The sequence below is a fragment of the Pristiophorus japonicus genome, chromosome 7, assembly GCF_044704955.1.
Source record: "Pristiophorus japonicus isolate sPriJap1 chromosome 7, sPriJap1.hap1, whole genome shotgun sequence".
NCBI lineage: Eukaryota > Metazoa > Chordata > Chondrichthyes > Pristiophoridae > Pristiophorus > Pristiophorus japonicus.
The window spans coordinates 10,444,586-10,588,764 of NC_091983.1; the positions used below are offsets into that span (position 1 = coordinate 10,444,586).

Below are 144,179 nucleotides of genomic sequence, written 5' to 3' on the forward strand. Positions count from 1 at the left end.
TTAAAATGGAAATTCTCACCAGCTTTTTTCGCCGAACGTCAGCAGGCAATCGGGCGTTGAAGGCTGATACATCCTTACTACACAGTGTAAATGCACACGAGGCCCATGCTTGGGAGAAGTCAGTCTGTGACCTGTCCGTTATTCCTTAGCACTCAAGTGATGAAGGTGGGTGGAGCTTCCCCTTTTATCGCTGAAGGTCCAGGTTAGGAGTGTCTCCCACCTAGTGGTCATTGTTCTCACAGTGTACAACTTAGGTCAGATTATACATGGGTTACAATGCTGGTTGAATACATGACAAAGGCCTTTCGGGAAAGTCTGGCCCATTGATGTAATTCTATATAAGTCTGACCGTGAGGGGGCTGAGCGGTGAAGGTGCTAGATTGCTAATCCAATGTGCTCCGCATACCTGCATTCAGATCTCATCCTTTTAGATGTCTTCTTGGCCCCAAGTGTGAACAGCTCTCCAACTGTACATGGATTAATTGAGCGCCATCCCTGAGGGTTTACAACCATTCCCCTTTCCCTTGCTATGGAAAACACATTTAGTGAGGAGTGGAGGCTCAAGCTGGGAGTTGGAGGAAAGATTTGGAGGATTATAAATGAAATCAAAGAGCCAAGGTCAACTTTCAAAGAGAGCTGATTGAGGAGGCTTCCCCTATACCTCTTCCAAGACCTAAGCCACCATGACTGGACAGAGAACTGCGTGCCCTTTTGCATGACCAATGCAGGTGTTACACGCTGAATCTGTACTGTGGACTGAAAAGAACATAAGAATTAGGAACAGGAGTAGGCCATCTAGCCCCTCGAGCCTGCTCCGCCATTCAACAAGATCCTGGCTGATCTGGCCGTGGACTCAGCTCCACTTACCCGCCCGCTCCCCATAACCCTTAATTCCCTTATTGGTTAAAAGTCTATCTATCTGTGACTTGAATACATTCAATGAGCTAGCCTCAGCTGCTTCCTTGGGCAGAGAATTCCACAGATTCACAACCCTCTGGGAGAAGAAATTCCTTCTCAACTCGGTTTTAAATTGGCTCCCCCGTATTTTGAGGCTGTGCCCCCTAGTTCTAGTCTCCCTGACCAGTGGAAACAACCTCTCAGACTCTATCTTGTCTATCCCTTTCATTATTTTAAATGTTTCTATAAGAACACCCCTCATCCATCTGAACTCCAACGAGTAAAGACCCAGTCTACTCAATCTATCATCATAAGGTAACCCCTTCATCTCCAGAATCAGCCTAGTGAATCGTCTCTGTACCCCCTCCAAAGCTAGTATATCCTTCCTTAAGTAAGGTGACCAAAACTGCATGCAGTACTCCAGGTGAGGCCTCACCAAGACCCTATACAGTTGCAAAAGGACCTCCCTGCTTTTGTACTGCATCCCTCTCGCAATGAAGGCCAACATTCCATTCGCCTTCCTGATTACCTGTTGCACCTGCAAACTAACTTTTTGGGATTCAATCACAAGGACCCCCAGGTCCCTCTGCACCGCAGTATGTTGTAATTTCTCCCCATTCAAATAATATTCCCTTTTACTGTTTTTTTTCCCAAGGTGGATGACCTCACATTAGCTGCTTTCCAATCCGCTGGTACCTCCCCAGAGTCCAGAGAATTTTGGTAGATTATAACGAATGCATCTGCTATAACTTCCACCATCTCTTTTAATAACCTGAGATGCATTTCATCAGGACCAGGGGACTTGTCTACCTTGAGTCCCATTAGCCTGTCCAGCACTACCCCGCTAGTGATAGTGATTGTCTCAAGGTCCTCCCTTCCCACATTCCTGTAACCAGCAATTTTTGGCATGGTTTCTGTGTCTTCCACTGTGAAGACCGAAGCAAAATAATTGTTTAAGGTCTCAGCCATTTCCACATTTCCCATTATTAAATCCCCCTTCTCATCTTCTAAGGGACCAACATTTACTTTAGTCACTCTTTTCCATTTTATATATCTGTAAAAGCTTTTACTATCCGTTTTAATGTTTTGTGCAAGTTTACCTTCGTAATCTATCTTTCCTTTATTGCTTTCTTAGTCATTCTTTGCTGTCGTTTAAAATTTTCCCAATCTTCTATTTTCCCACTAACCTTGGCCACCTTATACGCATTGGTTTTTAATTTGATACTCTCCTTTATTTCCTTGGTTATCCACGGCTGGTTATCCCTTCTCTTACCGCCCTTCTTTTTCACTGGAATATATTTTTGTTGAGCACTATGAAAGAGCTCCTTAAAAGTCCTCCACTGTTCCTCAATTGTGCCACCATTTAGTCTGTGTTCCCAGTCTACTTTAGCCAACTCTGCCCTCATCCCACTGTAGTCCCCTTTGTTTAAGCATAGTACGCTCGTTTGAGACACTACTTCCTCACCCTTAATCTGTATTACAAATTCAACCATACTGTGATCACTCATTCCGAGAGGATCTTTTACGAGGAGATCGTTTATTATTCCTGTCTCATTACATAGGACCAGATCTAAGATAGCTTGCTCCCTTGTAGGTTCTGTAACATACTGTTCGAAGAAACAATCCCGTATGCATTCTATTAATTCCTCCTCCAGGCTACCCCGTGCGATTTGATTTGACCAATCGATATGTAGGTTAAAATCCCCCATGATTACTGCCGTTCCTTTTTCACATGCCTCCATTATTCCCTTGATTATTGCCCGCCCCACCGTGAAGTTATTATTTGGGGGCCTATAAACTACGCCCACCAGTGACTTTTTCCCCTTACTATCTCTAATCTCCACCCACAATGATTCAACATTTTGTTCATTAGAGCCAATGTCGTCTCTCACAACTGCCCTGATATCATCCTTTCTTAACAGAGCTACCCCACCTCCTTTCCCTTCTTGTCTTTCTTTCTGAATCGTCAGATACCCCTGTATGTTTAATTCCCAGTCTTGGCCACCCTGCAACCACGTTTCTGTAATGGCCACCAAATCATACCCATTTGTAATGATTTGTGCCGTCAACTCATTTATTTTTTTTCGAATGCTGCGTGCGTTAAGGTAGAGTGTTTTAATACTAGTTTTTAAACCATGATTTTTAGTTTTGACCCCTCCAGCAGCCCCTTTACATTCAGTGGCCCTTTTTGTTTTTTGCCTTGGGTTTCTCTGCCCTCCACTTTTACTCATCTCCTTTCTGTCTTTTGCTTTTGTCTCCTTTTTGTTTCCCTCTGTCTCCCTGCATTGGTTCCCATCCCCCTGCCATATTAGTTTAACTCCTCCCCAACAGCACTAGCAAACACTCCCCCTAGGACATTGGTTCCGGTCCTGCCTAGGTGCAGACCATCCGGTTTGAACTGGTCCCACCTCCCCCAGAACCAGTTCCAATGCCCCAGGAATTTGAATCCCTCCCTGCTGTACCACTGCTCAAGCCACGTATTCATCTGAGTTATCCTGCGATTCCTACTCTGACTAGCACGTGGCACTGGTAGCAATCCTGAGATTACTACTTTTGAGGTCCTACTTTTTAATTTAGCTCCTAGCTCCTTAAATTCGTCTCGTAGGACCTCATCCCTTTTTTTACCTATGTCGTTGGTACCAATGAGCACCACGACAACTGGCTGTTCACCCTCCCTTTTCAGAATGTCCTGCACCCGCTCCGAGACATCCTTGACCCTTGCACCAGGGAGGCAACATACCATCTTGGAGTCTCGGTTGCGGCCGCAGAAACGCCTATCTATTCACCTTACAATCGAATCCCCTATCACTATCGCTCTCCCACTCTTTTTCCTGCCCTCCTGTGCAGCAGAGCCAGCCACGGTGCCATGAACTTGGCTGCTGCTGCCCTCCCCTGATGAGTCATCCCCCTCAACAGTACTCAAAATGGTGTATCTGTTTTTGCAGGGGGATGACCGCAGGGGACCCCTGCACTACCTTCCTTGCACTGCTCTTCCTGCTGGTCTTCCATTCCCTAGCTGGCTGTGGACCCTTCACCTGCGGTAAGACCAACCTACTAAACGTGTTATTCATGTCATTCTCAGCATCGTGGATGCTCCAGAGTGAATCCACCCTCAGCTCCAATTCCGCAACGCGGTCTGTCAGGAGCTGGAGGCGGATACACTTCCCGCACACGTAGTCGTCAGGGACACCGGAAGTGTCCCTGAGTTCCCACATGGTACAGGAAGAGCATATCACGTGACCGAGCTCTCCTGCCATGACTTAACCCTTAGATACACTTAAATTGGCAATAACAATGCTAAAGTTTACTCACTGTTATAGAAGAGAAAAAAGAAAAACTACTCACCAATCACCAACCAATCACTTACCCCCTTGGCTGTGACGTCACCTTTCTGTTTCTTTCTACTTCTTTTTTGCCTTCTCCCTGTAGCTGCACCAGTTGGGCCTTTTGTAGGCCTCTCGCCAACCCCGGACTCGCGCTGCTCCGAGCTCCCGCCTCCTCGAACTGCCTGACTCCCGCTGGCCTTTATAGGCCTCTCGCCGACCCCGGACTCGCGCTGCTCCGAGCTCCCGCCTCCTTGACTGACTGCTCGAACTGCCTGACTCCCGCTGATCTTTATAACTTTCAGTGATTTGTGTATAAGGACACCCAGGTCCCTCTGAACACCAACATTTCCCAATCTCTCACCATTTAAAAAATACTCTGCTTTTCTATTTTTCCTACCAAAGTGGACGATGTACAGAAGGCACCTCAAGTCACTGGAGATATATCACCAACGATATCTCCGCAAGATCCTGACAATCTCCTGGGAGGACAGGCACACCAACATCAGTGTCTTCGACCAGGCTAACATCCCCTGTATTGAAGCACTGACCACACTCGATCAGCTTCCCTGGGCAGGCCACATAGTACGCATGCCAGATACGAGACTCCCTAAGCAAATGCTTTATGCGGAGCTCCTTCATGGTAAACGAGCCAAAGGAGGATAGCGGAAACGTTATAAGGACACCCTCAAAGCCTCCCTGGTAAAGTGCGACATCGCCACTGACACCTGGGAGACCCTGGCCAAAGACCGCCCGAGGTGGAGAAAGTCCATCCGGGAGGGCGTTGAGCTCTTTGAGGCTCGACACAAGGAGCATGAAAAGGCCAAGCACAGGCAACGGAAGGAGTGCACGGCAAACCAGCCCTACCGACCCCTTCCCCCGACGAATGTCTGTCTCACCTGTAACAGGGTCTGTGGCTCTCGTATCGGACTGTTCAGCCATCAAAGAACTCACTTTGGGAGTGGAACCGATTCCGAGAGACTGCCTATGATGATGATGATCTTGTCCACTCACTTAACCTGTCTATATCCCCTTGAAGCCTCTTTGCATCCTCCTCACAACTTACATTCCCACCTAGTTTTGTACATCAGCAAACTTGGATTCATTACACTCGGTCCCTTCATCTAAGTCATTGATATATATTGTAAATAGCTGAGGCCCAAGCAATGATCTTTGCGGCACCCCCCTCGTTACAGCCTGCCAACCAGAAAATGACCTGTTTATTCCTATTCTTTGTTTTCTATCGTTAACCAATTCTCAATTCATGCTAGTATATGACCCCCAATCCAATGAGCCATAATTTTGTTGAATAATCTTTTGTGTGGCACCTTATCAAATGCCTTCTGAAAATCCAAATATACTACATCCACTGGTTTCCCCTTATCCACCCTGCTAGTTACAACCAATGTTTGGTTCAGCACTCTGAAGGTCTCCGCAGCTGGTGAGCAGGTTTCTAAATAGAAAAACCGTGCATGCACGGAATTTTAAATGGCCCCGGAGTCCGTTAAAAGGTCCACGTGCACCAAAGAATAATTAGAGGGAACATTGGTTACCACAAAAATATATCCCAATGAGAAGGAAAGGCTGTAAGAGAAGGGATAACCATCCGTGGCTAACGAAGGAAATAAGGGATGGTATCAAATTGAAAACAAGGGCACACAATGTGGCCAAGACTAGTGGGAGGCCAGAGGATTGGGAAACTTTTAAAAGCCAGCAAAGACAAAAAAAATGATAAAGAGAGGGAAGATAGATTATGAAAGTAAACTAGCACAAAATATAAAAACAGATAGTAAGAGTTTCTACAGGTACATAAAAAGGAAAAGAGTGGCTAAAGTAAATGTTGGTCCCCTAGAGGATGAGACTGGGGAATTAATAATGGGGAACAGGGAAATGGCAGAGACGTTGAACAAATATTTTGTATAGGTCTTCACGGTAGAAGACACTAAAAACATCCCAATACTAGATAATCAAGGGAGGGAGGAACTAAATACAATCACTATCACTAAAGAAGTAGTACTCGGTAAAATAATGGGACTAAAGGTGGACAAGTCCCCTGGACCTGATGGCTTGCATCCTAGGGTCTTAAAAGAATTGGCTGTAGAGATCGTGGATGCATTGGTTGTAATCTACCAAAATTCCCTCAATTCTGGGGCAGTCCCAGCGGATTGGAAAACCACAAATGTAACATCCCTATTTAAAAAAGGAGGCAGACAGAAAGCAGGAAATTATAGACTAGTTAGCCTAACATCTGTCGTTGGGATAATGCTGGAGTCCATTATTAAGGAAGCAGTAGCAGGACATTTGGAAAAGCATGATTCAATCAAGCAGAGTCAGAGTATGAAAGGGAAATCATGTGTGACAAGTTTGTTGGAGTTCTTTGAGGTTGTAACGAGCAGGGTGGATAAGGGGGAACCAGTGGATGTATTGTAATTGGATTTCCAGAAGGCATTCAATAAGGTGCCACATAAAAGGTTACCGCACAAGGTTGGGGGTAATATATTAGCATGGATAGAGGATTGGCTAACTAATAGAAAACAGAGAGTCGGGATAAATAAGTCATTTTCCGGTTGGCAAACAGTAACTGGTGGGGTGCCGCAGGGATCGGTGCTGGGGCCTCAATTATTTACAATCTATATTAATGACTTGGATAAAGGGACTGAGTGTAATGTAGCCAAGTTTGCTGATGATACAAAGATAGGTGAGAAAGCAAATTGTGGGGAGGACACAAAAAATCTGCAAAGGGATATAAATAGGCTAAGTTAGTGGGTAAACATTTAGCAGCTGGAGTACAATGTGGCAAAATGTGACATTATCCATTTTGGCATAAAAAATAGAAAAGCAAATTATAATTTAAATGGTGAAAAATTGCAAAGTGCTGCAGTACAGAGGGTCCTGGGGGTCCTTGTGCATGAAATAAAAAGTGAATATGCAGGTACTATAGATTGTAAATAGTTGAATCAGGAAGGCAAATGGAATGTTGGCCTTTATTGCAAGGGGGATGGAGTATAAAAGCAGAGATGTCCTGCTATAACTGTACAGGGTATTGGTGAGGCCATTCCTTGAGTACTGCGTACAGTTTTGATCTCCATATTTAAGGAAGGATAAGAACATAAGAAATAGGAGCAGGAGTAGGCCATTTGGCCCCTCGAGCCTGTTCCGCCATTCAATAAGATCATGGCTGATCTGATCATGGATTCAGCTCCACTTCACTGCCCGCTCCCCATAACCCTTTATTACCTTATCGCTCAAAAATCTGTCCATCTCCGCCTTAAATATATTTTATGATCCAGCCTCCACAGCTCTCTGGGGCAGAGAATTCCACAGATTTAAAACCCTCTGATAGAAGAAATTTCTCCTCATCTCAGTCTTAAATCGGCGGCACCTTATTCTAAGATTATGCCCCCTAATTTTAGTTTCCCCTATGAGTGGATATATCCTCACTGCATCCACCTTGTCGAGCCCCCTCATTATCTTACAAGTTTCAATAAGATCACCTCTCATTCTTCTGGACTCCAATGTGTTTAGGCCTTACCTACTCAACCTATCTTCATAAGTCAACCCCCTTATCTCCGGAATCAACCTCGTGAACCTTCTCTGAACAGCCTCCAATGCAAGTATATCCTAAAATACGGAAACCAAAACTGTACACAGTACTCTAGGTGTGACCTCACCAATACCCTGTACAGTTGTAGCAGGATTTATAGAAACATAGAAACATAGAAAATAGGTGCAGGAGTAGGCCATTCGGCCCTTTGAGCTGCACTGGCATTCAATGAGTTCATGGCTGAACATGCAACTTCAGTACCCCATTCCTGCTTTCTCGCCATACCCCTTGATCCCCCGAGTAGTAAGGACTACATCTAACTCCTTCTTGAATATATTTAGTGAATTGGCCTCAACAACTTTCTGTGGTAGAGAATTCCACAGGCTCACCACTCTCTGGGTGAAGAAGTTTCTCCTCATCTCGGTCCTAAATGGCATACCCCTTATCCTTAGACTGTGACCCCTGGTTCTGGACTTCCCCAACATTGGGAACGTTCTTCCTGCATCTACCCTGTCTAAACCCGTCAGAATTTTAAACGTTTCTATGAGATCCCTTCTCATTCGTCTGAACTCCAGTGAATACAAGCCCAGTTGATCCAGTCTTTCTTGATATGTCAGTCCCGCCATCCCGGGAATCAGTCTGGTGAACCTTCGCTGCACTCGCTCAAAAGCACGAACATCCTTCTTCAAGTTAGGAGACCAAAACTGTACACAATACTCCAGGTGTGGCCTCACCAAGGCCCTGTACAATTGTAGTAACACATCCCTGCCCATGTACTCCAATCCCCTCGCTATGAAGGCCAGCATGCCATTTGCTTTCTTAACCGCCTGCTGTACCTGCATGCCAACCTTCAATGACTGATGTACCATGACACCCAGGTCTCGTTGCACCTCCCCTTTTCCTAATCTGTCACCATTCAGATAATAGTCTGTCTCTCTGTTTTTACCACCAAAGTGGATAACCTCATATTTATCCACATTATACTTCATCTGCCATGCATTTGCCCACTCACCTAACCTATCCAAGTCACTCTGCAGCCTCATAGCATCCTCCTCGCAGCTCACACTGCCATCCAACTTAGTGTCATCCGCAAATTTGGAGATACGTCATTTAATCCCCTCGTCTAAATCATTAATGTACAATGTAAACAGCTGGGGCCCCAGCACAGAACCTTGCGGTACCCCACTAGTCATTGCCTGCCATTCTGAAAAGTACCCATTTACTCCTACTCTTTGCTTCCTGTCTGACAACCAGTTCTCAATCCACGTCAGAACACTACCCCCAATTCCATGTGCTTTAACTTTGTACATTAATCTCTTGTGTGGGACCTTGTCGAAAGCCTTCTGAAAGTCCAAATACACCACATCAACTGCTTCTCCCTTGTCCACTCTACTGGAAACATCCTCAAAAAATTCCAGATTTGTCAAGCATGATTTCCCTTTCACAAATCCATGCTGACTTGGACCTATCATGTCACCTCTTTCCAAATGCGCTGCTATGACATCCTTAATAATTGATTCCATCATTTTACCCACGACCGATGTCAGGCTGACCGGCCTATAATCCGTTTTCTCTCTCCCTCACTTTTTAAAAAGTGGGGTTACATTGGCTACCTTCCACTCCATAGGAACTGATCCAGAGTCTATGGAATGTTGGAAAATGACTGTTAATGCATCAGCTATTTCCAAGGCCACCTCCTTAAGTACTCTGGGATGCAGACCATCAGGCCCTGGGGATTTATCGGCCTTCAGTCCCATCAATTTCCCCAACACAATTTCCCGACTAATAAGGATTTCCCTCAGTTCCTCCTTCTTACTAGACCCTCTGACCCCCTTTATATCCGGAAGATTGTTTGTGTCCTCCTTAGTGAATACCAAACCAAAATACTTGTTCAATTGGTCTGCCATTTCTTTGTTCCCAGTTATGACTTCCCTTGATTTTGACTGCAGAGGACCTACGTTTGTCTTTACTAACCTTTTTCTCTTTACATATTTATAGAAGCTTTTACAGTCCATTTTAATGTTCCCTGCAAGCTTCCTCTCGTACTCTATTTTCCCTACCCTATTCAAACCCTTCTTCCTCCTCTGCTGAGTTCTAAATTTCTCCCAGTCCCCGGGTTCACTGCTATTTCTGGCCAATTTGTATGCCACTTCCTTGGCTTTAATACTATCCCTGATTTCCCTTGATAGCCATGGTTGAGCCACCTTCCCTTTTATATTTTTACGCCAGACAGGGATGTACAATTGTTGTAGTTCATCCATGCGGTCTCTAAATGTCTGCCACTGCCCATCCACAGTCAACCCCTTAAGCATCATTCACCAATCTATCCTAGCCAATGCTCGCCTCATACCTTCAAAGTTACCCTTCTTTAAGTTCTGGACCATGGTCTCTGAATTAACTGTTTCATTCTCCATCCTAATGTAGAATTCCACCATATTATGGTCACTCTTCCCCAAGGGGCTCTGTTTTTATACTCTATCCTCTTGCAATAAAGGCCAACATTCCATTTGCCTTCCTGATTACTTGCTGTACCTGCATGCTAACTTTTTGAGTTTCACTTGCATTGGAGGCTGTTCAGAGAAGGTTCACTAGGTTGATTCCGGAGTCTACTGTATATGGTCCATGTCTCTGAGCCATATTGGAGGGCGGGTATCACTACAGCCCTGTAGACCTTAAGCTTCGTGCCAGATTAGAGGTCCTGGTCTTCAAACACTCTCTTCCTCAGGCGACGGAATATTGCGCTGTCTTACTGGAGGCAGTGTTAGACTTCGTCGTCAATGTCTGCCCTTGCTGATAATAGGCTTCCGAGGTATGGAAAAAGGTCCACGTTGTCCAAGGCCGCGTCGTGGATTTTGATGACTGGGAGGCAGTGCTGTGTGGCGGGGTCAGATTGGTGGAGGACCTTACGGATATTTAGTGCAAGGCCCATGCTTTCGTCGCCGATGATTTGGAGTTCCGCCTCGGAGTGTGCACAGACGCAAACGTCGTCTGCGTACTGTAGCTCGATGACAAGAGTATGGGACGACCTTGGATGTAGCCTGGAGACAATGAAGGTTGAACAGGTTCCCATTGGTTCTATAGTTTAGTTCCACTCCAGCGGGGAGCTTGTTGAGCGTGAGGTGGAGCATTGCAGCGAGGAAGATCGAGAAGAGCGTTGCCGCGATTACGCAGCCCTGCCTAACCCCGGTCTGGACGTGGGTTGGGTCTGTGGTGGATCCGCTGGTCAGGATCACAGCTTGTGGATCACTTGATCGTGGCCGACTCAGCTGCTTAACCCAATCCCCGACGGTGTCCAGTGAGACTCCAACCAGATCCGACCACAAGTTTTGGCCCTACCTTCTCTCTTCACCCTCACGTTTGAGCCTCCACCCCTCCGGCAATGTTCTGGCCCGAAATATATAAGATAATGAGGGGGCGCGACAAGGTGGATGCAGAGAGGATATTTCCAATCATACGGGAAACTAAAAGTAGGGGACATAGTCTCAGAATAAGGGGCCACCCATTTAAAACTGAGATGAGGAGGAATTTCTTCTCTCACAGGGTTGTAAATCTGTGGAATTCTCTGCCCCAGAGAGCTGTGGAGGCCGGGGTCATTGAATATATTTAAAGCGGTGATGGACAGATTTTTGAGCGAGAAGGGAATAGAGGGTTATGGGGAGCGGGCAGGGAAGTGGAGCTGAGTCCATGATCAGATCAGCCATGATCTTATTGAATGGTGGAGCAGGCTCGAGGGGTTAAATGGCCTACTCCTGCTCCTGTTTCTTATGCTTTTTATGTTCTAACCCTTAAAAACGCTAACAGATTTGTCAAACACAATTTCCCTTTCCGAGATTAAAAACAGAAAATGCTGGAAACACTCAGCATTTGTGGAGAGAGAAACAGAGTGAACAGTTCAGGTCAATGACCTTTCATCAGAACTGGAAAATGTTGCAGGTGTAAAAGGTTTTAAGCTGGTGCAGGGGCAGGGAAAGGGGAGATGAGAGGAAAGAACAAAAGGGAAGATCTGTGATAAGGTGGAAGGCAGGAAAATTTAAATGGCGAAAGGGATGATGGTGCGAGGCAAAAGGAGATGGTAATGGGACAAGTAAAGAAACAAAAGATGGGTTGAGAAGAGGTGTACATGGGAATGGCAGAATCATCAACAGCTGCCATCTGAAAAAACAGGGGCAGAGGTTATGGTCTGAAATTGTGGAACTCGATGTTGAGTCCAGAAGGTGTAAAGTGCCTAATCGAAAGATGAGGTGCTGTTCCTCGAGCTTACATTGAGCTTCATTGTAACAGTGAATAAGGCCATGAGCGGAGAGGTCAGAGTGGGAGTGGAGCGGAGAATTAAAGTGACAGGCGACCGGAAGCTCGGGGGTCACGCTTATAGACTGAACGGGGGTGCTCCGCAAAGCGGTCACCCAATCTGCGTTTGGTCTTCCCAATGTAGAGGAGACCGCATCGTGAGCAGCGAAAACAGTTTGGGGTTCACTGATGGATTTGAAGAGCAGGGGTGGGTTTGAGGAGCGGGGATGTGGTTTGGAGAGCAAAGATGGGGAGGGGGGATGGGGTTAGGGTTTGGGGACGGGGTTTGGGGAGCGGGTTTGGAGATGGGGATTGGGTTTGGGGAGCAGGGATGGGTCTGAGATTTGGGGATGGGGTTTGTGAATGGCATTTGGGGATGGGGTTTGGGGAAGGAGTTTGGGGATGGGGTTTGGGGAAGGGGTTTGGAGATGGGGTTTGGGGAGCAGGGATAAGATTTGGGGATGGGGTTTGGGGAGCAGGGATAAGATTTGGGGATGGGGTTTGTGAATGGCATTTGGGGATGGGGGTTTGGGGAAGGAGTTTGGGGATGGGGTTTGGGGAAGGGGTTTGGAGATGGGGTTTGGGGAGCAGGGATAAGATTTGGGGATGGGGTTTGGGGAGCAGGGATAAGATTTGGGGATGGGGTTTGTGAATGGCATTTGGGGATGGGGGTTTGGGGAAGGAGTTTGGGGAAGGGGTTTGGAGATGGGGTTTGGGGAGCAGGGATAAGATTTGGGGATGGGGGTTTGGGGAAGGGGTTTGGAGATGGGGTTTGGGGAGCAGGGATAAGATTTGGGGATTGGGGTTTGGGGAGCAGGGATAAGATTTGGGGATGGGGTTTGGGGAGCAGGGGTGGGGTTTGGGTTTGGGGAAGGGGCCGAGGCGCGCTCCCGCTGGGTGGCGCGCGGTTAAGACCCAGGCGCGCCCCCGGGGCCGGAACGCAAGGTGCAGAGCCGCGGGGCGGAGCGGACGATGTCGGACTGGGAGGCGGAGAGCGGCGATGAGCAGAGCCCCGGGCCGCGGGCCGAGTGGAGGCCGCCGGCAGCACCCAGCCCCCGCACCCGCCCCTGGGCCGGCGCACAGAGCCAGGACAGGGGGGCCGGGGATCGCTGGGAGGTCCGCGGGGACCGGGGCCGGCGGGGGCAGAGGGCGGGTCAGCCCATGGCTGGGGGCCGGGGCCGTGGAGGGGGAGCGGGAGGGCCAAGACCGGGGCCGGCCCGGGAGCCGCACTCACAGTCTCCCTTCCTCAGCTTCTACATGGAGAGCGCGGCGGTGGGCACCGTGATAGGTAAATACCCGGGTAAATACTGTGAGACAATACCTGGGGTAAATACCCGGGTAAATACTGTGTGACGATACCTGGGGTAAATACCCGGGTAAATACTGCGTGACAATACCTGGGGTAAATACCCGGGTAAATACTGTGTGACAATACCTGGGGTAAATACTGTGTGACAATACCTGGGGTAAATACTGTGTGACAACACCTGGGGTAAATACCCGGGTAAATACTGTGTGACAACACCTGGGGTAAATACCCGGGTAAATACTGTGTGACAATACCTGGGGTAAATACCCGGGTAAATACTGTGTGACAATACCTGGGGTAAATACCTGGGTAAATACTGTGTGACAATACCTGGGGTAAATACCTGGGTAAATACTGTGAGACAATACCTGGGGTAAATACCTGGGTAAATACTGTGAGACAATACCTGGGGTAAATACCTGGGTAAATACTGTGTGACAATACCTGGGGTAAATACCTGGGTAAATACTGTGTGACAATACCTGGGGTAAATACCCGGGTAAATACTGTGTGACAATACCTGGGTAAATACCTGGGTAAATACTGTGAGACAATACCTGGGGTAAATACCTGGGTAAATACTGTGTGACAATACCTGGGGTAAATACCTGGGTAAATACTGTGTGACAATACCTGGGGTAAATACCTGGGTAAATACTGAGAGACAATACCTGGGGTAAATACCTGGGTAAATACTGTGTGACAATACCTGGGGTAAATACTGTGTGACAATACCTGGGGTAAATACCCGGGTAAATACTGTGTGACAATACCTGGGGTAAATACCCGGGTAAATACTGTGTGACAACACCTGGGGTAAATACCCGGGTAAATACTGTGTGACAACACCTGGGGTAAATACCCGGGTAAATACTGTGTGACAATACCTGGGGTAAATACCCGGGTAAATACTGTGTGACAATACCCTGGGTAAATACCCGGGTAAATACTGTGTGACAATACCTGGGGTAAATACCCGGGTAAATACTGTGTGACAATACCTGGGGTAAATACCTGGGTAAATACTGTGAGACAATACCTGGGGTAAATACCTGGGTAAATACTGTGAGACAATACCTGGGGTAAATACCTGGGTAAATACTGTGTGACAATACCTGGGGTAAATACCTGGGTAAATACTGTGTGACAATACCTGGGGTAAATACCCGGGTAAATACTGTGTGACAATACCTGGGGTAAATACCCGGGTAAATACTGTGTGACAATACCTGGGGTAAATAATGTGTGACAATACCTGGGGTAAATACCTGGGTAAATACTGTGTGACAATACCTGGGGTAAATACCTGGGTAAATACTGTGTGACAATACCTGGGGTAAATACCCTGGATAAATACTGTGTGACAATACCTGGGGTGAATACCCGGGTAAATACTGTGTGACAATACCTGGGGTAAATACCTGGGTAAATACTGTGTGACAATACCTGGGGTAAATACCTGGGTAAATACTGTGTGACAATACCTGGGGTAAATACCTGGGTAACTACTGTGTGACAATACCTGGGGTAAATACTGTGTGACAATACCTGGGGTAAATACTGTGTGACAATACCTGGGGTAAATACTGTGTGACAATACCTGGGGTAAACACTGTGTGACAATACCTGGGGTAAATATGTGTGACAATACCTGGGGTAAATACCTGGGTAAATACTGTGTGACAATACCTGGGGTAAATACCTGGGTAAATACTGTGTGACAATACCTGGGGTAAATACCTGGGTAAATACTGTGTGACAATACCTGGGGTAAATACCTGGGGTAAATACTGTGTGACAATACCTGGGGTAAATACTGTGTGACGATACCTGGGGTAAATATGTGTGACAATACCTGGGGTAAATACCCGGGGTAAATACTGTGTGACAATACCTGGGGTAAATACCCGGGTAAATACTGTGTGACAATACCTGGGGTAAATACCTGGATAAATACTGTGTGACAACACCTGGGGTAAATATTGTGTGACAATTCCTCGGTAAATACCTGGGTAAATATTGTGTGACAATACCTGGGTAAATATTGTGTGACAATACCTGGGTAAATACTGTGTGACAATACCTGGGGTAAATACCCGGGTAAATATTGTGTGACAATACCTGGGTAAATACCTGGGTAAATACTGTGTGACAATACCTGGGTAAATACCTGGGTAAATACTGTGTGACAATACCAGGGTAAATATTGTGTGACAATACCTGGGGTAAATATCCAGGTAAATATTGTGTGACAATACCTGGGGTAAATACCCGGGTAAATATTGTGCGACAATACCTGGGCAATACTGTGACAATACCCGGGTAAATACCCGTGTGGCAATACCTGGGGGAAATACTTGTGTGGCACTACCAGGGGGGAATACTTGTGTGACAATACCTGGGAGAACCACCTGGGTGTGGATATCAGTGATAAACACCCGGCGTGAATAACATAGGTAAATACCCGACTGTGAATATCGGGTAAATACCCGGCTGTGAATATCGGGGGTTAATACCCGGCTGTGAATATCGGGGGTTAATACCCGGATGTGAATAATGGGGGTAAATACCCGGCTGTGAATATCGGAGGTAAATACCTGGCTGTGAATAACGGGGGTAAATACCCGGCTGTGAATATCGGGGGTAAATGCCCGGGTGTGAATATCGGGGGTAAATGCCCGAGTGTGAATATCGGGGGTAAATACCCGGCTGTAAATATCGGGGGTAAATGCCCAGGTGTGAATATCAGATAAATACCCGGGTGTAAATTTCAGGGTTAAATACCTGGCTGTGAATATCATGGGTAATTTCCTGGATGTGAATATCGGGTAAATTCTGGGTTATCTTCCTGGGTTAACCCCAGTTCTTTGTCGAGCTCACGGTTTGATGTGACATTTCATGTGACTTTAGGCCGAGGAGGATCCAAAATTCGTGAGCTGGAAGAAATATCAGGATCAAGAATACAGGTAAGACCTTGCTGAGAACTTTCTCAAACCTGGAATTGGTTCTGATCAGTGACCAAGGCACAATTATCGAGTGTGATTCCACAAAACACTGACGGAAACTCCCAGGTAAAGCAGGCTCTGTTTAATGCAGTCACCGAAAATCAATTGTCCTTTGAGTACTATTGGCGAAGCTATGCATGGACAGGTACATGTGATCCCGACAATACTGCTACAAATTCAGAAATCCGATGTAATACAAATGGGGTTTGATGTATGCAGTCACTATAAGCCAGCTCCCCTGGTTGTGATTATTTGATTTTCACAATAAACCGGCGTCCCTTTTTTATAAAAATCATTCACGGGGTGTGGACATGGCAAGGCCAGCATTTATTGACCATGCCTAATTACCCTTGATAAGGTGGTGGTGTGCCGCTGCCTTGAACCGCTGCAGTCCGTGTGGTGAAGGTACTCCCGCAGTGCTGTTAGGGAGGGAGTTCTTTGACCCAGTGATGATGAAGATTTGGTGATGTATTTCCAAGACAGGATCATGTGTGACTTGGAGGTGCCCCCATGTGCCTGCTGCACTTGTCCTAAGTGATAGAGCTCGCGTGTTTGGGAGGTGCTGTCGACGAAGCCTTGGCCACTTGCTGAAGTGCATCTTGTAGATGGTATACACTGCAGCAGTGGCACGCCAGTGGTGAATGGGGTGCCAGCCAAGTGGGCTGCTTTGTCCTGGATGATAAGCTTCATGAGTGTTGGAACTGCACTCATCCAGGCAAGTGGAGAGTATTCCATTATACTCCTGACTTGTCCTTGTAGATGGTGAAAAGGCTTTGGGGAGTCAGGAGGTGAGTCACTCACTGCAGAATACCCAGCCTCTGACCTGCGCTTGTGGCCACAGTATTAACTGACTGGTCCAGTTAAGTTTCTGGTCAATGGTGACCCCAGGATGTTGATGGTGGGGGATTCGGCGATGGTAATGCCGTTGAATCATGTGGAGGTGGCTAGACTCTCACTTGTTGGGGATGGTCATTGCCTGGCGCCTGTGTGGTGCCAATGTTACTTGGCACTTATTGGCCTAAGCCTGATTGTTGTCCCGGTTTTGCTGCATGCTGACATGGACTGCTCCATTATCTGTAGAGTTGAGAAAGGCACTGAACACTGCAGTAAGCAGCAAACATCCCCACTTCTGACCAAGTGTAATTTTTTGAATGTCACCATTTCCGCGCTCCCTCTCCCACCTATTGTGGATGTGAGTTAAGGAACATGGGAGCAGGAGTATGCCACTTAACCCCTCGAGCCTGTTCTGCCATTCAATGAGATCATGGCTGATTCTTGTCCTAATTGCCTTTACCCCATATCCTTTAATATCTACGGTTAACAAAATTTATCAATCTCGAATTTAAAATTAACAATTGATCTAGCATCAATTGCCGTTTGCAGAAGAGAGTTCACAATGTTTTGTCGCCCTTTGTGTCTAGAAGTGTTTCCTCACAGTACTGCAGGTGTGGTCTAACCAGGGCTTTGTATAGCTCCAGCATAACTTCTACCCCCCTTGCATTCCAGTCGTCTAGATATAACGGCCATCATTTCATTAGCCTTTTTGATTTTTTTTTCTGTCTCAAAGATAAACTGCTCTGGCTGCTTAGTTTAGGTCACCCATTACTTGGCAGTGTCGTTGCTGTGGAAACATTTGGTACAGTGGTAGCAACAGTCTGAGGAACCACTGGTGAAATCTCGACCTCCGAAAAGAATGACTCCGACACTTACAGCTCCGGTAGAAGTTTCTTTAATTTACTTGCTCGCAAGGGGTAGGTTACACTCAGTCAAGGGCTAAGTGAACACCTCCGAAATGGTTCAGTTTATGAAGATATTTATACAGTAAAACCCAAGTTCTGGCCTCTTCCTGTGTATTGCTCTGTCTCACAGTCAGTGAATACAGATGAAGAGTTAATTACTATATCCTGGTCCTGACATGGTATCCAGATATTTCCTTTTGTCAGGGTTATCAGTTGGCCAGCCGGCCATTACTCCATGAGTCATAGGTAATGGGCTATCACCTGTCTTGTATTGTGTCAGGATTGTTCCAATTTCCTGGTCAGTTTATCTGTTTGCATCAAATGGATGAGGTCTCTGCAAGAGATAATGGCTAGAAGATAAGATTGGGGTGACATGGAACTCCTGTAGTGTAGACAATAGGAGAGCACCATGGGGGGGGGGGGTTACTTGTCTCAGCATGACTTGTCTCCTAGCTGTCTGATGGCCATCAGCCATCTCAAACCAGGTTTAGCTGTTTATGCAAGCTGACTGCTAAAATGCAGAAAGTTCTGGAAGGGCCAGGACTCCATTTTGATCAAAAGGCACACAAATACCGTATGGTATCAGCTTAGATAAAAATACATTTCCACATTCCCCCATTTTGTCCTTCACAAGGACAACTCAATCCATTCTGATCTTGTACAGTCTCTCCCTTTCCATTTCCACACAAGAGCCTTCAGCAGTTGTTGCTACCATAACTCTAGCCGTGGTCTCGGTAGGTAACATAGTTTCTCCCACCCTGGCACAGCAACACTTAATGACGACAAATAATAGATACAGGGCGAAGACTATCAGCAGGAATATGATCAAACCCTGTACCACAGATTTCCCCAGGGCTCCCAACCATCCTGATGTTTTCAGCTAGACTGCCGATATCTTCTGATTTATCTGGGATATACTTACAGCATTCTCCACCTATTAATGCGCATGTTCCTCCCTCCTTGGCTAGGAGATAATCTAAGGCCATACGATTTTGGAGAGCCACTGTTCGAATAGCTACCATTTCGTCATTTATCCCTTCAAAGGCTTGGGAAGTTGCGTTGGCTACTGATTCCACTAAGTTAGCCAGTTCCCGTAACTGCCATTCGGTCGATGCTATTCCATAGGGTGGCACCATTACCTTGAATATTCCGTTTAGCCAGATCAAATCCCGTTTAAATCTATGACTTCCATAGGCCTCCCTTAGAGTCCTTACTGATCTGATAAGGGGTACCACATATCCTAAGTAACAGGACCCTGTCCAGTCGGCTGGTAACCATGGGTAGGCTTTATGGCCACAAATAAAGTAGGTGCAATTATAGGGCGTCAGCTCCTGGTCCTTTTGCACTATCCCTACTCGAGTGGTCTCACCTTCCCACCCTTCACCTGGGGCTTTGTTATGGACCGTTGTCCAGCCAACGGTTGCTATCTTTCTCTCAGTGGGATTAGTTGTGGCTTGCCATTTAATCATTTGGGAACACTTGCTGCGTCCCATTTCTGGTCCTTTAGTCTCATTACTCACTTGGCATATTATACCTTCAGGATTTCCTATTCTGGGAGTAATGCTTAGGAAGGGAGGCTGATGGTCATTATCATAATTGGGCTGGTACCATCCCTGGAAGGCTGTAAGTTTATACCCTGCCGACCTCCATTCTGTTTGCTCCTTCGTTTCTGGCCCCTTAGTTAGTTTTGTCCTATTTTGCACTGTCAACCATTCTACCATTACTGATTCGTTAAAGGGGACAGATCTCAGGGGAATACCCCCCCTGGAGTGGACAGGTACATGGGAACATATCCAACAACTCGACAAGTTTCTTTCTTGAGCATACCTATGACTCAGTGCCATAAATACGTTTACTTGCAATTCCCTTCGGTGGCGGGTCTGTACCCCTGGTGTAATCAATAATGTGACGTAAAACCCTGTCAAGCCCAGCACCATCAGTCCCCATAGTCCATACAGTTCCTTATTCAGTCTTCCTTTTTCTGTTCCTCTGATTCCTTCGTCCCTTCCTCCTGGTCGGGTGCCCTTTTGCAATGGGATGCGTGGATCCATGTTGGTCTTTCCTTTACCTTGATTGCAGTATTGGTCGCCAGCAAGACCTGGTATGGTCCTTCGAATCTTGGCTGTAGACTGCTTTTTCTTTTAAAAATCTTGATGTAAGCGAATTCCCCTGGCTCCAGGTTATGACACTTCCCTTCCGCTGGCTTGACTTGGGCTTCCTTTACCTGTGAATGAAAGCTGGAAATACATTTGGTTAGTGCAATACAATAATTCAACATATTTTCCTCCATTTTGTGGATGTCCATCTGTTTTGCAGTAAATGGTGCTGTAAAAGGTAGTCGTTGGGGACGTCCCATAACTATCTCATGCGGTGACAGGCCTGTTGTTCTGTTAGTTGCAGATCGCATTACCATCAAGGCTAAGGGCAGCAGTTCTGTCCATTTCAGTCCAGTGTCATTGCATAGTTTTGCCAGCTTATTTTTAAGCATTCCATTATATCTTTCAACAAGTCCAGCTGATTGTGGATGATAACTGCAATGAAAATGTTGATTAATCTGTAAAGCTTTTACACATTTCTCTTATAACAGTTCCCGTGAAATGTGATCCGTTATCACTAGAAAGCTTAGCAGGGATTCCGAAGCGCGGTACAATTTCTTTTAACAAACATTTAGCAACAGTAGTGGCATCGGCCTTTTTACATGGAAAGGCTTCAATCCATCTAGAGAACACATCTACAATAACTAATACATACTTGAATCCCATACACATAGGTAATTCAATAAAATCCATTTGTAAATGTACAAAAGGCCCGACTGGATTTGGGTGGGAGGCAGATTCTACTTTTTCCGTCTTACCCGGATTCATTGTCTGACAGGTAACACAATTTTCACAGATTTGTTTTGCAATTGCCGAAATACCTGGTGCATACCAAGTTGCCAAAATATAATCTGCCAATCCCCCTTTGCCTGCATGTGTGAATGTATGAACACATCGGGCAATCCATGGAAGTAAGGATCTGGGGGCCACCACGTGGCCGTCGTGGTGAACCCATATTCCTTCTGGATTTTTATAACATTGATCCTTCGTCCAGGTCACCACCTCCTCCGTACTGGCCTGTGTCTGAAAGGTCAGCACGTCATTAATAGTGGGTGGCGGGTCTGAGCAATTATTGTTCCTTAGTGGGAACAATGACACCTGCATCCCCCCTTTTGACAGAGCTGCTGACTTAGCTGCATTATCAGCTCTGGCATTCCCAAGTGCCACCTCATTCGACTGGCCTGTATGTGCTTGGCATTTGATAATGGCAAGTTTCAAAGGGCATTGAATGGCTCGCAGGAGATTTTCCACTTGTTCTGCATTTTTGATAGGGGTTCCTGAAGAAGTCAAATTTGTCCATAGTCATGTGATACCCCAAAAGCATACCTGGAGTCAGTGTAGATATTAACTGTGTGTCCTTCAGCCAGAATACAGGCTCGAGTTAACGCAAACAATTCGGCTTGTTGGGCTGAAAAGGAGTCTGGAAGAGAGGCTGTTTCGACAACATTAAACTGAGTTACAATTGCCTAAGCCGCTCTAGGTTGGCCCCTATCATTTCGTAGGGCTGATCCGTCAACATAGTACACTAGCTCAGGGTTACACATTGGTACATCTGTTAGATTGATACGTGGTTTAGTCACTAATTCGGTTACCATTTCACATGAATGGGGTTTGCCGTCGTCTTCCATGAGGAGTAGAGTGGCTGGATTTAAGGTAGTGCATCTTTTGATAAGGTTCGGATTTGATAACAGTTCAACTTCATATTTAGTGGTTCTTGCGGAGGTTAGGTGTTGGGTGGCACACTTAGTAAGTAACATCTCAACAGAGTGTGGGATATACAAAATGGTCTGATGATTTAGAGTTATTGTCTGAGCCTGTTGCATAGCATAATAAGCTGCTGCCAATGAAGGAAGACATCCTGGTAGTCCGCGTGCCACTGGGTCTAGTTGGGTACTGAAATACGCTACCGGACGCTGCCTGTCCCCATGTAACTGAGTCAAAACAGATTGTGCAAAACCCGACTTGTGATGCACAAATAAGTTGAATAGCTTAGTGTAATCTGGCAATCCCAAGGCTGGTGCTGAAGTAAGGGACTGCTTAAGACTCTGGAAAGCATTCCAGGATACTTCATTCCACATCCTTCTTTAAGCATTGTGAGAATATAGTACATTCATTCACAGCTCGTAGGTCATGGACAAACCTCCATTTGTCACTATTGGGCTTCTGAACCGGAAGAATCGGTGTGTTACACGGACTTCTCATTTATGCTTATAGTGATTCACAGATCACAGAATGTAAAGTACTTGTTTTATAATTAAAAGGCTTCCAAACCCAAGATTTTTCCAATGCACTCAAAATGTTGATCAAGGAGATCACCTGAAATATCTCAAAATCCCAATTCAATTATTGTACTGCCACTCTTTATCCAAAAAAATCCTCTTACTGAGCTAGAAGCTTTTGTACCAAGATTTTACACCAAGGACAATGAGAGTGTACTCCCCCAGCCTGCACCTCGAGAGACCCACAAAGGCTTTTTTTTTAAAAAAAAAAAGGCATCACAACTTTTAACCACCGGGACCATGTCTCAACAAACCTATCCTTTGTGCATTTCCTAGCTCCGTAACCTCTCATCCGAATAAATCCACACCTGTGCCTCTAACTTAAAATGTCTTAAACTTCCCACATACAGGACAACACTATGAAGGGTTAAAAAACTTCACTTTGTTTGAAAAAGTGAGTGGAGCTAAAACAAACAGGCAGTTCCACAACCTTTCCAAACAGGTTTCCAGACACAAGGAAAAAAGACAGAAGCACTCTCATTCAAAGACAAGACATTCACGCACTCATTCAAAGACAAGACATTCACAAGTCTCTCTCCATTCAATAAAGCTTTTTCTTTTGCTAGCTTCATTTTTTTTGAATCCATAAGTCACTATCAGGTTCTCTTTTTTTTTTACATTTGATTTACTTCCTCTGTTAATTTTACATGGGCTTGAAGAATCGGAACCCAGGCCTTTTCTATTACTTTCCTTTTTTTTTTACCTGGATCTCTGTTTATAAGACACTCCTCTAGACATGTTGTTCTCTCTAAATTAAATGAACCATCGGGTGGAAATGGCCTGTTTTCACCCTAAGTCCACTTTACCGGTTTTTGTTTCTTTGGTCAATTGAAGACTGACCACAATTCTGGAGCATGACATAGGCTGGTGTGCCTTTTGTGGTGTTTTAACTTGCTCCGGCACCCATTCTGGATGATTCAGATTTTCCACAGTTTCTGATCTCACAATCCTTTCGGCCAACTGAGTTCTCTACGCCCACTTCTCCTGGCCGTTACGTGGCCTGAAAAGGCTCTTAATTCGGGCTCAGTCTGGGTGTGTGAGATATGTTGGCACAAACCAACCGTAGTTGATCAATCAGTTACTGTTTCTTTTCTTAATCAATCCTTGTGTTTTTTTTCCCAATCACAACTTTCCCTAGTGACAATTCCCGTTTCTCTAATGGCAATGACTCACAAAGGTATTGCACACAACAGTAATACAAGGACAACAAACAATATTCCCGCGAGTACACAAATCATAACCTTACACCTTATCTAAACAAATTCTCAGTCTGCGTTGTACGCCACTACAGACCGAGTCCTTAACTTATCCTAATAAAAACTGATAAAACTTAAGGTTCCGTACCCAAACTCTTTGATCGATTGCGCTCTCTTTTTTTTTATAGTCTTATCACATAAGAACCCCTTCCGAATTTCATCCTTAATAATTGATTCCAACATTTTCCCCACTACTGATGTCAGGCTAACCAGTTTATAATTCCCCGTTTTCTCTCTCCCTCCTTTTTTAAAAAGTGGTGTTACATTAGCTACCCTCCAGTCCATAGGAACTGATCCAGAGTCGATAGACTGTTGAAAAATGATCACCAATGCATCCACTATTTCTAGGGCCACTTCCTTAATTCTCTGGGATGCAGACTATCAGGCCCTGGAGATTTAGTGGCCTTCACTGCCATCAATTTTCCTAACACAATTTCCCGACTAATAAGGATTTCCTTCAGTTCCTCCTTCTCACTAGACTCTTGGTCCCCTACTATTTCCAGAAGGTTATTTGTGTCTTCCTTCATGAAGACAGAACCAATGTTTTTGTTCAACTGGTCTGCCATTTCTTTGTTCCCCATGATTCTGACTGCAAGGGACCTACGTTTGTCTTCACTAATCTTTTTCTCTTCACATATCTATAGAAGCTTTTGCAGTCAGTTTTTATGTTCCCAGCAAGCTTCCTCTCATACTCTATTTTCCCCCTCCTAATTAAACCCTTTGTCCTCCTCTGCTGAATTCTAAATTTCTCCCAGTCGTGAGCAACCCTGGTGTGTAATGAATTTGCTGAGCACATCGGCTGCAGGAAGGGCACTGTTCAAAACAGGCAGGATGTTCTGTCAAGTCCACTAAATATTGTGCGAGAATCTTGCCCCTTGGATGCGACGATGCAGCCTACGGTACAAGCAACATTTAATCAACTTAAAATAGAAAGCAAACCTGCATTAATTCTAAAACGTTCACTCATTCTTAAAAGCATCAGTTTGTGCCGTGATGATGAGGATAAACATAGTGTGGCTCTTGAAACACAACCTTTTGAAGGTTGCATGCGGTGGATCTGGATTAGACTGTCCAACCCAAAGCGTAATGTGAGGACCTCACTAATGCTCCAAACGAGGGTGTGTATTACTGGAGCCTGTTCCCTCCCTGTGACCCGTAGTGACAACACTGGCATGGACGAGGTGCACAGTAAGCTGCCATGGCCCCATTCTGGGCTGCCGGGCTGTTCATTCTGCACGATATGTATTTATATATTTTTTGTGCTAGATATTAAAAGGTGACATTGAAGTGGAAGTGAAGCTTTTTGGCAGCCACGAGGCCCAGCTGAGAGCCAAGGAACTGATTCAGAATCTTGAGAGGAGAACGACCGATCAGTTGAATGAAGCGAGGAGTGACCGAGGTACATCTGAGAGTTCCTAATTTTTGCACTAAGGCTGCAACAACAACAACTTGTATTTATATAGGGCCTTTAATGTAGTAAAACCTGTGGAATTCTCTGCCACAGAAAGTTGTTGAGTCCAGTTCGTTGGACATATTCAAAAGGGAGTTAGATGTGTCCCTGAGGGCTAAAGGGATCAGGGGGTATGGAGAGAAAGCAGGAGTGGGGTACTGAGGTTGCATGATCAGCGGTGCAGGCTCGAAGGGCCAAATAGCCAGCTCCTGCACCTATTTTCTATGTTTCTATCCCAAGGTGCTTCACAGGAGTATTATAAGACAAAAAAATTGACACCGAACCATATAAGGAGGAATTGGGACAGGTGACTAAAAGCTTGGACAAAGAGGTAGATTTTAAGGAGCATCTTGAGGGAGAAAAGAGAGGTAGAGAGGTTTAGGCAGGAAATTCCAGAGCTTGGGGCCTAGCCAACAGAAGGCACGGCCACCAATGGTTGAGATTATAATCAGGGATGCTCAAGAGAGCAGAATTAGAAGAGCGCAGATATCTTGGTGGGGGTGGAGTAGGGGGGGGCGGGGGTGTGGTTGTAGAGTTGGAGGAGATTACAGAGATGGGGAGGGGCGAGGCCATGGAGGGATTTGAAAACCAGGATGAGAATTTTGAAATCGAGGTGTTGCTTAACCAGGAGACAATGTAGGTCAGCGAGCACAGGGGTGATGGGTGCGCGGGACTTGGTGTGAGTTAGGACACAGGCAGCTGAGTTTTGAATGACCTCAAGTTTAGGTAGGGTAGAACGTGGGAGGCCAGAGTGCATTGGAATAGTCAAGTCTAGAGGTAACAGGCATGGATGAGGGCTTCAGCAGTGGGTGAGCTGAGGCAGGGGCAGAGACAGACGATGTTAAAATGCTGGAAAGTGGGATTAGGCTGAATAGCTCTTAGTCGGCCGGCGCGGACACGATGAGCCGAAATGGCCTCCCTCCGTGCTGTAAATTTCTATGATTCTAGGTGGAAATAGGCGGTCTTAGTTATGCTGCGGATATGCGGTCGGAAGCTCATTTCAGGGTCAAATATGACACCAAGGTTGCGAACAGTCTGGTTCGGCCTCAGACACATGTTCGGGAGAGGGATGGAGTCAGTGGCTAGGATCGGAATTTGTGGCGAGGACTGAAAACAATGGCTTCGGTCTTCCCAATATTCAATTGGAGAAAATTTTTGCTCATCTAGAACTGGATGTCTGACAATTTAGAGACCGTGGAGAGGGCCAAAAGAAGTGGTAGTGAGGTGCAGTTGGGTGTCGACAGCGTACACGTGGAAATTGATGCTGTGCTTTTGGGTGATGTCGTCAAGGGGCAGCATGTAAAGAAAGACAGACTTGCATTTATATAGCGCCTTTTCACGACCACTGGCTGTCTCAGCTCTTCACAGCCAATTACTACATTTTTGAGCGTAGTCACTGTTGTAATTGGCGGCAGCCAATTTGCGCACGGCAAGCTCCCACAAACCGCAATGTGATAATGACTAGATAATCTGATCTTGTTATGTTGATTAAGGGATAAATATTGGCCAGGGCACCGGGGATAACTCCCCTGCTCTTCTTCGAAATAGTGCTAGGGGATCTGTTACGTCCACCTGAGAGGGCAGACGGGGCCTTGGTTTAACATCTCATCCACAAGACAGCACCTCCAAAAGTGCAGTACTCCCTCAGCACTGCACTGGAGTGTCAGCCTAGATTTGTATGCTCAAGTCCCTGGAGTGGGAATTGAAGGCACAACCTTCTGACTCGTGTCGATGAGGAATAGGAGGGGGCCAAGGATAGATCCTTGGGGGACACCAGAGGTAACGATGTGGGGGCAGGAAGAGAAGCCGTTGCAGGTGATTTTCTGGCTAAGTTTAGATAGATGAGAATGCAACCAGTTGGACGCTGATGAGAGGCGGTAGAGGAGGCTGGAGTGGTCAACCGTGTCAAAGACTGCAGACGAGTCAAGCCGGACGAGGAGGGATAGTTTATCTTTGTCACAGTCACAAAGGATGTCATTTGTGACTTTGATGAGAATCATTTTGGTACTGTGGCAGGAAACCGGATTAGAGGGGTTCAAACATGGAATTGCAAGAAAGATGGGCACGGATTTTGGAGGCGACAACACGTTCAAGGACTTTGGATAGAAAGGGAGGTTGAAGATGGGGCGATAGTTTGCAAGGACGACGGGTTGTTTTTTTTTTAGGAGAAGGGTGATGACGGCAGATTTGAGGGAGCGGGGGACAGTACCTGAGGAGAGAGAACTATTAACAATGTCGGCGAACATGGGAGCCAGAGATGGAGGTTGAGTGGTCAGCAGTTTAGTGGGAATAGGGTCGAGGGATCAGGAAGTGGGTCTCATGGACAGGATGAGCATGGAGAGGTCATGAAGGCAGATCGGAGAGAAACTGGAGAAAAATGTGAGTTCAAGGCTCCGGGGTGGGGGGGTGGGAGGGGGAATCCTTAAAGGAAGTTTTGTCCAGTGGGCTAGGGGAAGGAAGGGAAGAGGCAGCTGATCGGATGGTCTCAATCTTAGAGACAAAGATGGCCATAAGCTCCTCACATTTGTTGGAGGTGAGGGTGGAGACAGGGAAGAGGGATATAAGAAATAGGAACAGGAGTGGGCCATTTGACCCCTCGAGCCTGCTCCGCCATTCAATAAGATCATGGCTGATCTGATCATGGACTTAGCTCCACTTCCCTGCCCGCTCCTCATAACCCTCTACTCCCTTATCACTCAAACATCTATCCACACCTTAAATATATTCAATGACAGCTCTCTGGGGCAGAGAATTCCACAGATTTCTCCTCATAGTTTTAAATGGGCGGCCCCTTATTCTAAGACTATACCTCCCAGTTTTAGTTTCCCCTGTGAGTGGAAATATCCTCTCTGCATCCATCTTGCAGAGAGAACATTTCCACTCATAGGAAGTCTGCATCCCTTGTTCATTCTTAGCATCAAATGTTGTTTGAATATGTTGCTTCAGGTTTATTGCAAAGCTTTGTAAACTCCACTCTGTATCCAGAATGTTTGCTGACTGAATGAGGCGGAGGGGGGTGGTGGGGAGGGAGGGAGAGTGTCCACACTGATTACAGTGTCTGCCAATACGCAATGTTCTAACTGTAACTGTACAAAGTGCGCTGTGTCTCGCGGTATGCTGCCCAGGGGCGTGCTGGTTATGTGGGGCCACAGTTTACTGTGCCTCTCGGTCTGTGTGGGGCCACTGGTCACTGACCGGTGCATGCCAGATCAGTGGGACCCAGCTTGTAGTGTCAACTCCTTCTGACATCCCAGACGTGAGGGGAAGCTCACGATGGATCGGAAATCTGCATTAACTGCTTGTCTCTTTTCCTTCCTTCCCTCGCCCATCACTCTGAAGGCTTTACATCGAAGCTGAGCAGCAGTGCAAGGACCTGCCCTGACACTCAACCAGCCAAGGGAGGTGGTATGAAGGCACCCCATCCTGTCATCAACTGGAATTCGTTGCGTGCAAATAGGGAGAAATACGCAGCGATGAAGTGGGCTGGTTGGTATTTCCCTTCTGCCTCATTACGTAAACACTCTGAACCCTGGTCACCAGTGAGGGCCCAGGCTGTGGACCTGGAGCACATATTAAGGTTGACCAGAAAGAATCGACTGTCAATAACCGCTTTCTCTTTTTGCATTAAGGCCTTCCACCAATTAAAAAAAACTTCTACATCGAAGCGGAGACAGTTATCAATATGACACAGGAAGAGATTACAAGTTGGAGGTAATTTATTTTTGGAATCTGACTATACGTATTCCGAAACTTTTCTGAATGATCTGAGTTTTACTCCAGAAAGCAAAAAGATGAGGATTTCCTTTTCCTTGTGCGCTGGTCCATATACCCGCATGTCCAACAATCAGTCGTACCTCTGCTAGTCTGGGCTGCAGTATTATTCAAATGGGGCAAGGTACATAATCTCTCGCTTTGCCACTCTTAGTCGGAATAGATTGCTTTAAGTGTCAGCTCATTGGGCAGCACTCTCGCTTCTAAGTCAGAAGGTCGTGGGTTTAAGTCCCACTCCAGGGACTTGAGTACATAAGCCAGACTAACACTCCCAGTGCAATACTGAGGGAGAGCTGCACTGTCGGAGGGGCAGTACTGAGGGAGTGCTGCACTGTCGGAGGGGCAGTACTGAGGGAGCGCTGCACTGTCGGAGGGGCAGTACTGAGGGAGCGCTGCACTGTCGGAGGGGCCAGTACTGAGCGAGCGCTGCACTGTCAGAGGAGCAGTACTGAGGGAGCGCTGCACTGTCGGAGGGGCAGTACTGAGGGAGCGCTGCACTGTCGGAGGGGGCAGTACTGAGGGAGCGCTGCACTGTCAGAGGAGCAGTTCTGAGTGACCGCTGTACTGTCGGAGGGGCCAGTACTGAGGGAGCGCTGCACTGTCGGAGGGGCCAGTACTGAGGGAGCGCTGCACTGTCGGAGGGGCCAGTACTGAGTGACCGCTGTACTGTCGGAGGGGCAGTACTGAGGGAGCGCTGCACTGTCGGAGGGGCCAGTACTGAGGGAGCGCTGCACTGTCGGAGGGGCAGTACTGAGGGAGCGCTGCACTGTCGGAGGGGCCAGTACTGAGCGAGCGCTGCACTGTCGGAGTGACAGTACGGAGCGAGCACTGCATTGTTGGACGGGCAGTACTGAGGGAGCGCCGCATTGTCAGAGGGGAAGTACTGAGGGAATGCTGCACTGTCAGAGTCGCTGTTTTTCGGAAGAGATGTTAAACCGAGGCCCTGTCTGGCGCCTCGGATTAACGTAGAGGATCCCACATCACTATTTTGAAGAAGACGGGAATTCTCCCCAGTGTCGGCCAATATTTATCCCTCAACCAACATCACTAAAACACATTATCTGGTCATTATTACATTGCTGTTTATGGGAACTAGCTGTGTGCACATTGGCTGGTGCATTTCCTACATTACAGCACTTTAAAAGTACTTGATTGGCTGTAAAGCACTTTGGGACATCCTGAGGTTGTGAAAGGTGCTATAGAAATGCAAGTCTTTTCTTGTACGTGCTACATTAACAGCCTGACAGCATCATACCTTTCAGCCAATGTCCCAGACTCCTCCATCACCATTCCTGGGTATATCCTGTCCCACCGGCAGGACAGAATCACCAGGGGTGGGGGGGGGCACAGGGGTACACAGTCGGGAGGGAATGGCCCTGGGAGTCCTCAACATTGACTCTGGACCCCATGAAGTCTCATGGCTTCAGGTCAAGGATGGACAAGGAAACCTCCTGCTAATTACCACCTACCGCCCTCCCTCAGGTGATGAATCAGTACTGCTCCATGTTGAACAGCACGGGAAAGAAGCACTGAGGGTAGCAGGAGCACAAAATGTACTCTGGGTGGGGGACTTCAATGTCCATCACCAAGAGTGGCTCGGTAGCACCACTACTGACCCAAGTCCTGAAGGACATAACTGCCAGACAGGGCCTGCAGCAGGTGGTGAGAGAACCATCACAAGGGAAAAACCTACTTGACCTCGTCCTCACCAATCTACCTGTCGCAGATGCATCTGTGTATGACCGCATTGGTATTAGTGACCACCGCATGGTGGCGATGAAGACCCGTCCTCACACTGAGAACACTATCCATCGTGTTGTGTGGCACTACCACTGTGCTAAATGGGATAGATTCAGAACAGATCTAGCAGCTCAAAACTGGGCATCCATGAGGCGCTGTGGGCCATCAGCAGCAGCAGAGTTGTAAATCTCAGGGCCCGGCATATCCCTCACTCTACCGTTACTATCAAGCCAGGGAACCACCACTGGTGCACCGTGGCTGCAGTGTGTACCATCTACAAGATGCACCTCCCAAACCCGTGACCTCTACCACCCAGAAGGACAAAGGCGGCAGCAGGGTCATGGGAACATCATCACCTGCAAGTTCTCCAGGATACACACCATCCTGACTTGGAAATATATCGGCCGTTCCTTCATCGTCGCTGGGTCAAAATCCTGGAACTCCCTCTCTGTCATCATCATCATCATCATAGGCAGTCCCTCGGAATCGAGGAAGACTACTCTTAAAATGAGTTCTTGGGTTGCTGAACAGTCCAATACGAGAACCACAGTCTCTGTCACAGGTGGGACAGACAGTGGTTGAAGGGGAAGGGTGGGTGGGACTGGTTTGCCGCACGCTCCTTCCGCTGCCTGCGCTTCTGCGTGCTCTCAGCGATGAAACTCGAGGTGCTCAGCGCCCTCCCGGAGGCACTCCCTCCACTTAGGGCGGTCTTTGGCCAGGGACTTCCCAGGTGGTTGGTAGGAATGTTGCACTTTATCGGGGAGGCTTTGAGGGTGTCCTTGAAACGTTTCCTCTGCTCACCTTTGGCTCTCTGACAGCACTGTTGGGCGTACCTTCACCGCACGGACTGCAGTGGTCCAAGGCAGCGGCTCACCACCACCGTCTCAAGGGTGAGCAATAAATGCTGGCCTTGCCAGCGACGCCCACATCCCAAGAATGAATATTAAAAGAAGTGGAGGAACGAGAAGCCTCGTCCAGCTGTGATTAGTGGATTGGAGTGTTGGGCACTCCTTGGATCGCAGCTGCGGGGTGGATTGAATTTCGAAAGGCCTGATTGTTGCCGTGGCTGAGTGGTGGCGTTTGCACGCTGGCTGTTGACACGCTCTCCATTTGATGCAATATGCCTGGCTTCTCACCAACAGCAAAGGAGAATTATTGCTTTTGCCATCTGTGTTTTGGTGGTTTTCATGAACCTACTTGCTGCAGTAATGTCAAGTGATTACTCTGGCAGATGTGGCTCTGTTCTGGAGCTGTCAAACCCCAGTGTGATTCTTGGAAAGCTACAGCGAGGCTGTTGTGTGGGATTTGCGAGGAGGAAATGGGTCTGAGTTGCGTTTTCTGGCTCCGAGTGCAGGCGGAATCTTCACACCAGCAGCGCCGGGTGCCCAAGGGTCAGCACTTCGTTATCTTAAAGCCGCGCTTTCCACTTTTACATTACCAGCCCACTCTCTGAAGAGTCGTTTAAAACAGGGAGTTTTACCAGATGGGAAAAGCTGATAGCTCTATATTTATCAAGGTCTTTCAATCCCTCTCTTGGGGAGAGCAATGTATTTACTGTTGGCACTCCTTGTAATCTCTCCCCGAGAGACAGCACGCCATGCTTTCAGTCCTTCTCCTGTGCTCATTCTCTTCTGGTCTCCTTATTCAGTCTACTCCAGGTTAATTGTGCAATCCCTCCTGTGCTGTTCATTTAACTTCTGGACAATTCCATGGGCCGGAAATTGCGGTAAGCCGGGTCCGTACGGAGTGCACACGCAGCAGGCAAGGCCTCGCAAAAGCCGGTTCTCCGGCCGCGATGCGCATGCTCCGAGAACCGGCTTTTCCGATCTGTCAAAATGTCTTCTACGCATCCCCGGGAGAAGGACATCTGCACGGGAGATATTGGGCGATTTGCCCAACTGATCCCCAGCGAATGTCCTTCAAACTTTTACGCCTGCTAAAAGCTTACTTTTACCGGTGTAACACTTTTAAAACATAGAAAAATTCAATTTGATCTTTCATTGTTATATTAAAAACCCTGTCCATTAAGGTAAGTTTATTTTTAACCTATTTAAAACACATTAAAAAAAAATTCCCCAAAATATTTTTTCTAAAACTTTTAATTACATTTAATTTCAATTAATTTTAAATATGCAACGTGCTTTTTTAATTTATTGTGATGTGTTTTGGTGTTTTAGGGGGTTAGTCTCATAGTAATGGGAGCCCGTACAAACTGAGTTTCAGAGAGCTGTGGAGGCTGGGTCATTGAATATATTTAAGGCAGAGATAGACAGATTTTTGAGCAATAAGGAAATAAAGGGTTATGGGGAGCGGGCAGGTAAGTGGAGCTGAGTCCAGGATCAGATCAGCCATGATCTTATTGAATGGCGGAGCAGGCTCGAGGGGCCGAATGGCCTACTCCTGCTCCTATTTCTTATGTTCTTATCAATGAGAATACTAGACAGTGATTGGTGGTCCAGGCCCACGTGATTCCAGCAGATGCGTGAAAAACATCTTCCAATGCGGTGTGTGCAGTGAATGAAGGCCTCTTAGACGTTCCACCGGGACCAACATGTAGTTTCGTAGATTTTTTTCGGGTCAGAGATGTTCGTACGAAGGAAACCTCCGACCGCAATTTTCGGCCCCATCTCTTTGGCGTAAAGCACAATTTCCAATTCAATGGGTAGACTGTACTTGGGTCCCATATCTTGTTGCCCAATGCACAAAGTTTACATTTATAAGTTGTGGGGTAGAGTTTCCGCTCGATTGTGCTGGTTTTTTTCGGCGCATAAGATGGCAGAATTATAAGCCCAGATTACGTGCAGCGCAAATCGAGTTTCGCAATCTTTTGCGCTAGTTTAAAAAACATTGTACAAGAAGCTGTCCGCAGGGTGAATTAATCATCTCTGGGAGTTTCCACCAATTGTCCCGTTTACAGAGCTTCGAGGAAGCTCTAACAATTAAGCTGGTTCTTTTGGACGCAAGGACACTAAAAGGTTTTGAATTCATTTTTTTTAATTTACTAAGAAAATTACTACTGTTCCCATTATAACCAGTAAATAGTTCAGTATAGTTATTAAAAGTCATTTTCAGTCATTTAAACTCGGGTTACTCACAGGTGCTGGATTGACATCTCGATTAATCAGGTTATCTGTTGTGATAAATCCATTTTCAGTGTGTGCTGTCCCACAAGCTGACACTTAAAGCATTCTGCCCAAGTTATCACTCTTAAATATATCAAGGAATATTTTTTTTGAAGCGAATGTTTTCAAAAAAATCACGATTTCAAACACGGCCCGATTGCACTGGTTCAAGGCTGATTCTGCGTTCTTGCGTTTGGCGATATGCAAATGGCTTTGAGTGGAAACCTGAGGAGTAAAAAAATCATTTCTCAAAACAGACGCAATTTAGGGCCCAAATGCAGAACTCTTGGCCATTAAATTTAACTACCATTTGACTCCCCCCATAAATCACCGCATTTAAAGTAATTCACTTTGCGAAATGAGAGAGATGTTTTGAGGTGATGTAATGCTATGTAAGTGCAAGTGTTTTATTTTTGTAGAACTGATATAAACTCTTCTGCAATCTTTCACTGCGAACTCTGTCTATACTGCTGTCTTCCGCTGCACTTCTGAGAGCGACGTGATCGGGCCCAGGAGAGGCGTGAGTTCGGGGCCAGGGGCCCAGGGGCAGAACGGGCCCAGCCCACACTGCGATATGTGTGCGCACTAGGTCCGTGCAGCAGAGCAGGTCTCCAGTCGTCCTGGTTAATCCTTGCCACTGAACCAAGATCCTAGCTCTGACAAGTGCGTGTGGTGGCTGATGTGCAACGGTCACCACACGTTTTTAAAAAAAAAACATGCATAGGCATCTTCCACCCTTCAACATGTTCGGGTCCTGAACTCGCCCCTTTTTGGTGGAAGCAAGTCATCCTCTATATGAGGGACCGCCTAAGAAGCAGCTCTCTTTCAGTGTGGTGACTAACTTTCACACACACATTTTGGTATCCATGTCATATAGATGCACAGGCCAATCAGCCCCTCGAGCATGTTACACCGGAACAGGAGGAGGCCATTCAGTCCCATGAGCCTGCTACACAGGAACAGGAGGAGGCCATTCAGCTCCTCGAGCCTGTTGCACAGGAACAGGAGGGGGCCATTCAGTCCCTCGAGCCTGTTACACAGGAACAGGAGGAGGCCCATTCAGCGCCTCGAGCTTGTTACACAGGAACAGGAGGAGGTCGTTCAGCCCCTCGAGCCTGTTACACAGGAACAGGAGGAGGCCCATTCATCTCCCTCGAGCCTGTTACACAGGAACAGGAGGAGGTCGTTCAGCCCCTCGAGCCTGTTACACAGGAACAGGAGGAGGCCCATTCATCCCCCTCGAGCCTGTTACACAGGAACAGGAGGAGGTCGTTCAGCCCCTCGAGCCTGTTACAGCGGAACAGGAGGAGGCCCATTCATCCCCCTCGAGCATGTTACACAGGAACAGGAGGAGGCCATGCAGTACCTCGAGCCTGTTTCACAGGAAGAGGAGGAGGTCGTTCAGCCCCTCGAGCCTGTTACACAGGAACAGGAGGAGGTCGTTCAGCCCCTCGAGCCTGTTGCACCGGAACAGGAGGAGGCCCATTCATCCCCCTCGAGCCTGTTACACAGGAACAGGAGGAGGCCATGCAGTACCTCGAGCCTGTTTCACAGGAAGAGGAGGAGGTCGTTCAGCCCCTCGAGCCTGTTACACAGGAAGAGGAGGAGGCCATTCAGCCCCTCGAGCCTGTTACACAGGAAGAGGAGGAGGCCCATTCATCTCCCTCGAGCCTGTTACACAGGAACAGGAGGAGGCCCATTCATCTCCCTCGAGCCTGTTACACAGGAACAGGAGGAGGCCTATTCATCTCCCTCGAGCCTGTTACACAGGAACAGGAGGAGGCCTATTCATCTCCCTCGAGCCTGTTACACAGGAACAGGAGGAGGCCCATTCATCTCCCTCGAGCCTGTTACACAGGAACAGGAGGAGGCCCATTCATCTCCCTCGAGCCTGTTACACAGGAACAGGAGGAGGCCCATTCATCTCCCTCGAGCCTGTTACACAGGAACAGGAGGAGGCCCATTCATCTCTCTCGAGCCTGTTACTCAGGAACAGGAGGAGGCCCATTCATCTCCCTCGAGCCTGTTACACAGGAACAGGAGGAGGCCCATTCATCTCCCTCGAGCCTGTTACACAGGAACAGGAGGAGGCCCATTCAGCCCCTCGAGCCTGTTACACAGGAACAGGAGGAGGCCCATTCATCTCCCTCGAGCCTGTTACACAGGAACAGGAGGAGGCCCATTCATCTCCCTCGAGCCTGTTACACAGGAACAGGAGGAGGCCTATTCATCTCCCTCGAGCCTGTTACACAGGAACAGGAGGAGGCCATTCAGCCCCTCGAGCCTGTTACACAGGAACAGGAGGAGGCCCATTCATCTCCCTCGAGCCTGTTACACAGGAACAGGAGGAGGCCTATTCATCTCCCTCGAGCCTGTTACACAGGAACAGGAGGAGGCCTATTCATCTCCCTCGAGCCTGTTACACAGGAACAGGAGGAGGCCTATTCATCTCCCTCGAGCCTGTTACACAGGAACAGGAGGAGGCCTATTCATCTCCCTCGAGCCTGTTACATAGGAACAGGAGGAGGCCCATTCATCTCCCTCGAGCCTGTTACACAGGAACAGGAGGAGGCCCATTCATCTCCCTCGAGCCTGTTACACAGGAACAGGAGGAGGCCCATTCATCTCCCTCGAGCCTGTTACACAGGAACAGGAGGAGGCCCATTCATCTCCCTCGAGCCTGTTACACAGGAACAGGAGGAGGCCCATTCATCTCCCTCGAGCCTGTTACACAGGAACAGGAGGAGGCCCATTCAGCCCCTCGAGCCTGTTACACAGGAACAGGAGGAGGCCCATTCATCTCCCTCGAGCCTGTTACACAGGAACAGGAGGAGGCCCATTCATCTCCCTCGAGCCTGTTACACAGGAACAGGAGGAGGCCCATTCAGCCCCTCGAGCCTGTTACACAGGAACAGGAGGAGGCCCATTCATCTCCCTCGAGCCTGTTACACAGGAACAGGAGGAGGCCCATTCATCTCCCTCGAGCCTGTTACACAGGAACAGGAGGAGGCCCATTCATCTCCCTCGAGCCTGTTACACAGGAACAGGAGGAGGCCCATTCAGCCCCTCGAGCCTGTTACACAGGAACAGGAGGGGGCCCATTCATCTCCCTCGAGCCTGTTACACAGGAACAGGAGGAGGCCCATTCAGCCCCTCGAGCCTGTTACACAGGTACAGGAGGAGGCCTATTCATCTCCCTCGAGCCTGTTACACAGGAACAGGAGGAGGCCCATTCATCTCCCTCGAGCCTGTTACACAGGAACAGGAGGAGGTCGTTCAGCCCCTCGAGCCTGTTACACAGGAACAGGAGGAGGCCCATTCAGCCCCTCGAGCCTGTTACACAGGAACAGGAGGAGGCCCATTCATCTCCATCGAGCCTGTTACACAGGAACAGGAGGAGGCCTATTCAGCCCCTCGAGCCTGTTACACAGGAACAGGAGGAGGCCTATTCAGCCCCTCGAGCCTGTTACACAGGAAGAGGAGGAGGCCTATTCATCTCCCTCGAGCCTGTTACACAGGAAGAGGAGGAGGCCTATTCATCTCCCTCGAGCCTGTTACACAGGAAGAGGAGGAGGCCCATTCATCTCCCTCGAGCCTGTTACACAGGAACAGGAGGAGGCCTATTCATCTCCCTCGAGCCTGTTACACAGGAACAGGAGGAGGCCTATTCATCTCCCTCGAGCCTGTTACACAGGAAGAGGAGGAGGCCCATTCATCTCCCTCGAGCCTGTTACACAGGAAGAGGAGGAGGCCTATTCATCTCCCTCGAGCCTGTTACACAGGAACAGGAGGAGGCCTATTCAGCCCCTCAAGCCTGTTACACAGGAAGAGGAGGTGGCCCATTCATCTCCCTCGAGCCTGTTACACAGGAAGAGGAGGAGGCCTATTCATCTCCCTCGAGCCTGTTACACAGGAACAGGAGGAGGCCTATTCAGCCCCTCGAGCCTGTTACACAGGAACAGGAGGAGGCCCATTCATCTCCCTCGAGCCTGTTACACAGGAACAGGAGGAGGCCCATTCATCTCCCTCGAGCCTGTTACACAGGAACAGGAGGAGGCCTATTCATCTCCCTCGAGCCTGTTACACAGGAACAGGAGGAGGCCATGCAGTACCTCGAGCGCCTGCTCCTCCATTCAGTTAGATTGTGACTGACCTGTACCTGAACTCCATTTACCTGCCTTTTCTCCACATCCCTTGATACCTTTACCTAACAAAAATCTACCAACCTCAGTCTTGAAAGCTCCAATTGACCCCCAGCATCCACAGCCATTTGGGGTAGAGAGTTCCAGACTTCCACTGCCCTTTGTATGAAGATGTCCTTCCTGATTTCATTCCTCAACGGCCTAGCTATAATTTTAAGTTCTGCCCCCTTGTTCAGGATTTCCTCAACAGAGGTAATATTTTCTCTCTCTCTACCAAATCTGCAAAGGGACATAGGCAGGCTAAGTGAGTGGGCAAAAATTTGTCAGAAGGAATATAATGTGGGAAATGAGGTTATCGTTGAGATTACAAAGTGCTGCAGTACAGAGAGACCTGGGGGTCCTTGTTAACGAAACACAAAAAGTGAGTATGCAGGTTACAGCAAGTAATCAGGAAGGCAAATGGAATGTTGGCCTTTATTGCAAGGGGGATGGAGTATAAAAGCAGGGAAGTCCTGCTACAACTGTACAGGGCATTGGTGAGGCCACACCGAGACTACTGAGTATAGTTTTGGTCTCATTATTTAAGGAGGGATATACTTGCATTGGAGCCAGTTCAGAGAAACAGAGGAACATAGAAAATAGGTCCTTCGAGCCTGCACCGCCATTCAATGAGTTCATGGCTGAACATGCAACTTCAGTACCCCCTTCCTGCTTTCTCGCCATACCCCTTGATCCCCCTAGTAGTAAGGACTACATCTAACTCCTTTTTGAATATATTTAGTGAATTGGCCTCAACAACTTTCTGTGGTAGAGAATTCCACAGGTTCACCACTCTCTGGGTGAAGAAGTTTCTCCTCATCTCGGTCCTAAATGGCTTACCCCTTATCCTTAGACTGTGACCCCTGGTTCTGGACTTCCCCAACATTGGGAACATTCTTCCTGCATCTAACCTGTCTAAACCCGTCAGAATTTTAAACGTTTCTATGAGATCCCCTCTGATTCTTCTGAACTCCAGTGAATATAAGCCCAGTTGATCCAGTCTTTCTTGATATGTCAGTCCCGCCATCCCGGGAATCAGTCTGGTGAACCTTCGCTGCACTCCCTCAATAGCAAGAATGTCCTTCCTCAAGTTAGGAGACCAAAGCTGTACACAATACTCCAGGTGAGGCCTCACCAAGGCCCTGTACAACTGTAGCAACACCTCCCTGCTCCTGTACTCAATTCCCCTCGCTATGAAGGCCAACATGCCATTTGCTTTCTTAACCGCTTGCTGTACCTGCATGCCAACCTTCAATGACTGATGTACCATGACACCCAGGTCTCGTTGCACCTTCTCTTTTCCTAATCTGTCACCATTCAGATAATAGTCTGTCTCTCTGTTTTTACCACCAAAGTGGATAACCTCACATTTATCCACATTATACTTCATCTGCCATGCATTTGCCCACTCACCTAACCTATCCAAGTCACTCTGCAGCCTCATAGCATCCTCCTCGCAGCTCACACTGCCACCCAACTTAGTGTCATCCGCAAATTTGGAGATACTACATTTAATCCCCTCGTCTCAATCATTAATGTACAATGTAAACAGCTGGGGCCCCAGCACAGAACCTTGCGGTACCCCACTAGTCACTGCCTGCCATTCTGAAAAGTAGGTTCACGAGGTTGATTCCTGAGATGAAGGGTTGACTTATGAAGAAAAGTTGAACAGGATGGGCCTATACTCATTGGAGTTTAGAAGAATGAGGGGTGATCTTATTGAAACATAAGATTCTGAGGGGGTTTGACAGGGTAGATGCAGAGAGGATGTTTCCCCTCCTGGGGGAATCTAGAACTAGGGGGGTATAGTTTCAGAATAAGGGGTCGCCCATTTAAAACAGAGATGAGGAATTTCTTCTCTGAGGGTTGTGAATCTTTGAAATTCTCTATCCCAGAAAGCTGTGGAGGCTGGGTCATTGAGTGTATTAAAGGTGGAGATAGACAGATTTTTGAAGGATAAGAGAGTCAAAGGTTATGGGGAGCGGGCAGGGAAGTTGAGTTGAGGCCAGGATCAGGTCAGCCATGATCTTATTAAATGGCGGAGCAGGCTCGAGAGGCCAAATGGCCTCCTCCTGCTCCTATTTCTTATGTACCCTATCAGATCTTTTTATTATTTAAAATACCTTGATTCGGTCACCCCTCAAACTTCTAAACCAAGTTTAAGCAAATTGTTTCACAATTTAACCCTCTAAGCTCTGCTATCATTCTGGTGAATCTGCAGCCCCTCCAAGACCGATATATCCTTCATGAGTGTTCCAGATGGAACCGGACCAAGGCGCTACAATTGCGGCATCGCTTCCTCTCCTCTGTCCCAACCTGTGAGGAAAAAGGCCAACATTCCATTCGCCTTTTTGATTGCTATTTGTAACTGTGCTTCTAGTGATTTGTGTACCTGGACTCTTAAATTTCTTTGCTCCTTCACAGTCTCTCGATTTAAGAAAATATTCCAATTTGTCGTTCTCTGATTTAAAAAGTGGGTGAACTCAGGTTAGAAGCAAGAGGGTGTGTTGCGGAGAGACATCAGGAGATGGATTTCTATGTTTGGTATAATTTGGAAATCTTAACTCGCTGATTTAACATCAGGACGGCTGGAGCTGAGCATCAGATGAAGAGCAGATTAACGTTCGTGGTCTGCATTTCCAACTACATAAAGGGCCACAGTAGCAAAAGGAGGTTTAGTGTAATGCTAACACATTTTATCAGTGTTCTAACAGTTAAGTTAGTTCGAGAGGAAGGGTGAATTGTAAAGGTTATAAGTGCAGGTAGAGAAAGAATCTACTTTCCCTTTCCTGCCTATGAGAAGCCAGCTAAAGATTGTCTGAATCCAGTGACAGTGTGTTTTACTCAGGGAATAATATCATTTTTCTAGCCCATTTTTTTTTTCTTGGTGTCCTGAAAATCCCGGAGCAGCTGTTACTGGCTAGGCTCCATTGAAAACACATTCAGTTCCCCCTCACTAAGGGTAACGGCAGTGGATATTCTGCAAAGGAATGTCTGTCTGTCTCACTCCTCCACCCACATCTGTTTTTGCATCAGTCTCTCTCCCTTTATTTCTGTTTGTGTTCTCCTTTTCACTTTCCTTTGTATATTCCCTCTCTCCTTTTCACTTTCGCTTTATTCCCTCTCCTTTTCACTTTCCCTTCTTTATTCCCTCCCTCTCTTTCACTTTCCCTTCTTTATTCCCTCCCTCTCTTTCACTTTCCCTTCTTTATTCCCCCTCTCATTTTCACTTTCCCTTCTTTATTCTCTCCTTTTCACTTTCCCTTTTTCCCTCTCTCCTTTTCACTTCCCCTTTATTCCCCCTCTCATTTTCACTTTCCCTTCTTTATTCTCTCCTTTTCACTTCCCCTTTATTCCCCTCTCCTTTGTCTGATTGCCGTTGATTGACTGGCAGTTGGCAGAAACCATTGCAGTGTTCCCGTGCAGGTTATAAATAGCAGTACAGCAACATTCTTCCCCGAGGCCTACTCTGATCACCATTGGAGCAGGTCTATGGCCACACGGACTCATTAGCTGTGTCCTCGGGAGTTAATGTGAAAATATCCGACTGGATTGGAAGCCTGATTAGTGGCAAAATCGAAGCTAGCAATGATGAATTGAAAGCTATGTTGGTGTGGAGGGAGCGCAGTACTGAGTAAAACACATCAGTGATCTATTGTTAACACCCCACTGGTTACATGTTGGTAAAGGTATGTATAATGTGAAACTTGTTGATGACACTGAGCTCCATGGTGAGGTGTCTGGTGTAATGGTATGGACGGCATTCAAAGTATCTAGACTTAAGGGATGGGCCTGAGCAGCAGTAGCAACAGACAAATTTAAATGGAGATACACCTAATGTGGAACAGAAAATCTGAAATATATGCACAATTGTCCAAATTTGAGGTGATTATTGACCATTCACATTAAATGCCCTGTTGATCAATGAGGCTTACTGTACTGGGGCTCATTTCCAGGGCGTTTGTCGACAACAACAACCGTTATTTATATAGCGCCTTTAACATAGTAAAACATCGCAAGGCGCTTCACAGCAGTGTTACAAGACAAAACAAATAAATTTGACACCGAGCCTCATAAGACATTACGGTGGTTGACGAACAGCTTGGTCAAAGAGGTAGGTTTTAAGGAGCCTCTTAAAGGAGTAGAGAAGGATAGAGGTTTAGGGAGGGAGTTCCAGAGCTTAGGGCCCAGGCAGCTGAAGGCACGGCCGTCGATGGTTGAGCGGTTATAATCAGGGATGCTCGAGGGCAGAATTTGAGGAGGGCAGAATTTGAGGAGTGCCGACATGTCGTGGGGTTGTGAGGCTGAAATAGATTACAGAGATAGGGAGGGGCGAGGCCATGGAGTGATTTGTAAACAAGGATGAGAATTTTGAAATCGAGGTGTTGCTTAACTGGGAGCCAATGTAGGTCAGCGAGCACAGGGGTGATGGGTGATCGGGACTTGATGCGAGTTAGGACACGGGCAGCCGAGTTTTGGATGACCTCAAGTTTACGTAATGTAGAATGTGGGAGGCCAGCCAGGTATGAGTTGGAGCAGTCCAGTCGAGAGGTAACAAAGGTGTGGATGAGGGTTTCAGCAGCAGATGAGCTGAGTCAAGCGGCGGAGCTGAGCAATGTTACGGAGGTGAAAATAGGACTTAGTTACGCCGCAAAGTCAAAGTAAGCACCTGTGTATACATATTTGGAATATTTGCTCTGGTGTTAGGCACACTATGCAATCCTTCTCCATGTCGAAGCCCTCCATTCATCCTACACTAGCAGTTGTTTTGGCGAATTATTTGGTAAAGCTCAGTATCTCTCTCACCTCCCATTCATTTTCACACACAGCCGTGTATCTGGTATACTGCAAACTGCCTGTTGTTGCAGAGCAGTGGAAACGCTGCCCTCTGGGGGAATAAATCATTTACTGCAACAAGTTGCTTGCCCGACCAAAGCTTTGACTTTATGCTCGTAGCTCCTTCAGATCGCAATCCCTCGGGGCACACAGTCTTCACTCCTCTCACAATCAAATATTGGAATCTCTTCGTTTTTCCAAATATAGTGACTTCATGTCTCTGAATCCAACCCTTGGCTGCCACCTCTTGACCTCTGCTGACTCCACTCTTCTTCCTCCGTTACGTATTGGCAGGACTTCCAACCGCAAATGGACTCGTGCTGCCCACACATCCCCACTGAGCCATCACCAACAGTCAGTCTACCTTCCTGCCTCCGCCCGCAAGCTCTCCATTAACAGTGAGCGGCAGCCCTTTAACAATCAGTCACAGTGAGGGATCAGTGCAGATCAGGGTTCTGGGACCTGGAGCTCTAGGTCTGCAATATAGCGTCACACAACCAATATTTGTTTTCAAAATGCTGGACCTCTGTAAAATGAGGGAAGAATAAAGATCTGAATATGTGGCACCTACTTCACGCTGTTGAAATTTCCTGGGCGCCTTTATTATAATGGAAGTATGGCATCCATTTCCGATCCATTGCACCCCCAGAAAGGGGCATTAAGGGGATATTAGGGATTGTATAAAAATTTGCAGCTCTGTCACGACAGATCTCTGCCCATTTTGTATCCCATGTGGTTACAGTGGGGTCAATGAGAGCACGTTGGTGTCTTTTCCCAGCCTTTATGCTGGGTATCCCAAGTGGTAAGGCTGTGTCTATGACTGCTCCACCATTTAAAGGGACAGCCAACACTCTGTGTCCCCCCACAGACATCTCCCAGTGCCATCCCCGCCACCCCCATCGGCATCTCCGAGTGCATCTGTGTGTGTGTGTATACACGAACTGCTTCATTGTTTGAGGAGTTGCGAATGGAACAGAACACACCAAGCATCAGTGAACATCCCCACTTATGACCCTATGATGGAGGGAAGCTCATTGATGAAGCAGCTGAAGATGGTTGGGCCTAGGACACTGCCCTGAGGAACTCCTGCAGCGATGTCCTGGGCTGAGATGATTGGCCTCCAACAACCACAACCATCTTCCTTTGTGCTAGCTATGACTGCAGCCGGTGGAGAGATTTCTCCCTGATTCCCATTGACTTCAATTTTACTAGGGCTCCTTGATGCCACATTCGGTCAAATGTTGCCTTCATGTCAAGGGCAGTCACTCGCACCTCACTTCTGGAATTCAGCTCTTTTGTCCATGTTTGGACCAAGGCTGTAATGAGATCTGGAGTTGAGTGGTCCTGACGGAGTGCAAACTGAGCATCGGTGAGTAAGTACCACCTTTTAGCACTGTTGACAACACCTTCCATCACTTTGCTGATGATTGAGAGTAGGCTGATGGGACGGGAATTGGCCGGATTAGGTTTGTCCTGTTTTTTGTGGACAGGACATAACTGGTCAATTTTCCACATTGTCAGATAGATGCCGGTGTTTTAGCTGTACTGGTGCAGCTTGGCTAGAGGTGTGGCTAGTTCTGGCACACAAGTCTTCAGTACGACAGCCGGGATGTTGTTGGGGCCTATAGCATTTACTGTATCCATTTCAGCCATTTCTTGATATCACGTGCACCGTTTTGGTCTCCTTATGAAGAAGAATATACTTGCCTTAGAGGTGGTACAACCCTGGGATGAGAGGATTGTCCTGTGAGGAGAGATTGAGTAGATTGGGCCTATACTCTCTGGAGTTTAGAAGAATGAGAGGTGATCTCATTGAAACCTATAAGATTCTGTGCGGGATTGACAGGGTAGACGCTGAGTGGTTGTTTCCCCTGGCTGGAATATCTAGAACTAGGGGGCATAGTCTCAAGATAAGGGCTCGGCCATTTAAGACTGAGATGAGGGGAAATTTCTTCACTCTGGGTTGTGAATAGAGGGAGTGCAGCGAAGATTCACCAGACTGATTCCTGGGATGGCAGGACCGTCGTATGAGGAGAGATTGGGTCGACTAGGCCTGTATTCACCAGAGTTTAGAAGAGTGAGAGGGGATCTCATTGAAACATATAAAATTCTGACTGGGTTGGATAGACTGGATGTTGGGAGGATGTTTCCCCTGGCTGGGAAGTCTAGAACAAGGGGTCATAGTCTCAGGATACGGGGTAGGAAATTTAAGTCCAAGATGAGGAGAAATGTTTTCACTCAGAAGTTGGTGAACCTCTGGAATTCTCTACCTCAGAAGGCTGAGGAGGCCAAGTCACTGAATATATTTAAGAGAGAAATAGATAGATTTCTAGAAACAAAAGGCATCGAGGGGTATGGGGAAAAAGCGGGAATATGGTGTTGAGATAGAGGATCAGCCATGATCATATTGAATGGCGGTGCAGGCAAAGAAGGGCCGAATGGCCTACTACTGCTCCTATTTTCTATGTTTCTATGAATCTTTGGAATTCTCTAACCCAGAGGGCTGTGGATGCTGAGTTGTTGAGCATATACAAGGCTGAGAGATTTTTGGAATCAAGGGCTATAGAGATCGGGCAAGAAATCATCCGTGATCTTATTGAATGGCGGAGCAGGCTGGAGGGGCTGTATGGACGACTCCTGCTCCTATTTCTTATGTTCTAATGTAGCATTGCAATCCAGCCAGCGGAGACTTGAAGCCAGCTATGGAAGTGTTATAGCTCCCTCTTTTGGCAGAAAAGGAGTTCTCCAGACACACAATTGTACACTGAGTCCGTGCAAAAGTCTTGCGTTAAATTTGCTTAAAAATGTTTCTTTTTCGAGCTTCTATTGACTGAGTTCACTGGTCCTCGTGACCTGTTGCCGGACTTCTAACCAGCGCACCCGGCCAGGCTACCAGCTGTGGTAGCACAACTGCTTTAGAATTAGACATAAACCGAGATGCTGTATAATGATCGCATTGTTGGGAACCGAGATGCTGTATAATGATCGCATTGTTGGGAACCGAGATGCTGTATAATGATCGCATTGTTGGGAACCGAGATGCTGTATAATGATCGCATTGTTGGGCTGTAAATTGCAACCTCTCCAATGCGTACGATGTGCGCACATGCGCAAGCTCCGGCTCTCAGTCCGCGATGCACAAGCGCCGAGAACCGGCATTTGCGAACTGTTGAAATGTCTTTTGACAGATTGCACGCATCCCCAGGAGAAGGACATTTGCGGCCGGAGATTTGGGCTATTTGCCCAACTCCTGCCCAGCGAATGTCCTTCAAACTCTCACGCCTGGTGAAAGCAGGTGTACAGCTTACTTTCACCATCGTAAGAGTTTTAAAAGATAGAAAAATTAAATGTTATCACTAACTTTTACATTGAGAACCCTGTCCATTAAGGTAAGTTTATTTTTTACCCCTATTAAAGTATTTTTCCTAAAACATTGAATTGTTTTCCATTTTAAATATGTGAGGCGTTTTTTTATTTATTGTGTTGTGTTTCTCTGATTTTGAGGTTTTCTCATTGATAGTAATGGGAGCTTGTACAAACGGAACTCGCCATTATTGTCAATGAGAATACTCCATGTTCATTGGTGGTCCAGGCCCACGTGATCCCAGGATGCGCGAGCCCGTATGCTGGGCTGCCAATGGAGGCCTCGGACCGCAAGTGTACGTTCCTCCAGAACTACCGGGTACTTTCGTTTATAAAAAAAAAAAATTTCAGTTGGAGGCATCTGCCCGCGGGAAGCCTCCGACCGCAATTTCTGGGCCAGTATCATGTCCACCTGCAGCTTTCAGTATCGCCCATTCTCCTTTGTGAATATTTGTTTGTGGATGATTTCTTATAAAGCCTGAGGTAGCTGTGAGGTGGTACTGATGTCTGCCTTTTAACTGACGCCTGGAAGCCCCCTGGTGTTTGATACCTTACTGTCTCTCCTCAGCCGCTGCATTTGGTAAAATTCCATTGTATTCACTTGCATTGCATGTTTATAGAAGACCAGTCCTTGATTTGACAGAATGGTGCATGATGTAGCTCCACTGAGAGTTGTAGCTCTGCTTTATCTTCCTTCCTCCAGCTGCACTGTTGGGGGTGGGGGGCATTGATAGGAGCCAGAGTTTCCCAAATAAGGCATCGTTGTTGATGTCCCATCTAATGCCATCTCCCAAAGCAAGCGCTCTACTCGAAACTCCTTCACAGCAAACAAGCCCAAGGCAGGCAGAGGAAACGTTACAAGGACACCCTCAAAGTCTCCCAGATAAAATGCAACATCCCCACTGACACCTGGGTGTCCCTGGCTAAAGACCGCCCTAAGTGGAGGCAGTACATTCGGGAGGGCGCTGAGCACCTCGAGTTTCGTCGCCGAGAGCATGCAGAGGTCAGGCGCAGGCAGCGGAAGGAGCGTGCGGCAAACCAGTCCCACCCACCCCTTCCCTCAACGACTATCTGTCCCACCTGTGACAGAGTCTGTGGTTCTCGTATTGGACTGTACAGCCACCTAAGGACTCATTTTAAGAGTGGAAGCAAGTCTTCCTCGATGCCGAGGGACTGTCTATGATGATGAATGCCCTCTAGCAGCTGCCTTAAAGGCAGGATAAGAGGAGACTTGGGAGCAGCTTGCTCATCCCTTTGGGCTCGGGACCAGAAGGGGGTGTGACGGCTGGTTGGATGGTGACTTATTCCTTTTTTTAAGTTGTTCTAAGTCTTAAAATGTTCATCACGAGGGTCTCTTTGAACTGACATGCTTGTTTTAATAGAAAGTCAAACAACAATATAATTTGTGAAGATATGATTGAAGGCAAAAAGCGACAAATTCCTAATCCAGTGTGCGCATTTATGGAAGCTTTTCAGCATTATCCAGAGATTATGGCAAATATTAAGAGAGTTGGGTTCCAGCGGCCGACACCTATCCAGGTATGGAAACTTCACTTTATACTCAGCTGCCGTTCTGTAAACTGGTCATTCTGTTAATGCCAGTGAGACTTAGTTTTGTGATCTGTGGGTTGTGTTTCTGCTTCAGTCTCAAGCGTGGCCAGTAATTCTGCTGGGGACAGACCTGATTGGGATAGCACAGACTGGAACTGGAAAAACCCTGGCGTATCTCTTGCCTGGGTTCATCCACCTGGACTTGCAGCCAGTGTAAGTTGCTCACTCTCTTCCATTTTGCTTTCCGACAGTAAAATGTCATCTCCTTTCTCTCCTGCGCCTCTCCCATGATTAACTGTCTGTGTCCTCCACTTCCAGCCAAGGCTGAGAGAGCCTCACCGCATCCGATACAAATCAACTGAGTACAGGGGAGCAGTGCGTCGTGTGGTGAGGCACACTTTGCTGCTTTCCCCCACGAGTGTCTCCACCAACCTGCTGAAAACTGTCAAACCCAAGCCCACGGCAAATAGGATCGGCGTCACCATCACTCGGGCAGCACATACCGGCCCCTCGGTCAGGGGTCAAGGCTCGTAGAGCAGGATTGTACCAAGGTCAAGGAGCGAGGAATCAAAAAGCAGTGGGCTGTGTGGCCGCAGGCATGGATTGTAGGAGAGGGATTACTGAGCGAGGAAGAAAGTACCACGGTATCAGGTTGCTGGGCTAGATCGAGAGTAGGCCATCCTAATTTCAACACCACGAGGATACAGTATGTAAGATGGTCTATTTAGAGTTTAGAAAGAATGAGAGGGCGTTCACTGGTCAGTGAATCAGTAACATGAGGGCACCAATTTCATATCACAAGCTCATCAGACAAAGGGGAGCAATTGGAAAACACAAACAGTGGGGGAAGCAGAGTCTGAATAGGCAGGGGATCAATATTTGAAAATGGAAAAGGGCTGGGGAAATGGGACTGAGGGGTGAGGCCTACCAGAGCTGGGGTGGGGGGTGGGGCTGCGTCAATAGGGAATGGGACTGAGGGGAGAGGTCCATCAGAGAGAGAGGCACCGGGGGGGGGGGGGGGGAGCGATGGGGAACGGGACTGAGGGGAGAGGTCCATCAGAGAGAGAGGCACCGGGGGGGGGGGGGGAGCGATGGGGAACGGGACTGAGGGGAGAGGTCTATCAGAGAGAGAGAGAGCACAGGGAGGGGTGGGGGGGAACGGGACTGAGGGGGGGGAGGGGGGAGGTCCATCAGAGAGGGAGGGCACAGGGAGGGGGGAGGGACGATGGGGAACGGGACTGAGGGGGGAGGTCTATCACAGAGAGAGGGACATGGGGAGCGATGGGGAATGGGACTGAGGGGGGAGGTCTATCACAGAGAGAGGGATACAGGGCGATGGGGAACGGGACTGAGGGGGGAGGTCTGTAACAGAGAGGGACACGGGGCGATGGGGAACGGGACTGAGGGGAGAGGTCTATCAGAGAGAGAGAGCGCACAGGGAGGGGTGGGGGGGAACGGGACTGAGGGGGGGGAGGGGGGAGGTCCATCAGAGAGGGAGGGCACAGGGAGGGGGGAGGGACGATGGGGAACGGGACTGAGGGGGGAGGTCTATCACAGAGAGAGGGACATGGGGAACGATGGGGAATGGGACTGAGGGGGGAGGTCTATCACAGAGAGAGGGATACAGGGCGATGGGGAACGGGACTGAGGGGGGAGGTCTGTAACAGAGAGGGACACGGGGCGATGAGGAACGGGACTGAGGGGAGAGGTCTATCACAGAGAGAGGGACATGGGGAGCGATGGGGAATGGGACTGATTGGCAATGGGAGTAAGTAAGTGGTATAATGTTTGAGACCTGGGACTGGTATGATGGGCTGACCTGGCCTCCTTTGCTGTAAAAAGTCAGTGGTTCCGTGATTGTCTCAATTTTATCGTTACTCCAATAATCGTTCAATGGAGAGACAGCAATCATGAACATTGAGAGTTTTGTCAGTTTTCAATCAGGTTGCCAGATGAACCCTGGGCTTTGCATGAACTGCAGCATTAGTGGCTTTGCTAAAAGTATGGCTGAGCATTAGTTGCCTGGCTTTACCGCACACCACAAGCATGTGACTTGAACAAGTAACCCTTTGCAAAGACAATTATTAATGCCGCAAGTGAAGTCTCCTCCCTGGACTGGTTGAAACATAATAATACTGTTCTCCTTCTAGCCTGAGCTCAGGATGGACATTACCCGTGCCCTGGGACCACCTCAGACGCCATTCAGTAATGTATTCACTTCTACATTGTACTTATAGCCTCTTTTGTTCCTTTCACATAAATGATTTAAAGTTTTGACAAGTTTTGCCTCTTAGATTCTCAGTTATGTAACAGGAAGTGAAACTAGTATCATTGATGCAGCAAAAATGCCTGTGAAAAATAGAACTACGACAACCAACGCCACAGTTTGTAGATTCTAAAAATACTTAAGTGAACTGGTACAGATAAACAGAGCAAGGTTGATACAGTTTCATATCGTCCAAAACACTCTGAGATTACTGCCCTGTAATCATTGATTAGTGAGATTACTGTAATCATTAATCGGAGAGATTGCTGTAATCATTACTCAGTGAGGTCACTGCAACCATTAATGAGATCATTGTAATCATTGATCAGTAAGATTACTGCACTGTAACGTTTAATCAGAGATACTGTAATAACAGATCACTAACTTTTAATCAGTGAGATTACTGCATTGTAACCATTGTAATCATTAATAAGTGAGATTACTGTAATTAATCAGATTGCTGTAACCATTAATCAGTGAGATTACTGTAATTCATCAGAGATTACTGCTCCGTAACCATTGCTCAGTAAGATTACTGCATTGTAACGATTAATCAGTGAGATCACTGTAACCATTAATTAGTGAGATCACTGTAACCATTAATCAATGAGATTATTGTAATCATTAATCAGATTGCTGTAATCATTAATCAGAGATTACTGCATTGTAACCATTGTAATCATTAATTGACATTACTGTAATTAATCGACATTACTGTAATTAATCAGAGATTGCTGTAATCATTAACGATTAATTATTCTCACCGATTAATGATTACAGTAATCTCACTGATTAAGTCAGTGCAGTAATCTTACTGATCAATGATTACAGAACAGTAATCTCTGATGATTACAGCAATCTCTCTGATTAATGATTACAATGCAATAATCTCACTGATTAACGATTAATTATTCTCACTGATCAGAGATTACTGTAATCATTAATCAGTGAGATTACTGCATTGTAATCATTAATCAGAGAGATTGCTGTAATTAATCAGAGATTGCTGTAATCATTAATTGACATTACTGTAAATAATCAGAGATTGCTGTAATCATTAATCAGAGAGATTGCTGTAATCATCAGAGATTACTGCTCTGTAATCATTGATCAGTAAGATTACTGCACTGACTTAATCAGTGAGATTGCTGTAATCATGAATCAGATTACTGTAATTAAACAGATTACTGTAATCATTAATCAGATATTTCTGTAATCATTAATCAAAGATTACTGCTCTGTAATCATTGATCAGTAAGATTACTGCACTAACGATTAATCAGTGAGATTACTGTAATTAATCAGCGAGATGGCTGTAATCTTTAATCAGAGATTACTGTAACATTAATTAGATTAATGCACTAATTAGTGAGATTACTGTAATAATCAGATCACTGTAATCATTGATCAGAGATTACTGTAATATCAGTAAGATCACTAACTATTAATCAGTGATATCACTAACCATTAATCAGATTACTGTAAGCATTAATCAATGAGATTACTGTAATTGTTAATCACTAATCAGTGAGATTACTGTCATTAATCAGTGAGATGGCTGTAACCATTAATCAGTGAGATGACTATTAAACAGTGAGATCACTGTAATCATTAATCAGAGATGACTGTAATCAATGAGATCACTGTAACCATTAATCAATGAGATCACTGTAATCATAGATTGCTGTATTCATTAATCAGTGAGATTGCTGTAATCATTAATCAGTGAGATTACTTTAACCATTAATCAGTGAGATTGCTGTAACCATTACTCAGTGAGACTACTGCATTGTAACCATTGTAATAATTAATAAGTGAGATTACTGTAATTAATCAGATTGCTGTCATCATTAATCTGAGATTGCTGTGAGCATTAATAAGTAAGATTATTGTAATCATTAATCAGATTACTGTAACCATTAATCAGTGAGATTAGTGCCCTGTAACCATTAACCAGTGAGATGACTTTAACCATTAAACAGTGAGATCGCTGTAATCATTAATCAGAGATTACTGTAATCAATGAGATCACTGTAACCATTAATCAATGAGAACACTGTAACCATTAATCGATGAGATCACTGTAATCATAGATTGCTTTAATCATTAATGAGTGAGATTGCTGTAATCATTAATGAGTGAGATTGCTTTAACCATTACTCAGTGAGACTACTGCATTGTAACCATTGTAATAATTAATAAATGAGATTACTGTAATTAATAAGAGATTGCTGTAATCATCAGATTACTGTAACCATTAATCAGTGAGATTACTGTAATCGTTAATCAGTGAGATTAGTGCCCTGTAACCATTAATCAGTGAGATTGCTGTGAGCATTAATAAGTAAGATTATTGTAATCATTAATCAGAGATTACTGTAATCATTGAGATCACTGTAACCATTAATTAGTGAGATCACTATACATTAATCAATGATTGCTGTAATCATTAATCAGAGATTACTGCAATCATTAATCAATGAGATTAATGCACTGTAATCAGTGAGAATACTATAATTGCCCTGTAATCATTAATCAATGAGATTGCGGTGAGCATTAATAAGTCAAATTACTGTAATCATTAATCAGAAAGATTGCTGTAATAATTACTGAGATTACTGCATTGTAACCATAGTAATATCACATTAATTATTATGGTTACAATGCAGTAATCTGAGTAATTATTACAGCAATCTCTCTGATTAATGATTACAGTAATTTGACTTATTAATGCTCACCGCAATCTCATTGATTAATGATTACAGCAATCTCACTGATTAGTGACACTGATCTTATTAATTATTAGTCATTAATCAGTGAGATTGCTGTAATCATCAGTGCGATTACTGTAGTCATTAATCAGTGAGATTGCTGCAACCATTAATTAGTGAGATCGCTGTAACCATTCATCAATTTAACCATTAATCAATGTGATTACTGTAATCATTAATCAGAGATTACAGGACTGTAACGATCAGTGAGATTACTGTAACCATTAATGAGTGAGATTACTGCCCTGTATTGATTCCACGGTCCTTCATGCAGTCGCTATACTGTGTTACGCATTTAGTGGTCATTCAGTGTTGGCAGCTGCCAAGGCTCGTACAGTTAGGTAAGGAGTTATTTATTGATTCTTTTGTTTGCTGGTAAATCAGGTACGTTCTAAAATGACGCAATATATTTGGTGTCAAATGAGTAGTTGAAATTTCAGTGATACGGAAATATTAATCATTGTGTTGATACGAAAACTCCAGGACAAGGCCCCAGCCTCCATGTCCCACTGAGCAGTGCACACTTGTCATTGTTTTAAGACTTGCCAAGGGTCGTCTGGCTGACGAGGGCTGTCATCCATTCCCATTGGATTGTGCTGTGCCTGTACTCTGTAACAACTCTGTTTGTGTTTAGGACGCGGGATAAGTGTGATGGCCCTGGGATGTTGGTCCTCACTCCAACCAGAGAGCTTGCTCTTCAGATACAGGAAGAGTGCAACAAATACAGTTACAAAGGAATTAAGAGGTACTGATGATAGCTATGCAATAAGTTCAGGTAAAAGTCAGAGAGCTGCTTTCATATGTCCTGTTTTATCTTTCTATCCACGCTATCCAGCCTTTTGTATACAAGCCTCACCATAATTCTGCTGCTCCAGCTGTCTCTTCAATTCACGATATGATTAATGGTGGCTGGAGGGGTGAAGACCTGCATTTCTGGCTGGCTCGTGGGTCCTGGCTGCTGGTTGCTCAAATCTTAATGCCCGGTGCTTCCAATATCAAATCAGCAACACTGACATCCCTACAGAATGAACGTTAAATGGTGTGGTTTGCTTTGTGCCTCGTGTCTACAGCGTTGGAAGCAGCTATGGCTGGATAACACCCCTCTACTGAACCGCACCCTGTATTGTAGGTTCAATGGGCTCCATTTTCCCCAGCGATTTGTGCCGTTTTTAAAAAAAAAAAAATCCAAGTTTCCCCAATCTTTGTGTGCCAGCGTAACTCAGTTACGATTTTTTTAGATCAGTTTTTTTTGGCGTCATAGGGGGTGTAACCTGATGTCTGCGCCAGTTTGTCACAATTATGAAAGTTTGGCCAATTTAAATTTATCCCAGGACAGCGTATGTGACCACTCCTGAAAAAAACTTCTCGGCACTTACCAGCGCACATGAAAAAATCGGCACAGAAAGACTCCATTGTTTTTATGCGAATTTTTTGGAGGGAGTCAAGACACAAATATCCACAATCAAGCTTAAATTTTTAAAACTTAAAACGCAGGAAATGGAAGTTTAATGGAATTATTTTAAGTTTTCATTTTGTTTTAAATTACACGCACGCCACCACCGAACAACTCCAAGCCGGACTCTCGAGGGTTGGTGTGTCGGCCGGCAGAATCGGTCCCTCGCCCGGACACAGGGGCTCGGGACTCGGCTTCAAAAGAAGCTCAGAGGGGGCGGTGGTTTGGTGGGTGGGGCTGTGGAAGGTGAACGGGAAGTATGAGAAGCCTACACTACGCATCAAATAAAGCCCGGCGAGGGGGGGGGGGGGTTGTGGGAGGGGCGTTTTCCCGAGCATTTCGCCTGCTCAGACCTGGGTGTGGTCCATACTAAGGCGTTGACCCCGGGCAGAGAGAGAACAAAGAACCTTGTCCTGCCCTTTTGAGCTTCTTGCAAAAGTACAATTTAACCATGGGGGCAATACTGACGATGTCATACCTTGTGGAAGCCTTCTGTATGATGGTGCTGCGGAGGAGACGATTCGCATGAGGAGCCTCAGCACATAGGATGATGGGCAGGAAGCCTTACCCACGTCGGGTATATCAAGGCAGGCATTCGTACCTGCACCCGAGTGATGCAGACTGTGTCAGAAGGCTGGCTACTTTTTTGGGGAGAGTAGTTGGGGCCAAGAAAAACTGGCAATATGCCACACAAAAAAAGAGCATTGGGGAAAATTGAGCCCAATTTCTCGGGGCCCTGGGAAATTGACACTGTAATAGGACAAGAGGCATTTCTCAGGCCCTCCGCTTCCCGTCTCCCTCTTGTGGGTTTAGCTCTCAGGCTAGCTTGGGGTAAAATCCTTGCTTTGCTCAGTCTTCAGCCCCACATGATACAAAGCATTGCTGCCAATGTATAAGAACATAAGAAATAGGAGCAGCAGTAGGCCATTCGACCCCTCGAGCCAGCTCCGCCATTCAATAAGACCATAGCTGACCTGATCTTGGCCTCGACTCCACTTCGCTGCCCGCTCCCCATAACCCTTGACTCCCTTATCTCTCAAAAATCTGTCTGTCTCCACCTTTAAATATATTCAATAACCCAGCCTCCACAGCTCTCTGGGGTAGAGAATTCCAAAGATTCACGACCCTCTGAGAGAAGAAATTACATAAGAACATAAGAAATAGGAGCAGGAGTAGGCCATACGGCCCCACGAGCCTGCTCCGCCATTTAATACGATCATGGCTGATCCGATCATGGACACGGGTCCACTTCCCTGCCCGCTCCACATAATCCCTTATTCTTCCTCATTGCCGTTTTAAATGGGCAACCCCTTATTCTGAGACTCTGCCCCCCTAGTTCTAGATTCCCCCACGAGAGGAAACATTCTCTTTGCATCTACCCTGTCAAGCCTCCTCAGAATCTTACACCTTACAATAAGATCACCTCTGTAGGTCAAAGTGATGTGCAGCTTTGTTCTGTGATGTCAGTCTTACTGATACTCCAGAGCAGCCAAGTGAACGACTAACTAAGTGTAGGTAGGTGACTGATTCTTCAGAACCAATACTCTGAGTCCTCCAGCAACAGTCTGCTAGATAAAGATGTAATAAAAACAGAAAATGCTGGAAACAGTCAGCGGGTCAGGCAACATCTGTGGAGAGAGAAACAGAGTTAACGTTTCAGCTTGATGACCTTTTCTCAGGACTTCTGTTTCTCTCTTCAGTAAAGTGGACAAGGGAGAACCAGTTGATGTGGTATATTTGGACTTTCAGAAGGCGTTCGATAAGGTCCCACACAAGAGATTAATGTGCAAAGTTAGAGCACATGGGATTGGGGGTAGTGTGCTGACATGGATTGAGAACTGGTTGTCAAACAGGAAGCAAAGAGTAGGAACTAATGGGTACTTTTCAGAATGGCAGGCAGTGACTAGTGGGGTACCGCAAGGTTCTGTGCTGGGGCCCCAGCTGTTTACGCTGTACATTAATGATTTAGATGAGGGGATTAAATGTAGTATCTCCAAATTTGCGGATGACACTAAGTTGGGTGGCAGTGTGAGCTGCGAGGAGGATGCTGTGAGGCTGCAGAGCGACTTGGATAGGTTAGGTGAGTGGGCAAATGCATGGCAGATGAAGTATAATGTGGATAAATGTGAGGTTATCCACTTTGGTGGTAAAAACAGAGAGACAGACTATTATCTGAATGGTGACAGATTAGGAAAAGGGGAGGTGCAACGAGACCTGGGTGTCGTGGTACATCGGTCATTGAAGGTTGGCATGCAGGTACAGCAGGCGGTTAAGAAAGCAAATGGCATGTTGGCCTTCATAGCGAGGGGATTTGAGTACAAGGGCAGGGAGGTGTTGCTACAGTTGTACAGGGCATTGGTGAGGCCACACCTGGAGTATTGTGTACAGTTTTGGTCTCCTAACCTGAGGAAGGACATTCTTGCTATTGAGGGAGTGCAGCGAAGATTCACCAGACTGATTCCCGGGATGGCGGGACTGACCTATCAAGAAAGACTGGATCAACTGGGCTTGTATTCACTGGAGTTCAGAAGAATGAGAGGGGACCTCATAGAAACATTTAAAATTCTGACGGGGTTAGACAGGTTAGATGCAGGAAGAATGTTCCCAATGTTGGGGAAGTCCAGAACCAGGGGTCACAGTCTAAGGATAAGGGGTAAGCCATTTAGGACTGAGATGCGGAGGAACTTCTTCACCCAGAGAGTGGTGAACCTGTGGAATTCTCTACCACAGAAAGTTGTTGAGGCCAATTCACTAAATATATTCAAAAAGGAGTTAGATGCGGTCCTTACTACTAAGGGGGATCAAGGGGTATGGCGAGAAAGCAGGAATGGGGTACTGAAGTTGAATGTTCAGCCATGAACTCATTGAATGGCGGTGCAGGCTAGAAGGGCCGAATGGCCTACTCCTGCACCTATTTTCTATGTTTCTATGCTTCTATGTTTCACAGATGCTGCCTGACCTGCTGAGTATTTCCAGCATTTTCTCTTTTATTTCAGATTTCCAACATCTGCAGTATTTTGCTTTTGTTTCGATAAAGTCTAAATGTAAGATTTGCACCACCTCGGGCAGGGTTGGCAATGACCACCTATCAGACTACACCTCTCAACTGGTTTGCAGGAAGCAGGTGGCAGTGACCTGGGGTGGTCTATTCCGTGGGTGCCTCTCCGTTACAGCATAGGATCAGGAAATCAGTTCATGTTTCACATTGAAGCCTATCCCATTCCTACAGACACTCCACTGCAGTGACACGTTTCACATGTTGTCAAAGCTACGATAGGAGATCAGGGCAACCCCAGTGTGAATTCAGGATCCAGACCAGGCCAATCCCAGTGGGAATTCAGGATCCAGACCAGGCCAATCCCAGTGGGAATTCAGGATCCAGACCAGGCCAATCCCAGTGGGAATTCAGGATCCAGACCAGGCCAATCCCAGTGGGAATTCAGGATCCAGATCAGTCTAATCCCAGTGGGAATTCAGGATTAGATCAGTCTAATCCCAGTGTGAATTCAGGATCCAGACCAGGCCAATCCCAGTGGGAATTCAGGATCCAGATCAGGCTAATCCCAGTGGGAATTCAGGATCCAGATCAGTCTAATCCCAGTGGGAATTCAGGATTAGATCAGTCTAATCCCAGTGTGAATTCAGGATCCAGACCAGGCCAATCCCAGTGGGAATTCAGGATCCAGATCAGGCCAATCCCAGTGTGAATTCAGGATTAGATCAGGCCAATCCCAGTGTGAATTCAGGATTAGATCAGGCCAATCCCAGTGGGAATTCAGGATTAGATCAGGCCAATCCCAGTGTGAATTCAGGATCCAGATTGGTTCATTTGGCGAGTTTATTTCTTTTCGCCCTTGTGTGTCTTTGAGCAGCTTTCAATATCCTCATGTTCCCAATTGATCTATGTTTAATTGTTGGATGTTTCATTTTGCAGTATTTGTATTTATGGAGGAGGAAGCCGTAAGGATCAGATCAGCACCGTTACAAAAGGAGTGGACATTGTTATTGCAACTCCCGGGCGGCTGAATGATCTTCAAATGAACAATTACATCAATCTGAAGAGCATCACTTATTTGGTGAGTGAACATGGGCAGCTGAAGCAGACCCTAATCCAATGTCTTCCGCTTCCACGAGATTCCATTTGGCGTTGGTTTTTAGTAAAATAATGGATTCCCTCGTCGAATCTGGTATTGATCTGATTGCTTTGAAGATCCTGTGTCTAATTTGCTAATACTGTGTCAAGCAGTCACAAAACTGGGCGGTTCCTAAAGAAAACAGGCAATAAATTCCAGAGTGGAGAGTTTGTCATTTGTTGTCCACCCATAACTGCAACGGAGTTTAGGATGGTTTGTAACAAGCCGTGTTTATCCTTCGTGCATTGGGCATTTCTTTGAGTATGATTGGGTTTCAGGTGGTGGTAAACTGTCGGCAGTAATGTGTTGCTTAAAAAACGTAACCCAACTTGACAAGTCCGTTTCATGGCAACACCGTAAAACTTGGGATGAGTAAAGATAGTTTGGTTTAGTTAAGACAGACCAACATCCAGGGCTAGAATTTCCATTGGCTTACCGCCTGGTTTCTGGGCAGTATTGGCCATTGTGGGCGGTAATCAGGTGAGCGAAAATGTCCTTTACCTGTGTTCCGCCAGCGGTTTCGAGGTACCGCTGGGGCGTGGACCATCTTCAGATCGCCCTGGCGCGATATTTGGCTGAGTGGTGACCCACAGGTAAGTATGAAAAAAAAATGCCCATGAGGATCAGCAGAGCTGGGCGGTAGGTGAGTAGCTCTTCAAGAAAAAGGTTAGTACTTGTTTTTACTCATTATTTTAAAATTCTGTTGTGGTGATTTAGTTTAAAAGGGTCTTGAGAATGTTTGGGTTTTTTTTATGTGATATTTTTGAAAAATAATTTCTAGTATTTTTATGCTGCTAGACTCAACCCGCAGCCTCGGGGTAAATTTTTAGTGATTTTTAAAAATTTATCGGCCATTTTCCTTCGGAACCGCCCAATCAACCCTAAATTCCACATTTTCGCCCAGGAATGGGGCTGCAACGCCCATGTTTTTCACCCGGCATATTTTTTAATATTTTGAAGCTTTTGCCGGCGATAATCTTGGGAAGCTATTGGGCAGCAATCGGGCGCTGGCGGACTGAGAGGAAATTCTAGCCCCAAGTCTCCGTTTTTATTGTTGTTGAGCCTCTCGCCTCGTAAAGAGGTGCCGCCTTTCGGATGAGACGTTAAACCGAAGCCCTATCCGCCCTCCAGGTGGATGTAAAAGATCCCAAGCACCATTTCAAAGTAGAGCTGGTGAGTTGTCCCTCAACAACATCACTAAAACAGATTAGCTGATCATTGAATTCATCGCTGTTTGCTGGGGTCTTGCTGTTTTTGTAAATTGGCTGTCCTGTTTACCTGCACGTTCAGCGACTGTAACGTGCTTTGGGACATCCAGCCAGGTGTTCTGTAAGTGCAAGTTCTTACTGTCGCACTGACTTCAAATTTACAAAAGAGGCAATGCCTAACGCTTCATTTATATTGCGCTGCGTGTTCTGTACCACAATGAAAATTTCACACACCACTACTGAGTTACACAGAGGATAGAACTGACATGTATGTAGCTCCTGTCACATCCCTTGCTCATTGAATGGTGGCATGAGATGGGAAAAAAGGCACCTCCGAGAGTGCAATGCTCCCTCAGTACTGCCCCTCCGACAGTGCAGCGCTCTCTCAGTACTGCCCCTCTGACAGTGAAGCGCTCCTTCAGTACCGCCCCTCTGACAGTGCAGCGCTCCCTCAGTACTGCTCCTCCGACAGTGCAGCATTCCCTCAGTACTGCTCCTCCGACAGTGCAGCGCTCCCTCAGTACTGCTCCTCCGACAGTGCAGCACTCAGTCATCATCATCATAGGCAGTCACTTGAAATCGAGGAAGACTTGCTTCCACACTAAAAGTGAGTTCTCAGATGACTGAACAGTCCAATATGGGAATTACAGTCTCTGTCGCAGGTGGGACAGACAGTGGTTGAGGGAAAGGGTGGGTGGGGAGTCTGGCTTGCCGCATGCTCCTTCCACTGCCTGCGCCTGTTTTCTGCATGCTCTCGGTGACGAGACTCGAGGTGCTCAGTGCCCTCCCGGATGCTCTTCCTCCACTTAGGGCGCTCTTTGGCCAGGGACTCCCAGGTGTCGGTGGGGATGTTGCACTTTATGTTAGAGGAGTGGAAGATGCCTGTGCGTGATTCCTTTTAATGTGGGGTGATCGTTGCACGCCGGCTACCACACGGGCTTAGCTGAAACATAGAAACATAGAAAATAGGTGCAGGAGTAGGCCATTCGGCCCTTCTAGCCTGCACCGCCATTCAATGAGTTCATGGCTGAACATGCAACTTCAGTACCCCATTCCTGCTTTCTCGCCATACCCCTTGATCCCCCTAGTAGTAAGGACTTCATCTAACTCCTTTTTGAATATATTTAGTGAATTGGCCTCAACAACTTTCTGTGGTAGAGAATTCCACAGGTTCACCACTCTCTGGGTGAAGAAGTTTCTCCGCATCTCGGTCCTAAATGGCTTACCCCTTATCCTTAGACTGTGACCCCTGGTTCTGGACTTCCCCAACATTGGGAACATTCTTCCTGCATCTAACCTGTCTAAACCCGTCAGAATTTTAAACGTTTCTATGAGGTCCCCTCTCATTCTTCTGAACTCCAGTGAATACAAGCCCAGTTGATCCAGTCTTTCTTGATAGGTCAGTCCCGCCATCCCGGGAATCAGTCTGGTGAACCTTCGCTGCACTCCCTCAATAGCAAGAATGTCCTTCCTCAGGTTAGGAGACGAAAACTGTACACAATACTCCAGGTGTGGCCTCACCAAGGCCCTGTACAACTGTAGCAACACCTCCCTGCCCCTGTACTCAAATCCCCTCGCTATGAAGGCCAACATGCCATTTGCTTTCTTAACCGCCTGCTGTACCTGCATGCCAACCTTCAGTGACTGATGTACCATGACACCCAGGTCTCTTTGCCTTTTTCTAATCTGTCACCATTCAGATAATAGTCTGTCTCTCTGTTTTTATCATCAAAGTGGATAACCTCACATTTATCCACATTATACTTCATCTGCCATCCATTTGCCCACTCACCTAACCTATCCAAGTCGCTCTGCAGCCTCATAGCATCCTCCTCGCAGCTCACACTGCCACCCAACTTAGTGTCATCCGCAAATTTGGAGATACTACATTTAATCTCCTCGTCTAAATCATTAATGTACAATGTAAACAGCTGGGGCCCCAGCACAGAACCTTGCGGTAACCCACTAGTCACTGCCTGCCATTCTGAAAAGTACCCATTTACTCCTACTCTTTGCTTCCTGTCTGACAACCAGTTCTCAATCCACGTCAGCACACTACCCCCAATCCCATGTGCTTTAACTTTGCACATTAATCTCCTGTGTGGGACCTTGTCGAAAGCCTTCTGAAAGTCCAAATACACCACATCCACTGGTTCTCCTTTGTCCACTTTACTGAAAACATCCTCAAAAAATTCCAGAAGATTTGTCAAGCATGATCTCCCTTTCACAAATCCATGCTGACTTGGACCTATCATGTCACCTCTTTCCAAATGTGCTGCTATGACATCCTTAATAATTGATTCCATCATTTTACCCACTACCGATGAGCGAGGTCTTGGTCCAGTGGCAAGGGGGGCCAGGATGACTGGAGACCAGGCACTGCTGTATGGGCCTAATTGCCTACGGCGAGGTGTTGGCCGCAGGCTTGGTGCTGGGCAGCGCCTTTGATGGTAGGTGGTCCAAGGTTTGTTTGGGGTCAGGCATTGGGGGGGCGGCGGTGTTTGGGGTCAGGCATTGGGGGGGGGGGGGGGGGCAGCGGTGCACTGGGGCTCAGAATGGGGGGGGCAGGGGGGGGTCACAGCCATTGTACTCACCAGGTGCTGGAGGAGGAGAGGACGAGATGAGGTGGGGGGGAGATGGAGGCCCGATAGCCAGGCCCAGTCGCCGCAGGAGGTCCAGCCGGGAGGTCCAGGTCGAGGTCGCATCGAGTCAGCAGGAGGTCCAGCCGGGAGGTCCAGGTCGAGGTCGCGTCGAGTCAGCAGGAGGTCCAGCCGGGAAACGCCGATGTGGCGGAAGGCCTGAGATAGGCCCGAACTTTGGGAATCGCGGGTTTGGGGTTAGGGTGGGGATTTTAGTCTTTAAGACCCCCTATTGGGGTCGATTAGGGCTGGGGCTTGGGAGGGGGAAGTTAGAGGGCCGCGGAGCTGTTTAGCAGGGGAGCTCCCTCGGGAGCCATCACAACGATCCATCACAGACCCAATTCATGATCGGACCGGGGTCAAGCAGGGCTGCGTCAGTGCTCCCAACCCTCTTCTCAATCTTCCTCGCTGCCATGCTCCACCTCACAGTTGATAAGCTCCCCGCTGGAGTGGAGCTAAACTACAGAACCAGTGGGAAGCTGTTCAACCTTCGCCGTCTCCAGGCCAGGTCCAAGACCACTCCAGCCTCTGTCGTCGAGCTACAGTACGTGGAGACACCTGCGTCGATGCACACACAGAGGCTGAACTCCCGGACATAGTCGACATATTTACTGAGGCGTATGAAAGCATGGGCTTTACGCTAAACATCCGTAAGACAAAGGTCTTCCACCAGCCTGTCCTCGCCACACAGCACTGCTCCCCAAACATCAAGATCCACAGCGTGGCCCTGGACAACGTGGACCACTTCCCACATCTCGGGAGCCTCCTATCAACAAGAGCAGGCATTGTGATGAGATCCAGCAGCGCCTCCAGTGCGCCAGTGCAGCCTTCGGCCGCCTGAGGAAAAGAGTGTTTGAAGATCAGTCCCTCAAAACTCTCACCAAGCGCATGGTCTACAGGGCTGTAGTAATACCCGCCCTCCTGTATGGCTCAGAGACATGGACCATGTACAGTAGACACCTCAAGTCACTGGAGAAATACCACCAGCGGTGTCTCCGCAAGATCCTGCAAATCCCCTGGGAGGACAGATGCACAAACATTAGCGTCCTCGACCAGGCCAACATCCCCAGCATTGAAGCACTGACCACACTTGATCAGCACTCCCTCAGTACTGCCCCTCCGACAGTGCAGCACCCCCTCAGTACTGCCCCTCCGACAGTGCAGCACCCCCTCAGTACTGCCCCTCCGACAGTGCAGCACTCCCCTCAGTACTGCCCCTCCGACAGTGCAGCACTCCCCTCAGTACTGCCCCTCCGACAGTGCAGCACTCCCTCAGTACTGCCCCTCCGACAGTGCAGCACTCCCTCAGTACTGCCCCTCCGACAGTGCAGCACTCCCTCAGTACTGCCCCTCCGACAGTGCAGCACTCCCTCAGTACTGCCCCTCCGACAGTGCAGCACTCCCCTCAGTACTGCACTGCAGTGTCGGCCTAGATTTTGTGCAAAGTATGCAGATGACTAAGCGTAATTCTGACACCTCAATGTCTCGCAAATGTCAAATGTTGTTTTATATCACTCCTGTGAAGCGTCTTGGGACGTTTTACTACATTAAAGGCGCTACATAAATACAAGATGTTGTTCAGCCTCTCTTAATTTAGTTTGTACTTGGCTTTGTCAGATAAAATCATGTTTTCTTGGCTGCAAGTCAAGTAAAGAATGCATCTACCCATCTTTCCAGTGGGTTGGTTCATTCATTAATTGTTTCCTCGTGTTTATTGAAGTGAGAAATGTGTACAGCGTACTGGGGAATGGAACGATCTCGAGTGTCAACGGCAAGTACTCAAAGCTCGATGAGGCTTGAAGCTCCCTCTCCTCTGCCCTAACAGTGGGCCTCAGCTCCAGAGCCCCCCCCCGCCCCATTGAGGCCTGTTTCCTGCGCCAGCCACCCGTGGGCCAATGTGAGTGGTATTGCCAATCAGTCACTTGTTCTCTGGACCCACAGCAACTGGGCCGAGACTGACCAAACTTATCTCCAGGCCCCAACAGCCAGCAGATAGAGGGGACGTCAGCCCGGTTGGAGTTTAACCCAATGTCCAATCCAACCTTGCCAAGAGCTTACAGGTTCTCCAACTTTAACGCTGGGCTTTGTATTTGCGATTTGCATTGCTGTTTGGGCTTCTCTCAGTTTGACCAGGTCTTAACCAGGAATGTTAGTCAAACCACAGAATCAGAGGACGTGGCAAGGGATTCGTTCATCTGTAAATGGCTGGGGAAATCTCTCAGTTGGACAGTATGTTGCAGTGCGTTAATTCTCCAGCAGGTGGCACTTTATGGAAACATCTCTCCAAGTGTTTCAGCTGCTTTCATTATTTCGGAAGGAGATTACACAGAGACCCAAACCTGTAAACCAAAGAGGCTGTTTTTCGTGTGTGTCGGTCTGGATCATCATCATAGGCAGTCCCTTGGAATCGAGGAAGACTTGTTTCCACTCTAAAAATGAGTCCTTGGGTGGCTGAACAGTCCAATACGGGAATTACAGTCTCTGTCACAGCTGGGGCAGACAGTGGTTGAGGGAAAGGGGTGGGTGGGACTGGTTTGCCGCACGCTCCTTCCGCTGCCTGCGCTTGGTTTCTGCATGCTCTCGGCGACGAGACTCGAGGTGCTCAGCGCCCTCCCGGATGCATTTCCTCCACTTAGGGCCATCTTTGGCCAGAGATTCCCAGATGTCGGTGGGGATGTTGCACTTTATCAAGGTGTACTTTTTGTGTGTCGGTCTGGATAGTGAATGTCTGGGGGTTGGGGTAATGTCAGCATGGGCCGCTGGATAAAGGCCAGAGATGGGAATCCTGTGGGCTCAGCTCCAGACCCTTGGATTATTATCTACGCAGACACTAGTCAGTCTCCCCTGGCATTAGCACATCAAGTCTACGTTTAGTAGTCGGGTCAAGTCGAGCTACACAGCGGGGAACGAGTGCATCTTGTATACACACATCGTTCAGTCAAGGTACAGGATCGATACTGCCTAACCGTGTATCGTTGCCACACAGGCCTCCATACAACAAAGAGCTGTATAAGAAGTTAAATCACCTTTTACTTGTGAGTCATTTGAGCAGAAAAGAGCTGGTGTTGGCTGCACCTGTCAGTACTCCTGCTGAGTGCATCTCTTCTTCCCTTAACAGGTATTGGATGAGGCAGATCGAATGTTGGATATGGGATTTGAACCTCAGATTATGAAGATTATTTTGGACATACGACCCGATAGACAGACCATTATGACCAGGTAGAAAATGCTAGCTTGATTTATTCATCAGCCCAAGTCATTTTCTGTAGACATTTCCAAGTTAATGAATCTTTCCGAATTGATCAAGAACTATTCAGTGGTGGAGGCGGTGAGGCCAAGGCCCAGCTCCCACTTGCCACCAGTGACCCTGCTGGCAATGTGGGCAGAATCAGGCTGTGTGATGCCTTCTGATCGAGCAGCTCGTCACATTGGCAGAGATACCAGGGGGTGGCGGCTGGCTGTGGGAGGATACCCCGACATTTTCAGGGAAGCGATGGCTCAGAAATCCCGCTTTCTCCTTCCCGCGGGCGTTCGACTAGATTTTAGAGAAAAAAATGCGCACCTACCTGAAGCTGCTGCGCCTGCGCGAGATCCCGATCCTAAGGCCTTCGCTCCCTGCGCGTCGCAGCGCGTGCTCGTAGGGACGTCCGTAGGCTGCAGCTGGAGTCACATGGCTCTGGCCAGCCAATCAAGGTACAGTATTTTCTCATTCATAATAATGGAATTTTGTAAGTTGGAGTTCCCATTATGAATGACAAACCCCCCCCCCGCCCCCAAACACCCAAAACACTAATAAAAAATAGAAAATATACTACATATTTAAGATTCATTTAAATTAGTTGTTAATGTCATTAAAAAAATATATATTTTCCTGATTTTTAAAAAGTTTTAAAAATTATGCCTTAAAATAAACTTACCGTAGTGGGGAGGGTTTTTAACAATAAAGTATGTTTTCATAACTTTATTTTAATATGTTTTTGTGTGTTTTAAAACACTTGCGCCAGTAAAAGTAGGCTATGCACCTGCTTTTATCAGGCACAAGATTTTTGAAGACATTTGCTCGGCAAGATATGCGTAAATCCCACAGTCTTGCCCAAGAAATGTCCTCGCTCCCGATCTGGCTACGATCTGTCACGCTCCAGCTAGACAGATCGGAAAAGCCGGTTTTCGGTGCATGTGCATTGATGCCTTCCCGGGTCTGTAGAAACTTCGTACGGGCCCGGGACATCGGAATTTCTACCCCAGTGAAACAGGCTGGGGCAAGGAAAGAGAAAACTGGAGCACTAAATACACCAATACAGCTCTGCGCAGTTGTGGTTTTTACTTCTTTGTTGGAACAGTCTGCAAGTGCATAAAGTTACATACTAAGCTGAGCTACAGCCACCATTAGATACAGAGAGGATGTTTCCCCTTGTGGGGGAATCTAGAACTAGGGGGCACAGTTTCAGAATAAGGGATCGCCCATTTAAGACGGAGGTGAGGAGAAATTTCTTCTCAAAGAGTGGTGAATCTTTGGAATTCTCTGCCCCAGAGAGCTGTGGAGGCTGGGTCATTGAATATATTCAAGGTGGAGATAGACAGATGTTTGAACAATAGGGGAGTCGAGGGCTATGGGGAGCGAGCAGGGAAGTGGAGTTGAGGCCAAGATCAGATAAGCCATGATCTTATTGAATGGCGGAGCAGGCTCGAGGGGCCAAATGGCCTACTCCTGTTCTTATATCTTATGTTCTTATTATGTGTTGTTCACCCTTTCTCCTCCCTCTGCAGTGCCACATGGCCTGATGGGGTTCGGAGATTATCAAAATCATATCTGAAGAATGCGATGATGGTTTATGTCGGGACTCTGGATTTGGCAGTGAGTACGGGACAATCAGTGTTTTGGATTTGTTTGGAATCGATTGAACACTTTCAGAAAGTTACTGCAATTGACATAGTGTGCCAGCACCAGCGGTTTTGTTGTGGTGAAATAGGTGTGGGGTTTGTTGTACTATCGAGAGCACCAGGGTTCTGAGCTCAGCATGAAGCTCCATTCACCACAGCTAAATACAGCTAACATTGGCAGAGGTTCACAACCGTTAAAAGGGTCATTAAACCCAGCTCTGATTTAAACAACAATAACTTTTATTTATATAGCACCTTTAACGTAGTAAAACATCCCAAGACGCTTCACAGCAATGTTATAAGACAAAACAGATAAATTTGACTCCGTGCCACATAAGAAGAAATTACGGCAGATGACCAAATGCTTGGTCAAAGAGGTAGGTTTTAAGGGGCGTCTTAAAGGAGGAAAGAGAGGCGGAGAGGTTTAGGGAGGGAGTTCCAGAGCTTAGGGCCCAGGCAGCTGAAGGCACAGCCACTGATGGTTAAGCAGTTATAATGCTGCCCTCAAGAGGGTATCATTAGAGGAGTGCAGACATCTCTGGGATTGTGAGGCTGAAAGAGATTACAGAGAAAAGGAGGGGCGAGGCCATGGAGGGATTTGTAAACGAGAATGAGAATTTTGAAATCGAGGCGTTGCTTAACTGTGAGTCAATGTAGTTACAGTAAGTGTGAAGACTATAGTGTGGAGCTAGTACAGACCTGTTGGTAAAGTTACATGGAATATTCGTCAATACATAGTCAAAATTATGTTACGTCAACACAAGCCAAGTGTCATAACTAACCTAGGAGACAGGATCGAGGGGCTTAGAGGGTTAAATTATGAGGGCAGGTTGCATTGATTAGGTTTGTATTCTAGTTGAGGGGTGATCTCATTGAGGTATTTAAAATGATAATGGGATTCGATAGGATTCCTGAGATGCAGAGGTTGTCTTATGAAGAAAGGTTGGGCCTATACTCATTGGAGTTTAGAAGAATGAAAGGTAATCTTATTGAAACATACAGGATTCTGAGGGGGCTTGACAAGGTAGTTGCAGAGAGGATATTTCCCCTCATGGGGGAATCTAGGGGGCATAGTTTCAGAATAAGGGGCCACTCATTTAAAACGGAGATGAGAAGGAATTTCTTCTCTGAAAGTCCTAAATCTTTGGAATTCTCTGCCCCAGAGAGCTGTGGAGGCTGGGTCATTGACTATATTTAAGGTGGAGATTTTTGAACGATAAGGGAGTCAAGGGTTATGGGAAGCAGGCAGGGAAGTGGAGTTGAAGCCAGGATCAGATCAGCCATGATCTTATTGAATGGCGGAGCAGGCTCAAGGGACCAAATGGCCTACTTCTGCTCCTATTTCTTATGATCTTATGATAGATAGAGAGAAACTATTTCCTCTGGTGATGGAATCCAGAACAAAGGGACATAATCTTAAAATTAGAGCTAGGCCGTTCACACAAAGGGTAGTGGAAATCTGGAACTCTTTGCGCCCCCCCAACCCCTAAAAAACTGTGGATGCTGGGGGTCAATTGGAACTTTCAAGGCTGAGATTGATAAATTTTTGCTAGATAGCGAGGAATATGGATCAAAGACGGGTAGGTGGAGCTGAGATACAGATCAGCCGTGATCTATTTGAGTGGTGGAGCAGGCTCGAGGGGCTGAATGGCCTGCTCTTGTTCCTAATGGTCCTGTGCTAAGTGTGTATATAAGGGTAAGTTCAACAATCCAGTGGGGAGACTTGGTCAAAAGAGGTGCCATCAGAGATAGTGTCAATCCTCCAACCTGTGCTCTCTCCATGCTGGGGGAGCAGCTTTGCTAATTCTAGCCAGTTGTGCCAAATACATAGCATGTTTCATCATCATAGGTGGTCCCTTGGAATCGAGGAAGACTTGCTTCCACTCTTAGAATGAACCCTTCGGTGGCTGAACAGTCCAATACGAGAGCCACAGTCCCTGCCACAGGTGGGACAGACAGTCGTTGAGGGTAAGGGAGCGTGGGACAGGTTTGCCGCGCATTCCTTCCGCTGCCTGCGCTTATTTTTCTGCATGCTCTCGCAGTGCTCAGCGCCCTCCCGGATGCACGTCCTCCACTCGGGCAGTCTTTGGCCAGGGACTCCCAGCTGTCAGTGGGGATGCCGCACTTTATCAGGGAGGCTTTGAGGGCGTCCTTGTAACGTTTCCTCTGTCCAGCTGCCTGAGGAAAAGAGTGTTCGAAGACCAGGCCCTCAAATCTGCCTCCAAGCTCATGGTCTACAGGGCTGTATCAGTAGCATGTTTATGATGTCATGAAATCACCACACTGGATATGTTTATACAATAAAGGAGGAGGATGCTTGTAGGAAGATTTTTAATCCTTTCTCTTGTAGGCAGTGGAGACAGTGGAACAAAATGTACTGGTTATCCCTGAAGAGGAGAAAAGAAGCTACACGCTTCACTTCATTAAATCCATGAAGCCCGAGGACAAAGTCATCATCTTTGTGGGAAGAAAGCTCATGTATGTTCAGTTGTTAGCTGTGTGTTACTAATGGTGCTCTGTCTTTCCTCACTTCTCTTCATTGATGTTTGTCGAATGTCTGAGAGTTTACAAAAGCCCAGAGATTCCATGTTGTGGGATAGCCACTGCCAAGTGAGAGCTGTTTGGCCCACAGTAATTGGGATGGTAGTTTCCATCAGAATATTGTACTGCTCCTGCAGAGAAAAACAGCTGCATCTCTGTCGGCAACAGCCCAGCTCAGGGTGTGGCAGCAATCGAATGGTCTGATTACAGAAAGAAAAAAGCATCTTGCATTTATATAGCGGCTTTCACAAACTCAGGACATTTCAAAGCGCTTGACAGCCAATAAAACATTTTGGAAGTGCAGTCACTGTTGTACTGTGGGAAACGCGGTGGCTAATTTGTGCGCAGCAAGCTCCCACAAACGGCAATGTGATAATGACCAGGTAATCTGTTTTTAGTGATGTTGGTTCAGGGATAACTATTGGCTGGGACACCAGGAGAAGTCCCCTGTTCATTACAGTGGAGGTTGGGAAGAAATGAGTTGTCTGGATGTTGATTCCTGATATCTTTCCGGTGTTTTAGCACTGTGTTGCCTTAGTTCCAGGAGTATAGCTGGTGGGGTAATGTCAGGAGTCCTGCACTTCAAGGGGTGCAACCACAATGGCCGGGGGGGGGGGGCTCCTTATGGGTGCATTTCAGGGAGAGGAGACCATCTCAAAGCAGTGCTCAACTACCCCAAAACAGAGTTTAGGGTTTGCATTAAAATCACAAGATTAGATTCACTAATAGCTTTCAAAGGGGAGTTGGATAAGTCCTTATGCAAAATTGCAGGTCCATGGGGAAAGGGCAGGGGAGGGGGAATAATTGGATCGCTCTTTCAAAGTGCTGGCACGATGGGCTGAATGGCAAGATTCCATTAAAATTAGAAATTGTATTTCTGGTCATCTGATTTAGAATCTGACTGTGGAAGATTGTCCAGTGATAAATTTGCAGCCCTGAGGAGGATTCTTTCAAACATAAACAATAACTGATCCTGATTGGACTCTATCACACGCTTGTCTTTTTGTCTAGAAATGCTTCTAACCCAGCGGAAGGGTGCTTTATCACTGTTCTTTACACCAAGTCTACAGCACAGAAACAGGCTATTCAGCCCAACTGGTCCATGCCTGTGTTTAAGCTGCACACCAGCCTCCTCCCACCCTATCACCATAACCTTTTCACTGTCTGTACTGTCTCAGTCCACAATCCGTGGCTCCATTGAGTTCCCAGTTTGAGCTGGACTATTTTGGGAAGGCCCATTTTAATGCCATAGGGGGAGGTGGGGTCTAGAGGAAGAATATTGTCTCTCAAACATGTCCTGTACACCTGGTGTGGCTCAGATTAGCACTGTGAGCAGGTCATCCTGTGACCACTCGGGGAAATCGCACCCGATCCCTTCCCGCAAACAGCCCCCTGATTATTTATCCCATTTTGTGAACTTTCAATCGACCCTGTTTTTGGACTCGCTATGGCATTGTGTTTGAAGGTTGTAATCTCATCTCTCTTGTAACTATAGCATACGGGATTTCTGTTTGTGGAATGATAAAGGAGGATAGAAAGGGAATAGTCTCTTCAGCCCATCAACCCTGCCCTTTCCACCGTTGAATTAAATCTTTACAACGGGACATTTTACACTAAAACATCTCTTTCTGATCTGCAGGCTGCCCCTTGGCGATGTCATTCTCAGACACGGCCAGGTTAAACATGTACACTGCCGGCACCCAGCCCTGCCTCATCACCTCCTCTCCCTTGACCACTCCACTGCGCCAGTGATGTCAGCCTGGTTGTTCAACGTCCAATTTTGCATAGAAACAGAAATTTACAGCGCAGGAGGAGGCCATTTCGGCCCATCGTGTCCGCGGCGGCCGACAAAGAGCCGCATGGCCCTTGACGGATCCAATGCATATCGGGAGCGAGGACATTTACACGGGCGAGATTGCGGGATTTACCCATATCTTGTCCAGTAAATGTCCTCAAAACTCTTGCGCCTGATGAAAGCAGGCACATAGCCTACTTTTACAGGCGCAAGAGTTTTAAAACACACAAAAACATAAAATTAAATTAAAAAAAAAACATTTTATTGTTTAAAAACCCTCCCCACTGCGGTAAGTTTATTTTAAACTATAATTTTAAAAACTTTGAAAAATCGTTAAAAATATTTTTTTATATATAAAAGACATAAATAACTTTAATTTAAATTAATGTTAAATATGTGGTGTATTTTTCTATTTTTTATTAGTGTTTGAGGGGGTGGGTTCTCAATCATAATGGGAACTCCAACTTCCATTTTAATTTGATTGCACTTCTGCGAAGCACCTTGTGGGGGAGCGCTTTGCGTAAAGGCACTGTGTGAATGCTGCTTGTTGTGTAGTCATGTTTCACAGGAAACAATACGGGAATAAATTGTCCAGCTAGTTTTGTTTCTGCTGAATCGAAACTCCGGTGCTCAAAATAACCAACTTGTCAATCAAGCTGTTGGTGAGCTTGCTTCCTGTAAATATCTCTAGCACCAGGAAAGAAATTGGCCAGCTTGTGGAAAACCTGAGTAAAGCTTTGGACCGTGCGGGCAGAATGTGTCATTCAACCCGGGTCTGCGGCAATTCACTTTGTGTTAACCCCATGGTTTCTGTTTTTTATTTCAACTATGACATGGGGACATGCATCTAATCTCCTACAAAATTATTTCTGGTAAACACTTAGTCTGAATGCTCATCTAAGTTGTGACTGGGCGAAATGTGTCGAACTAGTCGTGCAAGAAGAGGCAGGCTGCTTAAACCAAACTGTGTGTACATTTAAAAAGCGGTATTTAAATCTGTAGAAGGTACGGGAGCTGATGGCACTTTGCATGGGGCAGTAAATCTGTGCTGGACGTTGGAGGTGTATCAGTCAGTCATAGGAAATCCCTCGGAATCGAGGAAGACTTGCTTCCACTCTTTTTAAAAAAAAAAAAAAGTCCTTTAGGTGGCTGAACAGCCCAATATGAGAACCACAGTCCCTGTCACAGATGGGACAGACAGTAGTTGAAGGAAGGGGTGGGTGGGACTGGTTTGCCGCACGCTCTTTCCACTGCCTGCGCTTGATTTCTGCATGCTCTCGGCGACAAGACTCGAGGGCTCAGCGCCCTCTCGGATGCACTTCCTCCACTTAGGGCGGTCTATGGCCAGGGACTCCCAGTTGTCGGTGGGGATGTTGCACTTTATCAGGGAGGCTTTGAGGGTGTCCTTGAAACGTTCCCTCTGCCCAACTTTGGCTCGTTTGCCGTGAAGGAATAGAGCGCTTGCTTTGGGAGTCTTGTGTCGGGCATGCGGACAATGTGGCCCGCCCAACGGAGCTGGTCGAGTGTGGTCGGTGCTTCAATGCTAGGGATGTTGGCCTGGTCGAGGATGTTGGTGCGTCTGTCCTCCCAGGATCTTGTGGAGACATCGTTGGTGGTATTTCTCCAGCGACTTGAGATGTCTACTGTGTATGGTCCATGCCGTGCTGCCTTGACGGTTCCACCCCCGCCCCCCCCACATTCCGAGTTTCAATCAGGCGGGGGCTGGAGGCACTGCTCAGAAAGATGGCTTTCTTTTAGTCTGCATGTTTTTGGCAGGTAACTAATTGAATCTCGATTGTACCTGGTTCTAGAGCCGATGACTTGTCGAGTGATTTCAGTCTGCAGGGGATCCCCGTCCAGTCTCTTCATGGCGATCGGGAGCAGTGTGATCGAGAACAAGCCCTGGAAGATTTTAAAGAAGGTACCTCAAAGGGTTATTTCTGTAACCGCAAAAAGCTTGGGGTTGAGGCAGTTGCGCATCAAGTAAAAGATTGCAGCAGCCCGTGGAAATTTGAGCTGTGGCTGACTCTTTTGCAACCTTTCAGTTATTTCAAATTCGCGGTTTGCTTTAGACTCCCTCCCCCGAGGCGTCTTGTGACATGTTCGGCTGTTGCCTTTGTTTCTGGAGAATGTTGACTTGCTGTTGAGTGTGCCAGGTTGCATTAACAAGTGTCCACAGGCTATGTCGCTCACACTGAGCTCCAGAGCAGAGCACCTCTCTCTCAGTAATCCTGGCCTACCCACGCTGTGCAAATCTAAATCAGTGGGAGGAGCACTTGAGAAGGTGACTGAGGGTTGCCAACTCGAGTTGGATGTAAAAGAAAGACTTGCATTTATATAGCGTCTTTCACGACCACCGGACGTCTCAGAACGATCACAGCCAATGAAGTACTTTTGGAGTGCAGTCACTGTTGTAATGTGGGAAACGCGGCAGCCAATTTGCACACAGCCAGCTCTCACAATGACCAGATAATCTGTTTGTGTTATGTTGATTGAGGGATAAATATTGGCCAGGACACCAGGGGGTAACTCCCATGCTCTTCTTCGAAATAGTGCCGTGGGATCTTTTGCAACCACCTGAGAGCAGACGGGGCCTCGGTTTAATGTCTCATCCGAAAGACAGCACCTCCGACAGTGCAGCACTCCCTCAGCACTGCACTGGAGTGTCAGCCTAGATTCTGTGCTCAAGTCTCTGGAGTGGGACTTGAACCCACAACCTTCTGGCTCCGAAGTGAGAGTGCTGCCCACTGAGCCACAGCTGATACTTCTGGAGATTTCATCGTATGACCTCCAACTGCCCCGTCCGGTCTAACAGCATTTTGTGCCTCATCTTGAATATTTTCATAACTAACAAATGAAAGCATTCAAAGACAATGACAGAAACACAATGACTTTAGTGCTCTGTGACTCTTCCCCCGGGTTTTGCTCGCTGCAGCGTCCAGGAGATGAAACTTTCATTCCTGGAGACGTCCGGACAATCCCGGAAGGTTGGCAAATCCTACTGAAGGTGCAGTCTAAGCGATAGATTGCAAGGCAGAAAGTTCGGGATGAGAATTCCAGAGAGCAGGCAGGGTGCCACCTTGGAAAGGGCTGCGGGAACGTTGCAGCGTAAAAGGTCGCAGGGGCAGAGTGGAGGGACATGACCTCCAGGAAGTGGAAGTGACCTAAGTGGGGTGTTTCTGTCCATAGTTTAATGTATTGCACTGCGTAGTTTAAAAAGCAGGTTGCTTTGTGATAGTTACTGCACTGCCCTCAAGGCAGCTTCTGCCACTGCGTGCTGGAGAATTGTACAAATCCCCTGCCTGACGCCATTTAGGAGAAAACCAGCAAAGTTGTTGTTTGCTGGCAGACACTATGGGTAGACATTCCTTTGAGTGCATTTCCGTGGGCAGAACGGGCTTTGGAGCAGGCCAGGCGCCTGATCCCATGGGCGGGCAAAGACCCCAGATTGATGGAGCTGATTAATTAAAATACAGTGGATGGGCTGTCAGCCTCTGCTCACACTGTTGGTCGGCTCATCGTCCGATGGGGGCGCCCATTGCACGTACTCGTGGCGTCATTTAAACGCAACCTACACATCTTAAAGGGCAGGTGCAAATTGGCTACAGGCATCTATCCCGGAGGATTGTGGACAATGACAGGCGCAGAGAGACTGCCAGGGCCCCCCCGTTTTCGGACACTACGTTGGAGGTTTTGGTGGAGGAGGTGGGCAGGATGAACGGGCATCTTGCATCTGCCAGGCGGCAGGAAGATTTCCAGGCAAGCTGCCCGGCGTAATTGGCAGAGGTGGCAGAGTGGGTCAATGCGAGGCGTATCGCCGGCAGGACGTGGATGCACTGCAGGAAGAAGTTCAATGACCTCATGAGGTTAGCTACAGTAAGCCTCCTAACATAGAAAGGTCACCCGGTCTGGATGGGATGCATCCTAGTTTGTTGAGGGAAGTAAGGATGGAAATTGCAGAGGCTCTGGCTACAATCTTCTAATCCTCCTTGGGTATAGGGGGGGGGTGGTGCCCTTGGGTATGGGGGGGTGGGGGTGGTGCCCTTGGCTATGGGTGGGGGGGGGGGTGCGCTGTCAGAGGACTGGAGGGTTCAAAATGTTCAAAAAGGGGAGAAGGATAAATGTGTCAACTACAGGCCAGTCAGCCTAACGTCGGGACATTTTTGGAGACTCCGGGACAAAATGAATTGGCTTTTGGAAAAGTGTGGGCTAATAAATGAAAGTCAGCACGGACTTATTAAAGGCAAATCGTGTTTGACTAACTTGATCGAGGTATTTGATGAAGTAAGAGAAGGTTGATTAAGGTAGTGCGGTTGGCGTTGTGTATATGGACATTCAAAAGTCGTTTGACAAAGTACCACATAATAGGCTTGCTAGCAAAATTAAAACCCATGGGATTAAAAGGACAGCGGCAGCATGGATACATAACTGGCTACGGGACAGAAAGCAGAGAGTGTGGTGAACAGTTGTTTTTCAGACTGGAGGGAGGTATACAGTGGTGTCCCCTAGGTCGGTTTTGGGATCACTGCTCTTTTTGATATATATTAATGATCTGGACTTGGACATAATTTCAAAGTTTGCAAATGATAGGAAATGTAGTAAACATTGAGGTGGATAGTAACAGACTTCAGGAGGACATAGACAGACTGGTAAAATGGGCCGATACGTGGCAGATGAAATGTAATGCAGAGAAGTCACCAAGAAATCCAACAGGGAATTCAGAAGGAACTCCTTTACCCAGAGAGTGGTGAGAATGTGGAACTCACGACCACAGGGAGTGGTTGAGGCGAATAGTATAGAAGCTTTTAAGGGGAGGCTAGACAAGCATGTGAGGGAGAAGGGAACAGAGGGTTATGCTGATAGATTTAGATGAGGAAGGATGGGAGGAGGCTCGAGTGGAGCATAAACGCCAGCATGGCCTGTTTCTGTGTTGTATATCCTATGTAAGTGCAAAGTGGTCAGAAGATCGAGGAGAGGCAGTATGAACGAAACAGTACAATTTTAAAGGGGTGCAGGAACAGAGACCTGGTGCTCTATGTCCACAAATCTTTGAAGGTGGCAGTTGAGAAGGCTGTTTAAAAATAAAAGCATATGGGATCCTTGACTTTATTAATAGAGTACAAAAGGAAGGAATTTATTCTAAGCCTTTATAAAACACTGGTTAGGTCCCTGCTGGAGTATTGTGTCCAATTCTGGGCACCGCACTTTAGGCAGGATGTTGAGGCCTTGGAGAGGGTGCAGAGGAGATTGACTAGAATCGTAGTGGGGATATGGGACTTCATTTATGTGGTGAGACTAGAGAAGCTGGGGTTGTTCTCCTTAGAGAGCGGAGAAGGTTAAGAGGAGATTTGTTAGCGGTGTTCAAAATCATGAAAGGTTTTGATAGAGTAAATAAGGAGAAACTATTTCCAGTGGCAGGAAGGTCAGTAACCAGAGGACGCAGAATGAAAATGTCCAAAGCTCAAGATCCAGAGGCGATATGAGGGAAAAAAAATGATGATCTGGAATACACTGCCTAAAAGGGTAGTGGAAGCAGATTCAAGAGTAACTTTCAAAAGAGAATTGGATATATACTTGAAGGGAAAGAAATTACAGGGTTATGGGAAAAGAACAGGGGAGTGGGATTAATTGGATAGCTCTGACAAAAAGCCAGTGGGCTCAATGGCCGCCTGTGCTGTAAGATTCCATGATATCTCTCTCTCATTATCTTTGCACTACCTGTTGCCCCTACACTCACAGCCCTTCCATCTCTCGATTACCACAACTCTGCTACAGTTATTGCAGCACGCTTCCCTCCACCATCTTCACCTCCCTCTGCAGCACACTGCACCAGCTACTAAGGACATAACATAAGAAATAGGAGCAGGAGTAGGCAATACGGCTTCTCGAGCCTGCTCCGCCATAGAAATATAGAAAATAGGTGCAGGAGCAAGCCATTCAGCCCTTCGAGCCTGCACCACCATTCGATATGATCATGGCTGATCAGGCAACTTCAGTACCCCACTCCTGCCTCCTCTCCATACCCCCTGATCCCTTTAGCCGTAAGGGATCTGGACTCAACAAATTTCTGTGGTAGAGAATTTAATCCGATCATGGCTGATCCGATCCCTGCCCACTCCCCATAACTCCTTATTCCTTTATCGGTTAAGAAACTGCCTCTCTCTGTCTTAACTCTCCTCACCATTGCTTCCTCACACCTGTGCCATCTTGCACACACCAGTAACACAGTTCCACCCTGTCAGGCACATCCTCTAATCTTCACTGCAGGGGCAGGCTCGCACGCAGTAACAGGGGAAGGGCCACGTTTCACCCATGTACTGTCCCCACTTGAAGAACAGGTGACAGACACTAGTCGGGGGGTGTGACAGGAGTGTGACGTCTGCTGCGGAGAGGGGTTTTCAGCCATCTTTACCTCCTTTGCTTCTCGCGTAAATCTCATCCTGACGCATGGCCCCTGACCGACTTCAGCAACCGCTTTCAGAAGCCGTCTTATCTGTGCTTAGCCGTGGGGCTAAATGCTCACTCAGCTCCAGCAGGTGTCCACAGGCCTCGGGGACAAGAGGGAGGAGGAGGAGGAACACAGCACTGCAAAATAAGAAGCACCACTCAAACTGCGCTCAGGGACCAGCACTGCGCGTAGTTCAGAGGGTCAGCCAGAGGGGTCTCGCTGTGCAAATTGTGCCAGCAACAATGCGCAGGAGGAAGGGGCCGGGGGAGGATGGTGCTGGAGGGGTAGCTCACATCCTACTCCTGCTGCACAGGGTCCAGGTGGAGACATCGGGGCCCACCATTCATAAGGAGACGAGTGACGATCCACACAGACCACCTTAGTTCACTGGGCTGCCCGCAAGCGAGCTTCTGGACAATGTCTGAGAGCATCAAGGACTCCAGCTCCAACTTGTGTGCTGTCTTCGTACAGAGCATCGAGACCATGCAGTCACACATGAAGCGAGTGGTCAGATCTCTGGGCACTGCCATGGGCACTGTTCGGACTGCTTCGATGGAAGCTCCGACTATTGCCACCTTGACTCCGGGTCCCGCATCACCTCTGGATCCGAAAGGCTGAAGGAGAGCGTGGCTAGGGGCTTCGCAAGCCACCCGCACACCTGCACTCTTCTCCCTGCGGAGCAGCGGCAATGCTGAGGCTCAGCTCCCCGAGAGTGGCAGTGGCTCCACGGTGGAGGCGCCTGCTGTTGTGTGCCATCATCCCGCACGACCTGCTCCCCCCCCGCCAGGCGCTCAACCAGTCAACCCCTCCAATCAGGGTTTGCAACCATCTTCAGCCAGAAGGGCCGAATGGATGATCCGTATCGGCTTCCTCCTGAGGCCCCCACCATCACAGAAGCCAGCCGTCAGCCAATTCGATTCACTCCACGTGATATCAAGAAACAGCTGAGTGCACTGGATACAGTAAAGGCAACGGGCCCTGACAACATCCTGGCTGTCATGCAGAAGGCTTGCGCTCCAGAGCTAGCTACGCCTCCAGCCAAGCTGTTCCAGCACAGCTACAACACTGGCATCTGCCCGACAATGTGGAAAACTGCCCAGGTATGTCCTGTCCACAAAAAGCAGGATACATCCAATCCGGCCAGTTACCGCCCCTTCAGTCTACTCTCAATCATCAGCAAAGTGATGGAAAGTGTTGTCGACAGTGCCATCAAGCGGCACTTACTCACCAATAACCTGCTCACCGATGCCCAGTTTGGGTTCCGGCAGGACCGCTCGACCCCAAACTTCATTACGGCCTTGATCCAAACATGGACAATAGAGCTGAATTCCAGAGGTGAGGTGAGAGTGACTGCCCTTGACATCAAATAAGCATTTGACCGAATGTGGCATCAAGGAGCCCTCGTAAAACTGAAGTCGATGGGAATCAGGGGGAAAACTCTCTACTGGCTGGAATCATACCGAGCACAAAGGAAGATGGTTGTATTTGTTGGAGGTCAATGCAACAGGACATCACTGCAGGAGTTGTCAGCCTCAGAACATGGCTGCAGGAGTTGTCAGCCTCAGGACATCACTGCAGGAGTTCCTCAGGGCAGTGTCCTAGGCCCAACCATCTTCAGCTACTTCATCAATGACCTTCTTTTCATCATAAGGTCAGAAATGGGGATGTTCGCTGATGACTGCACAGTGTTCAATTCCATTCGCAACTCCTCAGATAATGAAGCAGTCCGTACCCGCGTGCAACAAGACCTGGACAAGAGTCAGGAAATGACCATCACCAACAAGCGAGAGTCTAACCACCTCCCCTTGATTTTCAATGGCATTACCATCACCGAATCCCCCACCATCAACATCCTGGGGGTCACCATTGGCCAGAACACACACATACTGTTGCTACAAGAGCAGGTCAGAGGCTGGCTATTCTGTGGCTACTGTCTCATCTCCTGACTCTTCACAAGTGTGATGGAATACTCTCCACTTGCCTGGATGAGTGCAGCTCCAACAACACTCAAAAGGCTCAACACCAGCCAGGACAAAGCAGCCTGCTTGATTGGCACCGCCTTCAATATTCACTCCCTCCATCACCGGCGCACCGTGGCTGCAGTGTGTACCATCTACAAGATGCACTGCAGCAACTCACCAAGACTTCTTCGACAGCACCTCCCAAACCCACGACCTCTACCACCTAGAAGGACAAGGGCAGCAGGCGCATGGGAACAGCATCACCTGCAAGTTCCCCTCCAAGTCACACACCATCCTGACTTGGAAATATATCGTTGTTCCTTCATCGTCACTGGGTCAAAATCCTGGAACTCCCTCCCTAACAGCAATGTGGGAGCACCTTCACTACATGAACTGCAGCAGTTTAAGAAAGTGGCTCACCACCACCTTCTCGAGGGGTAAGTAGGGATGGGCAATAAATGCTGGCCTTGCCAGCGACGCCCACATCGCAGGAACAAATGTAAAAAAAAATCAGGTTTCCGCCCCTGCCACAGTACCGAAACGGCTCTTATCGAAGTTACAAATTACATCCTCTAACTGGTAAACTATCTCTCCTCCTCTTTCTCGACCTGCCTGCGACCTTTGACGCAGTTGACCACTCCATCCTCCTCCAACGCCTGCCCACCGACGTCCAGCTGGGTGGGACTGCACTCGCCTGGTTCCGTTCTTATCTATCCAGTCATAATCAGAGAATCTCCTGCAATGACTTCTCTTCCTGCTCCAACACCATTAAATCTGGAGTCCATGTTTGAACCCCTCCAATCGGGTTCCCGCCCCTGCCACAGTACCGAAACGGCTCTCATCAAAGTCACAAATGACATCCTTTGTGACTGTGACAAAGGTAAACTACCCCCCCTCGTCCTTCTCGACTTGTCTGCAGCCTTTGACACGGCTGACCACTCCATCCTCCACCAACGCCTCTCTACCATCATCCAGCTGGGTGAGACTGCACTCGCCTGGTTCCATTCTTATCTATCTAATTGTAGCCAGAGAATCACCAGCAATGGCTTCTCTTCCCACCCCCGCATCGTTACCTCAGGTGGCCCCCAAGGACAAAGACAATGGCCCCCCTCCTATTTCTCATTGACATGTTGCCCCTCGGTGACAACATCCGCAAACATCAGTTTCCACATGTACGCTGACGACACCCAGCTCTACCTCACCACCACCTCTCTCGACCCCTCCACGGTCTCTCAATTGTCAGACTGCTTGTCCGACATCCAGTACTGGATGAGCAGAAATTTCCTCCAACTAACTATTGGGGAGAACGAAGCCATTGTCTGTGGGCCCCCCCCCACCACAAACTGCATTCTCTAGTCACCGACTCCATCCCTCTCCCTAGTAACAGTCTGAGGCTGAACCAGACTGTGTGCAACCTAGGTGTCATATTTGACCCTGAAATGAGCTTCCGACCACATCCGCTCATTACCAAGACCGCCGGTTTCCACCTCCCGTAACATCGCCTGTCTCTGCCCTGCCGCCGCTCATCCGTTGCTGAAACCCTCATCTATGCCTTTGTTACCTCTAGACTTGACTGTTCCAATACTCTCCTGGCTACCACAGAAAGTAGTTGAGGCCAATTCACTAAATATATTCAAAAGGGAGTTAGATAAAGTCATTACTACTCGGGGGATCAAGGGGTATGGCGAGAAAGCAGGAATGGGGTACTGAAGTTGCATGTTCAGCCATGAACTCATTGAATGGCGGTGAAGGCTAGAAGGGCCGAATGGCCTACTCCACCTATTTTCTATGTTTCTAACCTCCCAGCTTCAACTCTCCATAAACTTGAGCTCATCCAACACTCTGCTGACCATACCCTAACTCGCACAAAGTCACTGCTCACTGACCTATATTGGCTCCTGGTCTGGCAACACCTTCATTTTAATATTCTCATCCTTGTTTTCAAGTCCCTCCGTGGCCTCGCCCCTCCCTATCTCTGTAATCTCCTCCAGCCCTACAACTCTCCTCGATCTCTGCGCTCCTCCAGTTTTAGCCTTTTGCACATCCCCCAATTTTAATTACTCGAACATCGGTGGGCGTGCCTTCAGCTGCCTTGGTCCTAAGCTCTGGAACTCCCTCCCTGAACCTCTCCACCTCTTTCCTCCTTTAAGGCGCTCCTTAAAACTTGCCTCTTTAACCAAACTTTTGGTTGCATGTCCCAATATCTCCTTGTAGCTCGGTGTCAAATTTTGTTTGATAACGCTCCTGTAAAGCACCTTGGGACGTTTTACTATGTTGTAAGTAGTAGTACCAGTCAGCACTAGCCGAAGCCCAGTCTACAGAACTCGCTCCAGCAGCGAGAGCCCTTTGAGGTTGACCTCCACAGACGTGTATCTGGGCAGTGGAACATAATCATTTGCTTAATGAGAACTCTCATTTCTCTCATTTATATCGGAGCTTGGCATCATTTCTGAGAGGTGTCATGAGCCAGTTGGTGAGCGGATAACCCTTGTCCCCCCAACAAGCCAGCCTGCCACCTGGGTGGTATAGAGACGGCACTAAGGGCTGACACAGGATGAAACGCCATGACTGCGGCCAGGAAACCGGGCACAGAGCTGCGTGAGGGGGAATGTGGGACAGGGAGTGAGGAGAGTGGGGGTGGGGACATGGGCGGGGGAGAGGGAAAGCCAAGTTCCGGATGGGGTGAGAACTTGGGGGCACGAGCAGAGCGGTCTGAGTTCCGGGTGGGGTGGTGGGGGGGGGGGGGGGCGCGGGGAGAAGGATAAGTCCAGAGGGGAGAGGGCCGAATTACCGGGGGGGGCGAAGAGGGAGGGTTCCGAGAGGCGGGAAGTGCCTGCGGGGGGTTGAGGGGACCGTTGGGAAGAGTCCAGACGGGAGTGGTTGTCCGGGTGAGGGGAGAGGGTTGAGTTTGAGGGGAGTAGGGAAAGAGAGTGAGTGGGGAGGAGTACTCAATGTGTAGAATGTGCAATGCTGGAGGTTTTCAAAGCAAATGATGGACTCTCTTTTCTACCCCCCCCCCCCCCACCCCAGGGAGAGTCCGGATACTTGTTGCGACCGATCTTGCTTCGCGTGGGCTTGATGTGCACGATATCACACACGTGTTCAACTATGACTTTCCTCGCAACATAGAAGAGTATGTGCACAGAATTGGGCGGACTGGAAGAGCTGGGTGGGTGCAGCTACCATCCTTCAGAGTCTCTCTATCGCTCTCTGTCTTTCTCGCCCTCCTTCCCCACCCCCCTCGCACCCTCCCTTCATCCCCCCTCGCGCCATCCCTTCGTCCCCCCCCCCTCACGCACTCCCTTCGTTCCCCCCCCCTCGCGCCCCCCCTTCATCCCCCTCCTCGCGCCCTCCCTTGGTCCCCCCCCCTCGCGCCCTCCCTTGGTCCTCGCGCCCTCCCTTCGTTCCCCCCCCCTCCTTCCCCAACCCCCCTCGCACCCTCCCTTCGTTCCCCCCCCCTCGCGCCCCCCCCTCCTTCATCCCCCTCCTCGCGCCCTCCCTTCGTTCCCCCCCTCCTTCCCCCCCCCTCGCGCCCTCCCTTCGTCCCCCCCTCGCCCTCCCTTCGTCCCCCCCTCGACCTCCCTTCGTCCCCCCCCTCGACCTCCCTTCGTCGTCCCCCCTCGCGCTGTCCCTTCGTCCCCACCCCTCGCGCCCCCCCTTCGTCCCCCCCCCCTCGCGCTCCCTTCGCCCTCCCCTCGCGCCCCCCCCTCGCGCCCCCCCTTCGTCCCCCCCCCCTCGCGCCCCCCTTCGTCCCCCCCCTCGCGCTCCCTTCGTGTCCCCCCCTCGCGCCCTCCCTTTGTCCCCCCTCGCGCCCCCCTTCGTCCCCCCCCCTCGCGCCCCCCCTTCGTCCCCCCCTCGCGCCCCCCCTTCGTCCCCCCCCTCGCGCCCCCCCTTCGTCCCCCCTCGCGCCCCCCCTTCGTCCCCCCCCTCGCGCCCCCCTTCGTCCCCCCCCTCGCGCCCCCCTTCGTCCCCCCCCCTCGCGCCCCCCCTTCGTCCCCCCCTTCGTCCCCCCCTCGCGCCCCCCTTCGTCCCCCCCTCGCGCCCCCCCTTCGCCCCATCCCTCGCGCCCCCCATTCGTCCCCCCCCTCGCGCCCCCCTTCGTCCCCCCCCTCGCGTCCCCCTCGTCCCCCCCCTCGCGCTCCCTTCGTCCCCCCCCTCGCGCCCTCCCTTTGTCCCCCCTCGCGCCCCCCCTCGCCCCTGCCCCCCCTTCGTCCCCCCCTCGCGCCCCCCCTTCGTCCCCCCCTCGCGCTCCCTTCGTCCCCCCCCTCGCGCCCTCCCTTCGTCCCCCCCCCTCGCCCCCCCTTCGTCCCCCCCTCGCGCTCCCTTCGTCCCCCCCTCGCGCTCCCTTCGTCCCCCCCCTCGCGCCCCCCCTTCGTCCCCCCCTCGCGCCCCCCCTTCGTCCCCCCCCTCGCGCTCCCTTCGTCCCCCCCCTCGCGCTCCCTTCGTCCCCCCCTCGCGCCCTCCCTTCGTCCCCCCCCTCGCGCTCCCTTCGTCCCCCCCTCGCGCTCCCTTCGTCCCCCCCCTCGCGCCCTCCCTTCGTCCCCCCCTCGCGCTCCCTTCGTCCCCCCCCTCGCGCTCCCTTCGTCCCCCCCTCGCGCTCCCTTCGTCCCCCCCCTCGCGCTCCCTTCGTCCCCCCCCTCGCGCCCCCCCTTCGTCCCCCCCTCGCGCTCCCTTCGTCCCCCCCCTCGCGCTCCCTTCGTCCCCCCCCTCGCGCTCCCTTCGTCCCCCCCCTCGCGCCCCCCCTTCGTCCCCCCCCTCGCGCTCCCTTCGTCCCCCCCCTCGCGCTCCCTTCGTCCCCCCCCTCGCGCCCTCCCTTTGTCCCCCTTCGTCCCCCCCCTCGCGCTCCCTTCGTCCCCCCCCTCGCGCCCTCCCTTCGTCCCCCCCCCTCGCGCCCTCCCTTTGTCCCCCCTCGCGCCCCCCCTTCGCCCCCCCCTCGCGCTCCCTTCGTCCCCCCCCCTCGCGCCCCCCCTTCGTCCCCCCCCTCGCGCTCCCTTCTTCCCCCCCCTCGCGCCCTCCCTTCGTCCCCCCCCCTCGCGCCCTCCCTTTGTCCCCCCTCGCGCCCTCCCTTCGTCCCCCCCCTCGCGCTCCCTTCGTCCCCCCCCCCCTCGCGCCCCCCCTTCGTCCCCCCCCTCGCGCTCCCTTCGTCCCCCCCCCTCGCGCCCCCCGTTCGTCCCCCCCCCTCGCGCCCCCCCTTCGTCCCCCCCCTCGCGCTCCCTTCGTCCCCCCCCCTCGCGCCCCCCCTTCGCCCCCCCCCTCGCGCTCCCTTCGTCCCCCCCCCTCGCGCCCCCCCTTCGTCCCCCCCCCTCGCGCCCCCCCTTCGTCCCCCCCCTCGCGCTCCCTTCGTCCCCCCCCTCGCGCCCTCCCTTTGTCCCCCCTCGCGCCCCCACTTCGTCCCCCCCCCTCGCGCTCCCTTCGTCCCCCCCCCTCGCGCTCCCTTCGTCCCCCCCCTCGCGCCCCCCCTTCGCCCCCCCCTCGCGCTCCCTTCGTCCCCCCCCCTCGCGCCCCCCCTTCGTCCCCCCCCTCACGCTCCCTTCGTCCCCCCCCTCGCGCTCCCTTCGTCCCCCCCCTCGCGCTCCCTTCGTCCCCCCCCTCGCGCTCCCTTCGTCCCCCCCCTCGCGCTCCCTTCGTTCCCCCCCTCGCGCTCCCTTCGTTCCCCCCCCTCGCGCCCTCCCTTTGTCCCCCCTCGCGCCCCCCCTTCGTCCTCCCCCTCGCGCTCCCTTCGTCCCCCCCCCTCGCCCTCCCTTCGTCCCCCCCCTCGCACCCCCCCTTCGTCCCCCCCCTCGCGCTCCCTTCGTCCCCCCCCTCGCGCCCTCCCTTTGTCCCCCCTCGCGCCCCCCCTTCGTCCCCCCCTTCGTCCCCCCCCTCGCGCTCCCTTCGTCCCCCCCCTCGCGCTCCCTTCGTCCCCCCCTCCCTCGCGCTCCCTTCGTCCCCCCCCTCGCCCCCCCTTCGTCCCCCCCCTCGCGCTCCCTTCGTCCCCCCCCTCGCGCTCCCTTCGTCCCCCCCCTCGCGCCCCCCACCCTCGCGCCCCCCCTTCGTCCCCCCCCTCGCGCCCCCCCTTCGTCCCCCCCCTCGCGCCCCCCCTTCGTCCCCCCCCTCGCGCCCCCCCTTCGTCCCCCCCCTCGCGCTCCCTTCGTCCCCCCCCTCGCGCCCTCCCTTTGTCCCCCCTCGCGCCCCCCCTTCGTCCCCCCCCTCGCGCTCCCTTCGTCCCCCCCCCTCGCCCTCCCTTCGTCCCCCCCCCTCGCCCTCCCTTCGTCCCCCCCCCTCGCGCCCCCCCTTCGTCCCCCCCCCTCGCGCTCCCTTCGTCCCCCCCCCTGGCCCTCCCTTCGTCCCCCCCCCTCGCACCCCCCCTTCGTCCCCCCCCTCGCGCTCCCTTCGTCCCCCCCCTCGCGCCCTCCCTTTGTCCCCCCTCGCGCCCCCCCTTCGTCCCCCCCCTCGCCCCCCCTTCGTCCCCCCCCTCGCGCTCCCTTCGTCCCCCCCCTCGCGCTCCCTTCGTCCCCCCCTCCCTCGCGCTCCCTTCGTCCCCCCCCTCGCCCCCCCTTCGTCCCCCCCCTCGCGCTCCCTTCGTCCCCCCCCTCGCGCTCCCTTCGTCCCCCCCTCCCTCGCGCTCCCTTCGTCCCCCCCCTCGCACCCCCCACCCTCGCGCCCCCCCTTCGTCCCCCCCCTCGCGCCCCCCCTTCGTCCCCCCCCTCGCGCCCCCCCTTCGTCCCCCCCCCTCGCGCCCCCCCTTCGTCCCCCCCCTCGCGCCCTCCCTTCGTCCCCCCCCTCGCGCCCTCCCTTCGTCCCCCCCCCTCGCGCCCTCCCTTCGTCCCCCACCCTCGCGCCCTCCCTTCGTTCCCCCCCCTCACGCTCTCACTTCGTCACCCCCCTCGCGCCCCCCCTTCGCCCCCCCCCTTCGTCCCCCCCGCGACCTCCCTTTGTCCCCCCCCCTCGCGCCCTCCCTTCGTCACCCCCCTCACGCCCCCCCTTCGTCCCCCCCCCTCACGCCCTCCCTTCGTCCCCCCCCCCTCACGCCCCCCCTTCGTCCCCCCCCCTCACGCCCCCCCCTTCGTCCCCCCCCCCTCACGCCCTCCCTTCGTCCCCCCCCCCCCCCGCGCCCTCCCTTCGTCCCCCCCCCGCGCCCTCCCTTCGTCCCCCCCCCACGCCCTCCCTTCGTCCCCCCCCCCGCGCCCTCCCTTCGTCCCCCCCCCCCGCGCCCTCCCTTCGTCCCCCCCCCCTCACGCCCTCTCTTCGTCCCCCCCCCCCTCACGCCCTCTCTTCGTCCCCCCCCCCTCACGCCCTCCCTTCGTCCCCCCCCCCGCGCCCTCTCTTCGTCCCCCCCCCTCACGCCCTCCCTTCGTCCCCCCCCCCACGCCCTCCCTTCGTCCCCCCCCCCCGCGCCCTCCCTTCGTCCCCCCCCCCTCATGCCCTCTCTTCGTCCCCCCCCCCCTCACGCCCTCTCTTCGTCCCCCCCCCTCACGCCCTCCCTTCGTTCCCCCCCCCGCGCCCTCTCTTCGTCCCCCCCCCTCACGCCCTCCCTTCGTCCCCCCCCCCACGCCCTCCCTTCGTCCCCCCCCCCCGCGCCCTCCCTTCGTCCCCCCCCCCCGCGCCCTCCCTTCGTTCCCCCCCTCCGCGCCCTCCCTTCGTCCCCCCCCCCCTCACGCCCTCCCTTCGTCCCCCCCCCCTTCATCCCCCCCCCCTCACGCCCTCCCTTCGTCCCCCCCCCCTCACGCCCTCCCTTCGTCCCCCCCCCCCTCACGCCCTCCCTTCGTCCCCCCCCCCTTCGTCCCCCCCCCCACGCCCTCCCTTCGTCCCCCCCCCTTCGTCCCCCCCCCCACGCCCTCCCTTCGTCCCCCCCCCCGCGCCCTCCCTTCGTCCCCCCCCCCTCACGCCCTCCCTTCGTCCCCCCCCCCTTCGTCCCCCCCCACGCGCCCTCCCTTCGTTCCCCCTCCCTTCGTCCCCCCCCCCCCGCGCCCTCCCTTCGTTCCCCCCCCCTTCGCCCCCCCCCGCGCCCTCCCTTCGTCCCCCCCCCCTTCGTCCCCCCCCCCCGCGCCCTCCCTTCGTCCCCCCCCTCGCGCCGCCCTTCATTCCCCCCCCCTCGCGCCCTCCCTTCGTCCCCCTCCCTTGCGCCTCTCTTCGTCCCCCCCACCCTCCTTTCGTTGTTTCCCCCCCCCCCCTTGTGATCTCCCTTCGTCCCGTTCCCCCCTCCCCCCCCCCGCCCCCGCCCCTCTCTCAGTTTTGCCGATTGACATAATCTATATTTCACTTTAGTGAGATCTGAGAATTTAGGCAGTTTTGAAATTGCTCGTCTCCAACTGATCTGTAAAACTGAGCATCAGCGAGCTGTGTGAGCCGTTCCCAGCCAGCAGCTCTCATTCCCTGCTCATTGCTTTCTTCCAACGACCCATTCTCCCTGTGATATCCCAGTTTAAACGTGCTGTGTTCTCTTTCAGTCGCTCAGGATCGGCTGTAACCCTCGTCACAAGGGGTGATTGGAGAGTTGCTGCGGAGTTAATTACAATTCTGGAACGAGCGTGTCAGGTAAGTGCCAGTGATTCTGCTAACTCTGCTCTGGTTTAACAGTCCATGTGAAGGAGCAGGTAGAGAGACTGTAATCAGATGTAGGCTGAATGAAGAGTCGGGGCGAAATGGTATACTAACTTCGGTACTGAAAAGATTAAAAGGGAGATTTTGATGTGTGGTGTTGCTGGCACAGCTTGAGGGCATCATGTATCCCAGTCCCTGTGAAATGACCAGTGGAGATACCTTCAGCTGGGACTATGCTATTCCCCAACAATGCAGTAACTGAAAATCACCCCTGAAGTCGATGACTCCGTCAAGAAATAAATAAATCAGCTTTGTTCAGTCAAGATGATCTGAATCTGCCTGTCACTGGGTGTTCGTGTACCCAGACACACACATTGATCCAGTGTCACTGGGTGTTCGTGTACCCAGACACACACACTGATCCAGTGTCACTGGGTGTTCGTGTACCCAGACACACACACACATGGATCGAGTGTCACTGGGTGTTCGTGTACCCAGACACACACATTGATCCAGTGTCACTGGGTGTTCGTGTACCCAGACACACACACATGGATCCAGTGTCACTGGGTGTTCGTGTACCCAGACACACACATGGATCCAGTGTCACTGGGTGTTCGTGTACCCAGACACACACATGGATCCAGTGTCACTGGGTGTTCGTGTACCCAGACACACACACATGGATCGAGTGTCACTGGGTGTTCGTGTACCCAGGCACACATATTGATCCAGTGTCACTGGATGTTCGTGTAACTGGACACACATTGATCCAGTGTCACTGGGTGTTCGTGTAACTGGACACACATTGATCCAGTATCACTGGGTGTTCGTGTATCCAGACACACACGCTGATCCAGTGTCACTGGGTGTTCGTGTAACTGGACACACATGGATCCAGTGTCACTGGGTGTTCGTGTACCCAGACACAAATGCACATCTGAAAGATTGAATAGGATCTTTTGAGAGAAGGCTGAAGGGTTACCTGATAAAGCTCTTTAAAATGATGAACGTGTTTGATAGTGCAGAGAATATGTTTCCACTTGTGGAGGAGACCAAAACTAGGGGCCGTAAATAGTCACTAATAAATCCAGTAAGCAATTCAGGAGAAACTTCTTTACCATGAGAGTGGTGAGAATGTGGAACTCGCTACCACAGGGAATAATTGAGGCGAATAGCATAGATTAAGGGAAAGGCAGATCAGTACATGGGGGAGAAAGGAATAGGAGGATATGCTGATAGGGTGAGATGAAGTAAGGTGGGGAGGAGGCTCGAGTAAGGTGGGGAGGAGGCTCGTGTGGAGCATAAAATGCAGCATAGACCCTTTGGGCCAACTGACCTGTATCTATACTGTACATTCAATGTAATTCTATGTCCATCTGCAGTTTTATTGCTCCATCCCTATAATGGGGTTCGGTTGTGTAACTGTTAACATGATGTTGTCGCTTCACGTGCAGCCTGTTCCCGAAGAGCTTGTGACGATGGCAAAAAGATATGAGCAAAACAAAATGAAGAAGGATTATGAGCGGGAGCTCGCTGCCTCTCATGGGGAAGGGCGCAGAGATCGTGGGCAAGGCAGAAGGGGCTGGAACAAAGTAAGATTTGGAAACCTTCTTACACAATTTAATCTGATCTGTATTAAATTGTATCCATGGCAAATCATAAATCTGAGCATTTCTTGATTAAATGTTTAATGCTCTTTCTTCAATAAGCAGTAGTCTTGGTCGGCAACTAAATTACTGCAGTACAAACAGTGCTGGGTCTGATGGTGGCATTTGTACTCTAGAGGAAAGCAACAAGATAAACTGTAGGGTACACATGCAGATTTCAAGCTCAAACCATCCCTGCAGAGAAAGTACTTTCTCAACAGTGGAATCTGCAGCTGCATTGGACAATAAGCTCTATAAGAACATAAGAAATAGGAGCAGGAGTAGGCCATCTGGCCCCTCGAGCCTACTCCGCCATTTAATAAGATCATGGCTGATCTGATCATGGACTCGGCTCCACTTTCCTGCCTGCTCCCCATAACCCTTTACTCCCTTATCACTCAAAAACCTGTCTTATCTCTACCTTAAATATATTCAATGACCCAACCTCCACAGCTCTCGGGCAGAGAATTCCATAGATTTATAACCCTCTGAGAGAAGAAATGTCTCCTCATCACAGTTTTAAATGGGTGGCCCTTATTCTGAGACTATGTCCCCTAGTTTTAGTTTCCCCTATGAGTGGAAATATCCTCTTTGCATCCACCTTGTCGAGCCCCCTCATTATCTTATATGTTTCAATAAGATCACCTCATTCTTCTGAACTCCAATGAGTATAGGCCCAACCTACTCAACCTATCTTCACAAGTCAACCCCCTCATCTCCTGACTCAACCTAGAGAGCTTCTCTGAACAGCCTCCAATGCAAGTATATCCTTCCTTAAATACGGAAACCAGGTGTGGCCTCACCAATACCCTATACAGTTGTAGCAGGACTTCTCTGCTTTTATACCATGATCTTATTGAATGGCGGAGCAGGCTCGAGGGGCTGTCTGGCCTACTCCTGTTCCTATTTCTTATATTCCTTATACTCCACCCCCCTTGCAATAAAGACCAACATTCCATTTGCCTTCCTGATTACTTGCTGTACCTCCATACTAACATTTTGTGTTTCATGCACAAGGACCCCCAGATCTCTCTGTACTACAGCACTTCGCAATTTTTCTCCATTTAAATTATAATTTGCTTTTCTATTATTTCTGCCAAAGTGGATAACCTCACATTTTCTCACATTATACTCCCATCTGCCAAATGTTTGCCCACTCACTTAGCCTGTCTATATCCCTTTGCAGATTGTTTGTGTCCTCCTCACAATTTGCTTTTCCACCAATCTTTGTATTATCAGCAAACTTGGCTACATTACACTCGGTCCCTTCATCCAAGTCATTAATATAGATTGTAAATAGTTGAGGACCCAGCACCTGTTATGTATGGGGAAAGAGTCAGACCGAACACTGTGAGCTCAAAGTAAAGTGTGACATTAGTCTTTTATTGCAGGTCTCCAGAGTGCCTCTCCAGCCTGTGAGGCCTCCTTAAGTACCTGTGCTCCCAAGGGATTATGGGATCCTTGGGACTCCAGGGGATGAGTCCTCTGGTGGCTGTACAAAGTATATACAAGTTTACATATATAATAACACTACCCCCCCCCCCCCCCCACCCAAAGTCAACAGTATAACTATTTACAATGTGAGTCAATTTGGGGACCTTCTTTCCCTGGTTGATCGTCTCGGTGTGAAAGCTGGTATTGGTGAACCGTCTGTTGGGCCCTCGCTGGTGCAGCTGGCCTTGCTGGGCTGCCTGGTGTGGTGAGTCCTGCTGGGCTGCTGCGGGTGATGGGTTCTGTTTCATGGCCAACCGCAGTGTCGGTTGCCACTGGTGTGTGTGTGTTTCAGGGGGGGGGTTAAAGAAGGTAGGATCCAAAGTGGGTTGCTCAGGATAGTCCGTGAATCTGAGTTTGATTTGTCCAAGTGTTTCCGGTGAATGAGTCCATTTGAAAGTTTGACCCGAAACACCCTGTTCCCCTCTTTGGCCACAACAATGCCGGGAAGCCACTTGGGACCTTGTCCATAATTCAATACAAATACAGGATCATTGATTTCAATCTCGCGGGACACATTTGCGCTATCATGGTATGTGCTTTGTTGAAGCCGCCTGCTCTCTACCTGTTCATGTAGATCAGGGTGAACTAACAAGAGCCTTGTCTTAAGAGCCCTTTTCATGAGCAGTTCAGCAGGTGGAATCCCAGTGAGTGAGTAGGGTCTTGTGCGGTAACTAAGCAGGACTCTGGATAGGCGAGTCTGCAGTGAGCCTTCAGTTATCCTCTTCAAACCCTGCTTGATAGTTTGCACTGCTCTCTGCCTGACCATTGGATGCTGGTTTGAACGGGGCAGATGTGACATGTTTGATCCCGTTACGGGTCATGAATTCTTTGAACTCAGCACTGGTAAAACATGGCCCGTTGTCGCTCATAAGGACATCGGGTAGACCGTGTGTGGCAAACATGGCCCGCAGGCTTTCAGTGGTGGCAGCAGACGTGTTTGCCAACATTATCTCACATTCAATCCATTTGGAGTACGCATCTACAACCACAAGGAACATTTTACCCAAGAACGGGCCTGCATAGTTGACATGGACCCTAGACCACGGTTTGGAGGGCCAAGACCATAAACTTAGTGGTGCTTCCCTGGGTGCATGACTTAACTGTGAGCATGTGTTACATCTGTGCACGCAGGACTCTAAATCCGCATCGATACCAGGCCACCATACGTGGGATCTGGCTATCGCTTTCATCATTATGATGCCTGGAGGTCACTGATGAAGGTGTCTCTGCCCTTCTTGGGAACCACTACCCGATTTCCCCACAGAAGGCAGTCTGCCTGAATGGACATTTCATCTTTGCGCCGCTGGAACAGCTTTATCTCTTCCTGCATTTCCACTGGGACACTGGACCAGCTCCCGTGAAGCACAGTTTTTAACTAGGGACAGTAAGGGGTCCTGGCTCATCCAGGTTTTAATCTGCCAGGCTGTGACGGGTGATTGCTCACTCGCGAATGCTTCCATAACCATGACTAAATCTGTGGGCTGCGCCATTTCCACACCCGTGGTGGGCAATGGCAGCCTACTGAGAGCATCGGCACAGTTTACTGTGCCTGCCCTGTGGCGGATGGCGTAGTTGTATGTGGACAACGTGAGCGCCCATCTCTGGATGCGGGCCGATGCATTAGTATTTATCCCCTTACTCTCGGAAAACAGGGATATCAGTGGCTTATGGTCAGTTTCCAATTCAAATTTTAGCCCAAACAGATATTGATGCAATTTTTTTCCCCATAGACACATGCTAACGCTTCTTTTTCAATCATGCTGGAGGCTCTCTCAGCCTTGGACAGACTCCTGGATGCATAAGCAACCGGTTGCAATTTCCCAAAATCATTAGCTTGTTGCAATACGACGACGCATCACATGTTAATACCAAACACTTACATGGATCATATAACACACGCAATTTGTTGAGCATAACAATTTTCTAGCTTTTACAAAGGCATTTCTTGGCTTTTGCCCCATACCCATTCGTCTCCTTTACGCAGTAAGGCGTGCAGTAGTCCTAACAGTGTGCTGAGACCCGGTAAGAAATTACCAAAATAGTTTAGGAGTCCTAGAAACGACCGCAGCTCCGTCACGTTCTGTGGCCTTGGTGCGTTCTCAATTGCCTCCGTCTTTGAATCGGCGGGCCTGATGCCGTCCACCGCGGTTCTTCTCCCCAAGAACTCCACTTCAGGCGCTAGGAAACGCACTTCGAGCATTTTAACCTGAGCCCCATGCAGAGCAGTCGACTAAAAACCTCCTCCAGGTTCTGCAGATGCTCACTTGTGTCCCGACCTGTAACCAAGATGTCGTCCTGGAAGACCACCTTGCCCGGGACCGACTTCAGTAAGTTTTCCATGTTTCTCTGGAATTCGATCAGTGGCGGCGATATTCCAAACGGGCCACTGTTATAAATGAAGAGACCTTTGTGCGTGTTGATGCAGGTGAAGGCCTTCAATGATTCCTCCGGTTCCTGTGTCATGTAGGCCGAGGTCAAGTCCAGCTTCGTGAACATCTTTCCTCCCGCCAGCGTAGCAAAAAGGTCGTCGGCATTTGGTAGTGGGTATTGGTCCTGCAGGGAGAAACAATTGCTAGTTACTTTATAATCACCACAGATTCTGATGGTGCCGTCTCACTTGAGGACAGGAACGATCGGACTGGCCCACTCATTAATTCGATCAGTGAAATGATGCCCTCTCTTTGCAGCCGGTCTAGCTTGATCTCTACCCTTTCTCTCATTATGTACGGTACTGTTCTCGCCTTGGATGGGTTGCGCTCCCGGAATTAGTTGCTTCTTGGAGTTTCCCAATGCCTGGTTCGAACAGCAAAGGGGACTTGTTTACGACGTGGGCTCACGAAGTGTCATCAGCGGACGAGAGCGCTCTGACGTCGTCCCAGTTCCAGCGTATCTTTCCCAGCCAGCTCCTGCCGAGCAGCGTGGGACCATCGCCCGGTACCACCCAAGTGGTAACTTGTGCACCGCTCCATTGTAGGAGACTTTTACAGTAGCACTGCCGATTATGGGAATCAGTTCCTTTGTGTAAGTTCTCAGTTTTGTGTGAATTGGAGTCAGGACTGGCCTTGAGATCTTGCTGCAGCACAATTTATCGAAAGTCTTTTTGCTCATAATGGACTGGCTCGTGCCCGTGTCCAGCTCCATTGACACCGGGAATCCATTTAGTTCAACCTTCAGCATTATTTGTGGTGAATGTGTGCATGCCATATACCTCTGCCTCCTCGGTCTGAGGCTCTGGTTCGTTGTGATCCGCCGTGGATCTGCCTCCTCTGCAACATGGTGGTTTGCAGGATTTGCAGCTCGCCTGCACATACGTTGGAGGTGTCTCATTGTTCCACAACCCTTGCAAACGTACCCTTTGAACCGGCATGAATGGAAACGATGATCACCCCCAACAAGGTGTTAATGGCCTTGCATTCATCACACTTGATTGGAACCTCTGAGACATCTGCGGACATGCAGCTGCAGACATGTGGGGCCTGTCCTGTCCATTGCGATTCGAAAACAACATCACTTTGTTCACAATACTTGTAGCAGCACTCGTATGCTGAGAGATTTGCTTAGTATTGTCACTGGCAATGAACGCCTGGGCTATCGCTATGGCCTTACTCAAGGTTGGGGTCTCTACAGTCAAAGGTTTGCGAAGTATCATTTCATGGCCAATGCCAAGTACGAAAAAGTCTCTGACCATGTGCTCCAAATATCCTTCAAATTCGCAATGTCCTGCAAGGTGTCTTAGCTCAGCGAGATAACTCGCCACTTCCTGGCCTTCAGACTTTTTGTAGGTGTAGAACCGGTACCCCTCCATCAGAACGCTTTCCTTCGGGTTCAGATGTTCCCGGACCAGTGTGCACAAATCATCATACGATCTCTCTGTGGGTTTCGCTGGAGCAAGCAGATTTTTCATGAGGCCATACGTTGGTGCCCCGCAGACGGTGAGGAGAATCGCCCTTCGTTTGGCGGCGTTCGCTTCTCCTTCCAGCTCGTTGGCCACGAAGTATTGGTCAAGTCGCTCCACGAAGGTTTCCCAATCACCTCCCTCAGAAAACTTCTCTAGGATGCCCATTGTTCTCTGCATCGTTGCAGTGGGGTTCGTTATCTGTATCTCGTCGCCAGTTGTTACGCATGAATAAAGAATCTGACTGGGTACTGTGAGCTCAAAGTAAAGCGTGACCGTAGTCTTTTATTACAGGTCTCCAGAGTGCCTCTCCAGCCTGTGAGGCCTCCTTAAGTACCTGTGCTCCCAAGGGATTATGGGATCCCTTGGGACTCCAGGGGATGAGCCCTTTGGTGGCTGTACAAAGTATATACAAGTTTACATATATAACAGCACCGATCCATGCAGCACTCCACTAGTCACTTTGCCTACCAGAAAATGACCCATTTATCCCGATGCTCTGTTTTCTGTTAGTTAGCCAATCCTCTATCCATGCTAATATATTACCCCCAACCCCGTGCGGTAACCTCTTATGTGGCACCTTATCAAATGCCTTCTGGAAATCCAAATATACCACATCCACTGGTTCCCCCTTATCCACCTTGCTCGTTACATCCTCAAAAAAACTCCAGCAAATTTGTCAAACATGATTTCCCTTTCATAAAACCATGCTGACTCTGCTTGATTGAATTATGGTTTTCCAAATGTCTCGCTACTGCTTCCTTAATAATGGACTCCAGCATTATCCCAACGACAGATGTTCGGCTAACTGGTCTATAGTGTCCTGTTTAATTCTAGATTCCCCCACGAGGAGAAATATCCTCTCTGCCTTTACCCTGTCAAGCCCCCTCAAAATCTTATACGTTTCAATAAGATCACCTATGAGTCTTCTAAACTTGTACTGTTTGTTTTTATATTTCTTGCTAGTTTGCTCTCATAAACTATCTTCTCTCACTTTATCATTTTTTATGTCATCCTTTGCTGGTTTCTAAAAATTTCCCAATCCTCTGGCCTTCCACTATTCTTTGCAACATTGTATGCCTTTGTTTTCAATTTTATACCATCCTTTACTTCCTTAGTTAGCCAGGGATGGTTCACCCTTCCCCAGAGTATTTCTTTCTCACTGGACTATATCGTTGCTGAGAGTTATGAGATATCTCCTTAAATGTATGTCACTGCTTATCTACCGTCTTACCCTTTAATCTATTTTCCCAGTCCACTTTAACCAGCTCTGCCTTCATACCTTGGTAATTGGCTTTATTTAAGTTCAGAACACTAGATTTGAGACCTAGCTTTCTCACCCTCAAACTGAATTTGAAATTCTACCATGCTATGATCACTCTTCCCAAGAGGATACTTCACTATGAGATTATTAATTAATCCAGACTCATTACACATTACCGGATCTAAAATAGTCTGCTCCCTGGCTTTTATTTGATCTTTATCCTGTTCAAAATCATTTATTCTTCTGTCAAACTTAGCTTCAGCCCCCCATTTTTAAAATGAGCAGTATTGGTGAAATATTTCAGCTCGTGCTAAGCTGAAGGAAACATTCTGCTTAATCTCCAGGTTGTTCATATGTTTAACACTATAACCCATACTATAGTTCTCACAGCTCTGAGGGGGTTATATTAAAGGTGTGGGATCATGACTAGTTTGCATCACTATCCCAGGGCAAAGTTAATCTCTCAGATCACAGACAGGCAGTCGTGAGCAGGGGTGAGGGAGGGGGGAATTACCTTCCGCCCATTTTGTGGCGAATAATTTAAATTGTTTGGTGAATTAACGCCCTAATTGATGGGGTGCGGAATAGAGGGAACTTACCCCCTTTTCTTGTGAAAAATTCTTGGGGCAGTGTTTAGGGCGGAAGCGAGTCGGGAGCAGGGCTGAAGGCGGGCAGTGTCATCAGCGCCATGCTGAGCACGTCAGCGTGATGCTTAGCTGCGTTCCTACCCTTCACTTAAAGCGGAGGGACGCTTCGAGGCCTACTTGCTGCCCACTGGGCCACGAGGGAGGGCTTCGGCTGGGCCAGGGGGCTGGCACCCAAGAGGGGATACCAGACCACGTGTTGGCAGCCCGGCCGAACCCGTGGCCACCATTGTCGGACCGATCACGTAGTTGGCCGACAATTAAAATAAAATGCCGGCCATGGCGGTGTGACATCCCCTTTAAGGGCGGACACGATGCCCAGCCACTGGCAGGTTCCCGCCGTGCAAAGCTGTCGGGGGCACTGATGAGCGGTGGAACAATTTTTTGAGGGCAATGTCACTTCCGGGCACAGGAGCGGGGCGGTCATAGAAACATAGAAAATAGGTGCAGGAGTAGGCCATTCGAGCCTGCACCACCATTCAATAAGATCATGGCTGATCATTCCCTCAGTACCCCTTTCATGCTTTCCCTCCATACCCCTTGATCCCTTTAGCCGTAAGGGCCATATCTAACTCCCTCTTGAATATATCCAATGAACTGGCATCAACAACTCTCTGCGGCAGGGAATTCCACAGGTTAACAACTCTGAGTGAAGAAGTTTCTCCTCATCTCAGTCCTAAATGGTCTACCCCTTATCCTAAGACTATGTCCACTGGTTCTGGACTTCCCCAACATCGGGAGCATTCTTCCCGCATCTAACTTGTCTAGTCCCGTTAGAATCTTACACGTTTCTATGAGATCCCCTCTCACCCTTCTAAACTCCAGTGAATAAAGGCCGAGTCTCTCCTCATATGACAGTCCAGCCATCCCTGGAATCAGTCTGGTGAACCTTCGCTGCACTCCCTCAATAGCAAGAACGTCCTTCCTCAGATTAGGAGACCAAAACTGAACACACTATTCCAGGTGAGGACTCACTAAGGCCCTGTACAACTGCAGTAAGACCTCCCTGCTCCTGTACTCAAATCTCCTAGCTATGAAGGCCAACATACCATTTGCCTTCTTCACCGCCTGCTGTACCTGCATGTCCACTTTCAGTGACTGATGAACCATGACACCCAGGTCTCGTTGCACCTCCCCTTTTCCTAACCTGCCGCCATTCAGATAATATTCTGCCTTCGTGTTTTTGCCCCCAAAATGTATAACCTCACATTTATCCACATTATACTGCATCTGCCATGCATTTGCCCACTCACCTAACCTGTCCAAGTCACCCTGCAGCCTATGAGCGTCCTCCTCACAGCTCACACCGCCACCCAGTTTAGTGTCATCCGCAAACTTGGAGATATTACACTCAATTCCTTCATCTAAATCGTTAATGTATATTGTAAAGAGCTGGGGTCCCAGCACTGAACCCTGCGGCACTCCACTAGTCACTGCCTGCCATTCTGAAAAGGACCCGTTTATCCCGACTCTCTGCTTCCTGTCTGCCAACCAGTTCTCTATCCACGTCAGTACATTACCCCCAATACCATGCGTTTTGATTTTGCACACCAATCTCTTGTGCGGGACCTTCTCAAAAGCCTTTTGAAAGTCCAAATACACCACATCCACTGGTTCTCCCTTGTCCAGTTACATCCTCAAAAAATTCCAGAAGATTCATCAAGCATGATTTCCTTTTTATAAATCCATGCTGACTTGGACCGATCCTGTCACTGCTTTCCAAATGCGCTGCTGTTTCATCCTTAATGATTGATTCCAACATTTTCCCCACTACTGATGTCAGGCTAACTGGTCTGTAATTACCCGTTTTCTCTCTCCCTCCTTTTTTTAAAAAGTGGTGTTACATTAGCTACCCTCCAGTCCATAGGAACTGATCCCGAGTCGATAGACTGTTGGAAAATGATAACCAATGCATCCACTATTTCTAGGGCCACTTCCGTAAGTACTCTGGGATGCAGACTATCAGGCCCCGGGGATTTATCGGCCTTCAATCCCATCAATTTCCCTAACACAATTTCCCACCTAATAAGGATATCCTTCAGTTCCTCCTTCTCACTAGACACACTGTCCCCTAGTACATTCGGAATGTTATTTGTGTCTTCCTTCGTGAAGACAGAACCGAAGTATTTATTCAGTTGGCCTGCCATTTTTATAAATTCATCTGAATCCGACTGCAAGAGACCTACATTTGTCTTCACTAATCTTTTTCTCTTCACATATTTATAAAAACTTTTGCACTCACTTTTTATGTTCCCGGCAAGCTTCCTCTCGTACTCTATTTTCCCCCTCTTAATTAAACCCTTTGTCCTCCTCTCTTGAATTCTAAATTTCTCCCAGTCCTCAGGTTTGTTGCTTTTTCTGGCCAATTTATATGCCTCTTCCTTGGATTTAACACTATCCTTAATTTCCCTTGTTAGCCACGGTTGAGCCACCTTCCCCGTTTTATTTTTACTCCAGACAGGGATGTACAATTGCTGAAGTTCATCCATGTGATCTTTAAATGTTTGCCATTGCTTATCCACCGCCAACCATATTAGTATCCTTTGCCAGTCTATTCTAGCTAATTCACGCCGTCGATGTTCCCTTTCCTTAAGTTCAGGACCCTAGTCTCTGAATTAACTGTGTCACTCTCCATCTTAATAAAGAATTCTACCATATTATGGTCACTCTTATCCAACTGAACTCACACAACAAGATTGCTAATTAGTCCCTTCTCATTACACATCACCCAGTCTAGGATGGCCAGCTCTCTAGTTGGTTCCTCGACATACTGGTCAAGAAATCCATCCCTAATACACTCCAGGAAATCCTCCTTCACCGCATTGCTACCAGTTTGGTTAGCCCAATCAATATGTAGATTAAAGTCGCCCATGATAACTGCTGTACCTTTATTGCACATATCCCTTATTTCTTGTTTGATGCCCTCCCCAATCTCACTACTACGGTTCGATGGTCTGTACACAACTCCCACTAACGTTTTCTGCCCTTTGGTATTCTGCAGCTCCGCCCATACCGATTCCACATCATCCAGGCTAATGTCGCTCCTTACAATTGCATTAATTTGCTCTTTAACCAGCAACGCCACCCCGCCTCCTTTTCCTCTCTGTCTATCCTTCCCAAATGTTGAATACCCCTGGATGTTGAGTTCCCAGCCTTGGTCACCCTGGAGCCATGTCACTGTGATGCCAATTACATCATATCTGTTAACTGCTGTCCGCGCAGTTAATTTGTCCACCTTGTTCCGAATACTCCTGAGGCACAGATCCTTCAGGCTTGTCTTTTTAACACATTTTGCCCCGTTAGAATTTTTCTGTAATGTGACCCTTTTTTTTGCCTTGGGTTTCTCTGCCCTCCACTTTTACTGTTCTCCTTTCTATCTTTTGCTTCTGCCTCCATTTTATTTCCCTCTGTCTCCCTGCATAGGTTCCCATCCCCCTGCCATGTTAGTTTAACTCCTCCCCAACAGCACTAGCAAACACTCCCCCTAGGACATTGGTTCCGGTCCTGCCCAGATGCAGACCATCCGGTTCTGCGCCTCAAAAAATCAATAGGGCAATGACCAGATCGTCGGAGAGTCCGCCCCGACTGAACGGAAACTCTTTGAGGCAGTAACTGCTCCCACAAAAAAGGGCAACTTCAGCCCTGGGGTGTTCTAGTTGGAGTTATTTTTCTAGTTTGTGCCCAGTGATGATTTGAGGAAGCTGTGAACTAACGTTACTGGTCTCCCAGACATTGCTCATTCCACTTACAAAGTAGGGCACCACCCCCTCTACCTCACTTCCCCCCCCCCCCCCACCCCCAACCACACCCTGAAGAAATGGGTTTTAAAAACATCTCTATATAAATTGGTGTGGCGGCAATGCAATGGTGCATGAGCGTGTGGTGCTGAATGATCAGACAAACTTTCTCTCATTCCTTCCGCTGAGTTTCCAATCTCAGCTGGGCGGGTCCCACGGGGAGGGAGTGGGGTCTCCAGGTCCCACGGGGAGGGAGTGGGGTCCCACGGGGAGGGAGTGGGGTCTCTAGGTCCCACGGGGAGGGAGTGGGGTCCCACGGGGTGGGAGTGGTGTCTCCGGGTCCCACGGGGAGGGAGTGGGGTCTCCAGGTCCCACGGGGAGGAAGTGGGGTCTCCAGGTCCCACGGAGAGGGAGTGGGGTCTCCAGGTCCCACGGGGATGGAGTGGGGTCTCCGGCTCCCACGGGGAGGGAGTGGGGTCTCCAGGTCCCACGGGGAGGGAGTGGGGTCTCCAGGTCCCACGGGGAGGGAGTGGGGTCTCCGGGTCCCACGGGGAGGGAGTGGGGTCTCCAGGTCCCACGGGGAGGGAGTGGTGTCTCCGGGTCCCACGGGGAGGGAGTGGTGATTCCAGGTCCCACGGGGAGGGAGTGGGGACTCCAGGTCCCACGGGGAGGGAGTGGGGTCTCCAGGTCCCACGGGGAGGGAGTGGGGTCCCACGGGGAGGGAGTGGTGTCTCCGGGTCCCACGGGGAGGGAGTGGGGTCTCCAGGTCCCACAGGGAGGGAGTGGGGACTCCAGGTCCCACGGGGAGGGAGTGGGGTCTCCAGGTCCCACGGGGAGGGAGTGGGGTCTCCAGGTCCCACGAGGAGAGAGTGGGGTCTCCAGGTCCCACGGGAAGGGAGTGGGGTCCCACGGGGAGGGAGTGGGGTTTCCAGTTCCCACGGGGAGGGAGTGGGGTCTCCAAGTCCCACGGGGAGAGAATGGTGTATCTGGGTCCCATGGGGAGGGATCGGGGTCCCACGGGGAGGGATTGGGGTATCTGGGTCCCACGGGGAGGTAGTGGGGTCCCACGGGGAGGGAGTGGGGTATCTGGGTCCCACGGGGAGGGAGTGGGGTATCTGGGTCCCACGGGGAGGGAGTGGGGTCTCTGGGTCCCACGGGGAGGGAGTGGGGTATCCGGGGCCCACGGGGAGGGAGTGGGGTATCCGGGTCCCACGGGGAGGGAGTGGGGTATCCGGGTCCCACGGGGAGGGAGTGGGGTCTCCGGGTCCCACGGGGAGGGAGTGGGGTCTCCGGGTCCCACGGGGAGGGAGTGGGGTCTCCGGGTCCCACGGGGAGGGAGTGGGGTCTCCGGGTCCCACGGGGAGGGAGTGGGGTCTCCGGGTCCCACGGGGAGGGAGTGGGGTCTCCGGGTCCCACGGGGAGGGAGTGGGGTCTCCGGGTCCCACGGGGAGGGAGTGGGGTCTCCGGGTCCCACGGGGAGGGAGTGGGGTCTCCGGGTCCCACGGGGAGGGAGTGGGGTCTCCGGGTCCCACGGGGAGGGAGTGGGGTCTCCGGGTCCCACGGGGAGGGAGTGGGGTCTCCGGGTCCCACGGGGAGGGAGTGGGGTCTCCGGGTCCCACGGGGAGGGAGTGGGGTCTCTGGGTCCCACGGGGAGGGAGTGGGGTATCTGGGTCCCACAGGGAGGACTGGGTCTCCAGCTTGCATTGGGAGAGGTCCAGATTGGGCTGATAGTGGAAACAAATATTAGAGGGACACATCGAAACATAGAAAATAGGTGCAGGAGTAGGCCATTCGGTCCTTCAAGCCTGCACCACCATTCAATAAGTTCATGGCTGTTCATTCCCTCAGTACCCCTTTCCTGCTTGCTCCCCATACCCCTTGATCCCTTTAGCCGCAAGGGCCATATCTAACTCCCTCTTGAATATATCCAATGAACTGGCATCAACAACTCTCTGTGGTAGATAATTCCACAGGTCAACAACTCTCTGAGTGAAGAAGTTTCTCCCCATCTCAGTCCTAAATGGCTTACTCCTTATCCTAAGACTGTGTCCCCTAGTTCTGGACTTTCCCAACATCGGGAATATTCTTCCTGCATCTAACCTGTCCAGTCCCGTTAAAATTTTATGTTTCTATGAGATCCCCTCTCATCCTTCTAAACTCCAGTGAATACAGGCCCAGTCGATCCAGTCTCTCCTCATATATCAGTCCAGTCATCCCAGGAATCAGTCTGGTGAACCTTCGCTTCACTCCCTCAATAGCAAGAATGTCCTTCCTCAGATTAGGAGAACAAAACTGAACACAATATTCCAGGTGAGGCCTCACCAAGGCACTGTACAACTGCAGTAAGACCTCCCTGCTCCTATACTCAAATCCACTAGCTATGAAGGCCAACATGCCATTTGCTGCCTTCACCGCATGCCTGTATGCCAACTTTCAATGACTGATGAACCATGACACCCAGGTCTCGTTGCACCTCCCCTTTTCCTAATCTGTCACCATTCAGATAATATTCTGCCTTCGTGTTTTTGCCCCAAAGTGGATAACCTCACATTTATCCACATTATACTGCATCTGCCACGCATTTGCCCACTCACCTAACCTGTCCAAGTCATCCTGCAGCCTCTTAGCATCCTCCTCACAGCTCACACCGCCACCCAGCTTAGTGTCATCTGCAAACTTAGAGATATTACACTCAATTCCTTCATCTAAATCATTGATGTATATTGTAAATAGCTGGGGTCCCAGCACTGAGCCCTGCGGCACTCCACTAGTCACTGCCTGCCATTCTGAAAAGGACCCGTTTATCCCGACGCTCTGCTTCCTGTCTGCCAACCAGTTCTCCATCCATGTCAGTACATTACCCCCAATATACACATCCTTAAAGAATTGTTTTCATTCAAAGTAGCCTCAAATGACCCTTGAACATTAAAATTAAGAGATTAAGCAAAAGGAGTGTTAATTGTTTTAAATGGTACAGCCGAACGATTGGGTAATTTACATGTTTATATCTTTGCAGAGAATCTGAAGCAATGCGTCCCACATCCTGCTGTCATTTCTGTCACGGTAAAAACAGCACAGCAAAGTGTGAGTTCCTGCACAGGCTCTATCCCGACGTACTTGGCCACTCGACCTTCCTGCACCCTTCACTGTTTGGAAGCTGAAAGGAATGTTCTTTGAGCAATTGCTTTTTTCTTTTTTGTAAAGGGAATGTTATTTTGTACTGAGGCAGTGTTTTTGTGGAAGGTCGGTGGTTCCACACGGTGGCTGGGACAGCGGCAGTGTGTGCTGCCCCTGGGTGTTCCACTTTCTGCACATTGTATTGTATCTTTTATTGCAAGATAAATAAACATGCTTAAATGTCCCTGTCTGAGTATGTCGTCGTCGTCGTCGTCATCATCATCATAGGCAGTCCCTCGATATCGAGGAAGACTTGCTTCCACTCTAAAACTGAGTTCTTAGGTGACTGAACAGTCCAATATGGGAATTACAGTCTCTGTCACAGCTGGGGCAGACAGTGGTTAAAGGAAAGGGTGGGTGGAGAGTCTGGTTTGCCGCACGCTCCTTCCGCTGCCTGCGCTTGGTTTCTGCATGCTCTCGGCGGCGAGACTCGAGGTGCTCAGCGCCCTCCCGGATGCTCTTCCTCCACTTAGGGCGCTCTTTGGCCAGGGATTCCCAGGTGTCAGTGGGGATGTTGCATTTTATCAAGGAGGCTTTGAGGGTGTCCTTGTAATGTTTCCTCTGCCCATCTGGGGCTCGCTTGCTGTGTAGGAGTTCCGAGTAGCGCGCTTGCTTTGGGAGTCTTGCGCCGGGCATGCGGACAATGTGACCTGCCCAGCGGAGCTGATCAAGTGTGGTCAGTGCTTCAACGCTGGGGATGTTAGAAACCTAGAAAATAGGTGCAGGAGTAGGCCATTCGGCCCTTCGAGCCTGCACCGCCATTCAATGAGTTCATGGCTGAACATGCAACTTCAGAACCCCATTCCTGCTTTCTCGCCATACCCCTTGATCCCCCTAGTAGTAAGGACTACATCTAACTCCTTTTTGAATATATTTAGTGAATTGGCCTCAACAACTTCCTGTGGTAGAGAATTCCACAGGTTCACCCCTCTCTGGGTGAAGAAGATTCTCCTCATCTCGGTCCTAAATGGCTTACCCCTTATTCATAGACTCTGTCCCCTGGTTCTGGACTTCCCCAACATTGGGAACATTCTTCCTGCATCTAACCTGTCTATTCTTTTTAGATCCAAAGTGGATAACCTCACATATGCCTATATTGAAATCTATTTGCCTCAGTTTTGCTCATTCACCTTAATCTATCAATATCCCTTTGTAATTTTATTCTTTTATCTACACTGCCTACAATGCTGCCTATTTTTGTGTGACCGGCAAACTTGGATATGTAGCTCTCCCATTGTTTAAGTCATTAATAAATACAATGAATAGTTGAGGCCCGTACACAGATCCCTGCGGGGCACCACTATTCACATCCTGCCAATTTGCGTAGTTGCCCATTATCCTTACTCTGTGTCCTGCCACTCAGCCAATTTGCCCCCAACCCCATGAGCTTCAACTTTAGTTAACAGTCTCTTATGACAAACTTGATCAAACGCCTTCTGGAAGTCCATATAAATAACATCCATAGACATTCCCCTGTCCACTACTTTAGTCACCTCTTCAAAACATTCAATCCGGTTCATCAGACATGATCTATTCTTTCACAAATCCATGCTGGTTCTCTCTGATCAGCTGGAAACTTTCAAGTTGTTCAGTAACTATCCTAAATTATAGACTGGGATTCAAACCCTCACGTACAAAGCACAGTGGATTAGCAGACCATCGTATTAACCATTCATCCACCTTGACCTGCCAAATTGAATCTACCAATGAGATAAATCCACATTCTGATCAATACAGCAAGATGGAAAGGGTGCAGAAGAGGACCACTAATCTAATTCCAAGTCTAAAGCATCTTAGTTATCAAGATAGGTTAAAAGAGTTTGGGACTCTATACCTTAGCGCAGCATAGACTGAGGGGGGGATATGATTGAGGTTTATAAGACAATGAAGGGAATAGACAGTGTTCCAGCTGATCGTTTATTTCATTTCACTAGGTTAGGCAGGACCGGGGGTCACAAATTTAAGTTGTATAGGTTAGCCGTTGGGTGGTTCTTTTCCCAGAGAATAATAAACCTCTGGAACAAGCTGCCCTGTCATGTGGTGAATGCAGATTCGCTGAATTCCTTCAAGCAAAAGCTGGATTTGTTTCTGGCTGAGGTGGCGATTACCTTACAGAAGGTGGGTACTGCAGGGAATTCAAAGCCAGAGTGACGATCTGGAGTAGTTTTGCTCGCCTAGAAGGGTCGGAGAGGAATTTCCCCGATTTTTTTTCTCCCAAATTGACCTGGGTTTTTAAATCTGATTTTTTGCTTCTCCCAGGAGATCACATGGTTTCGGGTGGGGTGGAGTGTATATGTTGTTATACCCAAGGTATCGCATTAGGGTGGGATAGGCTCGATGGTCCATACCTGTCTGTCATTGTTAGTCTGTTCATATCAATGCGCATTGTGATCATGGAGAGGAGACATTCAGTATAGAATGATTCTCGGTGTTCTCTCCTGTTCACCAGTCCTCTTGTTCTTATCCATCCAGGAGAAAGCCACCATATCGCATGGGAATATCACAAAGACCATACCGATCAATGCTGGCTGTCGGCAGCAATCATTCGCCATTTGGTAATTGTATCTGGGCTGTGACCAGGCAAGTTACCAGGTTATTGTCCCACCCAGCCAATAGCAATGTGTGTCCCGACAATCAACAAGGCACAAGAACAAATAATAGTGGCCAACATCTCAAACCTGAATTCCAAGTTGAGGTAGACATCATTAAACTCAAGAGGTCTAGAATGTGTTATTGGAAACCTATGTGCAGTGTCTGTTCGAGCTGTGATCCTGGGATTAGAGCCATGACATGACTTTGAGATCTAGACAAGTCAATCTGCCAAGGATCTACATTCCTTTCTTTGAGTCACTCACTGTGGAGGGGCAATCTCAAGGAAGTAATTACAAAGTCCATCTTTTCCAGAATAAATTGAATTAGGCATTTGCATGAGCTTCCAGCTAAAGGAGAAAAGAGACATTTGGAGATTGGGTAGTGATGATGGGTGGGACAATAACCTGGTAACTTGCCTGGTCACAACCCAGATACAATTACCAAATGGCGAATGATTGCTGCCGACAGCCAGCATTGATCGGTATGGTCTTTGTGATATTCCCATGCGATATGGTGGCTTTCTCCTGGATGGATAAGAACAAGAGGACTGGTGAACAGGAGAGAATGCACAGGTACTGGGAGGGATCTGTATTTCATGACCATTTTGCCTCTGGTACTCGCAGAATCTATAGAAGTTACTCACAAACAAACAACCTCTACCATCTAGAAAGACAAGGACACCATGCTGACTTGGAAATATAGTGCATGCGCAGAACGGCCGTTGCTATGGATGCCAGCCTTGCACGATTCAATACATCGCTAAGGCCCATTTCACATCACTAAGTCTATCACACAAAATAAAAAGTCGAAACTAGCAGTCAAAGAAATGGACGATATTCCAGCAATCCTGAGAAATAAAAAGTCACTCTGGTCGGAAATCTCGCCCAAAGCGATCTTAGTGGGAAGTCTAGCCCTAGAAGTTACTCATGATAAAGGATGGACCATGGGAAGCTTTTACTTGACTGAACAAGATCTTTGATTAGCATCCAATTTGTGCTTTTATAATTTGTGCGCTTGTAAAGGAAGCCCAGCTCCACAGGCCCGAGGCCCTGAATCAGAGATGTCGCCACATTGGCGCTCACGTAGGCTTAAGAGCAAGCTTATCAAATGCCACACCATGCATGAAACCAGCTTCTCAGCATCTCGCTTTACAGCATTCCGGACTCAACATTGAGTTGAACAATTTCACACCCTAACCACTGCTCCCATTGTTTTGGACAGCAGGTGCTGGTAAGTATTCTGCTGTTGCCATTTACACCTCCTCTAGACCCATCTTTGTTTCTTGTCCCATTACCATCTTTCTTTGCCTTACACCATCATTCCTTTTGTCAATTAATCTCCTCCCCTTCCTCCCTATCACAGACCTTCCCTTTAGTCCTTTCCTCCCTTCGCCCCTTTCCATGCCCCTGCACTTGCTTAAAATCTGTTACATCTCTAACTTTTTCCAGTTCTGATGAAGGGTCAGCGACCTGAAACGTTAACTCTTTCTCACTCCACAGGTGCCTGACCTGAGCATTTCCAGCATTTTCTGTTTCTGTTTTAGATTTCTAGCATCCGCAGTATTTTGCTTCTGATTTTGTTTCTCTCAGCATCATACGAGGCCCAGTTTTTCCGATCCAATACAATGGTCAGAATTTGCGGTCCATGCGAAGCGACGGTGCACACCGCTGACCACGAAGAAAGTTGTCCACAAAGATCTAGCGATCTCTGTGGCATGAATTTCAGCTCTCCTGACCCTTGTTTGAATCTGGTGCCAAATCAAGCAAATCTTTAGCATCCAGCAACGGTGATGTCATCAAGCAGGCTAAGCAGCCAATCACATCGAAGGTCTCTCAAAGAAAACCAGGAAGTAAAGTGCACAGATTCTAATTTACTTTTTATCAATTTTACAGAGAGTGAAATAAAGATTGAGACATATACACAGGATTAAGGTAGAAGCTGAAATATCATGAACAAACTTTACATTGGTTTTTAAAATATATATTTTTTTATCATATTAATGGAAAAAATTGTCATTCCACAAATATAAAATTAGTTTTTCAGGACTTTTCAGCAGTCAAGTATGCTGTTTAAAAACCCAGTTGCACCTGTTTCAACAAGGCTGAACGTTTTAGGTTGTTTTTTAAACAGCGATATTCCAGTGTAGTAAAGGAGGTTTTTGTCCTTGTATGTGATTTCAATTGCTTGCTGGCTCTGGGGAGCAGGGAATGACTGACTGCAACTTCAGGATTTCCGTGTTTATCGGCGCATGCGGTAAATCCTGAGGTTGCGGTCAGTTTCAGAGGGGTAATGACGGTGAACGCTGAGAGTTCCATCATCGTTACCTCTGCGAAATCCAGGCCACTGATTCAAGATGCAGGGCAGCATATACAGGTACTGTTAATTTGTGCAATTCCTTTGATCATCTTTTGAAGCACGTACGTTCTATCTGCAACAGTCAAGGTCATCAACTGAAGGGACGGGAGCCCTGTAGTTCAGACTGGCTGCCCACATGCCAGATAGCTCTGACTTTATTTTAGACTCGTTAATACGATGGCCAAATCCCATTCTGGCACAGACTCCTTTCGAATAAGCAACTGGTGAAATAGATTTCCTCTGTCAAGTATTCAATGAAATGTCACCTGTCAGTTGGGAGATGGAGAATTAACAGAAAAAAAACTGGTGTAAAATAATTGAAACCAGGAGAAACTGTGGCTCCAACCTGAATTGTGAAATTAGAGCATGTCGGGGTGAAAGGACCAATTCAGAGTCTCCCATCCTTCGTTGATGCTTCACTAAACCTGTCCTGCCACATCCAGTGCTGACTAAACAACTAATGGGAGGAGGAGGCTCCTTAAACATCCCCATCCTCAATGATGGAGGAGCCCAGCCCGTGAGTGCAAATGACAAGCCTGAAGAGTTTGCAACCATCTTCAGCCAGAAGGGCCGAGTGGATGATCTATCTTGGCCGCCTTCTGAGGTCCCCACCATCATAGATGCCAGTCTTAAGCCAATTCAATTCATTTCATGTGACATCAAGAAATGGCTGAGCGCATCGGATACAACAAAGGCTACAGGTCCTGACAACAGGCTGTAGTGCTGAAGACTTGTGCTCCAGAACTAGCCTTGCCTCTAGCTAAGCTGTTCCACTACAGCTACAATACTAGCATCTACATGAAAGTGGAAAATTGCCCAGGTATATCCTGTCAACAAGTAACAGGTCAAATCCAATCTGGCCAATTACCACCCATCAGTCTACTCTCAATCATCAGCAAGGTACTGGAAAGTGTGGTCGACAGTGTGGTCAGCAGCACTTACTCACCAATAAGCTGCTCAACACTGCTCAGTTTGGATTCCTCCAGGACCACTCCACTCCAAGTCTTGTTCCAAACATGGACAAAAGAGCTGAATTCACGAGGTGAGGTGAGAGTGACTGCCCTTGACATCAAGGCAGTATTTGACCGAGTGTGGCATCAAGGAGTTCTAATAAAACTGAAGTCAATGGGAATCAGGGGAAAAACTCCTGGCTGGAGTCAAACTTAGCACAAAGGAAGATGGTTGTGGTTGTTGCAGGCCAATCATCTCAGCCCCAGGAAATTGCTGCAGGAGTTCCTCAGGGCAATGTCCTAGGCCCAACCATCTTCAGCTGCTTCAGCAATGACCACCTTTCCATAAGGTCAGAAGTGGGGATGTTCGCTGATGATTGCAGTGTTCAGTTCCATTCGCAGCCTCTCATAATGAAGCAGTCCGTGTTCGCAATGCAGCAAGACCTGGACAACATTCAGGCTAGGACTGATGAGTGGCAAGTAACATTCAGGCCACAAGTTCCAGGCAATGACTAGCTCCAACAAGAGAGTCGAACCACCTCCCTGGATATTCAATGGCATCACCAACGTCAAATCCCCAACCATCGATATCCTGAGGGTCACCATAGAAATTTAATGGACCAGCTACATAAATACTGTGACTACAAGAGCAGGTCAGAGGCTGGGTATTCTGCGGCAAGTATCTCACCTTCTGATGCCTCAAAGCCTTTCCATCATCTACAAGGCACAAGTCAGGAGTGTGATGGAATATTCTCCACTTACATGGATGAATGCAGCTCCAACAACACTCGAGAACTATACTATCCAGGACAAAGTGGTCTGCTTGATTGGCACCCCATCCATCACCTTAAACATTCACTCCCCCCACCACAAGCGCACTGTGCCTGCGGTGTGTACCACAAGATGCACTGCAGAAACTCGCCAAGGTTTCTTCGACAGCACCTTACAAACAAACGGTCTCTACCACCTAGAAAGACAAGGGCAGCAGCAACATCACCGCCAAGTCACACACCATGCCGACTTGGAAATATATCGCCGGTACGTCATCGTTGCTTGGTTAAAATCCTGGATCTCCCCTTCCCCCGCTACTCCCTCCTTAACAGCACTGTGGAAGTACCTTCACCACACGGACTGCAGCGGTTCAATAAGGTGCCTCACCACCACCTTCTCGAGGGCAATTAGGGATGGGCAATAAATGCTGGCCTTGCCAGCGACGCCCACATCCGGTGAATTAATAAAAGAAAGCCTCATAGTTGGACAGAGTACAGATAAGGTTTCCGGAACATCACCAAAAAAATCTCTTAATTTTCCGTAGCTGTGAGAATACATTAGTGTATTCTCACAGCTACGTTAGTGTTGCAATACATTAGTGTTGCATTTTTGAGCTGGCATTCGATCTCGTGGGCCTGGCACAGTATGACGGGCAAGGTAGGCGGGCAAGCTGTGATGCACAAGGTGTAAAGGCACTGATGGGCACGGTGTGACGGCACAATGTGACAGGACAAGGCGTGACCGGACGTGTGATGGGCATGGTTTGTTCATTTTCGCTCTCGAAGTAGAATGTTGCACCCAGTAACTGATAACAAAGTCAAAGTTAATAAGTTAAAAAAAATTTGAAAGTTCCCCTTTAATAAATTTTATTTAAACAATTGAGAAAGTTAAAGTCACAAACTTATTTAAAGTTAACAATATTTCTCCTTTGAACTTTCACAAAGTGCTAAGAGTTGTCACAGAGCGATGCGTCAAATGGTTCTTTGGTTCTGTAGTTTATAATATAAAAACAAGGGAATAACATATAAAAAGCACAATTTGGTGAATCCACTTTTATAATTGCATTAATCTATCTTTTCTCTTCCAGATATCGATTGGAGTGCTGTACATTTGCTGGTTTTATTTTATTTCAGACTGTAAACAGACAGCAGGAAGTCTTTTTATACAGTGGATGGAGGGGGGGTTGGGAAATAGAGTTCAGAAAATCACTTCGCAGCCACCTTTCGGCAGAGCTGTAACTACACCACGACACAGGCAAAATAAATGGAAAATGTTGATAGAAAAGCATGATGAAAATCTGACGACCAGAAGTGAGGTTTGTGGGCAGGAAGTGTGCGTTCCACACGATTTTTAATAGCATATTAGAAACATAGAAATTAGGTGCAGTAGCAGGCCATTCAATAAGATCATTCCCTCAGTACCCCTTTCCTGCTTTCTCTCCATACCCCTTGATCCCTTTAGCTGTAAGGGTCATATCTAACTCCCTTTTGAATATATCTAACGAACTGGCCTCAACAACTTTCTGCGGTAGAGAATTCCACAGGTTAACCACTCTCTGAGTGAAGAAGTTTCTCCTCACCTCAGTCCTAAATGGCTTACCCCTTAACCTTAGACTGTCTCGCCTGGTTCTGGAACTCCCCAGCAACGGGAACATTTTTCCTGCCTCAAACCTGTCCAATCCCGTCAGAATTTTATATGTTTCTATGAGATCCCTTCTCATTCTTCTAAACTCCAGCAAATACAAGCCCAGTTGATCCAGTCTCTCCTCATAGGTCAGTCCTGCCATCCTGGGAATCAGTCTGGTGACAAACGTCCGGGGGCATTACACACCAGAAGTCCAAACCAAGTGTGGTCTTCAGGAGGAATGTGACTCGAGGGTGGGTGATACTTATGTCAGTGCTTGTATAATGTAATCCGGTACCCATTCTGTCCTTTTATATATTTCCATTAATAATATCCTATGTCCACATTTATAATGGAAACTGCCCATGTAAACTAGTGTCACTGTAATGACTCCCTCCCATCAGTGGTGGCACTGCAGCAAATATGGACATAATAGGAAACGCTAACATGTGTGTGGGCCCAAGGTTTAATAGAATTACATAGAAATTACAGCACAAACAAAATGTATATAAAATTACATATAGATTTAGCCAATTAATCAAGTTCCTGCTCTTATAATCTCCCTGAGGTTCCTACTGCACAATTGTGCTTGAATGTAATTATCTTTGTATAGCTTTCAATAGTTTGACTGAACACATTTTGACCCCAATAAATCACAGTGTTTGCACCTGAGTTTTGTTTTTAATTAAGGCGAGAGCAGGATTGATCCAGATCAGTTCAAAAAAATTGCATAAACCTATCAGATTCTCATTTGATAGAACCATAGAATCTTACAGTACAGAAGGGGACCATTGTGTCTGTGTTAGCTCTTTCCTTGTAGTCCTGTAAATTTCTCCTTTTCAAGTATTTATCCAATTCTCTTTTAAAAGTTACTATTGAATCTGCTTCCATCCCTTTCAGGAAGTGCATTCCAGATCATCATAACTCACTGCATAAAAAAAATTCTCATCTCCCCGCTGGTTCATATGCCAATTATCTTAAATCTTTATCCTCTGGTACTGACCCTCCAACCAGTGGAAACAGTTTCTCCCTATCTACTATGTTATTAAAACCCCATATATTTTTGAAAACCTCTATTAAATCTCCCCATAATCGTCTCTACTCTAAGGAGAACAATCCCAGTATGTTTAGTCTCTCCAGATAACTGAAGTCCCTCATCCCTGGTGGTATTCTAAAAAATCTCTTCTGCACCCTCTCCTTCCTAAAATTCAACACAATACTCCAGTGTTTTATAAAGATTTAGCATAACTTCCTTGCTTTTGTACTCTATTTATAATGACCAGGATCCCGGATTCCTTTTTAAAAAACTCACTGCCTTCTCAACTTCTCCTGCCACCTATATTTATCTTAAGTTGAATAGCTTGTGACTGTTGTGCCGTTAGATGGAGTTATAAAAATTGGAAAGCCTTTTTTCTTTTCACTTTCAATCAGATGCAGCAGTGTATCTCTGCCTTTTGCATCAAATATACGCGGGTTGAAGAGATTGTAGGAGGGGATAAAGAAGTGAGGAAGGTCCGCTCTCTGAAGGTGATCAATGAAATTGTCCAAGAGCTGGAAAAAACAGTTAGCAAGGTTCTCAAAGGACCACAATTCATCTTTGGGTCTTTTGACACATGCGTGGAGCAGAGTTGTTTTTGCATGGTATGAACAGACACTCGATAGTTTGCGAGGTTTCTTCTCTTTCAGTTTTTGGATGAGGTTTTTCAAAAGCTTCAGACATGATTTCCTATAAAAATGAGAGCAGTTTTCAGTCTACATTTTTTTTGTGCCAACTTTCTGCCATCTTCCCTGACTCATGGGGGCGATGGTTCCACAGGTGCCCACAGCCCCCTTGCACCTCACCCAACCTGCCATTCTTCATGGATCAGCCTCCAGTTAGTACTGGCAGAGCACCCAACCATGTGGTGGGTCAAAGGCGGGTCCCACAATGCTCACATCAGCACTCGCTGCAGCAGGAGTATTGGATAGGAATCTGAGGGGGCAAGCCTGGCTGCTTTACTCCTCGCCAGCCAGGAGCCCAATTATAGCATCACATTGTTGCTCTGGCACACATCAACTGATTTAGTGAAATCATGTGTCGGACCAATTGGTCCGTGTGACTCAATACTTTAGGTGGCACCGAGGGTGAATGCGCAGTTTGCCCCCGAGTCTTATGGATCATCCTGTACCAAGTTAGCTGATGTCAGCGGGCACAGTAACCTTGAGAGAGCAAAATCACCCTGAAATCCCACTTCTCATCACTACCAATGACCCATGTATGTGTTCATGTTGAAGAAATACTGGATCAAGCTTCGCTATTGTATTCTCACAGTTGAAAAGCCTGTCGGCACTTACCGTCGAAATGCGTGTGGGCGTGGTATGTCTAAAACTGTACCACTGTTGAGTCAGTGCCTCTACAATAACAACTTGTATTTTTATAGCGCCTTTAACGTAGTTATATCGCCTTTAACTGCGATATGTGTGCGCACTAGGTCCGTGCAGCAGAGCTGTCATCTTAGGTAATCCTTGCCACTGGACCAAGACCTAGCTCTGTCAAGCCCATGTGGTGGCTGGTGTGCAACGGCCACCCCACGTTAAAAAAATTCACGCACAGGCATCTTCCACCCTTCAACATGTAGTTCGGGTCCTTCATTGAAACACCTGTGAACTCATCCTTTTTTGGCGTGGAAGCAAGTCATCCTCGTTTCGAGGGACCGCCTGTGACTAACTAACGTAGTAAAACATTCCAAGGCGTTTCACAGGAGCGTTAGCAAACAAAATTTGACACCGAGCCACACAAGTTGAAATTGGGGCAGATGACCAAAAGCTTGGACAAAAAGGTAGATTTTAAGGAGAATCTTAAAGGAGGATAGAGAGGTTTAGGGCCTCGGCAGCTGGAGGCACAGCCTCCAATGGTGAACCGATTAAAATCGGGGACAGGCAAAAGGCCAGAATCGGAGCTCCACACAGAATGTTACAGCTTGGAGCCGATGCTACAAGTGCATGCTCCCAGTGTGAAGCCTCACTCCCTACTCTTCCCTGATCTGCCCTCCGGGTTGTGTGTTAGGCGCATGAATTTGGATAACTTGCCCTCGAGTGTTTGCGAGCATAACTGTCTCCACCCCGTGAAAGCCCTGCAGACAAACCTCAAACGTGTTTAGTGAGGTCTCTCACCCCCACCGTTAACAGCAAGCAGAGGAATTTCACGCGTATGTGCAAAGCACCTTAGCTACTGACATCACCAGCCTCGTATCACTTGGTACAGAGCGAGAAAATAAGTAGATGGGAGCGGACAGAGGTTTACACGGTACAGCAATAGACAAGAAATCTAACCTGCAGCATTTAAGTGATCCATTCTCACAGCAGGTCTTTAAGCTGCCATGGTTCAGGAGCATCTTCTTCTCAATGTGTGAGAATGAAATCCGCCACATATCTGTAATGATTAAAATATAGTCAAAATTTCAGGTTCAGATCTGAAAGTGTTATTTGCTGTGCAGTTCGCACTCTACCTGTCCCAACATTCATGTCCCTGTAGTCTCGACTGTTGTAGATTCCAGTATAAGGATTTGTGCAACCAGATACTACTTGGATAGAGCCCTGCTTCTTTGCAACTCCTCTCCTTATGGAATGAGGTGTAATAACTCCCTTTGCATCTCCAGATCCACAACTCCCATGCTTTGACTGGTCTTGGATCACTGGTTAGTGATCTTGCGGCTTCCCCCACTAACTTACATAGGATTACACAGAACATACGACACAGAAACAGGCCATTCGGCCCAACCAGTCCATGCCGGTGTTTATGCTCCACTTGAGCCTCCTCCTGTCTTTCCTAAACGAAATCTATCAGCATAACCCTCTGTTCCCTTCTCCCTCATATGCTTGTCTAGCCTCCCCTTAAATACATCGATACTATTCGCTTCAACCACTCCCTGTGTAGTAAGTTCCACATTCTCACCACTCTTTGGCTAAAGTTCTGAATTCCCTGTTGGATTTCTTGGTGACTATCTTACATTGATGGCCTCTAGTTATGCTCTTCCCCACAAGTGGAAATATTCTATCTATATCCACTTTTATCAAAACCTTTCATAAATTTAAAGAGCTCTATTAGGTCACCCCTCAGCCTTCTTTTTTCAAGAGAAAAGGGACCCAGCCTGTTCACCCTTTCCTGATATGTATACCCTCGCATTTCTGGTATCATTATTGTAAATCTTCTCTGCACCCTCTCCAGTGCCTCTATATCCTTTTTATAATATGGTGACCAGAACTGTACACAGTACTCCAAGTGTGGTCTAACCAAGGTTCCATACAGTTTAGCATAATTTCCCTACTTTTCAATCCTATACCTCTAGAAATAAACCCTAGTGCTTGGTTTGCTTTTTTTTATTGCCTTGCTAACCTGTGTCGCAACTTTTAGTGATTTGTGACTATGAGACGCCTTTGTTCTACTACCTCACCTCCAAGTAATAAGTGACCTCCTTATTCTTCCTACCAAAATGTAATACCTCACATTTATCTGTGTTGAACTTCATTTGCCAATTATATGGCTATTCTGCAAGTTTATTAATGTCCTCCTGTAATTTGTTGCAGTCCTCCCCAGTATTGACTCTCCCTCCCAATTTTGAATTTGTGTTTTTGATTCCAAAGTCTAAATCATTAATATAAATTGTGAACAACAGTCCCAGCACTGATCCCGGTGGACCACCACGATCCACCTTCTGCCACTGTGAATAGCTACCTTTTACCCCTACTCTCTGCTTTCTGTCTTGAAGCCAGCTAGCTGTCCATTCTGCTACTTGTCCCCTGACTTCTCTGACCTTGTTCATCAGTCTATTGTGGGGTACCTTATTGCAGGCCTTTTGAAAATCTAGATATATTACATCTAGACTGCATTAACATTGTCTCTTTCCGTTACCGCTTCAAAAAATTCAATGGGGTTGGGCAAGCACGCGGACTATTCATTACTATATTGTTGGTTTCTAGATGTTCTTCTATTTTCTCCTTTATTAGCGATTCCATTATTTTTCCTACCACCAAAGTTACGCTGACTGGTCTATTATTCCCTGGAACATGTTCTATCCCCTTCTTAACTATCGGTATTACATTAGCTATCCGCCAGTTCTCTGGCACTGCACCTTTTTCTAACGAATTATTAAATGGGATGTGATCAGTTCCTAAGGGTCAAAGACTTGTTGGGGCTGATTGCTAAGAGCCCTGGGACCAGTTGCTAAGAGCCCTGGGACCGGTTGCTAAGCGCCCTGGGACCGGATGCTAAGGGCCCTGGGATCAGTTGCTAACGGCCAGCGGACTGGGTGATGGGGGCCAGGGGACCAGTTGCTAAGGGCGATGGGACTGGTTGCTAAGGGCCACATGACCAGTGCCTAAGTTCAGTGGAAACTCCGTTTACGTACCTAACAGAGTTTCTGGTGACATTACGGCAGGAGTGAGAGAAGGTCTGAGGAAAATCACCCCTTAAACTCTTCAACATCTGGCATCTTTTGTAAATCTAAATACAGAAAATGACCTATTGTGTATATGGGGGGTGTGTTCTATTGTGTATATGGTATTGGGTGGGGAGGGGGTTTGGCCTCTTGTGTATTTGGAAGGTTTGTCCCATTGTGTATATGGAAGGTTTGTTCTATTGTGTATATGGGTTTTTTGTCCTATTGTGTATATGGTTTTTTTGTCCTATTGTTTTTATGGGTTTTTTTGTCCTATTGTGTATGTAGGGTTTTTGTCCTATTGTGTATATGGGGTTTATGTCCGATTGTGTATATGGAAGGTTTGTCCTATTGTGTATTTGGTGTTGGGTATATGGAAGGTTTTTCTATATCTCCTGCTACCATTTAGTTTAAAATGAGACGGGTGTAACAAGTAAATACCTTTTTGTAATTGAGTTTGGGTTCCTGGTGTCGCATCAAGTGGCTGCTTTGGCACGAGGTAAAAAGGTTCATTTCTGAAATCCCTCCTGACCTTCTTTCCCAACCAGTCTTCAATCTTCAGACCATCCTTGGTACTACTTGGCCAGCTCTGTGAGCGAACCTCCAGAGCCAAAACCATGTCCAGCGAGATCGGCAGGTGGTCCTTCTCCTCAATCTGAAGGGTCACAGCAGGACATCCAGTCTTTTTCCTTTTCACTTTTATGTGGTACTCTGTCAAAAATGGTTTTCAATGAGTAAGATTTCTAACCTATGGGGTGCTGTAAATAATTATAACTGTCCTGGATCACATAATGTGAAGGAGTGAAGGAGCCAGACCATTAACATGAAACACATTTACTGGCATTCACAGTTTCTCCTCCACAGTGAATTGCCAGAGGTTGTCAAAAGGAACCCAAACAAGAGGGGAAGTGACTCAGTGGTTGTGATCAGCTCTCTGTCCCATTAGGAAGACTGAGAGGAGCATAGGAACAGGAGAAGGCCATTCAGCCCTTCGAGCCTGTTCCGCCATCCAATTAGACCACGGCTGATCTCCACCTCAACTCCATTTACCTGTCTCTAATCCATATCCCTTGATACCCTTCCTCAATGTCAATCTTGAAACTGTCAATTGACCCCCCAGCATCCACAATCTGGGGGGAGAGTTCCAGATTTCCACTACCCTTTGTGTGACTTCAGTGTGTGTGACACAGAAGTGGTTAAAATGCCTCTCCTCTATGGCGCAGAGACATGGACCATGTACAGCAGACACCTCAAGTCACTGGAGAAATACCACCAACGGTGTCTCCGCATGATCCTACAAATCCCCTGGGAGGACAGACACACCAACATTAGCGTTCGCGACCAGACCAACATCCCCAGCATCGAAACACTGACCACACTTGATCAGCTCCGCTGGGCAGGCCACATTGTCCTCATGCCATACATGAGACTCCCAAAGCAGGCTCTACTCAGAATTCCTTCACGGCAATCGAGCCAAAGGTGGGCAGCGGAAACATTACAAGGACACCGTCAAAGCCTCCCTGATAAAGTGCAACATCCTCACCGACACCTGGGAGACCCTGACCAAAGACCGCCCTAAGTGGAGGAAGTGCATCCGGGAGGGCGCTGAGGAGCACCTCGAGTCTCGTCGCCGAGAGCGTGCAGAAAGCAAGCGGAAAGAGCGTGCAGCAAACCAGTCCCACCCACCCCTTCCGTCAACGACTATCTGTCCCACCTGTGACAGGGACTGTGGTTCTCGTATTGGACTGTACAGCCACCTAAGAACTCATGTTTAGAGTGGAAGCAAGTCTTCCTCGATTCCGAGGGACTTCCTATGATGATGATGATGATGATAAAATTAAAACTAGCAGAGCAGGCCTGGAGCAGTACTGAGCCATACAGAAGGGGAAGGTCTCAGGCACAGCCCCTAGCCCAGGGGTGGGAAATTATTTGGGCTGGAGGGCCACTTAACAAATTTTGCTGAGCTGTTGAGGGCCTCCCACCAACGTTCGCCCTAAGGCACTTTGCTGAATGGTCACGCAACAATCGTGCAGTCCGCGTACGCCGCTACCCAGCTCCTGCCGCTGGAAGGGATACTGGCTGGCTGTGCAGCAAATTTAAAGGGAAAAAAACTCGAGGGAACATAAAAATTGCATAAACATAAATTCAGATATTAGTCAGATGTGGCCCTGAAATTCTGGTCGGAGGCTTTCTTCGGACGAACACCTCCGACCTGAAATTTCTCTACGAATGTACCTGCTGGTCCCCGAGGCGCCTTCGATTCCGGTCGGAGGCCTTCTTTACCCGCGCTTCGCAGCGCGTCCACGTCTTCTAGATACGGCCAGAGAAGCTGGAGTCACGTGGGTCTGGACAACCAATCATGGTACAGTATTCTCGTTGATAGTAATGGGAACTCCGATTTTATGAGTTCCCATTACTATCAATGAGAATAACCCCCAAACACAGCATAATAAGTGTAAAAAAACACCTCACGTATTTAAAATTAATTGAAATGAAAGTTAATTCAATGTTTTAGAAAAAATATATTTTTTGGATTTTTTTAATGTGTTTTAAAAGGGTTTAAAATAAACTTACCTTAGTGGGCAGGGTTTTTACTATAAAAATGTGTATTTAAATTGAATTTTTATATGTTTTAAAACTTTTACACTGGTCAAAGTAAGCTATGCGCCTGCTTTTACCAGGCGTAAGAGTTTGAAGGACATTCGTTGGGCATGAGATGGGCAAATAGCCCAATCTCTCCCACACGGATGTCCTTCTCCCGCGGATGCAGAGGATCTGTCATGAGAGATCTTGACGGATTGTAAAAGTCGGTTTTTGGCACATGCACATCACGCCCTGAAAACCGGCATTTGCGAGGCCTTGCCGCGTCCGTATGTATTCCCATCATGGCGAGGCCAGGATTTCAGGCCCGCTCTCTTACATACACAACATGTATTCAATACTGCTTAGAAATGAATCAAAGATAAAAGTTGAAAATATTGTGGTATCTTCTGGTCTCTGTAATTCAGTGCTGTGAAATAGAACTGTACCCTCTTCGCAGCATCAATTTCCCACCTCGGTCATCCTTAGGTCCCTCTGCAAAGATTACTAAAGCCGTCCCATTTGGTGCCAGATGAGAACTCCCCTACCGTCGTACTCTGGATACCGGGAGAGGAAAGATGCAACTTTCTTCACTAAATATGTTCAGGGGGGAGTTGGATGTGGTCCTTACTACTAGGGGGATCAAGGGGTATGGCAAGAAAGCAGGAATGGGGTACTGAAGTTGCATGTTCAGCCATGAACTCATTGAATGGAGGTGCAGGCTCGAAGGGCAGAATGGCCTACTCCTGCACCTATTTTCTATGTTTCTATGTTTCTTCGGTAAAAGACTCAGTGAGATGAGCAGCCATTACTTCACTCTAAAATCGATAGGGCATATTCGAGTACGCAGTGCATTCACCATTGGGGCCCAGAATCACGGAACGATCCTTTTAAGATCGGGCCAGGGACAATCGCTTTTGCGAATTATTAATTTGAATGAAGTATTACTATGGTTTTTCGTTGGCTGCAGTTCGGGTCTGTCTCTGACCCATGAGAAGTGAAAGTGGATAGTCGAATGTGAAGCTCGAGAGCCGGCTCGCGTTCTATTTCTGCCCCATCCAGCGGGCCGGATAGAATGACTTGGTGGGCTGGATATGGCACGCGAGCCGGATTTTGCCCCACCACTGCCCTAGCCTGTGCCTAGTCAGCAGATCCCAGCCAGGGATGAATAAAGTCAGCCTGCTCTCCCAGTCACGACTGGTATCCAGTGATCACCCTCACCCGCAACTCCCACCTGCCAATAGCATGTCAGGCAAGGGCAGGATTGGTCTCTGCACTGAAGCTGCCCAATGGCGAATGGCATGGTGAGTAGCTGCCGACAGCCAGCATTTAAGTTCTTGGATGAAGTTCCAAGGAGGAAGGTCATCATCAGTCTTCATGGGCCAGGGAACCGGAAGAGGACAAATTCACTGCAGTAACACATTGATCCAATTAATGTGCAAAAATTGCATTACACTGGAGCAAGGTATGAATGATATGAACATAACTCCATACCAACCTGGTAAAGATGTTGCTGCTGCTTTTATGAGTTTCCTGAGGTAACCAAGCATTCGTTCAGCTGACAGTGTTCCATTGCAAACAAATTCATTCAGAGGGTTGTTGCCACGTGGAGTTCGCTTAAATGCCACTTGGTAGTAAGCACCTTCAGAATCTGCTTCCATACACTCGATCCTGTTAATGGGGACGGTGACCATTATATCAAATTCATTTGGTGCCGAAATCTGCAGACCGGAATAAAATGGTGAAATTAAGTTGATCGCATCATGAGTTGATTGTCTCCCCGAACCGTCACCTTTCACCCCACTGGCCTTCGCAGTTAACAGATCATCTTCTGCCATTTCCACCACTTCCACCACCAAACACATCTTCCCATCCCCTCTCCACTTTTGGAAGGGGGCGGCCATTTAGGACTGAGATGAGGAGAAATTTCTTCACTCAGGGGCTTGTGATTGGAATTGTCCAGCCCAGAGTGCTGTGGATGATAGCTCATTGAGTATATTCAAGGCTGAGATCGATAGATTTTTGGACTCTAGGGGAAATCAAGGGATATGGAGATCGGGCAGGAAAGTGGAATTGAGGCCAAAGATCAGCCATGTCAGACAGGGAGGGAGTGAGGGAGACAAGGCGGGGTGAGGGAGCTGGGGAGTAGAGACAGGGAGGGAGTGAGGGTGACAGGGAGGGAGGAGAGACACCAATTGTTGCCACAGCTGCTTTTTGTGATTCCCTCTGCCCGCTTCCTCTCTGTTTTTGTCTCTCCCTCTGTTTAGCTTTTTGTCCTTCCCCTTTCTCCCTCCCTGTCTCTCTCTCTCTCTCTCCTGCTCTCTCTCTCCCTGCTTATCTCTCGCTCTCTCTTCACCTCTCCTCTGTCTCTCTCTTTCTCCCCATCTCTTCCTTCCTCCCTCACTCACTCCCACCACCTCATTTCCTCCCTCCCCTTCTCTCTCTCTCTCTCTCTCTCACTATCTGCCCTGTCTCTCTCTCACCCTCCGTCCTGTCTCGGCTTTCCTCCCTGACTCCCTCCCTCTGTCCCTGTCTCTGCCTCCCTCCCCTCCCCCACTCTCTGTCTCTGTCCCTGCCTGCCTTCCTGCCTTCCCTGTTCCCCTCCATCCCCTCCCCCACATTCTCCCTCCATCCCAGTCTCTGCTTCTCTCCCTTCCCTATCCCCTCTCCGTCCTGACCCTCGCTCTCTGTCAAATATTCCAGGATACTTGACTTTTAGAAGAGACAGGCAGAATGGAAAAGGAGGGATAGCTCTGATAATAAAGGAGGGACTAAAGGCAGTAGAGAGAAAGGATCTTGGCTCAGAAAAACAAAATGTAGAATCAGTTTGGATGGAGCTAAGAAACAACAAGGGGTAGAATATACTAGTGGGAGTAGGCTATAGGCCCCCTAAGCAGAGGGTAAATCAGGAAATTAGAGATGCATGTAACAAGTGTAATACAGTAATCATGGGGGACTTTAACATAGACTGAGCAAACCAAATTTTCAAAAATAGTGCAGAGGAAGAGTTCATGCAATGCATTCAAGACAGTTCTCTAGATCACTATGTCAAGGAACCTACGAGGGAACTGGTTAATTTATATCTAGTACTATGCAATGAGACAGGGTTAATTAATCATCATCACAGGCGGTCCCTCGAAACGAGGATGAAGTGCTTCCACGCCAAAAAAGGATGAGTTCACAGGTCTTTCATAGAAACATAGAAAATAGGTGCTAGATATAAATTAACCAGTTCCCTCGTAGGTTCAATGAAGGACCCGAACTACATCCTGAAGGGTGAAAGATGCCTGTGCTTAGATTTTTTTAACATGTGGTGGCCGTTGCACACCAGCCACCACACGAGCTTGACAGAGCTAGGTCTTGGTCCAGTGGCAAGGGTTATCCAAGACGACTGGAGACCAGCTCTGCTGCACGGACCTAATACGCACACATATTGCAGTGTGGGTTGGTCCGTGCTGCCCCCGGGCCCCTGGCCCCGAACTCTCGCCTCCCCTGGGCCTCGGTCACGACCCTCCATAGTCTCTCGCTGCTCCTTCGCCCCGATCTCGCCGCTCCTGCTGTATCTGCCCACGCTCCAATCACCAACCTGGACCTTTCTGACGTCCCTCTTCGCTGCCATCGCCCTCCTGCACCAGCTCGCGCTGCTTCCTGGAATGGTATGCCTCCACACTGCTCCCGGGGCCTCCACGCTGTTAATTAATAACCCCGTAGTAAAGGAGCCTCTGGGGAGCAGTGATCATAATATGATAGAATTTTTACGTTGAGTTTGAGAGTAATTTAGTTAAGTCCGAAATGAGGGTTCAAAACCTAAGCAAACTATGTAGGTGAGTTGGCTAAAGTAGGTTGAGGAAACTAGATTAAAAGATATGACAGTAGACAAGCAACGGCAGACATTTAAATAAATAATTCATAATTCACAACGAATATACATTCCCTTAAGGAATAAAAATAGGTAAAATGGTCTAACCGTGGCTAACAAGAGAAATTAAAGATAGTATTAGATCAAAGGAAGAGGCTTATAATATTGCCAAAAAGAGCAGTAAGCTTGAGGATTGGGAGGATTTTCGAATCCAGCAAAGGAGGACCAAGAAATTGATAAATAAAGGGAAAATAGAATATGAGAGTAAACAAGCGAGAGACATAAAAACAGACTGTAAAAGCTTCTACAGATATGTAAAAAGGAAACAATTAGTGAAAGTAATTGTGGGTCCCTTACAGGCTGAAACAGGATAAATTATAATGGGGAATACTCTGGGCAGCCTATCAGGCCCTGGGGATTTATCGGCCTTCAATCCCATCAATTTCCCTAACACAATTTCCTGACTAATAAGGATTTCCTTCAGTTCCTCCTTCTCGCTAGACCCTCAGTCCCCTAGTATTTCCGGAAGGTTATATGTGTCTTCCTTCGTGAAGACAGAACCAAAGTATTTGTTCAATTGGTCTGTCATTTCTTTGTTCCCCATTATAAATTCACCTGATTCTGACTGCAAGGGACCTACGTTTGTCTTCACTAATCTTTTTCTCTTCATATATCTACAGAAGCTTTTTCAGTCAATTTTTATGTTCCCAGCAAGTTTCCTCTCATACTCTATTTTCCCCCTCCTAATTTAAACCTTTGTCCTCCTCTGCTGAATTCTAAATTTCTCCCAGTCCTCATGTTTGCTGCTTTTTCTGGCCAATTTATATGCCTCTTCCTTGGATTTAACAATATCCCTAATTTCCCTTGTTAGCCACGGTTGAGCTACCTTCCCCGTTTTGTTTTTACTCCAGACAGGGATGCACAATTGTTGAAGTTTATCCATGTGATCGTTAAATGTTTGCCATTGCCTATCCACCGTCAACTCTTTGAGAATCATTCGCCAGTCTATTCTAGCCAATTCACGTCTCATACCATCGACGTTATCTTCCCTAAAGTTCAGGACCCTAGTCTCTGAATTAACTGTGTCACTGTCCATCTTAATAAAGAATTCTACCATATTATGGTCACTCTTCCCCAAGGGGCCTCGCACAACAAGATTGTTAATTAGTCCTTTCTCATTACACATCACCCAGTCTCGGATGGCCAGCCCTCTAGTTGGTTCCTCGACATATTGGTCTAGAAAATCATCCCTAATACTTTCCAGGTGGTTGGTCAAGCTGGGGGCTGGGGGGGGGAAGGGGGGAATAGTGCAGTAAGGTGGAGTTGAAGTAGAAGATCAGCCATAATCTTATTGAATGGCTGAGTAGACTCGAGGGCCCAAATGGCCGACTTCTGCTCCTAATTCTTATTTTCTCCCATTCCCTCCACCAGTTTCCCCCAACCCTCCGTCTCTCTTCGTCTCTCTCCCTCTCCATCCGTCGATCCTTCTCTCTCTCTGTCTGTCTTACTCCCCCTGCCTCTCCCCCTTGCCCCCTGCTGCTCCTCCTGCCTCTCCCTCTCTCTATGTTTGATTCCCCCTCTCTCTCTCCCCCCTCTCACTCCCATCTCCCCCCTCTCTCTCTCCCCTCTCTGTCTCCTCCCCTCTTCCCCCCTCTCTTTCCTACTCTCTTTCTCTCCCCCTGTCTCTCCCCCACCCTCTCTATCTCTCTTCCCCCCCTCTCTCTCCCCCATCCCCCACCACCACCTCTCTCCCCCTCTCTCTCCCCATCCCTTCTCTCCCCCCATGCCCCCACCCCCTTCCTCTCTCTCCCTCCCCCACCCCCTCTCTCCCTCCCCCACCCCCTCTCTCTCCCCCTCCCCCCCCCCACCCCTCTCTCTCCCCCTCTCTCTTCCTCCCCCCTCCCTGTGTCTGTCTAACTGCCTCTCCCGCTTCCTGTCTCTCTCTCCCTCTCCGTCTCCGTCTCCTTGACGGGGAAGGGGAATTCATGTTTGACAAATTTGCTGGAATTCTTTGAGGATGTAAGAACAGGGTGGATAAAGGGGAACCAGTGGATGTGGTGTATATGGACTTCCAGAAGGCATTTGATAAGGTACCACACAAAAGGTTACTGCACAAGATAAAAGTTCATGGGGTTAGGGGTAATATATTAGCATGGATAGAAGATTGGCTGACAAATAGAAAACAGAGTGTCGTGATAAATGGTTCATTCTCTGGTTGGCAATCAGTAACGAGTGGGGTGCTGCAGGGATCAGTGCTGGGACCCCAATTATTTACAATCTATATTAACGACTTGGAAGAGGGGACTGAGTGTAACGTAGCCAAGTTTGCTGACGATACAAAGATGGGAGGAAGGGCAATGTGTGAGGAGGACATAAAGAGACTGCAGGAGGACATAGACAGGCTAAGTGAGTGGGCAAGAATTTGCAGATGGAGTATAATGTTGGAAAGTGTGAGGTCATGCACTTTGGCAGAAAAAAATGAAGAAAGGTTGCAAAGTGCTGCAGTACAGTGGGACCTGGGGGTACTTGTGCATGAAACACAAAAGGATAGTATGCTGGTACAGCAAGTGAGCAGGAAGGCCAATGGAATCTTGGCCTTTATTGCAAAGGGGATGGAATACAAAAGCAGGGAAGTCTTGTTACAGTTGTACAGGGTATTGGTGAGGTCACACCTGGAATACTGCGTGCAGTTTTGGTTTCCATATTTACGAAAGGATATACTTGCTGTGGAGGCAGTTCAGAGAAGGTTCCCTAGGTTGATCCCGGGGATGAGGAGGTTGACTTATGAGGAAAGATTGAGTAGGTTGGGCCTCTACTCATTGGAATTCAGAAGAATGAGAGGTGATCTTATAGAAACGTATAAGATTGAGGGGGCTTGACAGGGTGGATGCAGAGAGGATGTTTCCACTGGTGGGGGAGACTAGAACTAGAGGGCATGATCTTAGAATAAGGGGCCGCCCATTTAAAATAGAGATGAGGAGAAATTTCTTCTCTCAGAGGGTTGTGAATCTGTGGAATTCGCTGCCTCAGAGAGCTGTGGAAGCTGGGACATTAAATAAATTTAAGACAGAAATAGACAGTTTCTTAAACGATATGGGGATAAGGGGTTATGGGGAGCGGGTAGGGAAGTGGACCTGAGTCTATGATCTTATTGAATGGCGGAACAGTCTCGAGGGGCCTGGTGGCCTACTCCTGCTCCTATTTCTTATGTTCTTATGTTCCCTCCCTGTCCGTCCGTACCTCCTTCTTTATCCATCCCTTTCTCCCCATCCATCCCTCCCTCCCCGCCCATCCATCTCTCTCTCCCTCCCTGTCAAGCCCTCTAAGAATTTGATGTGTTTCAATGCGATCACCTCTCATTCTTCTAAACTCCAGAGAATACAGGCCCATTCTACTCAATCTCTCTTCATAGGACAGCCATCTCATTCCAGGAATCAATCTAGTGAACCTTTGTTGCACCAACTCTAAGGCAAGTATATCCTTCCTTAGATAAGGAGACTAAAACTGTGCACAGTACTCCTGGTGTGGTCTTACCAAGGCCCTGTCCAATTGCAGCAAGACTTCCTTACTCTAGTACTCCAAACCCCTTTTAATAAAGGCCAACATACTATTTGCCTTCCTTATTGCTTGCTATATAAAATTCTGACGGGATTGGACAGGTTAGATGCAGGAAGAATGTTCCCGATGTTGGGGAAGTCCAAAATCGGGGTCACAGTCTAAGGTTAAGGGGTAAGCCATTTAGGATCGAGATGAGGAGAAACTTCTTCACTCAGAGAATTGTAAACCTGTGGAATTCTCTACCACAGAAAGTTGTTGAGACCAATTCGTTAGATATATTCAAAAGGGAGTTAGATGTGGCCCTTACGGCTAAAGGGATCAAGGGGTATGGAGAGAAAGCAGGAATGGGGTACTGAGGTGAATGATCAGCCATGATCATATTGAATGGTGGTTCGGGCTCGAAGGGCTGAATGGCCTACTCCTGCACCTATTTTCTATGTTTCTATGTTATACGTGCATGTTCCAGCGTTCATGTACAAGGACACCCAAATCCCTTTGAATACCAGCATTTCCCAATCTCTTAGCTTTTAAAAAATCTGTTTTTTCATTCTTCCTATCAAAGTGGATAATTTCTCACTTCCAACATTATACACCATCTGCCACCTTATTGCCCAATCACTTAACCTGTCTATAACCCTTTGAGTTTTTTTACATTCTTCTCACAGCTGATTGTTCCACCTAGCTTCCTATCATCGGCAAACTTGGATACATTACACTCGGTCCCTTAATCTAACTCACTGATATTGTGAATAGCTGATGCCCAAGCACTAATTCTTGCGGTACCCCTATAGTTACAGCCTACCAACCTGAAATTACCTGTTTATGCCTACTCTCTATTTTCTGTCCATTAACCAATCTTCAATCCATGCTAATATATTACCCCCAATCCAATGAGCCGTAATTGTGTGTAATAACCTCTTGTGTGGCACTTATGGAATGCTTTTTGAAAATTCAAATACACTACATCCCTTATTTACCCTGCTAGTTACAATCTCAAAAAACTCAAGAGATTTGTCAAACCCTTTCATAAATCCATGTTGACTCTGCCTAACAATTATCAATTCAAAAACAGAGAAACATAACATTACCGTCATCAGATGAGGAGATAAAACTTGTGATTGGGAAAATCCCACGTCAAATATTTAGCAAACTGCACAACCTGGTGTTGCACTGTGGTTGGCAAATTCCCACAACTGTTCAGGGGGAAAATATCTCACCAAAGCCCAGGTGTTCAACAGCTCCACACCCTCCTTAACCTGATACACACATTCGTATCAGATGGCGGATTAGAACCTGTCCCGGCACCGAGAAAGTAAAACTAAAAGTACAACGTGGGATAGAGAGGGAGGGAAATATTTGAAAAAGGAACAAAAGCACCGAGAGTAATGTGACCCTGAACGGGCGGGTCAAATAACGATACCTTCACATTCTCGTAGTAACTGCCGCTCGACAACTTGTTGATTGCTGCAAAATAACCTGCAGAATCCTTCTTGATGTAACGCAACAAATGGTCAACCACATCATTGACCCGTTTGGCTGCTCGGGATTTCTGATCCGACCGAATCCGCAGATTTTCAACCACGTTCTTCAACGCTTTAAAATTCAGATCTCTCTCGCTGCTGGCTTCACCCACAGCCCTCCCCTTGGTACTCGCAGCCCTGCTGGTATTGCTCCCATCCCTACTGGTACAAGTCCCGTCGTCACCCACAGCCCTGCTGGTATAGGTCCCTTTGGTACTCGCAGCCCTGCTGGTGCTGCTCCCCTTGTCACCCACAGCCCTGCTGGTATAGGTCCCTTTGGTACTCGCAGCCCTGCTGGTGCTGCTCCCCTTGTCACCCACAGCCCTGCTGGTATAGGTCCCTTTGGTACTCGCAGCCCTGCTGGTGCTGCTCCCCTTGTCACCCACAGCCCTGCTGGTATAGGTCCCTTTGGTACTCGCAGCCCTGCTGGTGCTGCTCCCCTTGTCACCCGCAGCCCTGCTGGTGCCGATCTTCCTTCCACTCCCACCCGTATGATTGGCGCTGTTCGCCCTGCTGGTATCGGCGGGGCCGCTGTGGGAGTTGTCTTCAACACGGGGACAGCTGCTCTCCCCCGGCCGCTCCTTGGACCCTTTCCTCGGGTTGCGGCCGGGAGCCCTGCCGGAGCCGGAGCGCTTGGCAGCCGGGATTGGCTGGTGAGCTGGGAGCGCTGCTGGCGATGTCCCGACCCCACTGGCCGCGGCTCCGGCTCCCTTTCGGCTCGGCGTTTTCCTCTGGCTCATCACTCGCTCCGAAGCTCAAATCCAACTTGTCTCGCGCTGCTCGGACGACATCCGGCAGAAACGAAACTGAAGTTGTTCCCGCCCGAAACCCGCTGAAATCCCGCCCCGACTCACTCCCAGAACCCGGCACACTCCAGGATGACTCAGGACTAGAGAAAGCAGGCCTGCCAGCTATAACAAAATCAGAGAAAGCAGGACTACCAGCTATTAGAACATACCCTTCGAGCCTGCTCGGCCATTCAATAAGATCATGGCTGATCATCGACCTCAAGAAAAAGTACTTGGTAAAATGGGACTAAAGCTGGACAAGTCCACTGACCTGATGGCTTGTATCCTAGAGTCTTAAAAGAAGTGGCTACAGAGATAGTGGATGCATTGGTTGTAATCTACCAAAATTGCCTGGATTCTGGATTGGAAAACCAAAAATGTAACACCCCTATTTAAAAAAGGAGGCAGACAGAAAGCAGGAAACTTTAAACCAGTTAGCCTAACATCTGTCATTGGGAAAATGCTGGAGTCCATTATTAAGGAAGCAGTAGTGGGACATTTGGAAAAGCATGATTCAATCAGCAGAGTCAGCATGGTTTTATGAAAGGGAAATCATGTTTGACAAATTTGCTGGAGTTCTTTGAGGATGTAACGAGCAGGGTGGATAAGGGGGAATCAGTGAATGTGGTGTATTTGGATTTCCAGAAGGCATTTGATGAGATGCCACATAAAAGGTTACTGCACAAGAGCTCACGGGGTCGGGGGTAATATATTAGCATGGATAAAGGATTGGCTAACTAACAGAAAACTGAGAGTTGGGATAAATAGGTAATTTTCAGGTTGGCAAACAGTAACTAGTAGAGTGCCACAAGGATCAATGCTATGGCCTCAACTATTTACAATCCATAAATGACTTGGATGAAGGGACTGAGTGTAATGTAGCCAAGTTTGTTGATGCTACAAAGATAGGTGGGAAAGCAAGTTGTGAGGATGACACAAAAAATCTGCAAAGAGATATAGACAGACTAAGTGAGTGGACAAACATTTGGCAGATGGAGTATAATTTGAGCATTTGTGAGGTTATCTATTTTGGCAGGAAAAATAAAAAAGCAAATTATTATTTAAATGGAGAGAAACTACAAAATGCTGCAGTACAGTGGGACTTGGGAGTCCTTGTGCATGAAACATAAAAGGTTAGTATGCAGGTACAGCAAGTAATCAAGACGGCAAATGGAATGTTGGCCTTTATTGCAAGGGGGCTGGAATATAAAAGCAGGTAAGTCCTGCTACAACTGTACAGGGCATTGGTGAGACCACACCTGGAGTACTGCGTGCAGCTTTGGTCTCCTTATTTAATGAAGGATATACTTGCTTTGGAGGCTGTTCAAAGAAGGTTCACTCGGTTGATTCCTGAGATAAAGGGGTTGACTTATGAAAAAAGGTTGGGCCTATACTCATTGGCGTTCAGAAGAATGAGAGGTAATCTTATTGAAACATATAAGATAATTAGGGGGCTCGACAAGATAGATGCAGAGATGGAAAGAGTAAATTTAAAAGCAGCAAAAGAAATGTCAAGACTCTAGGGCAGAGTACAGTTTGGGGTAAATAAGCAGAGTGGGTCAGGGACAGAGAGAGTAACAAAGGTAATAAGGCATCAGTGATTAAGGTGACATCAGGGAAAAAAATAGAAATAAATCAAAGCTGAAGGCACTATATCTGAAAGCGCAAAGCATTCGCAGCAAAATAGATAATAGCACAGATAGAAATTAATAGAAACATAGAAAATAGGTGCAGGAGTAGGCCATCCAGCCCCTCGAGCCCACACCGCCATTCAATAAGATCATGTAGGTTTGATCTAATAGCCATTATGGAGACATGGTTGCAAAGTGGCCACGGTTGGGAACTAAATATCCCAGGAGACTTAACTTTTAGAAGAGATAGGCAAAATGGAAAAGGAAGAGGGATAGCTCTGATAATAAAGGATGGGATAAAGACAGTAGCGAGAAAGGATCTTAGCTCTGAAAATCAAGACGTGGAATTAGTTTGGCTGGAGTTAAGAAACAGCAAGGGGCAGAAAACATTGGTGGGAGTTGTTTATAGGCCTCCAAACAGTAGTTGTAATGTAGGGCAGAATATATATCAGGAAATTAGAGGCGCACGCAATAAGGGTAATACAGTAACATGGGGGACTTTAATCTACATATAGACTAGGCAAACCAAATTTGCAGCAATAGTGTGGAGGATGAATTCATGGAATGTGTACAAGATAGTTTTCTAGTTCAGTTTGTTGAGGAACCAACTAGCAAACAGGCTATTTAAAATCTAGTATTGTGCAATGAGAAAGTGTTAATTAATAACCTTGTAGTAAAAGGGCCTTTAGGAAAGTGTGACCATAATATGATAGGATGTTATATTGAGTTTGAAAGTGATTTAGTTAAATCCAAAACTAGGCTCTTAAATCTAAACAAAGCAAACACATAGGTATAAGGGGAGAGTTGGCTAAGGTAGATTAAAAAGGTATAATGGCACACAAGCAATGGCTAGCATGTAAAGAATTAATATATAATTTACAGCAAATATACATTCCTTTAAGGCACAACAACCCCACAGGAAAGTGGTCCAACCATGGCTAACAAGAGAAGTTAAAGATAGTATTAGGTCAAAGGAAGAGGCTATTAATGTTGCCAAAAAGAGTAGTAAGCCTAAGGATTCAAATTCATCAAAGGAGGACCGAGAAATTGATAAAGAAAAGGAAAATACAATATGACAGTAAACTAGCAAGAGACATAAAAGCAGACTGTAAAAGCTTCTATAGATATGTATAAAGGAAAAGATTAGCAAAAGTAAATATGGGTCCCTTACAGTGTAAGACAGGAGAAATTATAATGGGGCATAAAGAAATGGCAGAGAAATTAAACATACTTTGTGTCCGTCTTCACAGAAAACTTTCCAGAAATAGTGGAGAACCAAGCGTCTAGCTAGAATGAGGAAGTGAATGAAATTAGAAATAGTAAAACAATAGCAAGGGATAAAGTTATTCAGCAGAGGAGCTCCCTAGGGAGCTGCCACCCCGGTGGCTATAACCAGTGCTTGCGAAGAGAAGCTCGGTCACTCAACCAGGAACACCAGGACTGGTTTGAAGAGAATGACCAAGAGATCCAAGCACAGGGCATTTCTGAACCTAAAACAACCACCCAACTCTGGAGCAGCAAAACAGCATTACAGACGGCTTAAGGCCGAGGTCCAACATAAAACCCATGACCTCAAGAATAGATGGTGAGTGGAGAAAGCACAGGAGATTCAGCAGCTGGCCGACAGCCATGATGTGCGAGGATTCTTCACCGCAGTCAAGGCCACCTATGGCTCAAGCACCTAAGGCCCCACCACACTGCTGGCCAAGAACGGGGTGACACTCAACAAGGACACCGAGGCAATCAGGACCCGCTGGAAGGAGCACTTCAAAAATCTCCTTAACCGACTCTGCCTTTGACTCGAGTATCCTCAACTCCATCCCACAGCATGCTACCCACCACTATCTCAGCAAATCCCCAGCCCTGCACGAGGTAGAAAAGGCTATCCGCCAGCTCAAGAACAACAAGGCAACTAAATTATTGGCACGAATGCATGACCTCAACTCTCTCATCTGGAAGGAGGAGAGCATGCCGGGACATTTCAGAGATGCAGTAATCGTGACCATCTTTAAAAAAGGAAACAAGTCCGACTGCAGTAACTACAGAGGAATCTCCCTGTTATCAGCCACTGGGAAAGTCGTTGCTAGAATCCTCCTCAACTGTCTTTTTCCTGTGGCTAAGGAGCTCCTCCCTGAGTCACAGTGCAGATTTCGTCCACTACGGGGTACAACGGACATAATCTTTACGGCACGACAGCTGCAAGAAAAATGCAGGGAATAGCACCAACCCTTGTAGATGGCCACCTTTGATCTTACGGCTGCCCCCAAAAGTTTGTCACCATCCTCCGCCTGCTCCACGACAACATGCAAGCCGTGATCCTGACCAATGGATCCACCACAGACCCATTCCACGTCCGGACCGGGGTCAAGCAGGGCTGCATCATCTCGCCAACCTTCTCCTCGATCTTCCTCGCTGCAATGCTCCACCTCACACTCAACAAGCTGGAGTTGAACTAAACTACAGAACCAGTGGGAACCGTTCCACCTTCGTCATTTCCAGGCCAGATCCAAGACCTCCCAACTCTGTCGTCGAACTACAGTACGCGGACGACACTTGCGTCTGTGCATATTCAGAGAATGAGTCTTCACTGAGGCATACGAAAGCATAGGCCTTACACTAAACATCCATAAGACAAAGGTCCTCCACCAACCTGACCCCGCCACACAGCACTGCCCCCCACCCCCCCCCCCCAAGTCATCAAGACCCACGGCGCGACCCTGGACAACGTGGACCATTTTCCATACCTCGGGAGCCTTTTATCGGCAAGGGCAGACATCGACGACGAGGTTCAACACCGCCTCCCATGCGCCAGCGCATCCTTCGGTCGCCTGAGAAAGACAGTGTTCGAAGATCAGGACCTCAAATCTGCCACCAAGCTCATGGTCTACAGGACTGTAGTAATGCCCGCCCTCCTGTATGGCTCAGAACCGTGGATCATATACAGTATACACCTCAAATCGCTGGAGAAATACCACCAACGATGTCTCCGCAAGATCCTGCAAAGCCCCTGGGAGGATAGACCCACCAACGTTAGCGTCCTCGAACAGGCCAACATCCCCAGCATCGAAGCACTGACCACACTCGACCAGCCCCGTTGGGCGGGCCACACTGTTCGCATGCCTGACACAAGACTCCTAAAGCAAGTACTCTACTTGGAACTGCTACATGGCAAGTGAGCCCCAGCTTTCAAGAACACTCTCAAAGCTTCCTTGATAAAATGCAACATCCCCACTGACACCTGGAAGTCCCTGGCCAAAGACTGCTCTAAGTGGAGGAAGAGCATCCGGGAGGGCGCTGAGCACCTCGAGTCTCGTCGCCGAGAACATGCAGAAAACAAGCGCAGGCAGCGGAAGGAGCGTGCGGCAAACCAGTCCCATCCATCCTTTCCTTCACCGACTGTCTGTCCCACCTGTGACAGAGACTGTAATTCCTGTATTGGACTGTTCAGTCACCTAAGAACTCACTTTTAGAGTGGAAGCAAATCTTCCTCGATTTCGAGAGACTGCCTTTAATGAATAAAAAAAATACCGGAGAAATTAATGGGATTGAAAGCCGGTAAATCCACTCAACCGGATGGCCTACATCCTGGGGCTTTGAAAGAGTTGGATATAGAGAAAGTGGATACATTGATTGTCATCTCCAACATTCCATAGATTGTAGAACGGTTCCCATGGATTGGAAGGAAGCAAATGTAACCCCACTATTTAAGAAAAGAGGGAGAGAAAAAAGGGACATCAGTCGTACGGAAAATTCTAGAATCTATTATTAAGGATGTGATAACAGGACACTTAGAAAGTAATAATAGGATCACGCAGAGTCAACACGGATTTATGCAAGGGAAATCATGTTTGACAAATCTGTTAAGAGTTTTTTGAGGTTTAAACTAGCAGAGTAGATAAAGGGGAACCAGTGGATGTGGTGTATTTGGATTTTCAGAAGGCATTCGATAAGGTGCCACACGAAGTTTTTAAACAAAATTATATCTCATGGGATCGGGGGTAATATACTAGCATAGATTGAGGATTGGTTAACAGACAGAAAACAGAGTAGGAATAAACGGATCATTTTCAGGTTGGCAGGCTGTAAGTAGTGGGGTACCAAAAGGAGCAGTGCTTCGGCAGCAGGTATTCACAATCAATATCAATGATTTTGATGAATATATCACATTTGGTCCCCTCAAGTTTGCTGATGATACAAAGCTAAGTGGGAATGTAAGTTGTGAGGAGGATGCAAAGAGGCTTCAAGGGGATGTAGACCAGCTAAGTGAGTGGGCAAGAACATGGCAAATGGAATATAACGTGGAGAAGTGTGAAGTTATCCACTTTGGTAGGAAAAATAGAAAAGCAGAGTATTTTTTAAAGAGAGAGAGATTGGGAAATGTTGGTATTCAGAAGGACCTGGATGTCATTGTACACGAATCACTGAAAATTAACATGCAGGTACAGCAAGCGATTAAGAAAGCAAATGGTATGTTGGCCTTTATTACAAGAGGATTTGAGCATAAGAGTAAAAATGTCTTACTGCAATTAGATAGGGCTCTGGTGAGACCACACCTGGAGTATTGTGTACAGTTTTGGTCTTACCTAAGGAAGGATATACTTGCCATAGATGGAGTGCAATGAAGGTTCATCAGACTGATTCCTGGACTGGAGGGATTGTCCTATGAAGAGAGAATGAGTAAACTTGGCCTATAATCTCTAAAGTTCAGAAGAATGAGAGGTGATCCCATTGAAACATACAAAGTTTTTACAGCACTTGACAGGGTAGATACAGGGAGCATGTTTCCCCTGGCTGGGGAGTGAAGAACCAGGGTTCAGTCTCAATAAGGGGTCGCCCATTTCGGACTGAGATACAGAAACATTTCTTCACACACAGGGTGGTATTTCTTTGGAATTTTCTACCCCAGAAGGCTGTGGGGATTCATTATCTGTCTTGAATATACGCAGATTTTTGGATATTGAGGGAATCAAGGTGTATGGGGGATAGTGCAGGAAAGTGGAGTTGAGGTAGGAGATGTCATGATCTTATTGAATGGTAGAGCAGACTCGAGGGCCGAATGGTATAATCCTGCTCCTATTTCTTATTATAACAGGACCAAAGAAAGCAGACTGCCAGCTGTAACAGGATTAGAGAAAGCAGACTGCCAGTTATAACAGGACTAGAGAAAGCAGACTGCCAGTTATAACAGGACTAGAGAAAGCAGACTGCCAGTTATAATGGGACTAGAGAAAGCAGACTGCCAGTTATAACAGGACTAGAGAAAGCAGACTGCCAGTTATAACAGGACTAGAGAAAGCAGACGGCCAGTTATAACAGGACTAGAGAAAGCAGACTGCCAGTTATAATAGGACTAGAGAAAGCAGACTGCCAGTTATAACAGGGCTAGAGAAAGCAGACTGCCAGTTATAACAGGACTAGAGAAAGCAGACGGCCAGTTATAACAGGACTAGAGAAAGCAGACTGCCAGTTATAATAGGACTAGAGAAAGCAGACTGCCAGTTATAACAGGACTAGAGAAAGCAGACTGCCAGCTGTAACAGGACTAGAGAAAGCAGACTGCCAGTTATAACGGGACTAGAGAAAGCAGACTACCAGTTATAACGGGACTAGAGAAAGCAGACGGCCAGTTATAACAGGACTAGAGAAAGCAGACTGCCAGTTATAACGGGACTAGAGAAAGCAGACTGCCAGTTATAATAGGACTAGAGAAAGCAGACGGCCAGTTATAACAGGACTAGAGAAAGCAGACTGCCAGTTATAACAGGACTAGAGAAAGCAGACTGCCAGTTATAACGGGACTAGAGAAAGCAGACTGCCAGTTATAACGGGACTAGAGAAAGCAGACTGCCAGTTATAAAGGGACTAGAGAAAGCAGACTGCCAGTTATAACAGGACTAGAGAAAGCAGACTGCCAGTTATAACAGGACTAGAGAAAGCAGACTGCCAGTTATAACAGGACTAGAGAAAGCAGACTGCCAGTTATAACAGGACTAGAGAAAGCAGACTGCCAGTTAACATAGAAACATAGAAAATAGGTGCAGGAGTAGGCCATTCGGCCCTTCTAGCCTGCACCGCCATTCAATGAGTTCATGGCTGAACATTCAACTTCAGTACCCCATTCCTGCTTTCTCGCCATACCCCTTGATCCCCCTAGCAGTAAGGACCTCATCTAACTCCTTCTTGAATATATTTAGTGAATTGGCCTCAACAACTTTCTGTGGTAGAGAATTCCACAGGTTCACCACTCTCTGGGTGAAGAAGTTCCTCCGCATCTCGGTCCTAAATGGCTTACCCCTTATCCTTAGACTGTGACGCCTGGTTCTGGACTTCCCCAACATTGGGAACATTCTTCCTGCATCTAACCTGTCCAACCCTGTCAGAATTTTATATGTTTCTATGAGGTCCCCTCTCATTCTTCTGAACTCCAGTGAATACAAGCCCAGTTGATCCAGTCTTTCTTGATAGGTCAGTCCCGCCATCCCGGGAATCAGTCTGGTGAACCTTCGCTGCACTCCCTCAATAGCAAGAATGTCCTTCCTCAGGTGAGGAGACCAAAACTGTACACAATACTCCAGGTGTGGCCTCACCAATGCCCTGTACAACTGTAGCAACACCTCCCTGCCCCTGTACTCAAATCCCCTTGCTATGAAGGCCAACATGCCATTTGCTTTCTTAACCGCCTGCTGCACCTGCATGCCAACCTTCAATGACTGATGTACCATGACACCCAGGTCTCTTTGCACCTCCCCTTTTCCTAATCTGTCACCATTCAGATAACAGTTATAACAGGACTAGAGAAAGCAGACTGCCAGTTATAACAGGACTAGAGAAAGCAGACTGCCAGTTATAACAGGACTAGAGAAAGCAGACTGCCAGTTATAATAGGACTAGAGAAAGCAGACTGCCAGCTGTAACAGGACTGGAGAAAGCAGACTGCCAGTTATAACAGGACTAGAGAAAGCAGACTGCCAGTTATAATAGGACTAGAGAAAGCAGACTGCCAGTTAAAGCAGGACTAGAGAAAGCAGACTGCCAGTTATAACAGGACTAGAGAAAGCAGACTGGCAGTTATAACAGGACTAGAGAAAGCAGACTGCCAGTTATAACAGGACTAGAGAAAGCAGACTGCCAGTTATAACAGGACTAGAGAAAGCAGACTGCCAGTTATAATAGGACTAGAGAAAGCAGATTGCCAGTTATAATAGGACTAGAGAAAGCAGACTGCCAGTTATAACAGGACTAGAGAAAGCAGACTGCCACTTATAACAGGACTAGAGAAAGCAGACTGCCAGTTATAACAGGACTAGAGAAAGCAGACTGCCAGCTGTACCAGGACTAGAGAAAGCAGACTGCCAGTTATAACAGGACTAGAGAAAGCAGACTACCAATTATAATAGGACTAGAGAAAGCAGACTGCCAGTTATAACAGGACTAGAGAAAGCAGACTGCCAGTTATAACAGGACTAGAGAAAGCAGACTGCCAGTTATAACAGGACTAGAGAAAGCAGACTGCCAGTTATAACAGGACTAGAGAAAGCAGACTGGCAGTTATAACAGGACTAGATACACAACATAGTTTATATCTCGGAGATTGGAAACAAGTTTAACATCCTTAGACATTTATAAATACATATACACAAGCTGAAAGTGTCAAAGTGGATACAGATATAGTCCTAGTTAGAATAGGGTATCAGTCTGCTGGCCCTGATATCATTCTCCGGAGGGTACTCGTATAAGGGGGCTGGCTCTGAGAGTACTTTGCTCATATAGCTAACAGTTGTGACTGGTAATCCTTTTCAAAATTAGGCTCCGTGTGGGCCTGTCTCCAGTCCATAGGGAAAAATGTCAAGGGACACTGCCATTTAAATGACCTTCCTATTATAGCTTCACTCTTAAAGGAATACTTGCATTTATATAGTGCCGTTCATCACCACCGGACATCTCAAAGCACTTTACAGCCAATGAAGTACTTTATTTTGAATTGTAGTCACTGTTGTAACGTAGGAAACGCGGCAGCCAAATTGCACACAAGCAAGCTCCCACAAACAGCAATGTAATAATGACCAGATAATCTGGGTTTTTTGTTATGTTGTTTGAGGGATAAATATTGGCCAGGACACAGGGCATAGCTCCCCTGCCTTCTTTGAAATAGTGCCATGGGATCTTTTATACTCACTTTAGAGCATACAGGACCTCAGTTTAATGTCTCATTTGAAAGATGGCACCTCCAACAGTTCAGCGCTCCCTCATCACTGCACTGGAGTGTCAGTCTAGATTTATTTGTGCTCCAGTCCCTGAAGTGGGACCTGAACCACAACCTTCTGGTCAAGAGGCCGCTGAGCCACAGCTGAAACTAGGTCTCAGTTAGGCCTCTGAAGGCAGAAGCAAGATTTACAGGACCATGGAGAGCAATAACCATCATAGTCAGAACAAACGATTACCCAATGCTGATATTAGCCACAGAAGTCACAATGTGGATTATTAATGATATTGGAAACGGTCCCCTATTGTAGTTGTAGTTGTAGTTGAAATGATCACTGGGACATCACGTGGGTTCAAGCTTTGGTCTTAATACAATTTACAGAGGCTTATCTTTGGCGTTGTAAATTTAGTACTCTCAGCTGTGTTACTTCCAATTGATGAAGCATCAGCTACTGCGAGCCTCTCATTTTATCAATCCTGTACCTTCATAGCACTACTGTGCACTCAATCCTTGCAATTGTTCAGGGCTAGTCAAACCAGTCTCAATTCAAGGCTATGAAGAGGATTCCAGTGTCCCCGAATTTAGGCTCCCCCTTCAGCCTGATGGGTTCCTCAGCTAGTGAGGAAAGATTCTATAACTAGTGGTGGAAGACAGCACTGAGCCACAAATAAAGAACTTGCAATTATATAGCACTTTTCACACTTAGTGTAGGTGGGATATTGAAAGGTACAGGTTGAATCTCCCTTATCCGGAACCACCCCTCGTCCGGAACCATTCCTGGCCACCGGGTGGCACATGCGCAGAACACCGACATGAACAAATTGAAGTCCTTCCTTGCTGCCGACTCCCGCAATCGCTGGCCTAACCCCACGATCCACCGCCACCCCACGATCTCTCTGACGCACTCCCAGCCCCAATCCAGCCAGCCCCGATATCCCCTTGCTCAGTACCTGTACCATCCAATTTAACGTGACCTCCCCATGTCCGGAAAAATCCCTTATCCGGCACAGGCCAGGTCCAGAGGGTGCCGGATAAGAGGGGTTCAACCTGTACTGTGAGCAAACAATATATGGTGATTGTGTTGACTATCTTTTTGATTGGTGAGAAACATTTTGCATAATTTAACTGAATAGTGAAAAAGTGAGACTTACACACTGAACCTATGTGGAAAAAAATTGACTGCTCAAAAGTTGCAAAGGAAACAGGCTCAACAGACTTAATGTACATGACAGACACAAGAGAGAAAATAAAAAGACAGGCAGGCTCTGAACTAGTCTATCTCAGGTCCGATTGATGGGGAAATACAGCAACAAATACCGAGAGCTAAAATTTACTTTGTTTCCACCAGTTTGTTCATGGGATGGGTTACGCCGGTATTTATTTTTATTTTACTCATACCAACCATCTATTGTTGGATAAGTCAATTGCAGGCCAGATTGGGTTTGTTGGCAGATTCCTTTCCCCAAAGACAAGCAGTGAACTAGTTGACTTTTAAAAAAAGTTGAACTGTCTTTGTAATCATTTTTTGGTGCTAGTCCATAAATTACCAACACATCACAACTGACCATAGAAGGACTTCAACTTCTGACCTCTGGGTTACTACTCGTAACCACGAGGCAACCATGTCCTCATGTAAACTAACTGCTAAAGCAACTGATTTTATCAACCAACGACACCAAGGCACAAGTCTGTTTGAAGGGTGCATGTTACATTATAAATCATGATAGAACTTTTTAATCTTTAATATCATCTGAGATCCAGGATTAGATTTTAAGCCTGGAAATTGTTTCATTTTTTTAAAATGGGCACTTTGAATTCTCGTATGATTTTTGCATGTTCCTTTACTATATCCATAAACTTTGTACCATCCATTTTTTCCCTATTGCATGCATGACCCAATACAACTCATCTTTTCATTTACCTAGCTGTATTTAAAACTGTTAAGATAAAATTAAACAGACCACCTGACACAGTAACATTTTGGAACAGAACGTTAAGAGGCAGCTCATGCAGAGCACGGAGAGCAGCAGCATAGAGTGGCATTTAGTAAGTGGGTGAGTTTTAAGTGCAAATGGGGGTGGCAGGTGCTGTTTTGTCTTGTTTTTCCTACCAGTGCTGACACTAGAGCAGCTGATAAGGAGTGCGAGAGTAGGAGACGGAGGCCCAGAGACCAGCCCAACCAGCTGCAGACAAAGATGGAGGGGTGCGAAATCGAGAGGCGACGTCACAGCCAAGCTGGTAAGTGATTGGCTGTTCAACGGTAAGTATAACTCTCTTTTAGACTGACTTTTAGATTGGTTTAATTTGCAGTGAACTACTAAGTAGCTGTTTGGTGTTTAAGTAAATTTTAGTAAATAAATTAATTTAAGGTTAAGTCATGGCAGGAGAGCTCAGACCCGTGTCATGCTCCTCCTGTGCTATGTGGGAAATCACTATGTGTGTGGGAAGTGTGTCCAGCTGCAGCTCCTGACAGACCGCATGGCGGCACTGGAACTGCGGATGGACTCACTCTGGAGCATGTGGATAGCACATTTAGTGAGTTGGTCACACCGTAGGTAAGGGTTAGGACAGATAGTGAATGGGTGACCAAGAGACAAGGCAAATGCAGGAAGATAGTGCAGGAGTCCCCTGCGGTCATCTCCCTCCAAAACAGATATACCGTTTTGGATACTGTTGGGGGAGATGACTTACCAGGGGAAGGCACCAGCAGCCAGGTTCATGGCACCATGGGTGGCTCTGCTGCACAGAAGGGCGGGAAAAAGAGTGGGAGAGCTATAGTGATAGGGGACTCTCTTGTAAGGGGAATAGATAGGAGTTTCTGCGGCTGCAACCGAGACTCCAGGATGGTATGTTGCCTCCCTGGTGCAAGGGTCAAGGATGTCTCGGAGCGGCTGCAGAGCACTCTGGAGAGGGAGGGTGAACAGCCAGTTGTCGTGGTACATGTAGGTACCAACGATATAGGTAAGAAGCGGGACGAGGTCCTACAAGCTGAATTTAGGGAGCTAGGAGTTAAATTAAAAGGTAGGACCTCAAAGGTAGTAATCTCTGGATTGCTACCAGTGCCACGTGCTAATCAGAATAGAGGGAGCAGGATAGTTAGAATAAATACGTGGCTTGAGCAGTGGTGCAAGAGGGAAGGATTCAAATTCCTGGGACATTGGAACCAGTTCTGGGGGAAGTGGGACCTGTACAAAAGGGACGGTTTGCACTTGTGCAGGACTGGAACTGATGTCCTGGGGGTAACATTTGCTAATGCAGTTCTGGAGTGTTTAAACTAATATGGCAGGTTGATGGGAACCTATGCAGCGAGACAGGGCAAAGTATTATGGAGTCAGAAACAGATGGTAGAAAGGTAAAAAGCAATAGTGGAAGGCTGAGTAAACAAAGGCAAGAAACAAAAAGGGCCACACTACATCATAATTCTAAAAGGACAAAGGATGTTAAAAAAAACAAGCCTGAAGGCTTTGTGTCTTAATGCAAGGAGTATCCACAACAAGGTGGATGAAGTAACTGTGCAAATAGATGTTAACAGATATGATGTGATTGGGATTAGAGATGTGGCTCCAGGATGATCAGGGCTGGGAACTCAACATCCAAGTTTATTCAACATTCAGGAAGGATAGAATAAAAGGAAAAGGAGGTCGGGTAGCATTGCTGGTTAGAGAGGAGATTAATGCATTAGTTAGGAAGGACATGATGTGGAATCTATATGGGTAGAGCTGCAGAACACCAAAGGGCAAAAAACATTAGTAGGAGTTGTGTACAGACCTCCAAACAGTAGTAGTGATGTTGGGGAGGGCATCAAACAGGAAATTAGGGGTGCATGCAATAAAGGTGCAGCAATTATCATGGGCGACTTTAATATGCATATAGATTGGGCTAACCAAACTGGAAGCAATACGGTGGAGGAGGATTTCCTGGAGTGCATAAGGGATGGTTTTCTAGACAAATATGTTGAGGAACCAACTAAGGGGGAGGCCATCTTAGACTGGGTGTTGTGTAATGAGAGAGGATTAATTAGCAATCTCGTTGTGCAAGGCCCCTTGGGGAAGAGTGACCATAATATGGTGGAATTCTACATTAGGATGGAGAATGAATCAGTTA

The 144,179-nt window shown here is 48.1% G+C and overlaps 2 protein-coding genes across 4 annotated transcripts; one reads left to right on the plus strand and one right to left on the minus strand.

Moving 5' to 3' along the window:
• Positions 1-12,983: 12,983 nt before the first annotated feature.
• On the plus strand, positions 12,984-104,412 carry ddx43 (DEAD (Asp-Glu-Ala-Asp) box polypeptide 43). 3 transcript variants are annotated; one of them, XM_070884777.1, is made up of 17 exons: positions 12,984-13,339; positions 16,271-16,326; positions 25,002-25,134; positions 28,525-28,671; positions 28,815-28,896; positions 47,581-47,737; positions 47,844-47,962; positions 53,421-53,531; positions 58,174-58,315; positions 65,338-65,438; positions 66,987-67,074; positions 69,451-69,578; positions 73,248-73,357; positions 82,876-83,014; positions 88,275-88,362; positions 89,826-89,963; positions 104,068-104,412. In XM_070884777.1, exons 1-17 carry the CDS (start codon positions 13,024-13,026, stop codon positions 104,074-104,076), a joined length of 2,064 nt encoding a protein of 687 aa, XP_070740878.1. In that variant the 5' UTR covers positions 12,984-13,023; the 3' UTR covers positions 104,077-104,412. The 3 variants fall into 3 exon arrangements, with proteins under 3 accessions (XP_070740878.1, XP_070740879.1, XP_070740880.1); XM_070884778.1 differs by lacking the exons at positions 66,987-67,074; positions 69,451-69,578; XM_070884779.1 differs by lacking the exons at positions 47,581-47,737; positions 47,844-47,962.
• A 7,460-nt stretch (positions 104,413-111,872) lies between these two features.
• On the minus strand, positions 111,873-130,193 carry cgasa (cyclic GMP-AMP synthase a). Its single transcript, XM_070884638.1, has 5 exons — positions 129,354-130,193; positions 122,015-122,237; positions 118,378-118,647; positions 115,832-115,931; positions 111,873-114,245 (listed from the first exon to the last, which is right to left on the minus strand). Exons 1-5 carry the CDS (start codon positions 130,191-130,193, stop codon positions 113,867-113,869), a joined length of 1,812 nt encoding a protein of 603 aa, XP_070740739.1. The 3' UTR covers positions 111,873-113,866.
• Positions 130,194-144,179: the final 13,986 nt, after the last annotated feature.

What these genes read in the sequence shown, in the direction of transcription:
- ddx43 (XM_070884777.1), top strand. Translation starts at nt 13,024, where the DNA reads ATGTCGGACTGGGAGGCGGAGAGCGGCGATGAGCAGAGCCCCGGGCCG. An exon ending in GAAGAGATTACAAGTTGGAG is followed by an intron (nt 28,897 to 47,580) that starts GTAATTTATTTT and finishes TTGTTTTAATAG; the next exon opens with AAAGTCAAACAACAATATAA. An exon ending in AGACAGACCATTATGACCAG is followed by an intron (nt 65,439 to 66,986) that starts GTAGAAAATGCT and finishes CTCCCTCTGCAG; the next exon opens with TGCCACATGGCCTGATGGGG.
- cgasa (XM_070884638.1), bottom strand. Translation starts at nt 130,193, where the DNA reads ATGAGCCAGAGGAAAACGCCGAGCCGAAAGGGAGCCGGAGCCGCGGCC. An exon ending in GTTACTACGAGAATGTGAAG is followed by an intron (nt 122,238 to 129,353) that starts GTATCGTTATTT and finishes TCCGGTCTGCAG; the next exon opens with ATTTCGGCACCAAATGAATT. An exon ending in CCAAACTCAATTACAAAAAG is followed by an intron (nt 115,932 to 118,377) that starts GTATTTACTTGT and finishes TAATCATTACAG; the next exon opens with ATATGTGGCGGATTTCATTC.